Source organism: Calonectris borealis, chromosome 1 (genome assembly GCF_964195595.1).
Source record: "Calonectris borealis chromosome 1, bCalBor7.hap1.2, whole genome shotgun sequence".
Classification (NCBI taxonomy): domain Eukaryota; kingdom Metazoa; phylum Chordata; class Aves; order Procellariiformes; family Procellariidae; genus Calonectris; species Calonectris borealis.
This window is the reverse complement of record NC_134312.1, coordinates 115,648,312-115,761,322: the sequence shown is the minus strand read 5'-3', so window position 1 is coordinate 115,761,322 and position 113,011 is coordinate 115,648,312. Positions and strand designations below refer to the sequence as shown.

General features: G+C 38.5%; 5 protein-coding genes across 23 annotated transcripts; 3 read left to right on the top strand and 2 right to left on the bottom strand.

Annotated features, from left to right (window-relative positions):
* The first annotated feature begins 15,074 nt into the window (after positions 1 to 15,074).
* CCT8 (chaperonin containing TCP1 subunit 8) lies at positions 15,075 to 26,783 on the top strand. 3 transcript variants are annotated; one of them, XM_075171024.1, is made up of 15 exons: positions 15,075 to 15,228; positions 16,908 to 16,998; positions 17,615 to 17,694; positions 18,876 to 19,018; positions 19,290 to 19,477; positions 20,216 to 20,277; positions 20,962 to 21,099; positions 21,519 to 21,697; positions 22,435 to 22,501; positions 22,582 to 22,669; positions 22,780 to 22,895; positions 24,302 to 24,373; positions 24,586 to 24,750; positions 25,183 to 25,302; positions 26,556 to 26,783. In XM_075171024.1, exons 1-15 carry the CDS (start codon positions 15,169 to 15,171, stop codon positions 26,631 to 26,633), a joined length of 1,647 nt encoding a protein of 548 aa, XP_075027125.1. In that variant the 5' UTR covers positions 15,075 to 15,168; the 3' UTR covers positions 26,634 to 26,783. The 3 variants fall into 3 exon arrangements, with proteins under 3 accessions (XP_075027125.1, XP_075027113.1, XP_075027116.1); XM_075171012.1 differs by having other exon boundaries at positions 15,080 to 15,228; positions 18,876 to 19,025; positions 19,297 to 19,477; XM_075171015.1 differs by lacking the exon at positions 16,908 to 16,998 and having other exon boundaries at positions 15,148 to 15,228.
* A 2,312-nt stretch (positions 26,784 to 29,095) lies between these two features.
* Positions 29,096 to 50,046, bottom strand: USP16 (ubiquitin specific peptidase 16). 9 transcript variants are annotated; one of them, XM_075170925.1, is made up of 19 exons: positions 49,911 to 50,027; positions 49,146 to 49,293; positions 47,743 to 47,841; positions 45,173 to 45,351; positions 44,412 to 44,515; positions 41,864 to 41,967; positions 39,820 to 40,001; positions 38,752 to 38,844; positions 37,923 to 38,053; positions 37,461 to 37,548; positions 36,517 to 36,595; positions 35,535 to 35,626; positions 34,708 to 34,764; positions 33,383 to 33,550; positions 32,096 to 32,765; positions 31,287 to 31,381; positions 29,998 to 30,084; positions 29,529 to 29,685; positions 29,096 to 29,418 (listed from the first exon to the last, which is right to left on the bottom strand). In XM_075170925.1, the coding sequence occupies exons 3-19, from the start codon at positions 47,801 to 47,803 to the stop codon at positions 29,294 to 29,296; spliced, it is 2,472 nt and encodes an 823-aa protein (XP_075027026.1). In that variant the 5' UTR covers positions 47,804 to 47,841; positions 49,146 to 49,293; positions 49,911 to 50,027; the 3' UTR covers positions 29,096 to 29,293. The 9 variants fall into 9 exon arrangements, 8 of the variants coding, with proteins under 8 accessions (XP_075027026.1, XP_075027037.1, XP_075027020.1 ...); XM_075170936.1 differs by lacking the exon at positions 49,911 to 50,027 and adding an exon at positions 49,617 to 49,642; XM_075170919.1 differs by lacking the exon at positions 49,146 to 49,293 and having other exon boundaries at positions 49,911 to 50,046.
* RWDD2B (RWD domain containing 2B) lies at positions 49,754 to 53,886 on the top strand. Of its 5 annotated transcripts, none has more exons than XM_075171007.1 (5): positions 49,754 to 49,830; positions 50,587 to 50,805; positions 50,895 to 50,962; positions 51,688 to 52,053; positions 52,740 to 53,886. In XM_075171007.1, exons 2-5 carry the CDS (start codon positions 50,599 to 50,601, stop codon positions 52,975 to 52,977), a joined length of 879 nt encoding a protein of 292 aa, XP_075027108.1. In that variant the 5' UTR covers positions 49,754 to 49,830; positions 50,587 to 50,598; the 3' UTR covers positions 52,978 to 53,886. The 5 variants fall into 5 exon arrangements, with proteins under 5 accessions (XP_075027108.1, XP_075027102.1, XP_075027091.1 ...); XM_075171001.1 differs by having other exon boundaries at positions 49,785 to 49,868; XM_075170990.1 differs by lacking the exon at positions 49,754 to 49,830 and adding an exon at positions 49,913 to 49,993.
* A 498-nt stretch (positions 53,887 to 54,384) lies between these two features.
* Positions 54,385 to 86,372, top strand: LTN1 (listerin E3 ubiquitin protein ligase 1). Of its 3 annotated transcripts, none has more exons than XM_075171082.1 (30): positions 54,385 to 54,481; positions 56,019 to 56,222; positions 56,554 to 56,652; positions 57,698 to 57,928; positions 58,686 to 58,738; positions 59,185 to 59,365; positions 60,055 to 60,228; positions 61,334 to 61,524; positions 62,784 to 62,931; positions 63,318 to 64,103; positions 64,630 to 64,671; positions 65,712 to 65,904; positions 68,284 to 68,523; positions 69,480 to 69,633; positions 69,882 to 70,032; positions 70,765 to 70,966; positions 71,898 to 72,057; positions 72,230 to 72,334; positions 72,619 to 72,761; positions 74,660 to 74,795; positions 75,701 to 75,845; positions 77,694 to 77,907; positions 78,194 to 78,431; positions 79,312 to 79,386; positions 80,305 to 80,491; positions 80,955 to 81,126; positions 82,781 to 83,001; positions 83,501 to 83,695; positions 84,506 to 84,546; positions 85,329 to 86,372. In XM_075171082.1, the coding sequence occupies exons 1-30, from the start codon at positions 54,440 to 54,442 to the stop codon at positions 85,417 to 85,419; spliced, it is 5,214 nt and encodes a 1,737-aa protein (XP_075027183.1). In that variant the 5' UTR covers positions 54,385 to 54,439; the 3' UTR covers positions 85,420 to 86,372. The 3 variants fall into 3 exon arrangements, with proteins under 3 accessions (XP_075027183.1, XP_075027177.1, XP_075027172.1); XM_075171076.1 differs by having other exon boundaries at positions 84,470 to 84,546; XM_075171071.1 differs by having other exon boundaries at positions 84,379 to 84,546.
* A 3,237-nt stretch (positions 86,373 to 89,609) lies between these two features.
* On the bottom strand, positions 89,610 to 95,070 carry HEMK2 (HemK methyltransferase 2, ETF1 glutamine and histone H4 lysine). 3 transcript variants are annotated; one of them, XM_075171087.1, is made up of 6 exons: positions 94,903 to 95,070; positions 93,757 to 93,846; positions 93,027 to 93,117; positions 92,030 to 92,113; positions 91,174 to 91,315; positions 89,614 to 90,106 (listed from the first exon to the last, which is right to left on the bottom strand). In XM_075171087.1, exons 1-6 carry the CDS (start codon positions 95,043 to 95,045, stop codon positions 90,000 to 90,002), a joined length of 657 nt encoding a protein of 218 aa, XP_075027188.1. In that variant the 5' UTR covers positions 95,046 to 95,070; the 3' UTR covers positions 89,614 to 89,999. The 3 variants fall into 3 exon arrangements, 2 of the variants coding, with proteins under 2 accessions (XP_075027198.1, XP_075027188.1); XR_012676873.1 differs by having other exon boundaries at positions 90,017 to 90,106; positions 90,762 to 91,315; positions 94,903 to 95,064; XM_075171097.1 differs by lacking the exon at positions 92,030 to 92,113 and having other exon boundaries at positions 89,610 to 90,106; positions 94,903 to 95,064.
* Positions 95,071 to 113,011: the final 17,941 nt, after the last annotated feature.

Genomic DNA, 113,011 nt, shown 5'->3' with positions numbered 1-113,011 from the left:
CTTAATATGCACACTCCTCTTCTAAGGGGTGTGCTGCTCCCGAAAGCTATGAATCATGTGCTGATACCAAAACTGCACAAACCAGAAGACCCCTAATTTGCATTTAAATATCAGTTCCATGCTTTACACAATAATTAGTCACCTGAAACTACCACCGTATTTTTAAAATGTGAGAATATTATAGCATTCTGTATACAGCACGTTAAATTTGAAGCATCGGGATGAATGATTTGACTGTAACTGTTTTATCATCTATTTATTATTGGGGTTATGGTGCTAAAACCCCCAACAATATGGATTTAAACAGCACATTTTAAAAGGTTCTCTAAATTACTTTACAACAATAAACTAGGGAAGATCTCAATTTTAAACTATGGGGAAATTGAAGTCCAGGGTGCTTCACTTCCGTGACTTGCTCAAATTAATAGTCAAAGGCATTGCAAATTTTGGATAGAGCTAAATCCCACTTCTCTCTTCACCAAGTAGGTGACTAAAATCTACGCATCTAAGAAAATTACTCTCCCATTTATTGCAACATAAAAAATACTTCTTTCTAACAGGCTGCACATACACCTTACAGTCATCTCTGTGAAAATTACAGAATGCTGGTAACTCCAGGTTTTTTGTGAAAGAGCACAGCCTTCCCTGTTTTGTTTCCAGCATATTCTTAGTCATCAGATGTCTGGTACCCAAGCAAAATTCTTTCAATCCTGTATCACATTATGAAACTGGTGATATGCTAGAAAAGGATATCATGTTTTATTCATCAAAAACACCTTAAAGAAACATTCTAAATTAGGAACACTGGGACTTACTGATACTCAGTAGTCGAAACATGCAAATTTGTAACAATTCTTAGGATGAAGTATCAGTTATTCTACAGATGTAAAAAAAGCCAATATCTGCTATCTAATAAAACACCTGTTGCCTTCCCTTTTTTAGCTGTGCTACTTTCAATTCATCTCAGTTTCCTAGTATAAGTAGTATTTTAGTAGCATATGACCTCATTCATGCTAAAATGTGTTTCACAGATTGCCAGTCACTATTTAAAAATACACTTTAAATATTCTAGCATATGGAAGATGTTCCAAGGAGAAATTAAAAAAAAACAAAAATGCTTTGCCTAAAACCACACACAGAGCAAAATCTTCATTTTATAGATTCCTCTGAGTACAAACAGAATCCCGTTTTTGACAATTTCTGATGAACTTATTTCTGCAGCAAAATTTGTTAAAAATCCCACTGTGGGAGGGATTTGGTCCCCTTTACTGACATTGGGGCTGATCAGGGTGAAGCTGCTCCATGCTATAGAGAGTTGATTTTGAAAGCATAAACATTGGTGAGTCACATCCTTTAACTCCACATTACCTGTAGAATTTCCAATACCACTTGGATTGCATGGCTCAGAATTTGCCAGATTTTAAAAGCTAGATGGTATATTCCATTTGTCTGCCATGGTAATTGAACAAGTGCCTTCACGCCAGCCATAAAAATAGAATTTCTTTGTTGACCTTGTATCTTCTTGCAGTCCATAAGGATAACCACTTCAAGCTCGCATGGAACTGGGTAGAGAAGTGGTTTTTTCTACAGCAGCAGTTATCCTAGGCGAGATCAGAACATCCAATATGCTGTAATCAAATCACAATATTCCTAGCCAGAAATCCAGAACCAGAGAAGAATACTTCTTTCTTGTCTTTTGGATAATGGAAAGGTATAGATCAAATATACATTAGTTAGTCTTTTGCACCTCACTCACAACCTAACATCCCAGGTCTTGACAACTGGAGCAGTCAACAGAGCACTTCATTACTGTTCTTAGATACTACCTCCAGTCTCCTTGCCTAGGTAGTATTTTAACACAGGTAAAATAACGTACTTTCCACCAAGCCCTACACTCATAAATGGTTGAACCCTGTCAGATGAAATTAAGTCATTAAAAACAGCATGAAACATACATTGAGCACTGACTTTAAAAATAGCACATAAGAAACTTTATAATTAATGGCAAATTGATATGCAATAGCTGAATTCACTTATATAGGATCATATAGATCTAATGAAGGAGATTGTTGCAGAGAAATTAAAAAATTGGCTCAGTCAACATGGAATTACAGGTGTTGACTCAACAATTTTTACACCTGCCTTAAGACCATCTGGAAATAACTGCATCTTGAATCATTTAAAAGCCTCCCTGGTGAAAAACATCATCACTTCCACAGCAAACTCTAGACACAAATTGTGGGAAGCTAATTCTGCTGAGAGGAAGAAAACTGAAACCTTTGAGATTTGATGCTGCCAAAGACCCTTACATATCTCTTGCATAGAAAATAAGATGAAAGCTGAAGTTAGAAATATTACTGGAAAAGCCTCACTGTTGTCAGAAATCGGCAGGTGCAAACTTACTCGTTTCACTCACATCAGTATAGAGATGGAAATAACCTTTAGAAACTGATCACGGGAAGAATGGTGGCATTCCCTCAACAGGGAATGATGAAGGAGGATATGGATTGACAGTGTGCAGCAATTCACTGGGGGATCAGCAGCCGAATGTTCAAAGCTAGCATTGGCTAGCACTGGCTAACTGGAAACACCAGCACTTTCTTGCAAGCACTTAAACACAAATGCATCAATTTTGCTTACCAATTGTGCCACTAAACCACATCCAACTGGATAAAAAGATAATTCTCTCATATCCGTGTAGAAGTGGAGTAATCACTCCATTTCGATTGGACTTGCCATTCCTTAAGGGAATGCTTAGCTTACCTTACTTAAGAACTTACCTGAAGAGGATACTACAAGACATTACAGCCTCACTTGATGATGGCTGAGATCATCGTGCTCTTATGGATACATGCACTAGATTTTTAAGTCAACACACTTTTTCATAAAGCTTTGCTGCTATAAGGAAGAAATCAGCATTCAGAAGAATGTGGTGAAATCCCCAGCAGCAGCTGGTGTTCCGCCCATACTTGAAACCTCACTGCTGATTCAGCACCGAAACTGCCTTAGTTAATAGCGCCAGCTGCAAATGTAGAGGAGAAGTTTAGAAACAATAAATGCTAGAATACTTATTAGCAAAAATTTTTCATTACTAAATGCGGCTTATAATAGTCCAGGAAGTCCTCACACCTCCTCTAGATATTTATCCTCCCTCCCTCCCTGAAAACATATGGTATTATAACTAGCAAGAGCAGAGCAGACAGTTCAGCAGTGCAGTAGATGTATTAGGCACATGACTATCACACAATGAGAGGATGTGTGTGCATGAATTTACCTTGTTCTGTAGAATGAACTACACTAAACGAGAAATCATTATGGTTACAAAGGCAAAAACTGTCAGACTTACGACCTGCCTCTCTATTTACAGTTGGTTTGGAACCCTTGTGCATCTCTGATACGGTCTTTAATGATGGATGCTCAAGCCACTTTCCCCCATGAACACATATTCAGCCAAAATTGCTTGTTCCAATGAAAGATGTTATATTTTTATAAACCCAAAGATACTATCTTTTTATAAAGGCACACTAGGAAAAAAAAAAAAAGACTTTGCTCTGGCGTATAAATTATACAAGACAATTTCAAAGGCCATCTTGCCCAGAAAACAAGACTTTACCAATTTTCTATTGGGACACTGACAAGACAAAGTAGGGTAAGGACAGTAAACTGCTTCTTTTTCAGAGGGTGAACAGAGCACTTGAACTTTGTTCTTCCTAAATGATTATCCATGCCACTGAGGCTGACTGCAAGTGAAGGACCAAGCACTACCATTTTGTCATTATTAATGTCAAGCTCTTCCTCTTATCACAGGACTTTAATAAGGAAGAAGCAGATATTTTTGTGATCTAATGTATAGGACTAAGCCAGTGATACTCCAGAATATTCCCATATTAAGTCACCCACACAACGCTGTTTAAGTGCAATACTGACAGGAAAGACTTGACATTATTTAATCAGCATTAGTCAAGATGACATATTCCTTCTAGAAACGACATAATATTGATATTTCTCACAAGAAAGAAATGCAAATAGGTTCTGCCATCAGTTTCTCACTAAAAAAAAAATTTACAAACAACCCAACTTTTTTGTATGATTTGGGTACTCCACAAGGGAGAATTCCAATGGTTTTATCACTTAAACCGAAACGTGTGCCACAGGATTTTTGACAGATTGGCAGTAATGACTCCCAAACATACTGGTTACCTCTGAAAACCCGTAATTCCAGACAACAGATAACAAGCACTAATTTGTTAGTCATTTACCTATGCCTACTCCATATTATGAATAGAGGCAGCCGTTTACAGAGACACCTGCTCTTCAATGCTGCCCCTTAGAGGACACATTCGAGAAATTCATCCATCTCAAAGGTCAAGGAGCCTTTGAAGACAATACAAGGAGAAATGGATCACGACAGTATAATGTTGCACCATTTGAAACCTATTTACTATTTTGATGCTGACTGTTCACCAGTATAGCATATTAATGTGAAACTCCTTAATAAGAGTTAATCAGGTAATTTCTTTAATAAGAAATTGCCCTTGCTACAGCAATTTTTGTCAAAAAACAGCCTTGATTCCTCATGCCATGTTCATGCAAGCCCCTAATGACATCCTGGTTTCGATTTTATGATTTTTTTCATGTGGTCATCCACAAGAATCCAAGAACAAAATGAAATCTCCAAACTAAACCTGTACTGAATGTTTTTTAATTTCTTTATTCCTTTTTTTTTTTTAAAGCTCTGTGGCAATATCAGCTAATTGTTTTAACACCATGAACTATATGCAGGCTGCCGTAGCTCCTGCTTGAGCTCCCTAAATCCTGATTCTCATGTGAGAGTGACAGGAACGCCACCTTCACAGAGAAGCAGCAGGGAATACTGATCTTTAAATTATCTGAATTACAGGCTCCTGATAAAAATGTTTAAGATTCTCATCTTGCAAAATACATCATCTCTATTTATGTGTGAAGCTTCATCATACCTTGAATGCCTTTCCTTTAGATGAGCAGTTAGATCTTAATGTCTGGTAACTGTCCATTTCAGATGAAACATTACAAGGACGTCGTGAGGTTATGCACAGAGAAAATTAGAAGGGCCAAAGCCCAACTAGAACTTAATCTGGCTACTGCCATAAAAGACAATAAAAAATATTTCTATAAAGACATTAGCAACAAAAGGAGGGCTAAGGACAATCTCCACCCTTTATTGGATGCAGGGGGAAACATAGTGACAAAGGATGAGGAAAAGGCTGAGGGACTTAATGCCTTCTTCGCCTCAGTCTTTAATAGCAAGACCAGTTGTTCTCCGCCTCCCTGAGCTGGAAGACAGGGACGGGGAGCAGAATGAAGCCCCCATAATCCAAGGGGAAATGGTTAGTGACCTGCTACACCACTTAGACAGACAAGTCTATGGGGCCAGATGGGATCCACCCAACGGTACTGAGGGAGCTGGTGGAAGCGCTCACCAAGCCACTTTCAATCATTTATCAGCAGTCCTGGCTAACCGAGGATGTCCCAGTTGACTGGAGGTTAGCAAATGTGACGCCCATCTACAAGAAGGGCTGGAAGGAGAATCTGGGGAACTACAGGCCTGTCAGTCTGACCTCGGTGCCAGGGAAGGTTATGGAGCAGATCGTCTTGAGTGCCATCATGCAGCATGTACAGGACAACCAGGCAACTCAGTAAGCATGGGTTTGTGAAAGGCAGGTCCTGCTTGACCAACCTGATCTCTTTCTATGACAAGGTGACCTGCTTAGTGGATGAGGGAAAGGCTGTGGATGTGGTCTACCTAGACGTTAGTAAAGCCTTTTACACCGTTTCCCACAGCATTCTCCTGGAGAAACTGGCTGCTCATGGCTTGGATAGGTGTACTCTTTGCTGGGTAAAAAACTGGAGGTTGTAAAAAAGTAGGTTGTAGCAAGGTGGGTGTCAGTCTCTTCTCCCAAGTAACAAGCGATAGAACAAGAAGAAACGGCCTCAAGTTGCGCCAGGTGAGGTTTGGATTGGATATTAGGAAAAATTTCTTCACCGAAAGGGTTGTCAAGCACTGGAACAGGCTGTCCAGGGAAGTGGCTAAGTCACCATCCCTGGAGGTATTTAAAAGACATGTAGATGGGTGCTTAGGGACATGGTTTAGTGGTGGACTTGGCAGTGCTAGGTTAATGGTTGGACTTGATGGTCTTAAAGGTCTTTTCCAATCTAAATGATTCTATAATTCTATGAAAAACAAGACTGCAGTCTCAAGTAGCTGTCAATGGCATCATAAGAAAAGCTGTAAGATATGTGGGGTAGCACATACATTTTTTGGGGAAAAATGTACATTCCAAGTTACAGTTCTTGTAACTTGTCTGCCACTTGAGTATTACAAGTCTTCAAACACAGTGCAAAATTAGAAAATTACTATTGACATACCTAAAATGAAAATTATTCCCGTTCCATTCACTTAGTTCCTACAGTTTTACAGCCATAAATAAAATGACAGTGGTTTAAAATGAACAAAACTAGCTATTAATAAAGCCCACAATTCTTGAAATGTTAAATCCAGTAATAGAGGGCTGGATAGTTTGTATTACCACAGCTTAGCGGTTAATGAGATTTCAATTTTAAAGCATTGCTTTCAAAAGTTACAAAAACCATGGCATATAGACATGACAGACTGCTTTTGAATTTTAAAAATGCAAAAAAGTAAGAAAAACTGTTTCGAATATTTGTTGTCTTAAAACCTTTTTTACAAGCCATAATTTGCCATAATGATTACAAAATAGTGAAAATTGAGAAACATTGTCTAATTTCACTTGCTGATGAACCCCCTTTTTTTAAAGTTCTGAATATCCAAATACTACACGGTTTTTGCTATTCATCTTCACACTACCACTCACAGATTTCACCATAACCTCATTTAAGCCTCCTAAAACCAAGAAATAGACACAAAAAGTTAAAGCAGTAGGTTCCTATGAGACTGTAAGATGTTATGCAGAGGATTCATTCTTTTCTCCAAGATTTCAGGGGAAACATTGAAAGCACATATCTGGAATCCTTTAACACAGGCAACTAGCGATAGATGCACAACTGAAAACAACGTTTTCTTTAGAGCTGCTGAGAAGTCTGCAGGAGGGCCATTGGGGCATTTGGAACCTTTTGGAAGCACATATCACACAACAGTAAAAAACCTGTAATCCCACTTGTCCTAAGAGTTCCCTTACTTTCACCCTGTTGATGGTCCTGGGATAATTTATTATAACTACTAAGTCTGACCACAGATTAACTGAATAAGCTACACTGTTACTAGTAACTTAACCTACATCATCAGTGGGTAAAATCATAAGAATTTATTTTTGTTTGTTTTTTTTACAGTAAAAATGCTGTACATGGCACCCTTAAAAGCATTCTCTCTGTATTTCACTGTTTCAGCTTGGACTGTGATTCTAGTATGTCAAATCAATTATTAGCTCTCAAGATCATAATCCTTTATAAGTCTAACCAGAACAGAGCATTTTCTTTTGTAGTTCTCCTGTACATGCCAGCAGTAACAGAAATTCAAGATCGAAGACAAATTACTGGTTAGATCATATCGTAGAGAACTGGAGGCATGGAGGCACAATGAAGTACCCCACTAGGTGTGAGTTAAATTTCAGGGACTCTGAAGGCTTGGAAAGCAGGCATCAAACTGCTGATGACAGCAAAGGGAGTTACACTTGTGTTTTCAAAAGCATCGTAAATGGAATCGCACACAGCTGAATGACTGCTTTGGGTTTCCCGTCTTTCCCAAGGATATCTTTCTGAACCCTATTCCACTGTATTTTTCTGAGTTCATGCACAAAGCAAGTCTAATTGTCAAATGTCTTCTTTTATTAATAAAGTTAAGTTCAAATGAAGCAAAAACATAGCAGTATGGTTTGGAGTCCTATACTCTGCCTTTCACCACTCCTTTCTGTGAAGGTGGTAGCTTCTGGGCCAACCTATCCAAAGCCTTTGTAAGTGATCAAACAAGACAATTGCTCTCTCAGAGTTTCGGCAGGTGTTGGGAACATAGATGACTCCCTCCTAAACCCGCAACATACTGATGTTTAAAGTAAGAGTGCTGGTATGGCTTGCTGCCACATATTGTCCCACTTCAAGCACCAGTTTAATGTCTTCTGCTGTCTCTTCGCCAGCAGGCTGACAACAAGGACATCTGTTAGTGAATCAAAATAACTGATGTGATGTGGTAGTATATGTTTTGGACCATTTTCGTGCAAGAGAATGATTAGCAGAGAATCTGTCATAATCTCACACATGGCTTACTGATGTCCATATTTTAGTCAATAGAACTCAGAATGTAGATGATAAAGACGCATAACAAACATTTAGACATTCACTTCACTGTACTATGTTAAAAAAAAAATAGAAATGAAGACGCTCAAATGCATCACAGCTGAAATCTATTCTTTGCTAAGCAATGAACACCTAGCCTGGCTAGTAAGATAAGCAATACTGATGATGAAAAACAGTTGGGACAATTATCCTTCAAAAACAAAAAAGGCAGAGATTTCTTCACCGCTTGATTACCGTTTCAAAAATCTTAACCCCAATACAGGGTTCAGAATTTAAATCTGGCTGATAGCCAACAAGGAAAACTACTGATACTGCTGAGTCAGGGATGTGGTGTTGCCACCCTCACCTTGTAACTTCGATATCTGGTAACATCATTTTGCTTCCCTCAGCCTAGTTCTCTTGTTCTCATTTCACCCATTCACTGTGTAGTATGCAAAGCATCCAGAAATCAAATACTTAGCAAATACAGGCAAATCTGAGTGAACAGAGTAATGCAGTATTTCAGTAGTTTTACATATCACCATAGCATACATTAGTTCCTTCTGATTAGATGTACGTTAGGGTGATTTTCTTACTAAATAGATCTCCAGGACATTAACTTTTCTTTTGTTCACAATTCACAATTTTCATTCACAATTACCTGTCTTAAAGGTGTTTATTAGAAAATGTTCTCTGCTTATTCTTTATGTGTGTGTGGCACTGCTTAAATGATACTTCGGTAACTGTCCATAATTATTTTATTCATATATATCTGTTACTTTATTTTTCTCTACTGTGGAACTTAAATAGCAACGGTATAGCTTCACAGGTTTTTTAGGCAGTACGCGATGTGTCTACTGTTCAGACACTTTTGGGATTTAGCATCAATATTGGGAACAAGTCCTATGTGATAGTCACAACTTTTGGCATGAATGCATTTTGTGGCCTTTGGCCGTTACTACGTTATGGCATGATTCCCTTATTTGTACGACATGGCATAGTAGCTCCTGCTTTGCAGAAATGCACAGCATTTATTCATTAATATTTCTTTAAACACTTCAAGAATCATCTAGAAAAGACTATGCATTATTGTGCAAGCTATGATTCATAGTTACAGCTAGGAAGGTTATGCAGTGCAGAAACGAGGTCTGCAAAGGTGTCTTTGGAATTCTTTTGATTCACAACCAAGCTCGGATTCAGGCCAATTTCCTAGCTGCTGGCAGAGATATGGGGCTGACAAGAGTAGCCAGGAAATAGTGGGACACGCAGAAGTTCCCCAGGTCATGCTGGTGGGTCATGCTCTATGCTTGCAGCAAGGAGAGCGCTTTACAGACCCTGGGCCCGATTGAGAGACAGGTGGGCCAGGAGACTCCCACTGATCTGAGTTCTAGAGATTGAATGGATTTCTCAACAGGTATATTCAGGTGACACACAAGTAAGAACCCTAAAGTTAATCCCCAAATAAGAATGGGAACAATATGAGAAACAAAATTTGCAGTTACTTGGACAAGGTCTTTAAAATCATTTGAGTAGAGAAACAAAGTATTAAAAATTGGAAAAACCTCTGTCTTTGTCCTAAAGATCTAGTACTGTTTTAGACCATCCTTAGAAAATTCCAGATTGGGCATCCAAGTCAAGGCATGACACAGTGAAGAAAGAAGACCACAGATCTCAGTGGCCCAGAAGCCAACCAACATAAGTTGTGGACTTGATCTCAGAAACCTACCTTTTAGCTACATCTTTTTCTGCTTAGTGTCTGCAGAGCTGAAAGAAATGTAAATCAGGTGTGGTAGTAGCTTGTTTCCAGGAGTCTGCAGACAGTTATTTTACTCTTCATGACTTCATTTGGGTGTGCTATTTCTGCAGAAGTCTTTAGCTATTCAATCCTGAGCCTGCCACCCTCTGCCAGTATTTCATATCTTTTCTAATTACAGCCTAAAATTACTATTTCCCTCTCTCCTCAGTTTGATGTTCTCCAAGTTTCCACATCCCATAGGTACCTGATAAATTCTTCCCACCCCAACAAGAACAGCTGAACTTTCAATAGCAGTTGGCTTGTGTTTTCAGGTATTTCCAGGCTCCTGTGCACTCCACTGGAAAAAAGTTCTCATATGACCACTTTGAAAACTGAAGAGAGATGTTTCTCTAGCTCTTATCCAATCCTGGATTTGACCTCCTCATGCAAAACAGAACTCACCATCTAGAAGATGTCATTTTTGCCCAATTATGCTTTCTTTCTCATGACATCAAAACCAGAAAGACCTCAATAATTTTGCTTTTTCTCATGAATTAGCTCCTCTTGAATTGTATTTTGGTGTGTACTGTACCAGTCTCACAGCATGATTTTATACCTTGATTGTACCTGCAATACAAAATCAACACAAACAGCATTGATTCCTTTCTGAGACTATCATCTCTTCCAATCTTGTTTGTTTAGAGAAACCTCTGAATTCTTGCCACTTTTGCAGGTAGAATCAAACATACAGGATCCTTAACTCAGCTGGGGACTGTCATCACTATTTTAATATGTCAACATTTTCAAACAATTTAATCTACTGATTCCATGCAAAGTCAACACTCCTCTAAAATCCCCAGAAGTGCTTTCCAGTGACTCGAGCTAACTGGATTAGCTATAGCAGAAAGCACATATACTGAGGTAAGAATACACAAATGGTAAAGAAATCTTGCTTTCCTGTCTAGCTTGCAATCCTCTGCACTGGCAAGCGAGATAAGCCCAGGATGATGGTAGCGTTTAACCCAGGAGCTGTGGACCAATGACCTAAGAAGTACTTAGTTGATTAGAAGTACTCTAGTTGATTAGAGTGCTCCTTCTCATTATGTCACAAGTGAGATAAGCACAATCTGGGAAAAGCTGATGTAACTCCTGCCGCTGCTAAGAGAATTATGTTCACCCTGAATGTTCAGCCCTGTGTGGTTCACAATTCTCTGTTTCAGGTATAAGCATGATTCTCTGCAAAGCAGGTATGGTGCTCAGGCTTCTCTCAACGTGCCAGTCACATTTTTTCATTGGCCAGACTGTTGGACAAACACAGTCAAATGCTATACTCACAACTTCAGCAGATACTTTTGTATCCCTTGTTTTCCAATTGCTCAGGTTCCCACTGCTGAATAAGCAAATAGAAATTATCATTCTGTCCTTTTTATGAACTTCCAAGATCTTGTTAAAATTTTACCATCCTAGAATTTGACAAACATGTTCCTACAGATAAGCTGGGGATTTCCATGTGTACAGTAATAGATTTTGGCTGGTGAAAGGGCAGCCAACTGCCAATAGCCAACTCTCTGACCTTTGGATGGTCTTTAGCATGGCAATGTCTGTGCAGAGTATAAATGGTGTAGATGAGTAGCTAAAAAAAGATCAAGGCCAAGTCAAAGTCGTGATTAGACAGCGAGTCCCAAATAACTCCTGATTATAACAGAAAGAGATGTTTTAGTGATAGTTTAATACAGACTAATATATATGTATATATTCATAACCACAAACATACATATACATTTTAGTTTTAGTGGTATTCTGGCTTTAAAAAATGTAGCTAGCATAAGCTTCAATAAAGGCACTGTACCATCAGGGCAGTTCCAGAATTATTTGAAGATAGCATAAGGCAGCAGTGCCACAGAGAGACTGCTGCCCTATCTCCCTTCATCTCTCCTTGTGCCAGCCCAAGGCTTTGCACAGCCATGTAGTGAGCAGGAAAGCTGAAAGCTGGCCAGGCTTCTTTTGGGTTAGTCTTAATGCAGATCAGTTCCCTAACCTGGTTCATCGCATGGGTGCACAAATGTTTGGCAAGAGAGGATTTGAGAGAAGGGGAAGGAGAATGCAGACGTGAAACAAGCAGCTAGAGATGGGACTGCCTCTGTGGCCACTGTCCTTGCTTAAAATACCTGGACCTGGAATGTGGAATTGTTGAGCAACACTGACTTTATGACTCTGCAATATTATGAGTAGAAGCAAACATGGGTAAATTTACTTCTCCAAGCAAAAGCAACACTTAGGAATAAGCCTAAATTGGAGTGAACTGGACAGCTGAAGGGCTGAATAAGAAGAGTTGAGTCTTTCATCCCCAAGCTGCTTATTTTACTCAAGCAGAGTTAACCTAACAAGAAGCCCCATGCAATGCTGCGATGGTTACTGTTGGCCTGCATGAGCTGACTTTGCTTTTTGCTGTAGTTCCAACATTATGCAAGCTACATTTCCTCTATACAATCACTTGAGAGACTAATTAAATAACAGCATTTTAATTATTGAAGACTCAGAAAGGGAATGTCACCTTCTTAGCAGGATGAAGGCTCACAAGGTTAACGCTGACGAAGCGAGTGCTTTGGAGAGGCCATCCCTGAAAAACCAGAGAACAAAGTTCAGAAGTTATGAAAATATAAATATTCAGCCTTTCTCATTAGGGAAAGGTTGTAATGAATGTAAACTTGAGAAGTGTTTTTAATAGTAAAATCCCATTTCTTTAGCATCCTACATACTATTGCCTCGATTCCTCTGTTATTTGTCTTAGTGAAAATCATGGAAGGAGAATAATACCAATGTGTACCAATGAGCTCAGAAACATTTTTTAATACAAATCAATACTGTTTGGGACATCATAATTTAGGCCCAGGTTAGTAATCCACGTAGGCAAGTGATAGGATCCTACAGGAAAAGAGCCATAGACTTCCTGGCTGAAGATTGCAAAATTTCCAGGAAGCCATTTCATCATTTAACCATTCTATTTCCTATCTGGAAAAAAATGTACTCATGTTAAGTCCTGCAACAATGAGGCAGCTACGTCCAGATGATGGCATTGAGAATGTAAAATATATGGTAAAAAAACGACAAAGCTTTTAAGTGTTGATGAATCACTGGAGACTTGCCTGAGGTCATGCAGGGTATTAGTCACAAAGAGCTGAAAGGCATTCTGCAGTTAGTGATCAGCAGTCTAACCACTTGAACCATCTTTCCTCTCTGCCCTAAAATGAATGTCTCTGACTAGGATGCATTCAACTATTGATATAATGCCCATGACTTAATGCTCATGACTATGAAAAGTCTTGTGCATTGACTTAGGACTAAGTACCTCCTCTGATCTCCGTGGCTAACAATAGATGTCATAAGTTGCTTTATAAAATACAGTTTCTGGTATCTTGGCTGTAGAACAGGATGGACATTTCCTTCTTTCCTAGCTGCACTGTGATGCAGATACATTGGAAGAGAAAAAAGAGGGATAAATGGCCCCCTATGCCAAACCCCAGCACTTCCTTTTGGAAGTGCCCACACTCCTTGGTCACGATAGTCAGGGCTGAATAGGTTCCCTCTTCTGCTTCAAGTGGCATCCTACTCCAAGTACTTCTAGCAAAACTGCTTACAGAATTTTTTGAAGTTCATTCATGGAGTGCTTTATGTAGTTTTGCTTTCTATCACCACTCCTTTTTACACTGCCATGATGTGTTACAGGTTAAAACTGATTGAATTTTAAGAATTATAGGATGGTAAAACTAACCCAAGTGTGTCCTCCTGAGGTTGTTTAAGCAACATATATCAAGTGATTTAGTTAACCTTGCAGGCGGCCTATCTGTGCTGCAGAGGTGGAGCAATTCAGTCTCTGTTGGGTTACAGGCTCAGGTACTGCTGCATTTAGGCTATGCAGTATTACTCCTAAGGCCTTGAAGCTCTCATCTTGAAACAGTATGCTTGATTTTGTGTGGCACAGAAGCAAAGTTAATAAAACTTATGAAACCTAAAGCAGGTCCATACAGAAGCAGCTCCACTGTCTCCTGGCTGGACCTCTGTAATTATAGAGATGTCAAGGTGAGCCTCCAAAGCACTCTTCAGCATCTCCTGTAGCACACGTATTACTTGGGATTACCTGGATAACGAGGACTTGACTGTTCTTAGTCTTCCTATCAGTACATTTTGCTTCCATTTGAACAAGTCAGGTATGGACTAAGTGAAATACTTGACTGGAGTCCGCAAAGTTTTATGACGAGTTTTTGCTGTTGGTGGCAGTGAAGGCTCTTAACTGTCTCTGGGACATGTATCACTAAACGTACTCCAAGAAATGCCTGGGAGACGGTATGCTGAACTCGACAGTGAAAGACTCTGAAGGAGCCAACATCAGCCACCGCCACAATACTGCGCATCACTTTACTACATGGACAGTGATTCCTAGGAAAGACCACCACCACTCGGCACCCTGGACAAAAAGAGGTAGTGAGTTGCACATAGTGCAACGAATCAAGCAACGCTACCTTACCTATTTCAGAAAAACATGAACTGGGCTCTTTTCCTTTTAAATAAATGACATACATGTTACATAAATACGGTAAAAGTGAGGCGAACCATCGACTTTCGTTGGTTTCATTTACCTAAAGCAAAAAAACGCACAGCCACAGGACCAGCCAGTCACCCCTCAAGTGAGCAGTCTCTGAAAGCTACCCGTTCTACCAGTCTCCATTCTCTTTTGGGCACTCGGAGGCCTCTACCCGGCGGTCAGGGGGATGGCGGCTGGGCGGGCTCCAGGCGGGCTCCGCCGGCACTGCGAGGAGAGAAGGATGTCAGGCGAGACGGCGTGTTACGAGACCCGGCTTTCAGGAAACCCTTCCGAATGAGGAGCAAGGGGCTCCGCCGGAGCCGAAAGCCGGGACCCGACCGCCACCCACCGCCACTTCGGAGGAGAAGCAGAAAACCGCCCTCGGCCGCCGCCGCGCCGGACACCTCCCTCCGCCCCGCCCCGCCCCGCCCCGCCATCGACCTTCCCTGGGAGCGACTCGTCCGGCCTGCGGGCAGCCCGCCTGCCCCATCGCGCCTGCGCGCACCGTCTCTTCCCGCCGGCCCGGGTGCAGCGCGGTGTCTGGCAGGAGCGAAGAGCAGCGGAGATGGCGCTGCACGTCCCCAAGGCCCCGGGCTTCGCCCAGATGCTCAAGGAAGGGGCGAAGGTGAGAGCGGCGCCGGGCGGGCGCTGTTCCCTCAGGAGGATGGGGGGGGGGGGGGGGAGAAGGTTCTGGAAGGCCGGCGAGGCCCGGCGGCTCCACGCGTCCCGCGGGGCGGGGGCCTGGGTGGGGGCTTCGCGCTCCCCGCCCCCCGGCATTGCTCCCCTCGGCGGCCGTGGCGGGCGGGGGGGGCGGGGATCGGCCCCGCGCCGCCGCTTAGCGCGCGGGCACGGGGCGGTGGAGGGAGGAGGGCGGCGCCTGGCGCACGCGGCCTTCGAGAAAGCTCTGTCGGGGCCGGCATCCCCTCTCCCCCCCGCCCGGAGGCGCTGCCGCCGCCTGGGGTACGCTCGGTGGGTTCCCGCAGCTTGGCAGGCCGGCCGGCCGGCCAGGGGCCCGGGCGCCGGTGCTCCCTCCCGAGCTGTGCGCCCCACTCGTGCCCTCGCTGTGACACCGCTGTCGGGAAGGCGTTCTGCCTGGAGAGCTGCTGGAGGTGGTGGTCAGCAAAATCACCCCGGGCCCTAGAGATTCAGCTGTTCAGAGGCGTCCCGCTTGTTATGTATATTCTTTGAGTCTTTCCTGTTGCGGTGCCTGTAAGAAAAGTCCTTTTGCCAGTATTTTAGAGTAACATAATATTTTCTATATATTCTCTTTCTGTGAGTCCATTTTCATTGTATTTAACGCTAACATAGTGTAGGTTTTGGTAGTAGTCAAGGGCTGTGCCTCATAAAGCAGAAGCTTTCTTTGAAAAAGTGGACAGAAAGCAATCAGGGTTTTTTTTTCATTGTAGGCGAAAACGAAGAGAATTTCTGGTTGCTGCTACTTAATAGAAAGGAAGTTAGCAACTCGGAAAGCCCTCTTTTTTTCTTTTCAGAATCTTCCTTGGAGACAAAGAATGGCATATGCCAAGGGCAGGAGGAGGGCAGGGAAACAAAGTGGCTTAGATGCTGGTTCTCTAATAGAGAATTCAAGGTCAGAATAGTAAGAGCTGTATTTTACAAAACCAGGAGGCAGCTGGCATTCTGAGATGTTTGTTTTGTATTTAGAGAGTAAATATTATCAGAGAGTACCTTTCTCCCTTCTCTTATGGGCCACAGTATGTTTTACGCTGCTCTTTCTTAAGGCCCTCTCTGGGGATCCCTCCTTTTCTTAAGGCTTCCAAACTGAAGCCAGGCTCATCGGCTTCTCAAATGCAAATATTCTATGAATCATTCTGCTTCTGAATTTTCAAAAACTGTGCATGTTCGAACATAGAACTGACTTAAATGATTTTTGTGGAATACGGAGTTGTGAGTAAAGAAGCATGTACAAAAACACGGGTTACAAAACCCTTGCTCCTCTCCAATCTGGTATTGGTTATTTTCTATTTCCCTTTGGCATGCCACTGAGTTTTTTGGAAGACTTAAGAGATGCAAACTGTATTGAAAATTGAGTCACTGTTCAAATTTTCTGTTCAGAAACTTACTGTGCCTGCTGAGCTGCCTAGTTGAGAAGGAATACACAGTAGTTCTTTTCTCAGTCTCCTTGGGTAAGGTTTAGTTTAAACTTTAAGTGAAATACCGAATCTAAATTAATCAAAAACTTCCATGGACTCAGTAGATTATTGTTGCTTTGATGAGAAATGACTAGTTCATCCCTTTCTTTTTTGTTAGAAAGCCCAATTCTGAGCAGAATGTTTTTCTTTTTAGCATTATTCAGGACTAGAAGAAGCTGTTTATAGGAACATCCAGGCATGCAAAGAACTTGCTCAAACCACCCGTACAGCTTATGGACCAAATGGTAAATAAATCCTGAAATTATTGTAGTGTTTTTGAGCAAAATGTTATGTTTGAAGGCTAAACCTACCTTGACAAAGAAGCAACTGTTTGTTTCTTGAGGAAACACATTGGACTTGCTGCAGAACTCTAAATGTAGTCTTTGTGGCTATACAGATCAGACTTTGTTTGGTTAGCTCTTCAGTTATGCACAATGTACCTGCCTTTGCCAGGTTTTTGTACCAGTTACTGTGTCCTCTTTGCTGTCTTACCGCTATGTGGAAGACCTACAAAAATTAAAGGAAAGACAATAACTTGGTAGGCAGTCATAAAGAACATAACCATACCATGTCCGGTCAGATACAGCAAAACAAAAGGCGTTCTCCAGTGTCAATTAATTAAATGATGTACTGATATTTCTGAAGAGAAGGCTGCTTATTCGAAATTATTTATTTCTCCTTAACGTGACACGCTCCCAAGCGTTATTTCACAAAAATCTTCTAGGTTCTTAAAATATAAATAGGACTAATGTTCTAATGTGTAAGATATACCTTAAAGTTATGAAATGGTATCGGTTTCATACAAACATACAAAATGATGTTTGCCTGATGAATGATTTTTAAATTTTTTTCCCCCGTTAGGAATGAACAAAATGGTTATCAATCATCTGGAGAAGCTTTTTGTTACAAATGATGCTGCTACTATCTTGAGAGAACTGGAGGTAAGTTTTCTTGCTTCAGAAGATGTCAGTTGTGAACTAGTGTTTCTGTTCATGGGCTGCTATGGTGCTGAATGTTAATAAGGAAATACATGTCACCCTGCCAGATGATTTACATATGTCATTTTGTAAATCATTTACATTTTTCACTGGATTTGAGTAAAGTCAATGGGCTATATCCACAGTGAGGAATAGAACTCTTTTGTAAAGCAGCATTAAGTAGTGGCAGGGGATGCTTAATAATTGCCTACTTTTTTTCCCCCCCAAACCAGTGTAGATTTAGAAGAGGGTATGCCTAAACAATACTGTGTTTGGAAAACTCTGAATAAAATAGCTGTGTTGTGTTAATCTCCCAGTGCTGTTGGTTGCCATGTTCTCCCATCTGCTTAGAATACGTTAATTGGATTTAAGAAGCTGAGGATATAGCAGCATCCTCCTGTGAATACAGTAAAAGTATGGAAAGACTGACCTGTCCTAACTTTTTCATATTTGTATCACAACACAAATAATATTTTACTGAATTCTGTACTTACTGATAGAAATAGTATAAGTGTTAAGTATTTCCTTACTTAATGCATTCTGTTAGTGTTTGGTGTAAGTAGAATAACTGGTAGTCTCAGTTCTGTTTTAAAAAAATAATCTGCAAACTAGTCACTTAATCTAATGAGTCTTGCATGTTACTTTCTGGGATAAAATGACAACCGCTCTAATTATATTCAAGAATACAGCATTTTTATTGCATTTCTTTGAAGGAAAGGGAAAGCAGTGTGATCTTTAAGCAGAAGAAACACTGGAATTAAACTGTAATTTAGACATCTAGTTTGTGTGTTACACATGAATTCAGCTTGAAGATCTAAACTTCAGGCTCCTTTCCTGTTGCAGAGCTTGATTGTGAAGCCACTGCACCCTGCAAAAATAGCGCAGAACCAATGTCAAGGATGTCTAATTCATGTTGTAGGGGAATGTTCAGTTCTCTGATTATTTTTTTTCATATATCTTTTTACTTTTGCTTATTAGGGAAGTTAGCCAATTAAGATAATCTGTGCTGCTTTCTTTTCCTGTTTTGTGCATTCTTAGTATCTTTAGATACAATTTGAAATAAGAGAGCTTATACTGGATGCACAGGAAAACCTGGAGCTGTAGTCTAGGTGGGATGTTAGTAACTAAGGTGTGTTTTTGTGAAGGTCCAGCATCCTGCTGCAAAAATGCTTGTGATGGCTTCCCACATGCAAGAGCAAGAAGTTGGGGATGGAACAAACTTTGTCCTTGTTTTTGCTGGAGTTCTTCTGGAGTTGGCAGAAGACCTTCTGAGGATGGGGTTATCAGTCTCAGAGGCAAGTTATATTGTTATTACAATTCACATGGCTTGAATTCAGATTGCTTGGTATTCTTGGGTCATAATATTGTGAATCGCCTGCTTCCTTCTGAACTAATTTTGTACATAGAGGTGTATGAAGAACAGTATATGTTTTGCTGCTTGTGATTGCTTGCTTCCCTTGTAAGCTTTTGTATTTGTTAATGTTTTATGGCCCTTTGAAAAGGAGATATAAGCAGTATGAATGCATAATGAAGTGGTGTTGTGAATATTTATTGTTCACTGCACAGGTGATTGAAGGATATGAAAAGGCTTGCAAGAAAGCCCTAGAAATTCTTCCAGACTTGGTATGCTGTTCTGCAAAAAACCTTCGAGACGTTGAAGAAGTGGCATCTTTGTTGCATACTTCAGTGATGAGCAAACAATATGGCAATGAACAATTTTTGGCAAAACTTATTGCTCAGGCCTGTGGTAAGTGGCCAAGAACAGATGTGTGCATGCATCTAAAAAAACTGAGCAAGTTTGCTTATGATCATTAATAATGTCTTCATATAAGATAAAAGGTATGGTTAGTATATCAGGTTGAATTGGATGGAATGCTTTAGCCTCTGAAATATGTATAACCTTCTTTCTTGGGTTGAACTCTTCATTGGCATTGTGGCTCAGAAAAGGTCTGTGGCTCAGAAAAGGTGTTTTCTACTAAAAGTTTATAGAAATAGCCTTCTAGTCTTTTTAAAGCCATCTTTCCTCGTCTTTATTAGGAAGGTGTATTACACTTCAGATAAGCTGTTACTAGTCTCAGCCACAGAACAATGGAAGCAAGACTGTAGTTGTGTTGAGTTGTTGTTTTCTCCCTTTAGATTTCCAAGAAAAAACTTGCATGTCTAGTTTAAGTGTTTTCTCAAAATATTCTGGGTCAGACTTCATTCTTGAACGTACTTGTATAAGTGGATATTCGGACTTAATTTAACTGAGCAGCCTGAATAGATGTTGCTTTCTGATTAGTACACTGTAAAAACAAAATTTCTGTTTCTCTCAGTGCAGGTTGTTAGCAGATTATAATTGCCTTAAATTTAGGCAGGCATCTCAAACCATTGAATTTTAGTACTTCAGAAAAACTCCAGGCATTATTTATGTTGTCGTTGTTCTACTTTATTCACTAAGCAACACAAATTTATTGTCTTTTTTTTTTTTTTCCCCCCCAAACAGTTTCTATTCTTCCTGATTCTGGTCATTTCAACGTTGATAATATCAGAGTGTGCAAAATTGTGGTAAGTTGGAAGTAGCTGGCTTTACTGTATCGTTAAGGTAAACAGTTTAATGACAGTTGATTTTTAGATCTTTGAACTTTGAAAGTGCTTTTTCTTTTTTAATCTCTGTTGTGTTGTGGCATGCATAATAGGTTTTGGAAATTGGTCTTTACATTCCTTGTTTAGTGCCCAGTAGTAGCTTTCAGAAACAAAAACCATTAATATTGAAAGTTACGCTAAATCAGATGTGTTAACTTAATTATACACAGGGATGTTGATTCCATCTTTGTTGTAGAAGCAGCCACAAGAGTAGGCTAAGATGCAGGCTGGCGGAAATGTAGCGGTCTAATCTTGCACTCTTTTTGTCAGGCCTCAGTGTAGTATGTAGGATTGGAACAAGTTTATATCTACTATGAATTTCCCCTTGTGTTTTTTCGCTGCTAATACATACGTAACAAGTTGAGCGAGAAAATTAATGTCACAAGCCTTAACCTGGACCACCAACTAATCTTAAAATGGGAACCTGTAAGACAATGTTTGATGTTGCTAAATCAGCTTAAGTCTTATTTCTTTGTGCTGCAGTGAAAACGTAGGTTGCTACATTCAAATGAATGTAAGGACTGCTTTCAGTAAAGGGTAGTGCAGCTTTCTGACAACAAATGATCAATAATATGACTTTCCCCCATTCCATTTCTTTCCTTTCAGGGTGCTGGTATCTCTGCTTCCTCAGTACTGCATGGCATGGTTTTTAAAAAAGAAACTGAAGGAGATGTTACTTCTGTCAAAGATGCAAAAATAGCTGTGTATTCCTGCCCTTTTGATGGTATGATAACTGAAACTAAGGTATGTAGAAGCTCAAAATAAGTTAGATATCTATTTATGCTCATGTGCTCTTATTTTTAGACTTAACTATAAATACTCTTGACACTTGGCGATTGAGATATTTTTGTTAATATTGAGTTCATTAGATTAAAAAAGTTCATAGAAAACGTCTGAACCTAATTTTGCTTTACAGGGTTTTTGGGGTTGGGAAGGTGTTGGTTTTGTTGGGTTATTTCAGGCAAACTACGTGCTAGAATGTCTGAGCCTCAAGGTTGTCTAGAAATACTAGAATTGCCCTTTTTTTGACTTGTTTTACCCCATTGCCTGGAAAGGGTGGCAGACTTTAGGTTTATGCATAGGTTGGGAGACAAAATGATTTGTCAAAAAGTTTTAGGCGTATAGTTAGCGCTGAATTGATAACAGTGTATGTGTTTTACTAGGGCACCGTGCTTATAAAGAATGCCGAAGAACTGATGAATTTCAGTAAGGGAGAAGAAAATCTAATGGATTTGCAAGTCAAAGCTATTGCTGATAGTGGTGCAAATGTAGTAGTAACAGGTGGCAAAGTGGCAGACATGGCACTTCATTATGCCAACAAATACAATCTTATGTTAGTCAGGTAAGTACTAGAAGAGCATAAGAACATTTGATCTGCCAGGTTCATGAAATATACTTGCTATATTGTCTCTTGTCTCTCAAACGAATTAGAAACAAAATATTGCAGACTACCTGGTTTTCTAGTGGATCAAAACCTGAGCTGCAATTTGGTTGTTTCATAGCTTATGTTTCTTGATAGTATTTCACTTCTCTATAACAGCTAATTGGGGAGTAACTTGTGTATATGGTACTGTTATCTATAAATAAAGCATGTTTGTACATCCTTGAAATACATTCTGCAAAACATAAAGTCAAATTGCTAGCAGCAGCTCTCACTTCTCACACAAATAAGTGGTCCTTTCTTGAAAGCTGTAATTTTATTAGTGGTGTCCAAAACGTTTGAACTTCTGGAAATGGAGCATGATACTGTAATCTCTTGCATAACAAAGGATTATTATAGAGGTGTTGTAAAGATCAGTTCCAGTCTTACGCACTAGAAGATGAAGTTTGATAATTTCCATGTATTTGAACTACTTACTTGTTTTTAAATTCTTAGAAAATAGTCTCTACATAGCATCCCTGAAAATAGATAATTATAACTTGAAAAAATAGATTTTTTTTCTTTGTAACTTGATGCAGTAAATTTTGATGGATATCATTAGTTTACAAAATGCTGACGAGTTAAGAGAATACTTACTCGTATGTGTTAAAGTTTGCTGTGGAAACTTGTTGTTAGAAAGAGTGTTTTTGTTTTTAAAGGTTGAACTCAAAGTGGGATCTGAGAAGACTGTGCAAAACCGTTGGCGCAACAGCCCTACCCAGACTGGTATGGACTTTTCAAATGAGGAGCAGAAGGGAGAGTGCTGATGAGCAGGTTCACCTCTTAACTCTTGTTTTTCTTTCCAGACTCCCCCTACTCTAGAAGAAATGGGTCACTGCGATAGTGTATATTTATCAGAGGTTGGGGACACGCAAGTTGTTGTCTTTAAGCATGGTACGTATGTTCTGTAGAACTCCTAATGCTACTGTTCTAGAAGTACGACGTTCGTATGTGTTTTACATCAACCAAACTTAATTCAGTAATGCACGTGTCTGTCTGAACAGAAAAGGAGGATGGTGCCATTTCTACTATACTCATTCGTGGATCTACAGACAATCTGATGGATGACATAGAGAGAGCAGTAGATGATGGTGTAAATACTTTCAAAGTACTCACAAGGGTAAGTAACCAGAACACTTTGGTTATCAAAACTGAGCTGTGGATCAGTTTGAGGCAAGACTTGTGCTTGCTTTGTGCTCATTTGCTGCAAAGGCTGTAGCAGATATGTACGTTATCAGCTTAGGAGCCTTCTGGAGGTGTAGAGAAGGCTGTGTAGTGTTGAGGTGTAGAGGGCTGTGTAGAGAAGACTGCTGTCGACATCCTTGTGAATACAGCGTACATAAAAGATGGTGCTCAGCATGTACTGCATTCAGTTTTCCAGTTATGAGTTCTTGAAGATACAGTAGTTTTATCACTTTCTAATGGCAGTCAGCTCTTTCTTGACTATTTCCCTAAATGTTTTGTAATGTTCCTTGGAAACCAGCCACAGAAGAAAAGCTAGGTAGCTTTGTTTGTCACTGGGCATGAGGAGGAACTGACTGGTTGCAAACTAAATTTCTAGTTCATTGGTGATAGGACATGCTTCCTCCACATGCTACAGATAGGCTTTATAGATGGAAGAACTCGGTTCTTCAGAGTTTTTTCTGAGCAGCCTTAGCCTTTGTGGATTTGAATATTCTTCTGTCCTTTTTTTTTTTTTAATACAAAAGGAGATGTTTGTGTATTTACTCAAAAGGTGGCATGCAAAAAATGTTAAACTTTTGTTTGATGCTTTATGTCCTGTAGATACCAAGACATGCACATTGATTTAGAGTGCAGAAACAGCCATAGACTGTGCGTTTATGATTGTCTCCAGGAGGGGTCCTGACTTATGATTTGTGATGATTACTTTTCTGTTCAAAAGACTTGGAGTTCTTAAGTGAATGCTGGTTTGCCAAAGGATATACAAAATGCTTAATTTAAAAAAAACCCAAAAAACCCAAAAAAACCCAAAAACCCAAACAACCCCCCCCCAAACCAAAAAAACCCCACCCTCACCCCCCCAAAAAAAAACCCCAAAAAACAAACCAACAAGAACCAAAACAAAACCCCCAACACCTTATAACACCTGTTGACATATTAAACTTAGTGTACAGTAGATTGGTTTCCTGCATGGTATTTCCCAACAAGTTAATGGAAAAGATGAGAAAATCTAGGAATTCTATCATTAGTTAGCCAAGAGTTGAAATTACTTTTTTTTTTAAAAAACAAACGAAAAACCACCAAAAAGCCCCAGACACAAAACCCACTGTATTATTATTTTGCTTTTTACAAAAGAAGCTATTTTTCTCCTAAGACATTTGGAATGAGTGAGTAAATTCTGGTAAATTTCTCTTATAATGCACGTATGTTCTGAAGCGGATTTTTAGTAAGTCTGTGTGGGATAAAATTCTATTGCGTTCTTGATAGAGTATATAAATTCTAAAAAATGAAAACTGATACGATGCTTTAAGTAAAATGTTGCATTTTGCGATGATCTGTTCACAGGATAAACGTCTCGTTCCTGGAGGTGGTGCAACAGAGATTGAATTAGCCAAGCAGATCACATCTTATGGAGAGGTACAGCAAATGGGCTTTTTGACTTTTTGGTTTTATATGTATGTATATACACACCCACATATGTGTACTTAAGTGTATATGTGACTTTTGTATGTATTATTTTATACCAAAATATATATGGGTATTAATGCATATAAATCAGTAAAAAATGTGGGATGCCTCCCTATCTTACGGTTTTTGAAATGCTGATGTGGTTTTCAACTTCACTTTAGACTTGTCCTGGGCTTGACCAATATGCCATCAAGAAGTTTGCTGAAGCATTTGAAGCCATTCCGCGAGCACTGGCAGAAAACTCTGGAGTAAAGGCTAATGAGGTCATCTCCAAACTTTATGCTGTGCACCAGGAAGGCAATAAAAATGTTGGATTTGATATTGAGGTAAATAGCCTCTCATGTTACTTGGTGCTCTGCAGTACAGGGTTATATTTAAAAGTACTTCTATCAGTATGGAGTATTTATAGCTTAGTTTAAATCATTGAAGCTCTGTGTTGCAGTCTAGAAGAATAACAACTTAGAATTTTAATACTGAAGTGTTTTTTTTTCATCAGCAAGCAGTTAAATTCAGTGTAGTGTAGTGGCCTTATGTAGGAGGTAAGGTGGGATACTGAACTAATGTGATGGAGAATAAATCTTTAGTAATTATTTATTTTGTCTTCCTGCTAATGGATTGGGAATGAAGGTTTTCTGAAGAGAGAAGATGAGATCAGAAAAGTGATAACTTGTTCTAAACCTGTAACCTTGAAAACCCAATAACTTGCTAGGTAGAAGCCTGAGAAAGTTTTGAATAATGTTTTTCCCCCTGTCTGGTAGGCTGAAGCCGCTGCTGTGAAGGATATGTTGGAAGCTGGTGTATTAGACACATACCTTGGAAAATCCTGGGGTATCAAGCTAGCTACAAATGCAGCAGTAACTGTCCTAAGGGTAGATCAGGTAAGCTTACAAGTGATTTAACGGTTGAACTGAAACCTTTAACTCCGTGTGCAGAACACTAATGCAAAATAAGTGAATCTTCTGGGAACGCGAGGCATAAAAATATGGTACTTGAAAACGGGTTTGTGTATTTCTGAAAGCCAGGAAGTAGTTCGTTCAAGAGCTCATAATTTGGAATGTTGCAACGTTGTTGCTTCTATAGGACTGCTATTAATGTTTCTTTTCTTCTTTTTTCTTTTTTTTTTTTAAGATTTGACAGTTAATACTCGTATCCAGAAAGTTATACTAACTTTTGTAGGAACAAGATTTAACAAAAGAAACCTCCTCTCTCATAAAAGAGAGAGAATTTTTATTTTTACATTAAAATCCAGCTTTTAGGAAAAATGGAGGTTATAATCTTAATGATAAAAATCTTAACCTTATATATTTTGTGGAACCTTAGCAAAAATGTATTTGCGTGTAAAATTTCTGTAGATTATTATGGCAAAAACAGCAGGCGGTCCAAAAGCTCCTAAGCAACAAGGACATTGGGATAAGGATGACTGGAAAGATGAGCCTGAAAAATAGTATGCAGTAAGCTCTGTTTCTCTAGCGGAGAGGTATCTCTGTGTGAGTGCATGCATGAGCATATTGACAAGCACATGGCGGATGATGCCTTTCCTGAGGACACATAACACTGCTGTCTTATGTGTGCTGATTGCTATATTTTATATTTGTGCCTTTGCAAATGAATTTTACTCCTAAAACCAAATTTTCATTGAAGGGATGACAAGTGCAGTTTTAGTTTTACCTTACTTGTCACTATAGCAAGTGCAGAAAATGAGCCTTTAACATGGTAGGACTAGTGGACTTTATGCTTTTGAACTGTGACGTTTAGACTCAATAATTCAGAACAATAGCTCTGATAATACTTCTGCTTTCTGTGGTGTGCATCCTGTAAACCAGTCACTCGTTAGCCTATTTAAGCACTCACTTTCTGCAGACTAGCTGAAGTATTAATTTGCATGCAAAAATGAGGTAAAAGCTCTTTCTTTATACATTGCAGCTCAGCTTCTGCCATTTTCAAGAAAAAAATAATTACTTTGTGACTATCTTGGTTAGATGGGTAATAATATTCACTGGCTTAGGTTCAGCGTAGGGAAACTGCATGAATTTAGTGAATGTTGATACTCAGCATCATATGGCTGTAAGTAAGAGTGGGGTAAGAGTCTGATTCTAACCTTACCTTTTTCTACTTCCGTGCTATCTTCAAGATCATTATGGCAAAACCAGCTGGTGGCCCTAAACCTCCATCAGGAAAGAAAGACTGGGACGAAGACCAAAATGATTGAACAATTTAACTGTACTTCTTAAGTGATATGATTATGTGAGTTTTTTAATATTCCAGTTGGAGCCTGTCACAATGTTTTGCTCTGTTGCCTTTAAGTTATGAACTGAGTGCAGAACTTCAAACACTTCAATAAATGTACTCACTGTCAAAATGTTAACTGTCATTTTATTTGGACTTAGCATGACATGGTTGTTCTCATATGTGAATGTGCAGGCATGTGTGTGGGGATGACAGTGTCTGGGTGGGGTGGGCTGACCTGGGCTGGCTGCCAGTTGCCCCTTCCTCACCAGGACAGAGGTGGAAAATAAGTAGAAAAAGCTCATGGGCTGAGGCAAAGATGGGGATATCACTTACCAATTACTGTCTCAAGCAAAACAGATTCACCATGTGGAAAATTAATTTACTACTAATTAAAAATAGAGTTGGAGGGTAAGAAACAAGAACAAAAAATAAGACACCTTTCTGTTCACCTCCCCTTCTGCCCGGGCTCAGCTGTACTCCTTCACTCCTGACTCCTCTCCCTCTCCCCCCCGAGCGGTGTGGGGAATGGGGACCGTGGTCAGCCTGTAACAGCTCCTCTCTGCTGCTCCTTCCTGTGCACGCTTTTCCCCTCCTCCCCTCCCCTCCCCTGGGGCGCAGTCCTTCGTGAACTGCTTCAGCGTGGGGATCCTCTCTATGGGTTACAGTCCATCAGGAACAACTGCTCCTGTGTGGTCTCCGCGGGCTGCAGTTTCTGGCAGGAAAACCTGCCTCAGTCTGGGCTCCTCTCTGCAGGCTGCAGCTTCCTCCACGGCACACATCCACCTGCTCTGGCCTGGGGGCCTCCACAGCTGCAGTGTGCAGGTCCAGCACGGTCCTCTCCATAAGCGACAGGGGGACAGCCTGCTCCAGCATGGTCTCTCCAGGGGCTGCAGGGGATCCCTGCTCAGGTGCCTGGAGCTGCTCCTCCTCTCACGTGGGTGCTCGCAGGGCTGTTTCTCACACTTTCCGCTCAATCCTGGGCAGCGTTTTGCCCTTTCTTACACAGGCTTTCCTCAGGGTGCTACCATCTTGGCTGAGAGGCTCAGCTGTGCCCTGCGGTGGGTGCCTTGGAGCTGGCTGTGTCCAGCATCAGGCATGCCTGGCCTCTCCTCACAGAGGCCACACCTGCACCCCACTCCACCATCTTGACACTTGCAGCCAGTACAATGGATGAGGAAGACTGACCATGAGCCTGCTGCAGGGAGCTCGTAACTTCAGGAAAGCATCATCTATAATTGTTGCAGCAATTTTGTGCTCTTAGTTGTGCTCTCAACCCAATATTTGAGTGTAAAAAGTCAAATGAGTATTAAGATAATTCAGTATGGCAGCAGGTCTGTGGTCCATGCCTATGTTCATTTCTGTTACATGCATCTATTTCATCCTCACCCCTTAAGAGTCTCCACGCTCTCAAAATGGCAGCCTGACAGCAGTGAACTGCATCTCATTCTAATGGCCTTAAAAATAAATGCTGAGCGGCGATAGCTAGCATGATGCAGAGTGCTGGAATCTTTTAACTGAAGCCCCCTGTTAAGATACTTCTTGGAAAGTAAACAGCTTGTGTGTCTCAGAGTAGCTTGAAAGAACTGCACTTGAAATTCAAGCCACTTCAATAATTAATCCTTTTATTACTTTTGCCAGTGCTACTCTATTTCACAGCCAGAAGGGAGTGGAAGGCTAAATCAAGTCTGGAACCATCTTATGCCTAAATAAGGCTGCCGTACAACAGCTACACTAATGCTTGCTTTATAGTCAGTTGCTGAAAAATAAACTCAGCAAGTTTTCACAAGGATTGGCATACTGATATAGTCAGCTGCACAAGTGCTACTGCTGATGACTGTAAGGGTAACAAGAATACATAAGACTGCCCATTTTCTTAGTAAGGTTGTTGTGAAAAATGCACTGAATGTAAGCAGCTGCTGCTCTGGCATGGAGGAGCCAAGCTTTTATTTATGTGAAACCCCATGTGAAGCCTAGCTTGTGGAGAAGAGAACTTCAAAGTTACAAGTCACTGGGGGACTAGTTTTCTTACGCCTCCAGTGCAGAAAGGCTAAGCTGGAGTGCCTGTAGCGAAAAGGAGAGGGATCTGAGCTCTCAGCCAAAATACCAGCATAAGGTATTCCTTATGCAAAAGAATTCCTAGAGAGTTTGCAAACTGAGGGCTCCTCTACTGAACATAAACCAACAGTGGAAAAAGAGATGCTGAACTTGTCTCAGCTCTAAGATGTGTAGGAAGAAACAGCTTCTTACGCTTGGAACCCAGTCCTAAAATACACATGGAACAGATGATAGCCGAGATAACTCTAGTTCAAAATTATAGCTGGTCCCTTTAAAGTGAAAGAGTTGCTGACTAAGATGTATAGCACTTGCAGGAAACTAAAAGTAGCGGTTGCTTGTCTGTGCCAACACACAAATTACTCAATAGATTAAGCTCAAAGCTGTACTTTTGAAAAAACTTTTATTTAAAAGTAGTGAAAACACTGGAAAAAGTATAAGTTAACCATTTGTCAGTGTGTCTAAGAAGCGTATATTCCTGCAGTTGTATACAGTAGCTCCAACAGTTAACAACATGATTTGCAAGTCTCTGCCTTCTTTCAGACCACTTGAAGACAGCTGCACGTACAAGAAGGCTTCTTAGACGAGTTACAGCAGTCGCTCATAGAACAGGAGATAGGCTTGCGAGCTCAGCACTTTCGATGCAGACACGGCTTGTACATGGGTATCACTGATGTGGAACCACTGTCCTTTTACTGGTTCAGTTTCTGAAGCTGTGTAAGGAAGAATTTAGGAGTAGAAGTTATTACCAAGAATTGAAGCAATCAATCCTGTTACTGTTCTGCAGTAAGAGATAATTTGTAAAATATTTCTAAGTATTTACCTTGAGGAGACTGTCCTCGAAGGACAAGATCAGGGAGACGGTTGTTCATACTTCTCATTTTAGCATAAGCAGTGTAGTGCCCAGACCTCATTGTTCCACTGTGTTCAACAACTCCATAGAGAGAGTACAGCACTTTTGTATTCCCTTCAGCCACGTTCTATAAAAGCAAAAGTTTAGGTGTGTCAGTCAGGTACTGGGTTTTAAACAAGGCCAGAGTGTAAACTCCACTTTGCTTTGATTTGTTTGCTCATGAAAGGGAAGCTGATCATTACAGATTCATGCAAGCTCTACAGCTATGATCAGTGCAAGTACACCGTCTCAAGTACAAGTTGCACTTTCAAGTTATCCTGTATTATCACACAAAATAACTGAAGCTTGACAAGCATTCTACAAAGATTCTGCTAAGCAGCTTAATTCTGAAAGCACATTAGAACATGGGAAAGGAGAATCTTATTGTTTTCCCACTTACTTTACATTTAACTGTACAGAAAGGAGCCAAGTCTATCACTTCTGGAAACTTGATATGTCTGTTAACCTTCCGTAGATTAAATCCAGCCTTAAACAGACAAAGTAGAGGAAAACCCCATAATGTTAAAGTGTAGCTTATTAAAACCATGCTTAGTTACTAAATGTTTCAGGTTAAAGTTTCAACAATAGAAAATCAGTTTTACATTTCACAAAATAGGGAAAAAGCAACATTGTGGGTTTTTTTTTTTCCTCCAATGCCCAAGGTTTTCCAGCATTACCTCCTTGCCCCCGACATGCTGCGCTGGAGCACAAGTTAAGATGACTCTTCAACTCACTCTTATGGTAACTTAACAGTAGCAAAAGTGGAAAAAGAATCAGCTCTAATGTACTCATGTAACTATGAGGACATCTCTTACTTCTCGGATACTGTAGTATGCCTGAGGATCTAATTTTATATTGTCAAAACTGATGTAACTTCTACTCCCACCTAATTTTCCAGTATCAAACTGGAAAAACAAAAGGAGAAGATAACAAAAGTTACTTCCTTAATCATGTTACAGTCTCTTGGAATAGGATACACATTTCCATTTTCTCTGTGGAATTGCTTTTCATCTACTTAGAGTCACCTCCCTTATTTTTCAAGTATTTTGACTAAAATACCGAACAGCTTTAAACTCAGAAGAGGCAACACTGTCTCCCATCCCCATTCCTTTCCTCTTTATTGAAAAACTAAAGCCCTAAATTAAAAATTTTCCTACAACTTGGAAAAAAAGTAAGCCATTTTACTTCAGTGTCTGTAAATAAGACTTCAGTGGCATTGCTTTCCATTCGTCCCTCCCCCCCCACCCCAGTAAGGCTCGGAATCCTCTCTTTTCCAATTCTACTGACCTATTTGTTACATTCATTTAGTAATGGATCCTATTCTATCTGTACCGAAATGTAAGAGACCATGAACTGTAGTAGCAGGAAACAATGCTAAGATACTGCTTAATACAGTAAGCAATAACAATAGTGAGGGAATATATTGCAAATAAGCTCACAAAACGGTGTTTTCCAGGTAACTAATGGAATATTCTTTCAGGAAAAGAGACCCCAACTCTTCAAAGACCACAAAAACCAATGCTGCACACCAATGCCTTCTAAACCTTGGAAAAAAAAATCAAACCTTATAGGAAACGAAGATATGCTAATATTAGTTTTAAGTTAAGCTAGTACTATGTGCATGCATACATACATATTAAACTGATACTATATACATACACATTTTTGCAATATCAGCCTGCTACTTACCTGTTGAAACCTCTTTAAGTGAAGAGTTAAAACTGGAGGAGCAAGAGAGATTAGCATCTGCTTTTTGGCATTAGTATAAACATACTTCTTTTCACCTGCAGAAAAGAAAAACCGCCAATGATTAACATCTAAAAAAATGTTACAACAAGAATTTATCTATTTTCACTATTTAGACTGTTAAAATGTCATCTACTACAACAACTGAGAAACTGAACATTCTCCTTTTAACATGATGAACCATACAACAGCTGCCATCTTGCTGATCCCATATCACAAAAGTAACCAGTCACAGCATGTCTGAGCAATGTCAGCACAAGTAGGATGAATTCTTGCTCGTTCTCTACAACTCTCATAATCAGGAATTGCATGCGGCTTTTATCAGCTTTTTGAGCAAACACCAACGCGATTTCCCTATGACTGTCACAGCAGAATTTTCACATTTGAAGAAAGAACAGAAAAGTCACCTGCTAAATAGCTACTCCCTACATTCATCCACATAATGAATTTTTAGATTGAAATGCCCTTTCCCTCCCCCCAAACCCAAACCCACACCTCTTTGCTCACTCTTCTGCTTCAGCCCTGCAGTATTCCATACCCAAGCTTGTGAGCCTACTATTCTGCTCAATTAAGAACTTACTTGTATTAATCTGTGTGAAAGAGGTTCTCACAACCTACCCACTGAATACTGGCTCAACTGATCCAAGTTAAAGTTACACAATTACCACTTTAGGGACATCCCCCCCCTTACCCACCCAAGCAGCAGATAGGGACATATTTAAAGTTTTCTTTTAAAAGATAATTTGTCATACTTTTTATGTTCTTCTTTGGTCCATAATGTCTTTGTGTACATACATCACAGAGTAGTTTATTGGTCTCAGTAAGTTTTTCATTACGGGTAAATTGATACAAACAGTGATGGATTGAACCTTCTTCCGGGTTCAGATCTTCCCTGTTTGCAAGAGTACAAAATGCTGTTTCTGGATCTTCAGTCGATACTTCACACGTCTTGATGGGAACAGTTTGAAGGTCATCTAAGATACTCGTATCAGATTCAGCACTGGCACCCACGTGTAATTTTGAAAAGTCGGTAGCAAGCTCTTCCTCATCTTCATTTTCAACATCCTCATCTTTCAAAGACAGGTCGTCAAGGCCATTGGCAAACTTTATAGGAGAATCTAAGCCTTCCATAGGGAGATCCACGAGAGACTTTCCTACACGCTCTTGTTCTGGCTTTCCTGTATTTTCATGCATGCTCTGAACTTCTGCACTATTTCCCTGTACACTCAAGTCTTTTTGAGTTAAGCAGTGATCTTTGCAATCATTTGATGATTCCTCTTCTTGCTTCATATCAGGAGTTTCAGAGTTAATTTCTGCCTCTGATTCTTGGTTATACTCGACATCTTTTTCTGACTGTTCAGTTGCACAGATATCTGTCAAGTGAAGCACCTTTCCTTGAAGTTTTTGCTGGCGGCGCTGGCTCTGCGAATTAGAATACATAATATATAAGAATAAAAAAAAACAGAGCAAGTTTAAATTATATTTAGCATTTCTTGCCATTTCTTTATCAAAATTTTTGTAGCATGCTATAGCTGCAAAGGGCGGGGGAGTGGGCGGGAATAATCTATGATTTAATGATCAGAGATGATCAATTCAACCAGTACTGAGTTTATCCTCACTCAGATATAGTTCCCACTGCTCCTTGTTACACAGTATCTTCAAAATACAACTAATGATTCCCTTTGTATCTTCTCGATCCCTTCTTATGTCTGTATTCTGAAGTTTCGTGAATATTCTTGCAATCAATGGCTGGAGAACAGCTGCCTGATACAAATTAATGCTACTTCAGGCAGGCAACATAAATTCCACATTCCTCTGGATATTAGCTTATTCCTAGCACAGCAACTCTTAACAGAACATGTAACTTCTTAATAGCAAAGACACAGATACAATTGGTCTTTTCAGTTGTGTATTTGAGTGAGGAGAAATTCTAAGCTGTCTCCTTCTCCTCCATCTAAACCGAGGAAGCAAAAAGAATCTGTTTTACCAGAAGTTGCAAGCACTTCATTAATAAAAGTGAAATACTTATCAAAACCAACCTTGGCTTGTTTTTTGGCCTGTTTCTTTGCTTTTTTCTGAAGGTGCTTACTTGTACCAGGGGGCTCATCTCTCTGCTTAAGATAACAGTCATTGTTTTTATCCTCTTCATCTTCAGATTCCTTTTCTTTTTTTTTTTTTATGTTTCTCTCATTTGTAATTTTTACTTTCTACAAAAACCAAAAAGCCACAAAACAACCACAAACGTAGAGATGTTACTGTCCTGAATAACAAAACAGTATTCCAAAGAAAACTGTAGGGACGAGATGTTATCCGAGTTCTCAGCTCAAGATATAACATTTTAGCAACTATAACATACAACTCACTCATTTATGCCACCCTAATGTTTACAAAAGAGGCATCTCACTCCAGATAGGAGTCCATGTGAAACAATGACTTGCAGAAGGAAACAGTATGAAAAAGTAAGGCTATCAAAGGCCAAATTCTGTAAAGGGGCAACATTACCTTTGGCTCTAACAGATGTAAATCTCATTAAATGCATTGAAGAGTAACATTTCACACAAGTGGAGACATTTACAGTTGACCTGCCTGCCACAGAATTTGTTTGCCTTTGCTAAAATGAAATTTGTTTGCTGCAGAAGACACATGATCCCTTTGGCTGAGGTGGTTTCATTTCAGTATTTACTCATTAGCTTCTGTGTGAGCAGTGCTACATAACAAATCTGAAATGTTACATACACAGATTATCAACATGAAACACAAAGCAAGTCAAGTATTTTGAGTGTCTAGAGATCAATCAAATAAATCAATATTGATCAAATAAGTATTCACATACTATGCTACCAATGTTTCTTAACTTTATTCAATAACCTGAATATTATGAGAAGTATTCTTGCACTCAGTGCAGAAAAATGCACGAAAAAAGTAAAAAAAAAAAAAAGCATTCAAGCAACCACTAGGCACCCATCGCTGTCATGCAATTTAGTTCAGTTTTACAACAATGAAGATGACTTGGAAAACGTTGTTCTTTGCAACTCAGTCTTCTACAATAGTGAGACAACATTGGAACATACTAGATTATTCCCTGAGCCAATCTCTACGTTAGAAACATTAACTGACAAAGCAGCAAGATCACCAACAGACTATCAGTGATTTTCCAGAGACAATTAAATGAGCCGCAACTTACAGGAACGACTCTCATGAAAATCTTATTCTCTATCTTTCTGGGCAAATTTATAATTTTAACTTTCAAAAGAGACAGTTAGAAAGATGCATAAATTAATTCCCCAATGATTATATAATAAAGGTGTTTTCATATAAGCAAATGAAAAACTAAGCCAAAGAGCAAGCACGTGCAATTTCTTACCTGATCATCTAGTACGGGAAGCGACAAATCAAGGAAATACTCATGGACCAAAGATACCTTTAAATGAATATTTAAGAGTCCAATTTAATTTTATTTGGAAGTGGCTGGCTTGCGGTCAATATGCTTATTTGTATGTAGCCTTGTTTGCATTCAATGCATGCTTTCACTTGTGCATACAAACGTAAAACACAGCTAATCTACCTTCAGAAACAGCTATCCATGACCAAAATCTAGCAGTCATGTTACCACAGAAATAGGCAAGAAATGCTTTTACACATTTCAGTTTGCTAGTGGCCTAGAATGTGAGAACCCAACTTTGGGCCTACGAGATTGATATCTGCAATCTGTCTAGCCCACTCACCAACACCCTGAATTAATTCATTCTCAGGATGCATTATCCCAGTAGTGCCTTCTTGCTTAACTATTTTCCGAGCAATCCCATGGTCATTCCAGCGTGGGAAAGGGAGAGGCCTAATCATCTGATGAAAAAGGAAAGGGCCCCTGGCAGCATACTGCTGGTAGCAGAACAACTCATCCACTCTACAATTTGTACCACTGGAAGGTGTTTACCGCGAATCTGAGAGTGAATTCCTCTGGCAGAGGCAGCTTGCTGTTGCTGATCTCTTTTTTGGAAGTCTTTTGAAAGGGACTGAAAGATAAGCTTTATAACATAAGGGAAGAAAGATTTCAGCCAAACCATTCAGAAGTGTGTTATCTGAAGCAAATCTCTCCAATTTCACTTATTCCTACATATAGTTACTTCGGGGTTCTCCTGCAGATTACATAAAATTATACTCTAGGCTATTCAAAGCAGGCAGTTTACTTACAGTTCTGCATTCCTCACACATAATCGTACTGGTTAATTCTCCACCAAAGATCCGATCTACAAAACTTTGTATTCCCTTTTTCTTTTCATATTCTGAGAATTGACAAGGTATATAGTAAAGTTAATAATATTACATATGACATACTAGCAACCAATTTAGTTATGGCATACCAAATACAAAAAAAGAGAATACAGTATGCAAGATGTATGATGGAACATACAGCCTGTTCTAGTTTCCTCAGGAAGTACAGCAAGATTCTTAAATTAAGATCCTCTTGTGTATCAAAGGAATGGGGGCAAAAGCACATTTGCAGAAGACAGTTTGACTGAACCAACAGTCAAACCACTTTCTCAACTCAAACGTATTTTCTCAGAAGTACTGCATCCTGGTAAGAGGTCCTGTTTCTCTCAGGACTTAACTCAAAACAACTGTCTGAACCTAAAAAACAAGCACCAATTTTTGTCTATATAGGTGCCCTACAAACAAAACCAATTTCCTCAAGATATATTTTCAGTGTGGCACATAGTCTGAATTTAAACTTGCTCTTTATCTTCTAACCTAAGTTATGTTGAAAAATTTAAAAATTATTCTGTTCACTGTTTGTTTTTTTTTATACCACTGTTAAGTAATAATGGACTATTAAGACTGAATAAATCATAACATTTATGTGCTAATATTTTAATTCCTTACATAATATTTGAATGATTAAATACTACCCAAACATATTTTAATGTATAATGTCTATAAAATCAACTTTCTCTTACACTGTTAAGAAGGAAACGCCACCAAGTTCAGCAAGACATTTAAATAAACAGATTAACACTATTGAGCCTTATATTCTAGGTACATACATATTCAAGAGATGGCATAAAGTTGTAAAATTAAACATGTATCTTTTAGTTGATACTATTAGTGTTACTTTGTGTACTTCAGTGAAACAGAAGATTTTAAATTATCACAACATCAGTAGCATGTATTTTACCTTTAATTTTCTTTTTAAGTTCTTCTTCATTTTGTTTGTTAGAGTCAGTCAGCGCCTTCAGTATTCCAACACTTATTTGCTGAAATTTTCAAAACAAATACACACTGTAAAATTTCCTAAACTAATTCAGTTAACTAGTTCATTTTACAAAATGTTTCAGATGGGGGGAAAGTTTAATCTTCACCAATTAAGAGAATCAATAAAAACAACACAACTGCCTGTAAAGACACAAAATAGTTCCTGCGGATATTAAAAAAATAACCAACCGAGAAACAAGCTTGCAACTGTAATGTTGCAACTAGTATGTAAGAAAATCAGTCTAAGGATGAAATACTTTCCCAAATTAAAACTGGCAAAAAAAAATCATGGAATTTCCACAGGTGAACTTTCAGGCATTTCAGAAATTAAGACAAAAGGACATTCTTTAGGGTGACTACACATACTCCAAACCCATGTTTTCTGTAGAAGTTTTGGACAAATCAATCTATTTCTGAAGGACAACAGACATTTATATTAGAAGTGTTGAATTAACCAAAGACCTTTAGAGCAAGCAAAACTGAACCCTTCCACTTGATTTTATTAGAACAGCATAGAGAATAACCAGTACATTGCTTTCCAAAAAGGCAGAAAATATCATTACCTTGCAATGTGTGCAATATATGTCAGAGATATAGGCCCAAACAAACTTCTTTCTTTGAACAGTTATGTTAAATGGAAATAGTAATACTCATCGTTGCTCCTTCACAACCCCACTGCTTAGAGGCTGCCTGGTTCTACAGCTCTGTTGCTAAACTGCTTCAAGTGCGTGCTATGGGCAGCACAAACCACTCTACAGAGGTTGACTTATCTCAGAAAGAACATTCTGTCTCCCCTCAGCAGAAGAGAAAGTCTTGGTCTGGGGTATGAAGAAGAAAGGTATGCACAACTATGAAGTTAGCACTCACTTGGATTTCTTCTGCTCTCATCCCATCAAGCAAGTAACGAAGCAATTCATGACTGTCTTGCTGCTGATAACCTTTAAATCGTATTGCTCTGTTAAATGAAACAATAATTGTAAAGTATAACTGAACTTAGAGGTAGACAAAGTAAAAACAATTCATACCAGACACAAAAGGACAAAGTCTTAAGCATGTATGTATATAAAAGCAACAAATGTCTACATATGGTATTTTCTAAAAATATGAAGCTAGCTAATCAGGATATGTCACTGAGTATCTTTCATTTTACTTCTCTTCATTTATATTTTGCTCTTTATCCTCTTCTTTCAAAACTTCTTAAGTATTATACAAATTTTATATGCTGTGATGTGAGCTCAAGAAAAAAAAGGAAGAAAACTGACCTTCTTTTTAAACAAATAACAAACTTTTTTCATAGTCACTATGACATGCAATTGTACAGATACTCACTTTTTACAAACCTGAGCAAAAAGTTCCTTAGGAGTGACTACTCCTTTTTTTGTCTCTTGCATTTCTGTCAGGAACTGATACATGGCTAATGTCAAAGGCCCTGGCTGATCCAGTTTTATCAGCTGAGGTTCCTGTTTTAAACAAAAGCAACAAAGTTGTTTTGCCTTAATTTGGTGACAGATCCTTCTGGAGTAAGTTTCTCCTTATCTAAACACTTCAGTTCTTGAAAACATTATTGTAAAATAGAATATACAAAAATCCAAAATGGCAATAAGTTAACCTGACAAAAACAATCAACACATGGTTTCTCATAAGGTATACCAAAACTCTGGGCTAAGAATCATTAATTATTTATTGCTTTGTTGCAACTCTGGATTTCTTGCTTTTATTAGGAAAAAAAACCAATTTCTTAAAATGCACAACCGTTCTTTCCCATCCAAATCCCTAACTGTAATGACAGATGCGTTATTTAAGAGCGCTGCAGACATCCTCTAGTTTCCTGTTTTGCACTTAGACAAGTGACACTATAGCAAAAGTTACACATTTTCATCCTTTAAGTAACTTAATCATAATGTAAGTACTCCTTTGATGACAACTAATACTTAGAGTACTGAATCACTGCTCTTTCACTTTGAATGAAGGACCTCCGCTGACTTCAGAAGCAGCTTTATGGCAGCTTTATGGAAGTCAATGGTGAAGTTCCCACTGATTTTACATCTTAATCTTGTTAGTATTTAGCTGAAACAGCTTTAAAATCCAGAGATGAGTATTGCTTGTTAACAGAATGGAAGGTTGGGGAGAAACACTATGGAGGTCGAAGCATATATACCATGGACAACTCAGGTGACTCAATTTTGACTGTTGTGCCAGGCATTTTAGCTTCTTTAAGCAGCTCCCTCAGGACTGGAGTTTGTGATAAATTCTGTAGAACATAAAAGAAAGAAAAAGATTGGTAACTGGGGAACAAGAGGAAGGGCAGCTGAGTTCCACTGGTAAAGGAATTTGTAGCAACCAGATTACTGGCAGTTTATTTTTCCCAAACACAGAACTAGAGTGGTAACTTAACACTCTGGAAATTCTAACAGTGTTTAACAGTTAAAGGTACATTCCATACAGCTAATGGGACTTCCAAGCGTCTATATACATTACTTTAGATTGCAGAAACCCTAAATGTACTGTTCTTCTACAGACTGATCTTTTGACAGTGTCTGTTTCTAAAATCAAAAGGTAAAATGCAGTGTGCACATTTGCTTGGTTTAAAACATGTTTAAAAAAAAAAAATCAAACTGTTTACTAAAACCTGCAAGTACAGTGGGAATTTTGTTTGAGTAAAGCTTCAGTATCAAGAGCCGAAGAGCACAAGATTACATGCGAGTTTTAATACACACGAAACAGCAAGTTTATTCTATCCAAACACTTCTTAGCTGAGCAAGACACACAAGATGGCAATGCAATATGCTCATCCTGTTAATATTTACTTTTATTTGATTTCCTGTTGCTGAGAGAGACATTTTTGTTTCAGTAAACACCCACGGTCTTTGGGTATTAATCTCTTATATTCTAAAAAGGCAGCAAGGGTGATGTCCCAGACTATTTTTTTTTTTTACTAAACTAGGAAGTTGGCATGCTTAATCTATATCAGTGAAAGATGCTGTCCCTCAAAGACAGGGCAGTTTGTTATATCTCCCCTTAGAGCAAGTCTGAACCTGCAGCTCCATTTCTTCATTTTCTCTGGGCCAACACACTATTTTTAGAATGAACCCATCATTCTTGGCAGATAAAAATCACATTCTAATTGTGTCATTGTACAATTCTGTGGGTGGGGTTCTTGTGGGTTGTTTTTTTTTTTTCTCTTGCTATTCAAAAATTTTTTTAAGAGCAGCAATAACTACCATACCTGCATCACTGCATTAAAGAAACATGTATTCCCCAAGTTACTAAGGCCTTTCACAGTCACTTCCAAGTTAGTACTTGAATGAGAATTCTCTTCTTTAAGTGAGACTTCTTTTTCTTGCTCATTTTTGCTGTCTTTTTCTACTTTTTTATTTTCAAATTCTTTGTTCTCTGGTTGTTTTTCTACTGAAATAATAAAAAAACATACCACATATTAATCCAGTAACAGGGAATGGGCTAGGAAAAAATTACAGGCAGCAGCAATCCACAATGTTCAAAACTTAAACACATGATAATTAATTCTGTAATTGTATAAATGTAACACTACTGGTTTAGGTTCTTAAACTGTCTAGGTAACAGGAGTTAAAAAAGAAACAAAACAAACCAACCAACAAAAAAAAAAATCTAGAAACCCCTGAAATGCCATTTCAGACCAGCATAAAATTTAAACATGCCACTTGGCCCACAAGCCATTCATGCCAACAATCTCTGAAACTCTGCATGTGTTATTTGAAATTTCATTCCTGTTGCAAAATCACCTATGTTAGGGCTTTATACAACATCCAACAAGATGGCATCTGAGATAATATCCCTTTTCACATGGCACTATTGTCTGAAATGAAATGCACAGGCCTCCCACTATCAAAGCATTCTCATGTTCATTTCATGAACCTAAATAGATAAAACTGGAAGGTTTATATTTTTCAAGACACATTAAAGATATTTTCCCAAAAATTACTTTGGTGTATAGCTCAAAATTTCAATGACCTGTTTGCATAAAACCATAAGGGAATTCCAGGTAATTTTCAGAATAACACCCACACTGGTTCTGCCAGTTTGGCAGTCTATTATTCATAACATTTCTGATAAATAAGGCTGTGAGCCAAGATCAACTTTAAAATAAAGTAATGCCAGCTCAGAGAAAGCAAGGAAACCAGGCAATACAGTCTTTGCAGATGGACAAGAAACGGATGGACAACAACAGATGGAACACCTGAAACAGACAACAACTACACCCAGATATTCATCCGTTTTCCAGTTCAAACCTGAGAAGAAAATTCTGGCAACCGATATGAAGTTCAAATATTAGATGTAGAGAAACTACCTAGCTGGGAAAGACTGACCAAAACCACTCAAAGATTCTGGTCCTTGTGGGAAAACCTCTCTGCTGCTTCCTGAACAATACTCAGAGACAGCCACTTGGCACTGCTGGATGGTTGTTATCTACTTCCCAAGGGGGCTACGATTTCACCCAAGTGTAGGATGGTGTTGGAATTTTTGTTAACCATGAATTACAGCATTTATTTTGACATGCAAATTCTTCCAAGTTTTCTAGTGGAAATGCCTTGTACAAAAACAGTTTTGCCATTGTGGAAACTGGGGGGTTTTGCTGGATTTGTTTCCTTTTAAACAACCACATTCACAGGTAGACTGCAGGCTGAACACGCTATTTTAGAGAGTTCTGAATGCCCTGCAGCTACCTATACTAAATGTACAGACCCAGCAGACAAATCCTCTTGTGTATTTCTTCCTTTAGGAAATGTGCTACAACAGCTGGAGACTTAGTAATTCCAGCTGAAACATTCACAAATACCTACAAAAATACTTTTAAAAAAATCAAATCAAATTATCCTTAAGCAATGACAATTTTTCTTCAGATCTCAAGACAGACTGAGAAATACTGATGAATAAACAGAGCACTTCTAAGTACTGAAAGTCAATTCCTTACTCGCAGGACAGCTGAACATCACATTTTTAAAAAAAGTCACAGTAAAACTGTATTTTTTTTCTTCTATTCCTATATTTCTGGTCTGTAAAAGTTTAGGGGACACTGAATAAAATCCTGGTCCAATTAGGTCCATGGACTAGGATGTTACTTATGCTATCAGAATTCTGACAAAGAAAAAAAAGGAAGAAATTAGCTTTTTAATTTACCATAAGGTGCTTCAAAAGTTAAATCTAATTTAGTGTACATTCTTGATTTATAGTACTGTCTCCTACATTTAAGGGACTTTCTGATTTATTGTATGTATACTATAGTTACTTACCTGTACGTGATGAGTCAGTACAGACTTGTTTTCTAACATAATCCACAGTCTGACCCAATCGGGTTGAAGTATTATATGGGACTTCATTATCGCATATGTAGCACCTGTCTCCACCCCCCACCCCCCCCCAAAAGAAAAACAATTAATGCTATTTTTTTCTATTGTTTAAAAGTGCTAAACTATTTGCTTGTTTGATGCAATTCATTACACAAGGTTATAAAATTACGAGATTTATTTTAAGATTTAGAAGTCTTAGAGAGGACTTTAATCTATTTCTGATCAAGAAAATAAAAAGTTTAAAAATTATCTCTACTAAATTATTTCAGTGACTGGAGATTGCAATTTACAAATATAAATTAGACCCTTCAAAGATATGCTTAGAAACCTACTCTTCAAGAAAAATAAATGCAGGGAAAATTTTGCCCAAATCAAGCAACTAAGATATCAGGCCTAAAGGAAATGACTTATGAATGTTATGGCATGGAAAAATATTCCAAGTATTCTAGCCAAGCAAGTGCTTCGTTATATTTAAATTGGATAAGAAACAAATCAGTGTCCTCCATTAATCCTGCACGCTTTCATTTGTTCTTCTGTGGCTAATATAAATCTATTTGTCTCTTTATGAGCAAAGAAGTGCGTGGTTAGGCCACTAATCTGTTTTAAACAAAATTGTGAGAGAAGCTGCAGTGACAAAGGCTCAAGTAAGAGTAAAATTCTGCCAGAACACATACAGCCGAAGGAGAGTTGTATGTACCAATTTTGTAGTTCTGCCCAATCAACTCTTTGAAGAGGTGACAAAAGGTATGAAGAGAATGCAAATACTTCTGCACTTTGAAACATACCAATTACAGTTCTTAGGCACAAATGCATTTAGCAGATTTCAGGATTGCCATAAGTTAGACTCTATCTTCTGATATTAAAAGCAGCAGAAGTCTGCAGCAAAGTGCTTGCCTAAATCTCTAGCATCCCTGGAATTCGCTGCAATTTTCACATTTCTTCATATCTCATTGAAAAAAACTGGCTCAACCTTTGGATCCCTGAGTAGGTATTTATTGTTTGTTTGGTTAGTTGTAAAAATAGGCATTCTCACTCCTGGAATAACAAATGATAGTTACTTCCACGGGCAATTTTTAACATCATAACCTTTCATCCATCAAAAATTCTTATAGGAAGCCTTGAAGGAATCAAGGGATTGGAAAGAGGTTTTTTTCAACAATGGCTGTTTGACCAGTGGGGGGAAAACATTAAGTAGATCCAACAGGTAAGTCATACCCGCACTGAAAATACGTACAATAACACTTCTTGTAACCACAGAAGAGCAGAACTTAATGAACTACTAGAACTCTGCTCTTTCTCTCCATGTTCAAAACTTTTTCTTTTAACCATTTACAGGTACTATTCAAGTCCAATTTCAACCACATATGCATGCACACAGAGATTTATTCATACATTCACAGCATTCATAAATTCTGATTTTGCTTTTATGTACTAAGTCCACTGTGAAATACAGTTCTTGATTGTAGGTTTGATTTATAACAATAATTTACAGTCAATATATCAATCTCTGAATAATTTTTTGTGCAAGTTTGTATAATCAAGAAATTCTAGAAGGAAGCAAAATATCTCGCTTAGACAACGTCCTCTCATTCACAAGTCTTTTGATTTAAAAACTATATAAGTTTTAGAGCAGAGAAAATAAAGCCCTTTACAATAATAATTTTAAAACTTATCTAAATTCACAAAAATAAGTTCACTAATTCATTAGCAATATATGTTATTAATGTCCATTTCCATTCTAGAGTTCAATAAAAATACTGATCATTGCATATAAGAGCATTAAATACGATCAAGTAAAAGAGATAATGTTATATAAAATTAACATAATGACAAATAAGTTTAAAAAAAGGTTACAAAGCAAAATGAAAACTCTCTATGTAAGGCACAGTATTTCTGTATGGCACAGTTCGGAAAATTAAGGTTCCCCCTTACATAGTAATGTGCTATTCCTTTTAAAAATATTCATTTCAGGAGAATTCCTTTTAAGAGAAACAAATATTACCAGAGAGATGGAATTTGTATTGATTGATCCAGCAGCATATTGTAATTCTACAGTTGTGCTTCTTCACTATACATATGGTATTAAGAAGTTATATTTATTGGGAAAATAAAAGTAGTTAAGTTTGTCACTACCTGTATATCAGAAAGTTGCTTCTCCCAAGGCTGAAAGTTAAGATTTAGAGCTACATAACGACATACATTTCTACACATCAGTATTCTGACCAAGTAAAAGCAGTAAAATATGAAGTTAACAGCATTTGCTAGTTGGCCAATTTCAACTTCAATTATGAAAATTTTCTAGTTATAAATTTTACAAGTAATATTTGTTCAGCAAATCTCAGCAAAGACTGCTGGGAATTTTGTGTGTGGAAATGCTTCATAAATTTCTAGAGGTAAGTCCTAGAAATCATAAAGGAAAGAAAACACAAATTATATCCCAGCCTCTGTTGCCCTCTAGCTATGTCTTGTAGCTGTTGCCTGACAAACTCACCACACACTCCAGTTGTCCAAACTGAGAACCAAACAATGGGGATCTGATCTCGGCGTTGCGTAATGCTTTAAAGCATGCTGTTCTTGAGAATTTCTGCCACAGCCCTATAATGTTGATAACCAGAAGTGTCACAAACCCAGTTGACTATCAATGAAACATATATAAAGTCAGAGTATAAACAAAGGATTAAAATGAAAACTGATTAATTACGTTAAACTAATTAGGATGACCAGATGGGTCTCTATTTTAAGACACTTATTTCTGCAGAGAGAAAAGTAACTCAATGGGTGCAGAATAACTATAAAGTTGCTCAGGGACCAAACATCTAATTTACAAATTCCAGTTTGAACAGCCTGAAGAATGAAACAGAACAAAACCAAAAACCTCTTCAGCATGCATAGTTCCAAGTTTAATAAACTAATGTTAGCACAAGCTCTTACTGTAAAAATCACAAATTAGGAGCATTAACAGAAATTTTTATTTTCTTAGCAAAATAATTTGGACTTTCTAGGCAAATAAGTCCTCAAGATGGTGTTTTAGCCTTAAGTCTGCTAAATGCCTTTGTGCCAAGCTTCTAAGTACTTCATTTGCAATTCAGAGCAGACTTTTTTTTAATCACACTAAAGTATATCAAATCACTTATGTAGCACCACATTTAAAATAAGAGAGAATATAATAGTTTAATTAGAAGCTCTCTTGTTCCACTATATTATGAGGCACTGAAAGATACTAAGATTAATTAACAACAAAACAAGAGATACCCTATGGCCACATTTTAGACACAACCATATCGAAGGGCTTTCGTCAGTCTCCTCCTCAGATTTCTCTTGTGTCTTATTGTCTGCCTTGCAGTCCTGACAAACATGCCATTCCACATTCAGCAGTGCCTTTTTCAGATGACCTTGTTCCAATCCTTTACGAATATGCTTGCACACAGGTTCTACAAAATAAAAAGCACAAGAAGGATGTAGGTATCATAACAAATGCAAATGTCTCTAGGCTTCAAAGACCCAGGCAGCAATCCAGAAGCTAGGATAGGCTTTCTAGAGTCAAAGAAACATTGACAATGTTTCAGAGCTATCAGAAAGAAACCCTTTGTTACCCCTGTTCACAGTCCAGGGATATTGTTGCTGCATCCTAAACTACTCCATCACTTTAAAAAAAAAAAAGTATTACTCAAATCTACATCTAGTCAGAGGAGTTGACAAAACTTTTGGATACAAACCTACCTACTGTGCCAGGCTGTGGGCTTCTATTATTGTGGCGTTATGATTCCCACACCTCCCAGGGAGCAGCCACAGCCCACTGCCACGGTTCCCAGTCACCAAGGCAGCACCTGGCTGGCCTATAAAAGTGGAGATTATGGAGGTTATGCTTCCAGCTGAGCTGCCTCAGTGAAATTATGCAGCAGACTATGGTAGAAAAGAATGGCAGAGTCATCCTACCTATACCATTATCACTTTTGCACTATAATACTAATGCGCCTTCTGGGCCTGGTGTGAACTCCATCTATTTAACCAAACTCTGCTAAGAATGATTACACCAAGAACAGGCATCTGTTGCTAAGAGCTATTATCAGGAGTTTAATTATCTCATTTCTTTTTTGTTTAATTTTTAAGGTTGTTGGTTACACTGCCACTTGCGTGAAGAGAAGCTGTCTGTAAGCCCTAAGTCATGTACAGAGAAATTGCAATTGACAGACAATGCACATGCAAACTGATTCAAGTTCTTCCAAATAAAAATGAGGAACATACTTTTTTTTTTTTCTTTTTCTAAGTCAAAAAGCACAGAATAAACAAACCCATGCTAAAAGAAAAATGCTGTATGTTCTTAATATGTCAAAAAAACCCCCACATTTTTGTGAAACTATTATTGAGAAAAATTACATAGCTGTTTACATAATTCAACTGTCTTAACTCCTTTTCTACAGAGGTATTTTTATTGCGCAGATCTGAATCTACCTTTGTTGAGAACCATATGCAAGATTACAGCCTCAAGATAGCAAACTTATCTTGGTGTGAGCTGAAACTGCTGAAAAGTTTTGTACCTACAGTTCTGTTCCTGTCCAAGATTATAGGATTTTACCACAGTACAAATGCTAGCCAATAAGAGCCAATACAGATATTTAGATGCATTCTTTAAGCCTTTTTAAAAAACACAAGCTCCATCTACAACTTCAAAATTGTAGTTTTTAAACAAACCTTTTGTACATTGGCTGCTATTATACTTATTCACAATGGACTTATTCACAATGATCCGTCTTAGTCTACCTTGTGGCTGTACAGGACTTTGTCGGGGTAAGCTAGCCTAATTTTAGCCAAAGTAGTGAGACGCCATCAGCAATTGCACCATAACTGATTTTTTTGCTGGAGAAAAATGAGGAACAGTCATAGCAGACATTGATCTTGATTCCAGAAAAAAAAAAAGACAAAAGAAGCTAAAAAGCCATAGGAGACAGAGGCTACCACGCAACCAGGACAACCAGGAAACCAAAGCAGAGGAGTCTTGAATTTAAAATAAACAGGCCATCACATTGAGCCTCTTGGCTAAAACTGTAAGTGCTCTCTCTCCCAGCTAAATTAGCATGGCTTAACTTGTTTCCCCAACCAGGATCAACAAAGAAGATGGGCAGGACACAATCTGTGACCTGGTAGACAAGGTGGTAGAAGAGAATGCCACACAGCACAAGCAAAAACAAGAGCTAGAATAACCAAGGTAAACAAGATAACAAATAAAATTTCAACACAGGGGTGAGATCCAGCTAGAAGGATAACATTAACAATTTGGGATTTTCTCTAAAGGAACCGAGGGCAAGGAAGAGAAAGAGGTTTTAATGAAAAAGCACTATGACTAGAGAGCTGAGCTGTCCAGGGCCAGTACTAAGTTAGTTGCTAGTGTAAAAAGAAATGGTTTCACAGAAATATTTTAATCACAATCTTCTTTGCTGAAGCGAACAAAATCTGCAACAAAATCTTCATTAGGAAGATACCTATCATGACAAGCTTAGCGCTGACTCTACAAACCCTTTATACTCTGAGGGATTTTATACGATTCAATACGATCTGTGCATCAGTAAAGAACTGTGTCTCTGAGCTTCTTGAAAACCAGAAAATAATCCTCTTTTTCAAGACAAGATTATTATTTTCTAGCATACTCAGAAAAGTAGCAACACTAATGTTTCTTGGTAGACTTCAGTTTCAGTTATACAAACCCACACTTTATAAATGAGACTTCAAAGCCAGTGACTAGTGTTCTAATATTAATGAGTTTTCAAGCCCTCTTTGAGGTCAAAACCAACATTAGGACCACAGACTTCTCTGAGGAAACATACCCAGTGTATCCGGAGACTCATCAGATGGTGCAGTTTTGCCTTTGATGCGTTTCTTTCCCATATTTGTAGTCTGTAATTTTTCTTACATGTAACAGTGACCTAGCAAAGAAAAATAGTAAATTAGAAACTAGGTTTTGGTTTTACTTATTCATTGCTAAACAATGAATTATTTCTATGGCCAAGATGTCCCTTGAGGTAAATTAACTTGTTTCAATTTGACATTTTCAAAAGAAAATAAATAAATTATACTTTAACATGAAACAACTGTAACTATTGTAGAGGCAAGATCACAGTGTGAATTATAAAAAACAAATTATTTAAAACTTTAAACCAAAAGCATTGCACAACAGAACATGATGGGAAACTTAAGCATCAAAAATCCTATAAGCCTTTTAGGACTTGTATTCTAACTAATAACACAGGGATTTTAGGAAAAAAAAATGGGTTTTTCCCAATTAAATCTTCAAGATTTTTGCAATTACAATCTTTTAGTTTTCTCTACTGCAAATTTCTTGTATCTTTGATGAAGTCTGACACAGGCAAATACTCTAACATATTTGAAAATATGGAGACAATGGGAGTTCTGATTTTTCAGTTTATTCACCGGGGGAGATTTATCATTGCCTTCCCAATGTATCAAGCAAACAATTCAGATGGGGTCTGTTATTTGGTATGCCTGTAGACCCTTCTAGACAAGAGTGATCCACCACTAGAGTCCTAAGTCAGGTGCTTGCCCTCAAAAAGTTGGCTACTGCACATATGGTAGGACATTTTTAACCTCTAGTCTGTAGCCCCTGTAAGGCCCTGTGCCTTATCTCACAAAAGATGATTCAAAAAGATCAGGTAAACTTAAAAGTCGACATATGCTATACAATGAAAACATGCAAGCTAAAAGAGTTCAAAATCAAGTCTCTGCAGTCTTATGCAGTCTTTGCAGCTTGGCCTAACCCTGCTGTCCACCTTTCACGTAAACATGTTAGCATCTTGTAACATCCACCCTTTCAAAACCATTTCTTAGCTCGTGCTCAGCAGCACACTAGCCACAGAGAACAGCTGCCCGCTTGGAGCTGTCACAGCTGAAAAATGAAGCCAGCCCAAGAGAATCAGAGAGAAACTAAGCTGGGAAGAGTTCAGGCATGACACCCATTGAGGACTTTTTGTATGACAAACCTTTTCGAAGCATGCTTTTAGGACAGATTACCTAGTTGTTAAATGACAGGTAGGGAGCCACTTCATCAAAAGTAGAATTACCAACTTTTGCAACTTAGCATTCAATTTGTTCAGAAAAAGAAACGACGGTTCATCCAACAAACTCCCTCTACAGCACGTTTTTTGGCAAAAAGCTACAACATTTGATCTTAATATGAACAACTCTAAACCGTTAAAATCCTTTCCAAACTGACTTTGTTCCCGCCAGGAAGACAGGACAGCAGGAACATGCGGCTGCTCATTTCACCCACGCCGTGTCTGGGAAGACTTGTCTGACAGGCTCTTCACCAGCCTTTTCCACGGAATAGCCCACACGAGGGAAAGCGCTGCAGAGCCCAATAGCTAAAGCAATAAAACGATGGTTTGTTTTATTTTTTTTTTCTTTTAACAAGAAAGAGCAGGCTGCAACAGCGCCCAAAAGTGCACCTGCGTCGGACGGAGACGCGGGAAAAATGCCCACAGAGGCACGCCTGGGAAACCACCTGGGCGCGGCGGGCGCCTGCTCCAAGCAGCTGGCCGGGCCCCAGCGGGGAGCCGACACTCCCTGTCCCGAGGACAGCACGGACGGCCCGCCGCGGCGGGGAGCAGGTGCGACCCGGGATTCGGCACAGACCGGCTCGGCGCTCGGCTCGTCCCCCAGCCGCCCCCCGGGCCGCCCCACTCACCCCGTCCCGCGGGCCGGGCCACGCCGCCCACGTGCTCCCCGGCCCCGCCGCGCACCCTCGCCCGCCGCCGCGCACCCCACCGCGCTGCACCGCTCCGCCCCGCCTGCTTCCGATTGGCCGGCACCCGCCTCCCGCGTCTTCACTGACAGGCGCCTTAGCCAACAGGGAAAGCCGCGTGTCCCGGCCGGAGCGGAGGCTGCGGAGCGCCGGAGGAGTGAGTCCCGAGGCGGCGGAAGGAGGGCGGCCGCGATGGTAGGAGCGCGACAGCAGGACCGGCAGGCTTCCGTCCCTCACCTGCCGGTGCCGCAGGGCGAACAACTTGGTGGCGCATGGCTCCGTCTCGGGACGGCCCGGCAACTTCACCTCATCCCCAGGCGGTTAGGGTGACGGTTATCGGCTGCCATGCGCGCTTCCGGCGCGTTGCATTGTGGGGCCGTGAGGACACGGCGGGGGGGGGAGGGCGGTGAGGGGAACGGGGATGGGGCCGTGTCAGCGCATGCGCGGCTGCCGCGCACCTCCACTTCCGCCCCGCGGCACTGCTGGTGGGCGCACGGTGCGGGGAGCTCCGTCTGGCCGGGGCCGGGGCCGGGGCCGGGGCCGGGGCCGGGGCCGGGGCCGGGGCCGGGGCCGGGGCCGGACTTGGTCGGCGGGGGAGTGGAGGCTCCCCAGGTGCGCTAAGGTCCACCTCCGCGGCCGCCAAAGCGGCAGAGGCGGCTGCGCCCCAGGTGTGCGGCCCTGTGAGAGAGAAGTTAATTTGGTGACACACCGCCACATCCTGTCCCATCTCAGATCAATGGCAACCTCATGGACCGTCACAGAGTACCTTCATGTTTCTAGCTGCCCAACTTATAAGAGTTAGTTTTGATCGGCTTGGTTGTAATGATTAGTATGATTTACATGGAGGTAGTTAATGAACCTAGTCCCATATTCCTTTAGTCCCATTTTCTTCCCTAATTTCTTCTTCGCTTAGGAAACAACAGAAATGACTAACCGAGAAGAAGCTGAGATACAAGTTTCGGAATTAGATTTACTCTCTAGCATGTTTCCGTATGAGGAAGAGTTCGTTGTGACTGACCAACTGGCTGTAGCAGAACTAAAGCACTATGTTGAAAATGAGTCTGCAGAGATGCCATCTTCAAAAGTTCAGTTTATGCTGAATGTAAAGCCGGGGATCTCTAATGCCTCTATGGTATTGTAAACACCTTTTTTTAATTTTTATTTCTATTTTGTGGGATTTTAGGGCTTGCTTGAACTGAACATTTGGTCATCTGTTTTTAGGTGGAATTCTCTATGGCCTGTGGCTTACCATTTAAATATCCAACTGTTCTACCAGAAATCACTGTGAGGTATGGCATTAAAAGCACAGCTAATAAAAACACTTTTATGGTATGGTGTACTACAGAAATAATAGGAACAGGTGTACTACAGTCATAATAGGAAAAAGCAGTCCTTTTTTGATAGTTTACTGTCAAATTAAGCCAGATGGACAACAATGTTGAAGAAAAACAAATCTCCAAGGTTATGATTTCTCTGGCGTCCTCAGCAAATAAGTGAGAAAAATGGGAAAAGTGTGGAGGAGTGCCATCTTCTGTACAGAGGGGTTACATGTAGATACTGTTCATAGGTCTGATGCTCAAGAAGAGAGACTGTTGTCCATTTTGACAAGGCTTAACATTAACTAAAGGAGTGAAAAGTTAGTCAGTGGTCTTATTCTTCCCTTGTCAAAATGCTGTTACTCCCAGGCTTCTGTTATTTTTTTATTGGAACATTTCTGTTTAAAGAAGTAGCCTTGCATATAGGAAATTAGTTCAGCCACCATACTTTCCTTTCAAGCACCTTCTTCCTGATTTTGATTTACAGATTGGTAGTACTATATGTGAACTCAAGAGATAGCACACCAATTAAATACTAATTAAGACCTTTTCATAGCTAGTGTGACTTAAGTATCAATAGCAAGTGCATACTGTCCAAATATGGCCTGATTTTTTGGCAGTGTCAAGTAAAACTTTTTGAAAAACATGCTAAATTGTAAGCATATTACAACTGCATTTATATTTTTCTTTTTCTTTAGGTCATCATTATTAAGCCGTTCTCAGCAGATTCGCCTGAACTCTGATCTAAAAACATATTTGATGCAAAACTGCAGCGGTGAGCCCTGCATGTTGAGCGCAAGGGAATGGGTTAAAGACCATGCAGCTGCTTACATTGACAAAGAGGTTTCGTCTTCCTCAGTGACAACATCAAATGCCATGCAGTCAGAAGACCTCACATTCACTCGATTGTGGATCTATAGTCATCACATTTACAACAAGCAAAAAAGAAAGAATATTATTGATTGGGCCAAGGAGCTATCTCTGTCAGGGTTTTGCATGCCAGGGAAACCAGGTGTTGTTTGTGTAGAAGGTTTACAAAGTAGTTGTGAAGAGTTCTGGTCAAGGTTAGTTCTTCTTTGTACTTAAATACCATTAGTGGTTAGAATGTTACATGTTTCATATGTGGCCATAAGGTGGGAGATCCAACCACCTTCCAACCTATAAAAGTCTGCAAAGTTTAGCGTAATGTATTTACAACTCTGAATATCCGCTGTTGGTACTGTTGGTTACAGCAATCAAAGCTACTAGTACCGCACTGTGCACATTTATTTCTGTTTTACCTTCCTCTGTATTGCAGTTGTACAGCGATGGACTGCAGTATCTCAGTCGTGTTAGATATGTATGCTGTTATATTGCTTTACATCTGTGTTTTATTCTGCTCCTATCTTTTATATTTCTGGGTGATGCAGAGTAAATGAACATTGCCGTTTGATTATAACAGCTCAGAGAGTATGAGAATATGAGAATTCTTAGCACAGGCAAGGCAGAAGTGAGCACTGAAATCTTCATCAATTATTTTGTGAGGAGTAACATTAAGGTTTTTTGATCCTAGGGAGGTATAAAGGAAGAAGCTCCTGCTTATGGGAGTGTTTACGTGTGAGTAGTATTTCTATGACCAGCTAGGGAACCATTATCTCTGTCAACATATATGTACAAATGGTATTTATTGACTTTTGTGGTAATAGCTATTTCATAGTATTTTCTAAACAGTCTTTATTTTATAGACTTGTATTTCTCCAATTGCTTTCAGAGTAAGAAGATTAACGTGGAAAAGAATTGTCATTCGACACAGAGAAGATGTTTCTTTGGACGGTGGAGGACACGCCGAGATTCAGAAACAAAGAAAGTTCTCCACTTTGGAAGAAAAATGTTTTGATGCACATGGTGCCAGAGGAAATCATATGGATTTGGGGCAGCTATATCGGTTTTTAGAAGAAAAAGGATATGCTGATATTTTTCAAATGTACTTTGGGGTTGAAGGGCATTGAAGGGTTGAAGATCACCACAGGTCCAAGTGGTGATCTTTGTAAGTTAATCCTCGTAACAGATTCCTTAGCTGTTCTGCAACAGTTGATCAGAGAAGGAATTAACAATTTGTGGTTTATATGATGAATCCAGTTTTCAATGAAAACAAATATTCAGTGAAATCCTGAATAATGAAAATGACTAAATGAATGATTTATTACACTTTCTGGTTTTAAGGAAATTTAGGAACATACCTAATCACAATGAAAGAAAATGTGTTTGATAACCTACCGGGCAGTTACAGAATTACAGATGAATGAATAGATGGAATTATGGTGAATGAATATATGACTAAGAAGAGGCAAAAATGAAGTGTGGATATCTCAGGAGAAGAAATGTGATGTTTACGTTATTTGTTATTCTTTACATACATTACATTAAGACTTTTTTGTAACAATCTTTTCTTCTACTTTCTACCTGAAACTATATTAAGCCATGAGACTAATGTTTTATTTGAAAAAGAAAAAAGAGGGAGCAATTTCACAAAAGCCGTCTTCATGCAAACAGGTGAGCTAGGATGCCTACTCTAAGGCATAAGGCTTTTCCGTAGGTAAAAGTGTGTATGCAGGTAAGAGAGATACTGCGGTGGCTCCGCTTCATCTGCGGTGGAGGAGCCTAGTCTGTTTACTATGTAAAAGCAGAAGCTTACCAAGGATTGGGCTCCCTTGCAGTACACTCCAGCCCAGTGAAACGAGCCTTACTCTGCTGAGTCCTCAAGTTTGCAGTCCACTAATTTGAAGTGCATTATGCTGCATGTGTTTTTGAGTCTGGTTTCAACAAAGTTGTATCAATGAATGCTAATTTGTTTCTTTGCCTGTGGATTCTGTATCTAAATCACGTACATGTCATAAAAAGCAGACATTGGTTGCTTCTGATGTTGATTAAATATTTCTGCGTAGATCCGGTGAAGTTCCCAACATTCGGATCTGTGGTACGGGCTTGGACACCGTTTGTAGCAACACTTGGCAGTGATTTCATTTGACAAGTGCCGATTTGCCTCTATTTGAAACTTTGCCAAATCGTAAGTCTTTGTCAGCGTACAAGAACACTGTGCCTTAATAAAGGACCCAAGATGTGCTTGAAGTCTCCGCACTTCTAAGCCCCGTTGACGGGTACGAAGTTTAAGGGTATTTCGGTGAGGTTGCATCCTTGCGTTTCACGACGATGCCCTGGCGATTACTTAAACCGTTTGCAATTTTCCTGCCAGCACCGGCTCATCTTTCACGGACGCGTTCCCAGGAAGAGGGCCCGTGTGTGCCGCTTCTCCCCGCGGTGCCCGGGCGCCGGCACGGCCAGCGGGCCGGGCGCCGCCGCAGGACCCACCGACCCCGCCGCCTGGCCCCGCCCTCCGGAAGCGCCGCGCTCCCCCGCCCCGGCCGCGCGGCTCCTCGCTCCCGGCCGCTGCCCAGCGCCGCCGCCGCCGCCATGGGGGGCAAGAACAAGCAGCGAACCAAGGGCAACCTGCGGGTGAGCGCGCCCCGCGGGGCGGGGGATGCCGCGCCCCACCCGTGGGCTCCGGGTGCCGCGTGGCCTCCGCCCGTGGCTCCGGCGGGCCCTTCCCGCCTCGGCGGGGCCGGCAGGCGGCCTGGCCGCGGAGGGCGGCGGGGCCCAGGCCTCGGGGCTGGGACTAAGGCCGCCCTTGCCGGTGCCCCGGGAAGGGGGCTGTAGGCCGCCGAAGGCCGTCCCCCGCTGGGAGGCGGCGCTGCCTTCGGGCCCGGTTGCAGTAGCTGGGGCTGGGGCCGCCGCCGGGCTTCAGGGGCGGCTCTTGGCCCGGGCCCCTGCTTAAGGGAGTGCGACTGCAATTTCCTCTGGCGTCTGTACGCGTTTTCCGGAGAGGGGCAGGGGTAGGGGGGTGTAACTGCAAAATCACCGCGGGCGTAAGTTCAGCAGGGTACCGGCGGGTACATCCAGTGTGTTCTTCTGTGGAGAGTCTTGGAGTACACCTGTCGAGGTGTCTCCGTCCTGCCCCCGGGCCCGAAGTGGTGTGACGTCCGTCACATGCGGCACTTGCTCGGGATGGGAGAACTGTGGGTGAAGCGTTGTGTTCAGGTTATGTAATTCCTACAAATCTTCTCCCTCTCATGTATGTAGAGAAGACTAGGGACCACAAAGGAGCGTGTCCTATAGTCGAGGTTGCAGAGGCAGAAAAAAATGACTTAATCTGTAGATACAGTAGTCAGGTAAAATGTGGCTTACGTACCTCAAGAAAATCAGGAAAATAAGATGAACTGCAGCAAATTGTCATTACTTTAAAAAAAAAAAAAAAAAAACTCACAAAACTGCAGCTGTCATTAAGAAATAAAAAGTATTTGGACTATAAGGTATCACAGAGAACATTAAAGCATCAGTCAGTTTTGGAACAGTCTTTTCAAAAGAGCGTGGTTGACATAAACATGAGCTGCTGATACGATGAGCAAGGTGTTGACTTAAATTAGAAGAGATGCTGAACTCCAAAACGCTCACTGTAGTACTAATGGGATAGTATTATACTGGGTCACATACGTACCCTTTTGCTCCATTCCTTTAAATCCTTCTTGGTCCTTTGTTGCTGGTAGCATCCTTTGTTTCGTGTGTGTGCTTATTTTTCCCAATGATATGAAGAGTATTCCTCAGGAGCTGTATTGGTCCATGCAATAACATGAGAAGAACTAGTAAAGACAGTAGTGAAGGAGGCTAAATGGCTTCTTAATAAATTGTTCACTTACGGAAGGACTTTTCTGTTACAATTTTTTTAATGTGTATTAAAATAATATAATTTTCCATAAGTATTCGTGGATTAAAATCACGATAAGAGAAGGGAATGCTGGTTCTAAAGAGAAGAATAATTTTCTAGGTCAAACTTCTATGTTTAAAGTGTAGGTGGCCTTTTTTTGTGAGACTTTGTTTCAAATAGAAACTTAATGATACAATGTAAATAGGATCGTTATTTCAAATGCATGATGCATGCAAAATAAAATAAAATGACTGAAATAGATAACTGACTTCTGTCACTTTTTTTTGTCAGCCTTCTAGCAGTGGCCGAGCTGCAGAGCTCCTCGCCAAAGAACGTGGAACAGTGCCTGGGTTTATTGGCTTTGGAACATCTCAGAGTGATCTAGGATATGTTCCTGCAGTTCAAGGAGCAGAGGAAATAGACAGCCTTGTGGATGCTGATTTTCGAATGGTGTTGCGAAAACTTTCTAAAAGGGATATCACAACGAAATTAAAAGTAGGTGTATCCTTTGTCCCCCATAAAATTTTTTTATTGGAAAACAATGCATTTTTCTTAAGGATGGGAGAGGAATATATCAAGGTAGCTAATACTAATTTCATAATGGTAAATTTGCTAGAACTGCAGTCCAGAAGGTATCTTGGAGGATTCATAAAAAGATCCACCATGCAATGCTGACGGAGCATTCATAAAATTAGCTCTATAGATGCTCGATTGCAAGCAATGCATTTATTTTTGAAAAAGAGTTGCAATGTTTAGTAGAAGCTGATAAATTACAGACCATATCTATCTGACTTCTTAAATCATGCTGTTGATATCTTGATTTTAGGCTATGCAAGAGTTTGGGACAATGTGCAAGGAAAGAGAAGCGGAAGTTGTGAAAGGTGTTCTTCCTTACTGGCCAAGAATTTATTGTAAAATCTCACTAGTAAGTATTAAAGTATCTAAATTAAAAACTTCTCTGGATACTTCCTGTGAAAACCTCTAAGGCAGTCTTTATTGATATATCTAACTTTGTTGGAATTACTGACTTTCTAGAAAAAACATGAAGTTGAAGGAAAGTAGTGTTCTTTATTGTGGAGATGTTTCAGTATTGGCAATGGGTGGAATCTTCAACTGTTGATGCCTGGGCTGTACTTGCTGGATGGAGATAGCTGTTTGTTAGACCTTTATGTTAAAAAGATGACAAGATATTTCTTCTTATAAAAAGGTCTTTTATGGAGATTCCAGAACGGCTAAAGAGAATGTACTGTTCAGTTGACATAATTATAAATCTTTTTGATCTAGGACTAATATCTGACCAGACTTAATATTAAAAAAACCCCCAAACAACCACAAAAAAAACCAACAAAAAAACCCCTAAACATGAAAAGACCATGCGTAGCCAGATAATCCATAATTTTCTGATATATTTAATACATCCCCAAACTATCTGGACTGGCTACTGTTGGAAACGTGATAATTGGACAAAATGAATCACTATTCTGATCCATTAGAGCAATTCCTAGTATTTCTTTCAGGAGCCAAAAGCATAGAAAGTCATGATGTTGTAAATTCTTACACAAACAATGGATAATGATGCACAGTTTGTGTAGGCTTATGGTTGTTTTAATCCAAAAAGTGTCTTCAGGGATTCCTGTTTCTCTTGCCTCTTGTCTTTCTGTTAAATGTTTGTATAAAATGGAAATAGAAACTGTAGTTAAGGATATTGGGAAAAGGTACAACACATCGGGAATATGATTCTACTAAGTTAGGACTCTCCCCTTACCTAGGGATAACAAAACCTTTTTGTCATTGTTGCGTATTTTCAAATCTATATAGCCCAATTCATTGCAAAAATGGCTGAACTGAGAGACAGCTTTTTCTTTTTTTTTGTCATCACTTCTGCTTTGAAGTACCCAGCATCAAAGGTACATTTCTTAAAACAATAAACCTTTCTTTTTTTTTTTTTTCCTTCTTCTTTTCTTTAACAGGATCATGATCGCCGTGTTCGAGAAGCAACTCAGCAATCTTTTGAGCAACTGATTCTCAAAGTAAAGAAACACTTAGCTCCTTACTTAAAAAGTATCATGGGATACTGGCTGATTGCTCAATGTGACAGTTACTCCCCTGCTGCTTCTGCTGCAAAATTAGCTTTTGAAAAAGCTTTTCCTTCAAGCAAACAACCTGAAGCCTTAGCATTCTGTAAAGATGAAATTCTGAATGTGAGTTTATACTTACGTATTTCTTTAAGGCTTTGTGTTGAGTATATGTCAACTTTTATTACAAGTCTAAAACTCATCCTGCCCCCATCTATTCTTCATGGTTAAATTTCTTTCTCACGTGAAACTTTGCTTCTGCTAATGTGAAGAGAAGACCGAGGCAAAGACACATCCTCTGTTTTTTTTGGCTTGTGGTTAGAATGACTGGAACCAGAGGAATGAATATGAAGTGAATTTTCTTGTATCCATTTCTATGTAATGATGCTCAGTCATCACGTAATGTTGGTGACAGATGAAATAACGATGCCAGAGTAGTTTAGCTGCAGTGGTGGAGGATTAAAGAATGCTGAGCAGTGTTTCAGAGAGCCTCTACAAGTTTAGTAGGTTAATGCTCTTCTGCCAGTCATACATGAGACCGAATTGACTGAATTTAAAAGGGTGAAAATTTGCATATGCAAACTTAACCATTTTGTTTTGTCTCAGTTTGGCTGCTTTTTACCAGAAGCCTGTTGTCATAGGACTGCAACTTACAAAGTGTTATGAAGTCTTGATTCAAACAGTACCACAGCTACTATGTTCAGCAGGAGTCAATTAAATTACGTTCTTGTTCACTAGCATGTCTAAAATGTGTTTAAAAGACTTGACTCAGAGGTTGTGAAGTTTTATTGTAGAGCTGTTTCTGAATAATGCATAGACTATATTATTCACATATAAATACTAGATTCTCATGTGTATGTATGTGTTTTTTTCCCCCCCCTAGGTACTTCAAGATCACCTTCTGAAAGAAACACCTGATACACTCAGTGACCCCCAGTATGTTAGCTTGCTGTAATGTATATGGTTCAAGTCTTGGTCTGTATTGGGTTCTCTGTCCCTGGAGGTAGTTGGATTTAGTTTTGTTTCAAGAGACAGAATAGTTATTTGAGTCCAGATCCCAGCAACTTTCTTTGGGACTAAAGTATAAATGCTTTTCAAAGTGTTATCAGTTGTCTAATTCTTGTTTCAGCTCTTTTAAGAGTAGCATTTTTGAATAGCTGGAAGATGAGATGACTTGAAACTCTCTCTTTTTCTAACACTTTATAATGTAATTTGGTAGCGTTAGAACCTATGGAAAGTTTACATATTTACATTGCTGGCATCTGAAATCAAAAGAACAAAGAAAAACTGAAGACAGTTTAGTTTAGACAGTTTAGAAGAGCTGGAGAAGCCTGCTGATTTATTTATGGTTCACTTTAATTTGTTCTGTTTTGTTTTCTGAGAACTGTGCCAGAGGAAGAAAGGGAAGCCAAATTTTTCCGGATTCTGACCTGTTCCTTGTTAGCTTTAAAGAAGTTGCTTAGCATGTTGCCAAAGAAAGAGATGCATTCATTGGAAGGAAAGTTAATGTCACTTCTGTCCCAAAACAAATTTTGGAAATATGGCAAACACAGTCTACCACAGGTGACTTTTTTATTTCTTCTTTGTTTTTGTTGTTTTTAGTTAAAGATAATACATTGAACCTAAGCAAATATTAGTTACTTGTATCCTACAAGAATAAACTTTGTACTTTGCTGAATTATGTTTGAAACAGCCTGCAAATTTCTAGGTCTTAAATAGACAATATTGCTCTAAAATTTTCCCAGTAGGCTAATTTTTTATTTCAGTGACACCATCATCTACTTCTTGGTAATCTGCCATCATTTCAAATTCATGTAAAAGACAGAAACTGTGTCAGCTTACTGCATGTGTTCTTAGTGCTTCTGGATTTTCATTTTTTTAAACCATTTTGTTGGTTTTTGGTCTGCTAAGACCAATAGTGCATAGAATGATGAGTTGATTCTGGTAGTATTTTGTTAAGAAGTTTTAAGGTGCTTTTGGGAAAACGTGCCCTTTGAGAAGTATATTAAAATAAAATTTTTGATAAGCATGTTATCACTAAACAAATTACTTTAAAATATTAAACAGGCTTATCAAATAATTTCTTTATTTTTCTTTATTTTTAATAATATTTAAACCTTTGTTGATGTGATAAAACACAGGGACCGTGTCTTGTAAGTTACGGTGACTTTAAAAGGCACGTTATAAACTACAATGTAGTGACAAAGTATTGTCATTTGACTAAAATTTTGTTTTTCTGTGACCTATGCTAGGTTCGCTCAGCTTTCTTTGAGCTGGCTTCTGCTTTTTGCCAGTACTTGCCTGAGCTGGTGAAAACTGAAGCACCAAGAGTTTGTCCTGCTGTTCTTCTCAGCATTGACGACAGTGATGCAGTGGTGTGTCCCGCTCTTTGGGAAGCTGTACTTTATGCTATTGCCACTATTGAGGTAATGTGGGAAACCTAAGGGGCAGACGTTTTACTCAAACTTAACTTTTCACCAAGTGCCATTGTTCTCTGTGTAGTATTAGGAGGAACAGCTTGACTGGGTTTTCTTTATGATTAATAACATGAACTCATCAGTGCTACATGCTCCTTCTTCCTCCTTAGGGTTTCAGTGTAACTTTCAAATATATTGTGTCCAGCATATCTGAAAATCAGAGTTGTTTTATAAGTTTAATTAAATTAACCTGAATCCCTTTGATTAAAAATAGTTTACTAATAAGTAAAATAATACTTAAAACCTTTTTCTTGGTTAAAGACAGTTACAGAAATGACCTGCATTGCATTTTTGGTTTGTTTGTTTCCCCTTCTAATTTAATGCTTGGTTCTATAACTTTTTTCTTTTTTTGTTTTCTTTTTCTTTTCTTTTTCTTTTTTTTTTTTTTTTTAATCATTTTAAGTGAAATACCAGCTTTGAATTTATTAGCAGGATGAGTGGTACTGCCATAGACTGGAATGCTTTGAGGGTTTAATGCTGCAGATCTCCTTTGTAACTGCTGGTATAAACTGTAACAATTTATGGGGAAAAAAAAATGTTTGTTCAGCTTGCTATAAATATAGGTATCTGGAACTATGATAAATCAGATCAGATGACAATAAACTTTGGGGTGTGGGGGAAAGTGCCAAGGTATTTTGTAACCATCAGAAGATTTTTGAGGGCAGTTTTGAAGTTAGTGATGCTTCTAAAGTTAGGATTTTGAAATCACTGCTTATTCTTGATAAGAACTCAGAATTAAATACAGGACCAGTTACAATGATGATTTTTATGAAGCATCCTTAAAACATTATTAAAGAGAAACCTTTAGTTGCAGTTTGCTAACAAGGAAAGTCCATTGATTTTAAACAATACAGAAACAGTTTTATCATGTTCTTAAATTCACAAGCGGAAATAGGGAGAAAGTGATCTTTAAAAATACTGGCAAGTGCATTTAAATTTTACAATAACTTGTTTCAGCTACAAGACAGGGAGGTAGATTAAATCTCTAGCTTGGCAGTTCTTCCAAGGCACCATATTCTCATTTAATTTACAATAAGCGTATTTGTTTCTGTAGGACTGTTGGAGTCATGTAAACGCCAAAAAGGGAGTTCTACCAAAGCTATGGACAGTGCTTCGAGAAGGTGGACGAGGACTAGCTACTGTTATATACCCAAATCTCTTGCCGTTCATTAGCAAGGTACCTCCTGGCATTGCAGAACCAAAGCTGGAATATTTCAGAACTTTTTTCAGCTCTATAATTCAAGGGTATGAAGCACAAATTTATTTATTTTTTTGAAATCAGTCTCTTTTACATTTGGAAATAGGAGAACTAATCTTCTTTAAGCATTTAAGGATAAGTAACATATCATTTGAGGATATTTAAATATGCATTAATTGTTTATTTGAGAAAAGACTGTTTTCACTATGATATTTGAAAATAATATTTTTAAAATACTTTTAAATATCCAAAACTCTAGGGTCAGTCCTTTGTGGCTGTCCCTGTCTTCCTAAACCTTCAGCCTTCTTTTTGATTTTATTATGTCTTCTTTACCTAAAGCATTCTTATCTTTCCTTGTCAAAGCTTCGTGTTTATTCCATGATAAGTTTTAAAATGGGAAATTAATTTAAAATTAAGAGTGGCTTTGAAGATATCAGGCTCTTCTCACCAGTGTGTAATTATTACATAGGTTATTAGGGATTAGTGTTGTGTTTGTGACGTTTCCTATATGCAGGAACTTTAATTCTCGTGATCTGCTATCATTTTTTGCCTTTAAAATACATCAAAACCAACTTTCTATCAAATCTAATTTAAATAGATGCATGTGTATTGTGTACTCAAAAGCATATGTAACTTATTTTATGAAAGACTAAAACGTAACTTGTTTAAACAAAAATCAATTCTCGATTGATGTTGGCATGGCCATTAGCAGAGCTCTTGGAGAAGAGAGTTATGAATGAGTTGGTTTTGAAAAGTGTATAGAATTTTATTACAAGTAGTAAAATGGTTGTCATATTTGTATGGTAATTTGTGTGGTCTAATTTTCACTAAAAAGCAAGCAGATCACAGTTGTTCAGTCTCAAACTGGCTATGGTGAAACTGTCTTTTGGTGGCTTTTTGTTTTAGTTTTTTTTCTTCTTTCTGTAAAGTGACACCTTCTAAACCTCTGTGGTGTGTGTAGAAAATTGCAAAGGAGTTTTGACAAACAACTGAAACAGTAGACAGTATGCTTGACTGGATATGTTTCCTCTCTTTACATAGATAGTTTTTTATGAATGCTAAAACTAGATGAAAAAGTTATTTTAATATAAGTTATATTAAATGCCTGGATTTATTGTTTTGACTCTTTAAATATGTCCTAATGAGTTTGTTTTGATCTGACTCCTATCAATGATTCTGTATTCTCATATTGGTGTGGTCTGGATAAGAACAACATAAACAAGGTTACGTTCATTACATACATACTGGGTTTCTCAGAAGCATAGATGACTGAGCGTGCCCTCGCTCCGATGTTGCCTTTCAATAGGTTGTCAAGTGAGCGAGCAATAGCCAGCCCTTCAGAAAGTTCAGCGATTATAACTACATTTATGGAATGTCTGCGCTTTGCCATACTACAGAAAGTAGACGAAGAAGATGACCAAAGACAAATTCATCAAATGCTTATATATGACCAGGTATTTATTAGAAATACTTAATATTGTTGTGTGTACATTTAATAATTCAAAGTTAAAGAAAAATGTAAATTTCTGTGAGGATTCACTTCTCTTGAAAGTTTCACTAGATTTTATGGAAAAAATCATCTTACTGAATTTAGTCAATTTTTTCCTTCCTATAAAATCATCCCTTTTACTGTGCAGTTTAAATTATATTTAAAAAAGAAAAAAAAGCATCACCCCCCTGTATATTTTAAGTGTTCAAGCATGAGTAATTCTGATATTTTTGGAATTGCTTCTGGAATGTTTTTCAGAATTATGGAATTTCCTGGTGTTATAAAGAATAAAATGATCATCTAGTTGGATCACTATTCTTTAATAATTTAATAATTTTTTTGTCTTTATAGCTAATTCCTCTTACCGATGCTGTACTTAAGGAGCCCAGGTTACAAAACGGACCGTTATTTTATCAAATAGCAGAAATGCTGAGCTCCTGGGAAGCTAAAGCAGAACTCTCCAATGATGATGGCACAGATGAAGTTTTCCAGAAACTGTTGTCAAATTTTTGGGACCATCTTTTAAAAATGTGTGTACATCATGTTGATACGTTGGATGCTGATGAGAAATCATTGTTTGCCGTATCTGGTATGCTAGAAATTCTTCAGAATCCAAAGAGTGCTACAAAACCAAACAACAGAAAATCTCTAAAAATCAGATTTACAGATGAGGATGAATCTGAAAGAAACACAGAGAATGGAAAGCTCACGGAAGTGATAAATAGCGACTCTGAAATACAGGCTGACTTGCAGCATAGTTCAATTCTAAGAAAAGAACCTTTAGAGAATTTAGTCTGCAGCCTTGCTGAACTGAGTATTGTGTATGTCAATGAACAGAAGTCAGAACAGCATTTGAAATTTCTCTCTGCCCTGCTTAACTCTTTTTCTTCAAACAGAGTTTTTCAAGTACTTTTAGAGCAGGGAAATGATGCAAGCTCTGCTCAAGCTGAATCCCAAAACGAAATTAAAACTGGTCATGAAAGTCCATCTGTACAATTTCTGTATATGAATTTAATAACTTGGCTGAAAGAAGACTGGAGGAAGGACACCCATTTTCTGGTTGATATTTTGTACAGCGTGCTTAATTGTTGCAACAGTAATGATGAAAGGAAAATCATTCTTGATGATTTAACGAAGGTATGACTCTTGTATATTTTGTTACTAGTTTTTAGTTATTAGTCAAAGTGACTACTCTTTGTGGGCTGTGGTTGCTTAATTGTTTTTTTGGGGGGCTGTGGAATGGAATATATTCTGCAAGAACTTGGATAAGTTCAGCGTGAAGAAGGTAGATTTAGGAAAGATTAACATGACAGTGTTGGGGTGAAAGGTTATGACATATGTCCCTTTCTATATGGTATAAATAATTTAAAAAAAAAAAAGGTAACATCAGAATTTCTCTCTTCTTGCTTCTTTATACAGTGTGCCTTTATACTAGTCATTGGTGTCTTTTCTTATAAATACAGTGTCTTATTGATCTGTGTGGTAGAGAAAGACTTGGAAGCCAAAAATAATACAGTCAATAACTTTGTAACTGAAACTTAGCAACTTTTGCTTATCCCCTGCAGAAAATAAACTTGTAAAACGAACAGTTAAAATGGTATTAAATGCTTCCTATTCAGCAAAGAATTTGTTAAATATTGTGGTATTTTGGTTTTCTTTTCAGATGGATCTGAAATGGATTATTTTTCTTCAGATAATTCAAAAGGTACCTCTTAAGGCTTTTTTGTTCCTGTTTTGCATAGTTTTGAATATTTCCCTGGTGTTATCTTTGAGAGTTACATGTGTTTGAATGACTTTTTTTCCTTTTTTTTTCTTTTTAAATTTAAGTAGTGATAATTTCCATTGTTTGAAAAGCTTGTAGTAATAGTTTCAGTGTGTTGTTTGTTTTTAACTGCATTTAAATCTGGGGACAGTCTTAGAAATAAAATAATGATACCAAAACAGAAGCATCTTTGTCCCTTCTATTTTTCGTCAGTTTGCTCTTTGAGCCAGGGGGATTCCTGATTTGTTTCTGGTCATCCCTTCTCTAAGTTAGAGAGAATGAAGTTGGGCATTAGACCGATAATTTAAATAATTATTTGTATCATCACCCTTACATTGTGCTTACAAGAAAAAGATAGTATACCATTTTTTCACATGGGATATTGAGAGACTGACATTTAAGGGATTGCCTGGGGTGAAATATGAAGTGTATTACAAATTTTTGGACGAGAACTCATAGCACTTGATTTATAATCCAGTGCGTTGACCGTAATATCTTTCCTCACAGATACCGTGTGTTTTAGGAATCCTCAGTTTTTATCATTTTGTAACTTATAATGGCTTATCACCAAAATAATTTTTTTCTGATTTGTGACCTCCCATTTCTTTTTAGAGAAATTCAGATTTTATATTGTAAATAGATTTTATTTCAGCCAACCTGGTCATCCAGAAGTTATCTTTCTAACTGCAATGTGGGCATTCCCTGGGCTCTATAGTTGGAGAAAAAGAAAAAGAAGAGCTTTCAGAAGGGGACTTGTTTCACTCTAAAGTAGAGGTCTGACCTAGCTATAAGTTGCTGTCTCTGACCAAAAAGAAAGTTGGGGGGGATTGTTGCAGACGTAACCACCTAGAGACTTATTGTTTGTGACAGATGATATGATCCCCACTCTGTGTGTGCAGGTTTGACATATTAATCTTATGCTTAGCTAGTAATAAAAGTTAATACCCTCAAAAGATTGTTAGAATTATTTTCTTGTGATTCAGGCATGCTCAAGCACAACAAAACTTTCCTTAGTCTCTGACTGGCTGAAAGGAGATACACTTGGAGAAAGACTTGTAATGCTGGCAGATGATCTGTGTCATCTGGGTTTAAAACCTGTAGCAGCCTCATCAGAATTGTCCTCTTCAGAAAGGTGGACCCTCCTGAGCTTAGTGTTGTCGCAACACATTAAGAATGGTAAGCATATTTATTCCTTGGAGTTTGTGAAGTGTAAATACCACACTTGTGCTTTGTAGAAGGCTGAAAGGAATTTGAGATCTTCCAGAATACTTAATTTGTAACATCTAGGCTTTCTTCTGTTTTTGTTGTGGGTTTTTTTTGTTTTTTGTTTTGTTTATTTGTTTTGGTTTGGTTTTTTTTGTTTGTTTTCTTTTTTACCAGAGCCAATTAACCATGTCGAGTTTAATTTTGTACACACTAACTTGCAGCAGCGACATTGCAATTTTTTTGGTCTGTGTTCCTAAACAAAAGTCAGTGTTTAAAGAACAGATTCAGATTTGTGAGTCTGGAAAACTTGAGGAAAATTTAAGTCAGTTTGATTTATTAGCTGATGTGCTGTAAAAGAATATTAATTTTTAAACAACACCACCTGAAATTTACCTTCAAAACTAGAATATAAAAAATCAATGGTTATGGACCCATCCGTGCGTTGGTAATGCCAGGACCTATGAATTGCTTTGAGCCATTTTCAGTTAGATTCATGTATTTTAAAAACTGGGTGTGTGCACTTACACTGCATATGTAATCTATTTTTTATTAATAACATCCTATTTCATTTCTTCCTTGCATTTTGTGGTATCTGTGACATAGACTTCTAGTGGAGTTCAATTTTCTTGATGTTTTCCATGTAAACTTGTCATTTGTGTTTTGTTAAACTCAGCGTTTGCTTTGATCCCCGAGGTAACATACTTCAGTTTATCTGAATGCTGGGCACATTTGTGGTGCTTTCAAGTTTCAAAGATGCACGTAGTAAGTTGACTGCAGTGAATGTTCATAGATAGTGCATCCTGAAGGCGTTGTAAGATTTGTTATTTCTGTTACTGGAATTTTTGATGTAGAGGAGCATCAGGAAAACCTGTTCTCTCTCTTGAGAGAGAGTCCAACAAACTTGCTCAGTTGTGAGTCAGTGGTGTCCTAGGGCTGGTTGTCCAGTGACTTTGCTTTCTGGCTCTAGAGCTGGAGGTATTGCTGAGCTCGGGTGTTCGTTTTGTGCTGGCTGCTGTATGACCTGTTTTTAATGCATGTTGGATGAAGTCTAAAATACCTCAGGAGCTATGGTTCTTCTTGACTTGGTGATTTAGGCCAAAATAGGGTATGTGGACTTTCAAAAAGATTTTTTATGAGATCTCTCATCTAAGTTTCTCAAGGTAAACTGTCATGGAGTAAATGGAAGGGCCTTTCATGGATCAGTAACCTATCAGATGATAGGAATTAAAGGGGAAAAAGGATAAATACTGGAAGGATGATAATTGTTTCTGATAAATTATTCAGAGTAATCAAAACTGAAGCTTCAGGGAGCTGTAGCAGTGTGTTGTGATACTGAATGATTAACTGATACAATTACAAATGGATTTAAAAACCAATAAATATCAAAAGTATACATGGGAAGAACACAGTTGTAACTGTATCCATTCAATGGTAGGCTCTGAGCTGTTAAATCTCAGGAAAGAGATCTTCAGTCATTGTTATGGTTCCCTGGAAGTGGCAGGTTGGTGCTTAGCAACAAAAAAGGAATACAGGTTATTAGGAGCTGCTGTGAAAAGAACAGAGGACAAATGAAAATTATTATAGCATTGGCGTGTCAATATCTTGAATGCTGCCTGTAGTTTTAATCACTGCAATATTCTTGTTCACCTATATGCTTTTGAAAAAAGGTGTGGTAGAATTAGTATATGCCCAAAGAAAGATGGCAGGATGGTTAGGCAAATGCAGTGGCCTCTGCTTGTAGACGCAATAAAACAGACTAGAATTTTTCAGCTTGCAATGGAAGTGATTGGGGATGAGGTTGTGGTAAAGAGCCATAAAATCATAATTTTTATGGAAAAAGCAAATAAGAAGAAATTTTTCATCGTTTCTTTAAGCGGAAGATCTTGAGGTTCCTTACAGATGTTTAGATAACAGGCTTGAGGAAAGAGAAAACTGTACTTCTTCATACAGTTCATAATTAAATAACAGAAGTCCTTCTTTATGGAAGATTGGTCTGATTGGGTTAATTATATGCAATGGTCCAGGTTTAATCTCTGGCTCACAATTGATTGCCAGAAGCTAGAAAGGCTTAAAAGGGGAAGGGATCACTCTGCACTTGCTCTATTTTATATATCTTTTGTCTAAGCTGCTTCAGCTGGTTTAGGGAAAGGATACTTGGCAATGTGAAACTTTGGCTAGGTGATCCTAGATGACTGTGGAATAAGAAAGAGAGTATAAGTATACATTAGACTGAAACTACTTTGCACTTTATTTTGCATTCAAAATTAGTAAATAAAAACCACATTGGTACATGAATGATCATGTTTATCAAGTAATCAAAGCATGCTGTCTTTTTCCTCTCCCCAATAGAATCTTTGATTAGTGAAACTTTTGTTGAAAGGATTATTGATAAACTTCAAGCAGCTCTGTCTAAAGCTAAGGATCTTTCGGAAGCTGGAAATACTGAACCATCGGTATCTTTTATCTGCGATGTAGCCTCAAGCTTTTTCAGCTCAGTTAAAGGGTGTTTACTGATGCCATCCTCAGAAGACTTGCTGCTTACCATCTTCCAGTTGTGTGCTCAGAGGCAGGATGCTACGCACTTAACAGGTAATTTGGAAAAAGAACTTCAAGCAAACTTTTTTGTAGTTGATGATTACATCTAAATTCTTCTTTTTTGTGAAACAGATTCAAGTATATAATAGAATATTGAGTTCACAGACATTGAGCACTTGCAGCTGTAACTGACATGAAAATTTGTGCTTTAATTTACAATGTCAGTAGTTACTGCAAAACGTACCTCTTTACAAGGATTTTAAACTTTTTTGATGTTAGTATCCCTGTGCTTTAGCCATCTTTGAGGCTGTGATATTCCACACTTTCTGGAGTGTTACATAAATTATTTAAGGTCTATGAAATACAAAGAATGAGCGTTTTTTTGGTCCATTCTGCAATGTCATTAAAGATACATATATTTATTCTGAAACCATTTATATTGATCAAGTTGCTCTGACAAATTGTGACCCATTTCTCTCTCCACCAGCGTCTCATTTTTAGACTGAGATCCTGATTTATATTCTTTAAAAGCAGAATTTGAGAATGATAAATTGGTGTATGCATTTACTGACATAGATACAAAGGAGGAAATGTTGCAGTGTTGCCGTAGAAGTGAAGTAGGACAACACTAACCTGAAAACCACTGCTGCTTTGCAAATGAGTATTGATGTTATGAATATTCAGTATTTCAGTGTTTTAAAAAGATCTGTGGTTTTGAAGACCATGTGAACATATTGTAGTAGACAACAGGAACATCACTCTTATTCTCAAATAAAATATTACCTGTGTGTCAGAGTTAATTTAAAATTGCTCTACAAGAAGAAACCTGTATATTTGCCCTTGATAGTTATTGCATGTAACCATATAGAAAAGAGAATTCTTTTCCTGCTCTAGGACCTTTAGACATGTGATTGTTGCTGTATGCTGTAGGTTGTAATTTGAGTTTACCTGTTTGTGGTGGTTTTGCTTGTCTGTTTGTTGGTGTGTTGGTTTTTTTTTCCCTACAACAGATTTACTTGTATGTAAATTAAAACACACTTGGATGTCTGGTGTAAATTCACTTGTGCGTCAACTTCGGAGTATGCAGAAACAGAGTACCTTTTTGCATAAATCTGCACTGTGGGTCAAGAATCAAATTCAGTCTTCCTCTTTGGATGTTAAAAGGTAATTGTGATGTACATGTCCATTTCATAATATGTTGTTCTCCAGAACAAACTAAGATCAGTGCTATACTATTCTTTATTTAATTGGCATCTCTGTTACTGAGAGTGTTTTCAGCCTGTCAAGACGTGAGAACTATGGCGTAGAGCATAACTTAAAAAGGTATATAGCATTGTATCAATGTAAAGTAAAGCAGCTTGCTTTTACTTGGTAGTGCCAAACTTGTTTGCAGTGTTTTCTCCTTTTCTCAGCCTTCAGGTTTTGATCTCTGCAGTTAGTGATTTGTTGTCTAAGCTTATGGAAGCTGATGGGCAGTCTGGATATCTCGTGGGAGCTTATGTTGAGCATGTCACGCCAAACAAAACTGAGTGGGGGAAATTGCACGAGTCTCTATCCACTGAGGTATGAAAATAGGAATGGACTTGCATACGGTAGTCAGTCTTACCTCAAGTCTCTGTCCTTTAGGGTGGTAAGCATTCTTTATTTTGACATGGCACTACAGTTATGAATACGTGTATATCTGTGTAGAGGTTCTTTTCAGCCTCTGTCCATGGCAGAGCACAAAATCAGTATGTTCATGGCCCCATCCAGTACTACTGGAGAAAATCAAAATCTATGAAATTACCCTTTTCTGCATGGAACACCGGCAACTTACTTTACAATTCAGGAATTTTGTCTGACAAAATATACATCATGAAGATATTCTTATCTTTAAGTTAATTCTTTTATAAGATTCATTTTGTGAAAGACACCAATATCTGCAGAGGAACATGATATACTGACTACCAATAAAATGCTGACATACATAGAGTGGAGAGTGGGGAAGGATGTTAATTTCCTGTCCAACCACCAATCTTCAGTAACCCTAGTATTTCTTGTAAAATATATAGAGTTCTAAAGATACATATTCATTTCTGAGGCAGCAGTGCAGTTTCAAGTTACTGCTGTGCATTTAGGCTTTTTTAATATGCTGGAGTGGGTCATCCTCACCATTGTGCTTTTGATGTTAATTTGTATCTTTCATGGTTATTTTTTAATATTTCTGAATTTTCAAGGTTAAACAGATTATAGCTCTTCTATGCATCATTAAAATGTCAATTATTTGTTCATGCTGTTTTTATGCACATATTACAGTGGATTCACAAACCTCTTTTGGAAGGAAGGCTTAGTATGAATTGTGAACCTTTAGGATCATGTGTCAAGCTGTGTGGCACAACTAAACTTCCAGGCCATCTGTGTACTTCAGCCTTATTAAGTAAAATGGTGCTACTTGTATTGGAAAATGATATAATCCATGGAAATGATGATGCTGAAAGAAAGAAAATTGACAATATAAGTAAGTTACAATGGTAAAACTTAAAGGAATTTGATTTTATAGTAGTTGTAAATTAACCTGAAATGGTAATTAGAAATGAAAAGTTAAAGTTTGGCATACAGGTGTGAGAAATCATCCTTTTACCTTTTGTTGTTTTTTTTTTCTTTAGTTCTCCTTTAAAAATATAAGTATGCACAAGTATAGTGTTTATATTTCTAGGAACTTTTGTGCTATCTCAACAGAACTTTGAATTTGGAGAAGTTTGAATTTATGATGAACTTCAAAGTTGTCCATTGTCAAAACACATGGTGCATTGCCATGAGTGGGCAGTAGGAACTGTATCCATGCCATCAAATAAACGCCCTGAGTGTTTAGCCATAATGTAGAGATATTTTGAGGCAGCAATTTTTCTTAATTCCACCAGACAGAATCTTGTTTCTTTTTATTTATAAAATGCTCAAATTAGAGCTAGCATTATCAAATTAAAAATTCTATCTCCAAAAGTCTCACCATGATGAGAAGTGTAATTGTTCAGTGTGGGTCTTTGTAAGCTAATGAAGAAACCACATGCTAACTATTAGCATCAAATTTGTTTGCTTTTTTTCTGGACTTAGATCTTGATTGCCTTGTCTGCAAGAAATATATACATTAAAAAAAAAAAAAAAGAGAGAGAATAGAGAGGAGTTAGAGTTCTTGTAATGCTTGATTTGCTTTAAAATTTCCTGAACATCTAGAATAGGTTATTGTAGCCTTTTCTTCTCTTGTATTTTATGATGCAATGGCAAATAGCCAGTTTATGCTCTGAAGTATCTGAGATTGCATGTAAATGTCATCTTTTTAATGCATTAAAAACGTACTTAAAAAAACCAACAAAACCTTGACCTGAGACTTCTTGCTTATGCACTGAATATATTCAGCAGTTGTTTGTAAACAACAACCTTTGTTTAATTAGTTGCAGAGCTGTTGTACTCATTACAATGGATTGAAGAATTGGAGAATCCTCCCTATCTGCTTCTGGAATATCTTCATATGTTAGAAGAAATGCACATCACATATGAGAAGTTCAGTACACTTAGTAATACAACTAGCCTTCAGCAAACAATATTTGATAGGTATGTAAGAAAAGTAAAACAACCCTTAACTCTGTCTTCATATTTTGCACTGTATAGAGTATTAAGTGCCACCATATTTCCTTACATGTATTGATTCAAACTTCATCCAAATGCTTTTGTTGTGAACTGTGCATCTGTATATATTAACCAGGGTCTGTCTTCTTCTTTGAAGATCAGAAGAACATGGAAGACTCTGGTCCTTAACCATGGCTAAAGTGATTCATACGGAAAACACTGTATCCTGTGAGATGAAACAACTTTTTCAGACAACAGAAGGGTACCTTAATACTGCTGCCTATAATCTTTTAGTTTGTTGCAAATTTTGATAATGTTAAATGATACTGATGCTGATGAATGACGACTGAAGACTGAAAATTTGGTAATATATGTGTACGTATGTATGTAAAAGGTAGGTGTATGTATGTATGTAAGTGAGACTCGTTTTAGTGTGTGGGATTAGTTACATCATAGGATATTAGATCATTATGAACAATTGACATTTTGTTTACTAGTTAAATATTTGGGTTTCTTTCATTCTTGATGTTTTGCTTGTATGAATAGGTTTCTGCCATTAACAGAGGGCAGATTGCATACACTTCAGTGTCTATCACCTTTTTTAATTGAGGAAGAAAAGAAAGAACTTGTCTTCCACTGTGTGGCCAAACTTATGACGTGCACACAGACAGAGCTTTCCAGCACTGACGGTGAGTGTGTTCTTACCTCAGTCCACTTCATTAGAATATAAGAACATTATTTTGTAATAATGTTTGCTTTTAGATAAAACGTGTTAACTATAATAATATTGTTTTACCTAGAAAAAAATGTCTTCTCAGTTTGCATATTTCTTCTAGACTGTTTGGCATAGTAGTTTTCTGCCTTATTAAGGAAATACAAGCTATACTGCCTGGTACAAAATTAGAACAAAAGGATTTAAACTGATGTTGTTAAAAGAATTTTGATATTGCTGTACTTCTTGTTTGGTCTATCTGATTTAAACATCTGTAAATATCAGAGTTTTCAATTAATCATTTAGGCTTGCTTTACACAGCATGCAAAAATATTACTATTGTCGACTGGTAGTGTCATGATTGTCTTTAGATGCTTTAGCAAGAACTCTTTCACAGTTTATCTGTAATTTTTGAGTAGTACTTCCAGTGCATGGGATACAGTGTGCTGAGTCAGAACTGCTGTACCTACGCTTTCAGCAGCTTTTGAAAAATTACTTAGAGGTGATTGAGGTGTGTTATAATATTGGTTTGAATATCCTTTAGAAAATCTTTATGTTTTCACAAACTTGTTGCTTTTCAAGAAAATTCTTTGGAAATACTCACACACAGTCCTTCTACATGTTTGAATTAGATGTCATTTAAAAGAAAGAACTTTCTTTTTTTTCTCAGTACTCTTTTGTGCTTTCTTGCACATACTTTTATTGATCTGTCTATATAAAAACTTGAAAGTTGATTTTGTATTTTTTAACAGGACTGTGCATACTAAATTGAAAAAACTATTTTTGGTGACTTTAAACTGTGGACATCTGTCCCTTGGCAGTGTCCTCAGGTTTTCAGATGAGTTCTTCAAATGGTTGTCCCCAAAGTGTGAAAATTTTCAGTGTCAGTGTCATGCAGCAATTGAGAGGAATCCTGAATCTTTCTACTGTAGTAGTTTCCATAATTCTTACTCTTTGGACTTAGTTAAGCTTTCCTGGCTTTCTGAGTGAACTGGTGAACCAACCAAATATGACTCTGAAACTTTAAACAGAAAATGGGAAAAAGAATCCTCACTCCTCCCCTGCTGTGGAGTGCTCTTGTTTGTAACGCTGGTCTGCATTTTCTTTTCTGCTGCTTCTCGTTTTCCTAGGCATTCCTGAGCAGACAATACATACCCAAATTTTCCCAGTAAGTGTGACGTAGGTTGTAGACTTACCATTCAAGTTTTAATTTTTTTCAGATCGGGAAAGTGCTGGTAAAGTTCTTGTAAATCATTGTACTGCTGCTTAAGTGAAGTGGGTTTTTTGTTTGTTTTTGCTATGCATAAATGGTACTTTAATTAACTCAGTTCTTTGTCATCATGCTTGTAAGAAATGTTCTCCAAGAAAGCTAGATACATGCAGTTTTCCTTAAAAATGGAAAACAGTACTAATGCAACACTAGTACTTCACGCTGAAGGTACAAATTAACACTTCTACAATAATATTGGAATTCACAACTCGCAGTTATATTTACTTAATTATCTGTCCAAATTATTGCTTAGCATACTACATTTTTAGTAGCCCAAATAGTTTTAAAACTTAGTAGGTATTTTTCCTTTTTGTTAATTGTATAAGCCAACAATTAATCTTATGGGAGTTTTTGGTTGGTTTGAGGTTTTTTTTGTTTTGTTTTTGTTTTTTTTTAAGTTTGGGTTGGATATAGTATTTTTGATTTAAAAATGGCATCTCCTGGATTAAGTGTTCAAAGAAGAAAGCTTGGGTATTATCCAAACTATCTTATGATATTAATGTTAAGTTCAAATAAAATGATCCAGTCAATTGACACACATTCTAATGTTTGTTTTGTCTTGATAATTAAGACCTATTGAGTATGACATTTTTATTACGTTATAGGAGGATTTGGGTGTCTTTCCATTTTGAACTCCTGCTTGAATGATAGAAGTATTGATTGTGATCACCTACTACCTGGAATACTAAAAATCATAATATCTTGGAAAAACGATAATGAGGACCGCTTTCTCTTTAGCTGGTGGGTGCAACTTTGACCTTTTTTTAATTTCTAAAACAAGAGTTTAAAAATATGGAGTGGTTATTAACCCAAACAAAATCAACAAAATCAATTTGTAAGTTACAACCGCCATCCACTGCTCTAATATTACATTTTTAAGCCTTTGTAGAACTGCATCCCTCAGTTTAATATACCTGTCTTTAAGTATCTTCTTTCATACTGAAGAAAATTACCGGGGTGGTGGAAGGCTGGGAAACTAGGAGCTTTTTTAATGCACCTCAATGTAAACTGTTTTCAAAAGCATTCAGAATTGACCAACTTTCGTAGGTGTTGCTGGATATTTAGTTCCAAATTCTGATTGCTTATTTAGGTAGTAGAAAGAAAACTTGGATATCAAACTTAGGTGTCTGTTTTTTAAAATTCTGGACCTGATAATGTAACTTGGAAAGCTTCTAGCAAGGAGTGAAAATATACTGAGGTTCATTTGTCTTGAGTGTAGTGAGAAAAATCCGTGCAACAAAGTCTTGAAGTAATGTACAGTATTTGGACACTTGAGGGCTTATATTTTATTTTTAATATTAGTCACTTAAACAATTATTTTTCTTTCATTGATTTAGTTAAAATTGCTAAATTTCATAGTTTATGTAAGTATATTACTTGAGTGAATATGTAAATTGTACAATTTTAGGAATCTTATAACGTGCAAATGAGCAAGTAGCTCTGATAGACTATTTTGTACCTGTTGACTGACTTGGCAGCAAATGTAGTATTCTAACTTTGAAAGACCTTGAAAGAGTATCAGAAGCACATAGGTCAGAGCCTGGTGCGAGACTAATTTGTCCTAAGAAAAGGAGTGAAGGCAAGAATATAAATACTCATGTCTACAGCATGAAGATATGTACGCTTTAGTTGTATTTTTATTGCAGCAATCTGAAAGAAACAAGTGCTCAGTTGCTCGGTTTCAACATAGAGATGATCCGTTATCTTCCCGTGTTGCTGAAGCATTCCACAGCTCCTTTGGCCGATAATGAATGGGACTTTATCATGTGCTCCATGCTGGCTTGGTTAGAGGTAATATGAAAGAAGCTATTGCTAACCATTGCATTGCAGCTTTTAACAGGATCCTCTTGATGCCCTCTGAACCTACTGGACTGATGCAGGGGAGGGGGGGGGGGTAAAAAAACAGGCTATGAAATAACTAAATTTTTATAAACTTATTGGGCTGTCTGATCGACATTTCATCCTAAATCTTTGGAAGCTGTATGTTAAAAGCTCACTTACCCAACTTTCCACTTTGTAAATAGATATCAGATCATACAGTAAAACATTGTAGAAGCTATGCCACATAGCAATTAAATTTGAACAAAGATGCATGAGGATTGCCAAGAGGAATGGAAATCAGAGTGCTCCTAATGGTTCTTACTTAGAGTTTAGAACACAATGGTCTTAACAGTTTTAACTTTGTTTCGTCTAATGTGTGTGTTAACTTTCTAGTACTTTAGAGTAATGATCAATATTAATAGCTAGGTACTCAGCATTTCAAAGATAACTTATTCTAAAGCATCTCAATTGAAATACGGAACTGAGAAAATAAACTTTACCTACCATATGAGTGCTAATGTCCCATCTCCAGTTTTGATGTACTTACCTTTTTAGATTATTCTCTGGATATGGCAGGCACATAGTTATCTCAGCTTAGCAAATATTTGACACAATGTTAAAACGAATTGCACAAAATCCTTTTTTCATTGAACTTTGACAAAGGTCATGTGTGGCTTAAAAGGACAAGCAATACTGTATCTTCTGTTTCTTTTTGTGAAGGGAGATGAAATTACCTCCCCCTTGAAGTAATAAGATGTTCAGTAATGGCATTGGTAACTGAAGAATAATTTTGAAATGTGTCTGCTGTAAGTCTCTATGTTGAAAAATAATATCCATTTAAGACGAAAGTCTAACATGACATACAAAAATTAACTGAAAGAAAAGCAGTGTCTGCATTTCAATATCTAAATGATCACATGAAACATCAAAATTACATTCTAACGCTGTTAGAAAACAGGTCAGAGTGAACAGCTGACTACTTCTTTATTAATCAAATAAAGATACAGAATCTTTCACCCTCTAGGGTTTGGGGTTTTTTTTGTTTTGTTTTAATAATTATAGCACCCTCTGTCACTACACACTTACAAGGGCAGGCTGGAAACTTCCATGTGGCCTTTCTTGGTCGCAGGATTAATCTTCTTACCTATGCTGTATGTCCCTCAAAACTGTATTTTTTTTTTTTAATTTAAGAAAAACCCAAACAGCAAACTTGTATGAAAAACTTGTTGCATAGATTAAGTGCTTGGGAATGTTTTTAATATTTAATGATATTCCTTTTTGGGGGAAACTAGTAAGAATAAAAATAAAAAGAAGGAGCTATGTTGGGGGAGAGGAAATATTCTCCTGATTGCCACTTCAATAATTTCAAGTTTACAATAGCGTATTGCCAATTTTCATTCTGTAATTTGGAAATATAAGCATGGTATTGGTATGGCTTTTATGTTTGGGAGAGAAAAATGAGAGCACTTCACATACCAGTTTTGGCTCACTTGGCTGCACAAGTGCTCCAGATAAGCTACAGCAGTGTACACTTCTATTTGAATCCACTTGGTGGCAGTTTATTTCTGTCATTATAAAGAAGGTCATATAAGGGAAGCCATCCAGGATTCTAAATGTTGATGAGACTTGGAAATAATTTTCAGCAAGTCTTACTAAAATACAGATTGTATTTTTAAACTTCTTTCTTTTTTCCCCCAAATCTTTTTAAAATGGTCTTTGCAAATTATACTTTCTGGTATAGACAGGCAATGTTAAACAGATATTTTAAAGCAAATTTATAGTTAAGAAATCTTCCTCTTTTTTTTTTTTTCCTCCTAGACAACAAGTGAAAACCATTCGCTTTATCATGTCCCGCTTGTGCAGATTTTTGCTTGTGTCAGTTGTGACTTGGCATCTGCCCTTAGCGCTTACTTTGAAGCTGCAGCTCCTGAAACTACTGAAAATCTTCCTGTGAACTTGATCAGTGAATGGAAAGAATTCTTTTCTGAAGGAATTCACAATTTGCTGTTACCTTTGTTAGTGAAAGTCACAGGCAAGTATATGGCAAGGAGGGTAATAGTGGTACCTGACAGGCAATTCTGAAATAGAACTTAATGGGCCATACTTTTTAATTTATAGGAATATTATGTCAACATAGCTTATAAAAACTCGATTTTTTGAACACATATGCTAATTAGTAAAGTAATTGCACTTAACATTGTGACTTTTAAGATTAGACGGATTCTGATAAGCAGAGTCTGAGTTGTTTCTAGCCATGCTTATTTATTATATCATGCATACATTCTGTATCACAGCTTGTCTTTCTCTATTTTAAATAGGAGAAACCAAAAATGCATCTGAAGGCTCCTTTCAGAACTCTGTGTTAACATCTTTGGGTGAAGCCCTAACGTACATCTCGAAGGACCAGTTATTAAACCATAAATTACCAGCAAAGTTTGTTGCAGGCCAGAAAACAAATCTTCCAGATAAACTCCAGACTCTACTAAATACATTGTCTCCATTGTTGCTTTTCCGGGCTAGACCTGTACAGATTTCTGTCTACCATATGTTGTATAAGTAAGAATCAACAAATTTCTCACTTCCCTCACCTCCCAGTCTGTTTTGGTTTTTTAAAATGTGCTGTAGAACATGCACTTACAGATGTGTTCAGAAAAGTCATGCTTCGTTACGGGAGAAAATCCTTAACTGGGCAATTTGTGTTCTGTATTGGAGAACATTATATAAAGCTATGAATGCTAAATTTAGTTGTAAAAGTAGACTGAATATATACTGAGAAATTTTACTGCAGTACATGAAGATACAATTTTATTTTCTGTACCATAGTTACATAATATCAGTATCATAACTATAAAACTATTTATTTTTAGCCCCTATTTTAACACTCAGAGAATCGTAAATCAAATATTCCAGATTTGATCTGGGTCTGACAGTATCATTAAATAGTATGATCTTTTTATTTTCGCTAGTTTAGATAAGAAAATGAAGAAAGTGAATAAAAATGTGTAGTATTCTTGTGAACTTTGTGGATATCTCTAACACCAAAAGAGAGAATTTGAAAATAGTATGTGCATTTGACTGCTCAAAGTGCAGATTGCAAGGCAGATGGCTTAAGCATAAGAAGCTACTATTATCTTCCACTTACACTGAGGCATAAAGTTGCAATAGCTTTATTCTGAGATAGAGAAGTTTATTTTAGCGTGACTCAGGAACTGTAAAAGTTCTGGAAAAGAACGAAGCAAAGCTACATGCTAGTTGGCTGTCATTCAGGAACCAACTTTGCAATGGCGAATCTTAAAGATTCTGTGTTGTTATTAAGGAATAATTGCCATTACTTTATTGCTTATCATTAATGTTGACATTGATAAGCAAAGAACTATGCATCATGTATATTAAAATAGTAAAAATTAAATCTGATTTCCTTTCCATATTTCTATAGATTAATGCCTGAATTGCCTAAATTTGATGACGAAGATCTCAAATCTTATGGTGATGAAGAGGAGGAATTGGCATTGTGTGTATTTTTTCCTCATGTTTTTTAATGACTGTTTTCTGTATCTTTAAAATGTGTTACAAGAGTTGAGATTTGCAGCAGAGTAGTTGTCTGTCAGGAGATGTTAAAAGAAAAAAATGACATGGCTATGACAATAGGGCCATAAATGTTGAAAATATTCAATATAATTGGTTAAGTCTGCCTTTGTGCTAAAACTGGAAACAGTATTTCTAGGTACAGTTACTAAATTAAGTGCAACATATATGCTCTATATTGCAAAATCTTGACAGATTTTTACTGGACTGCTCTATTCGGAATGTGTCCAGCTGCACAGGTAAGTTAGTTTCTTGAACCTCCAAAATTGACTTGGGTGTTTTACACAGCTTGAATCCGATAAAGTCAACAGTTTGAAGAGGGAATACGGTAGCTGATTTAAAAAAACAAACAAACAAAAAAATCTTTTTTTTACCTCAATCCAATGGTTAATACCTTTTTTTACTATGGGACTGCAAAAGGCTTTTTAATCCAATGCCAAAGCTCAAACCCAACACATTCAGTGATTAGGAGATCCAGTGTTCAGTTGCTCCTTTGTTGGTGTGACTCGACAAAGAAAGAAAGCAAGCAAACCAGCAAACCATGATGTAGGTTAAATCAGCTCAGCCATAGACCGCTTTCAGATTAAGTGATCAGCATTCAGTTTATATTCGTCTTGCAAAAGGTAAAAATACCAACTGTCCCTTTCAGGAAAAAAACCCTAAAATTTTAAAATCTAGCACTAATGTGTGAATCTGAAAGTAAGTTTTCCTGTAATAAAAGGCCCCTTTTATGTTCTACATTCCTGGCTTTACTAACAGGTTTCTAGGAAAGCTGTGAATGTAAATTCAGTTAATACTCTGCTCAAGATTTGAGTTTACTATGCCAGATAACGTTTTTCCATAGATCACCTCCAGCGGCTCTTATGTCTGTCCTGGCCACTCAAGAACTCTTGCTAGAAAACATCCTGGAATGCATTCCAGTTGGAGAATTTGCAGTTATTCAGCCCCTGAGCGATGAGTTCTGCCTTGTTCTAGGATATCTTCTCACTTGGAAGTTAACATTAGCTTTCTTCAAAGCAGCTTCTTCTCAGGTATATGTTCAGAGTCTTTTCCTTTTAACTGAATTTCTTAACGTGCTTATTTGGTTTGAATCTTGAAGTTTCATCCAGCCTTTTTATTCTTTTAATTATGTATCTTCCTACCTCTTGTTTTTGTGGAATGAGTGGAATTCTGAAAGTATCAATAGACTTAGATTTCTGCACGGCAGTAGTTAAGGATCGTAATACTAGAGTGATAAAGAATTAAGATTCATTAATAGGTGATTCTTTCTGGCATTTTCAAACAAGCTTGCTACATTTTATGATCTTCTAATCATTCAAAATGGTGCAGAGAACCATTCTAAATCACTCTTCTAAACAGTTGTTCTGAATGACAGTCTTGCTTTTCCTCCCTACAGGAACATATTTGTATTATTTACAGACTAAGCTATATTTGTTAAGTCTCATCTGTATTTTGTGTGTGTGTTTTTTTCTGGTTTTTTTTTAACACTATCAGCTGCGAGTTCTCTACTCACAACATCTTAGAAGAACTAAAAGCTTGAATAAACTGCTTTATCACTTGTTCAGACTTATGCCTGAAAACCCTGTCTTTTCTGGGCCAACTTCAGAAGTTCCAAATAAAGACACAAAAACCTTCTTTACTGAAGAGCTTCATTTAGATGTCAAAGGTTAGTAAAAATTGTATTTGAGAGAGTTTTGATATTGCTGAAGTTTAGATATGCTTTTCTGCTTAAAAGTACATATTTAGAAAATCTTACCTATAAAATAGGTACATACGCACATACAAATATGTATGTTTAAAAATCTTTGGCTAAAACTCCCCATTTGAAGCTTAACCAAAGTTGAAATGTTTATCAGAAAAATCAAGGGAAAAAAAACCCAAAACCAAAACAGGAAATGCTTAGATTACTCACTTAGGGTAGAAAATTGCTACTGTCTGAATCCTGAATGTAGGCAAAGATTCCAAAATACTAAAAATGTGTGATCTATTCTGGGACATCTCCATTGCTTCTAGATATTCTTTTTAATGCTAAATGGAATTTCTATTTTTTTCTTCTATTTTAATACATAAATAAAAACAAATTAAAAATATATTTTAATACATATTTTTTGAAATGTTTGAGACGTTAAATTGTGTGTTGTTTTTGTTACGCTGTTCAGACGACCCAGTTAATCAACCATGATGAGAAAAGATACGCTGTTTTTTTTAGCTGAGAAACATGAAAAAGAGAGTTAGTTTTGAAAGTTATTTCATTGACATTGTTATTTTATGTACCTGTATAGATGTAAGCCAAGATACTGAGTTTTCATGTCTTAATTTTTTGCTTGAACATCACTGTATGTTGCAAACGATTTATCTGGATGACAGTGAGAAAGAATTACTAATGTGACATCTCAAGAGAAAGATTTCCCTTAATCTCTTTATGCACTTCTATAGAATACTGCAAACCTCCAATATGCTCCAAACATCATCTTGTTTGTTCACTCCAAAGTGAGCATTTTGTCATTTCTAGAATATAAAATTATTCTTGATTTCTGGCAGTCCACCTAGAGTTCATCTTGAAATTAGAAGATGAATTCCCAGTTGTGAAGCGTTAATCTCGCAAACAAAGAAACCAGACTGATGGAGAAAGGCAGAGTCAAACAAGCACAAGTAGTGTCCTGGTTTCGGCTGGGATAGAGTTAAATTTCTTCCTAGTGCTGTGTTTTGGATTTAGTATAAGAATGTTGATAACACACTGATGTTTTTAGTTGTTGCCAAGTACCGTATGGTCAAGGACTTTTCAGCTTCCCATGCTCTGCCAGGCGCAAAAGAAGCTGGGAGGGAGTATAACCAGGACAGCTAGCCCAACTGGCCAATGGGGTATTCCACACCATATGACGTCATGCTCAGTATATAAGTAGGAGGCGTGGTCCAGGAAGTAGCGATTGCTACTTGGTTATCGGTCAGCGCGGGTGGTGAGCAATTGCATTGTGCATCACTCACTTTGTATATTCTACCATTATTATTATTACTATTATTATCCCTTCCTTTTCTGTTCTGTTAAACTGTCTTTATCTCAATCCATGAATTTTACTTTTTTTTTCCTATTCTCTTCCCCATCCCACTGCGGGGGCGGGGAGCGAGCAAGCGGCTGTGTGGTGTTTGGCTGCCTGCTGGGTTAAACCACAAGAAGTAGCAAACATAGAAGGAGCATGTACATGAAATTCCGCTTACTACAATTATGTTGGTATCAAAATTTTTTTGTATACGGTGTGGAGGAACCAACATTTGTGACTAATGTGTTAAGAGTATTTCAACATCCTTTCTTTCCCTCCCAGGCACAGGAGTCCTCTCATCCCAGATTCCGCACTTGGCCTGCTCTGTGTACCATATAACACTGAAAGACCTGCCAGCCATGGTCAGGCTTTGGTGGAATAGCTGTGAGAAACGTGTCTTCAATGTTGTAGATAAGTTTACAAGCAAATATGTCAGCAGCGTGCTTTCTTCGCAGGAAATATCTTCTGTTCAGACTAGCACACAGTTATTTAATGGCATGGCGGTTAGTAAGACTTTTTGTCCTTTTTTTGATTTACTTTAGTTTTTTGCAAACATTTTAAGAAATGTTACTTCTCAGAACCAGACTGTACTAGTGTTTTATATGATTGCATTTTTGTTGTTCTAAATGACTGATGAAAGCATAATTTAGCTTGATATCGATATATTAAGTTGATGTTTATTAATATTCTGTTTGGAAAAAAATAGGTTTTATGATGTTGGAGAAGTTGAGGAGGTAAGTGGAAGATACTGCTATCAGTATACTTCTTTTTGGTTTATTAAAAAATGTTATCAATCAGTAGATTGAAAAATGGCTGGTAATCTCTTTGGTTTGCTAGGATATGAGTGGATTTTTATTTTCTTTGAGAAAAGTGTTTTCCTGGTCTAAGAAAATTACTTAACGTGTGTAGTAAAGTATTTATGGTTTATATATATATAAAAAAAGACTAGCGATGGTGCGTATCTCTCTGTGGAGTTTTTTAATATGTGCATTTTTTTCATAGGTAAAAGCTCGGTCTGCGGCACGGGAAGTCATTGCTACCTATTCAGTTGATGACATATTTATTGAACTAATAATACAGCTTCCATCAAATTACCCACTGGGATCCATAACAGTTGAGAGTGGAAAGAGGGTTGGTGTGGCTGTACAGCAATGGCGCAATTGGATGCTACAGTTAAGCACGTATCTTACACATCAGGTGAGTTTAGAGAAAGGCCCTAGTTTTGAAAGCTTGAGATAGAAAAATATTCCTAGTAATATAATATTATTTAGATCTGTATAATGGATCTCAGCAGTAGATCTCGAAGGACTTCATAGAATTGGTGACTCTCACCATCTGCTTTTCTCCAGATGCTGAAACAGAGAGGTAAAATTATCTGCCTAGTAAGTCCTGTTAAACCCATAGCCAAAGTTGAAAATTTAGATCTCTTAAGACATGGGCCAGTGCTTGTCCCATTTGGCAATGCCATCTCAACTATAATTCCGAAAAAAACCCCAAACCCCAACCCTGCCCCCAAACAAAAAAAACACCACACACACAAAAAAACCCACCCAGTACATTAAATTCTCTAAAAGATTGATGGTTGCTGAAGCTGCATCATCTGTGGTTAGAACAAAACAAAACAGTGACTGAAAATTTTAAAATCCCCTTTTAAGTGCTCCTAAGGGCATTCTTTTCATTGTGATGAATGCTTGCCTTTCTATAGATTAGACTATCATCTGTATTTCATGTGCTGGCTTTACAAATTATTCACTGCGTATATTGCATATAATTTCAAATTATAAAGCCTTTAGGCTTTGTTTCCTTCATGTGCTTATGAATAACAGTAAGAATATTCTGAAGGAATTCTACAGTATTAACAGCTCTTTTCCCTCTGTTAGAATGGAAGTATTATGGAAGGCTTATCTTTGTGGAAAAATAATGTGGATAAACGTTTTGAGGGCGTTGAAGATTGCATGATCTGTTTCTCAGTCATTCATGGTTCCAACTATTCTCTTCCCAAAAAAGCTTGCAGAACATGCAAGAAGAAGTTTCATTCGGCTTGCCTGGTAAGTACCTAGACTGTATTTTTTTAAATAGGCAAAATACCCATTTATAGTTTGAACTGGGAACTTCTATTGTAATATCATCAATTTCCATTATGTTGTTGGAGTACCTGGGATTAACTGAACTCATAAATCATTTGTATGGATTTTCTACTAAGCTGTAAGGGCATGTAATGAGAGAGGGGTTGCTACACTTCACAGGCAATAACTATCCATTTTGTGTTCACTAAGATGTAAGTCATTACATCTACATAGGGTGTAGCAACAGCATCTTCTTGTTATCGGCTCAGATATGGGAATAAAAAAGGTTAAATTTAAATTTATGCGGCATGCTCTTTAGTAAACGACGCTGATCTGGATAATTAACATTTAACTATATCCAAGTCATCATAGGCATTGGTTGTATGGTTAGAGAGTATACTGGAACAGATTGGCATCTGTATTGCCATACAACGGAGGAATTATTGCTGCTTTAAAAGCGCTATCTTTTTATTCTAAAATGAGACTGGACGAGAATTCCTTTGTGTCAGTTTTTTTAGAATAAAACTTTAGTATTGTGAGCGTGTGTAATATGTGTATATACGTATATGTATATATACACATGCATACACACACAAGTGGAAAGGGTTTTTTTTTTACCATTTCTTCTTGTTTTTTTTTTTAAAGTATAGTTAATGTTTTGATAGTTATATTCATTGGTGAATAATAGTTATTACTGGTGATAAACCAGTGTTCCTGATATTCAGCTTGCATTCGTATATTAAACAGTTGTATTTCTCTTTCAGTACAAATGGTTCACATCCAGCAACAAATCCACCTGTCCGCTCTGTCGAGAGACATTTTTCTGAAATAAACCGGTCTGTCTTCTTTCTGTGAGCTAAGTAATAAATGAAGAGGAGGCAATGAAAACTGTATGTTGAAAAAAGCTAACTTGGAATAATGTCAGTTGCTTTAAATTCTTGACTAGTGGGATATGACACGTATTTACCTCTGGACTGTTTTTTGTAAGTTTGAAGATTCTTCTTTGATATAAAGAAATATATGAGAATAATTTATTTTAATTTGTATATTTTTAAGGTATTGAGATATGTTAAAAACTCAGAAATAATGCAGTTATGTCTGAAAAGTGGTGTTTAAGCCACAGCATAGTTGATTAAAACCTCTTATTTTAGATATATTCTAACATGGTGTTACGTACTTAACCCAGATCATGCCTCTTAGAATGTAACATAGGTGGTATAAAGACTTGATTTTTGATTATAGTGCATTTGTAATAGTTCCTCTTATGGGGAAAAAAGAATGTTGTTGCTGTTAGACATTAAGGCATGGAACTAGGGTGATAACCTTCTGTTAAAGCATAAAATTTAAACATAGCACGCTCTAAATTAACATGTTTATAAACTGATCTTTCACCTTTAACAGTCTCATTTTCTCAAAAAACCTCAGCCATCCAGCACCCTAAAAACATGAAAACTCGGAAGCCCAAGTAAGTAGAGAGAGTACAGTCATTCCTGCATGACAATGAAAAACAATACCTATTGACGATTGGCTTTTAAAGAGGAGGCACACACACTGATCAATTCTTGTTTTCGTTATTTCAGTTAATGTCTTCATTAGCGGGCAAATTAACTATCACTGAATGTACACTGTCTCATACTCTAAGTGAACATGACAGATCAGAATTTAATGCTGCCTTCAAGTATACATTTTTTTCATGCTTTTTTTTAACAGCAGTAGCATACTAATATATTCTAACTTGGATGGTATTTGTGATGAATTTCTTTGAAAAGTCAATAAAAGGGGAGGAATAAATGACTTTTGTCAATCTCTGTAGTCTCTGGATTGCTGTCTCTTCCTCTGTGTGATAAACTTTCCGAAATTAATAGTATAATTTTTTAGATGCCAAGTTTGTAGCATACTCACTTGGCTGTACCTCAACAGCTGTTTTTTTTTTAGATTCTGTATGTTTTCTCAAAGTTGGTCTCTTTTGAGGTGAAAGCTCTAGAAATGATTTTTAGCTGTTGACAGCTTAAGTCTGTATTTTTAACAGGTAACAGTGGGCTTCCAGAAGAGAAATTTCCTGACATTTTTTGAGAGAGAATGGAAAGGATTTAAAGCTGGTATTGAAAAGGTCTAACTGAAAACACAGATTAAGGAGCAAGCTGTATTGTTTTCATAATTACTGATACTAAACCTACAGGATTGTCTCCGTTGCATCACTTTGTTTCAGACAAGACTCGTTATTCTAAATGACTTAGTTGCAAGTTCAATAACTGATTTGAAGGCTAGTTGTGATTAACCAGGTATTGCTTGAAAAGAGACATCTTAAACTCTTCTAGCAGTCCCTAACTTGCAAATTGTCTACTAGGAACAGCCTTGTGGAGAGCTTTTGTCTTGGTTGTTAGAACAAAGAAGTGCAGGCGCTTGCAAAGCAGCAGTATGTCTTTTGACACTGGTATTTGCTGACAAAGCAATGCCTAGGGGTCTGGGCAAGCAGAATTTTTGGTTTCTTCTTTGTAAGTTCAACGCTACATAGAAAGTCTGTATCTACCATGCTGCTTATTCTCATGTGCACTGAATGCAGCAATGTGCCTCCTAAAACTCTCCAGAAACAGTGTTGCGTTCTTTAGTCTTGTAGGAGGAGGGAATAGGTGTACCCCGGCAAATGCAAAGTGTATGTGCAGACCTCTGTGTAGACATAGTAAGTTTCAAAATAAAAAAAAAAAAATTACCTGGCCTGTCACTAGTTCCCAGTCTTCACCAGGATGATGGTAGCATAATAGGAATCAGTTCTTGCAGAAAACTCACCTACGTTCTTACTTGGATTGCATTTTGACAAGTGCTTCCACTAAAGTTGCGGCAGACAGCAATACAGTGTGGCCAGGAGCATTGACTCATGATTTATTAAAGTGGACGCATATATTTTCTTGTCCAAATATCCAGTTGTTGGACAGTCCAAATGCAATCGTTTTTTGCTGAAAGCATGTTTGGTTTTGTTACACTTTCTGTTCTGATTTTCGTTATTCTGTCCTTTATAATTTAAAACCGCAGACACTGTTGAGCATTGTGATCTACTGTGCCAGATGACTGCCCTTTTTTGTCTTTGATTACCTCTTTTAAAACTAATTCTTTAGTTACTAAACTAAATATATTAACTAAAACATCTTTTGTTAAACTTGAGTTTGATTCTATTATGTGTTTTGACTATAGCTTAAAATTGTCTTTTGATGTTGTGACTTTTGCTCAGCAACCAACTTTGTGAGCGAAAGTCGTTAACAACATAAAACCCCTAGAGCAGTCTTAAGGATGACAGCATTTTGGTTCATTCAAACAGCCCTACAGCTGTAATTATAACCTCAAAACCCATGACTCTACATAAAAGCAAAATCGCTAAGCATAAAACCTCTTTCCCTTACAGTTTTGTACGGGAAAACTGAACAAACAAAAAAAAAAGTGTGGCTTTGCGAAGGGTCTGCCATCAAAAAGGTTCTAGAAGTAGGAGGCATTCAAATTGAAATATGACTTCTCAGAACTGACTAGTTGGTAAGCTGCAAGAACAAAATTTTGCTTAAGTTCTTCAATGGAAAACTGTGGAAACACGTTATTTCATAGATGGCCACAAAGCTTCCTCTCAGTTTCTCAACTTTGACATTCCTTAGACAAGTTAATCAGAAGGTAAGAAACAATGAAGTCCTGAGTTTAGCCCCACTTTGGTCCATTAAACGCATTTTTTTAGACTCAGTAGTTTCAAGTATTAGAATTTCTTGTATATAGCATAAATGTTGGGCAGCATCCTTAACGTGACTGAGTCTTCCCTCTAAACCCTCCTACTGCTTGTTTGTCTTCTTATTCATGTTTATCTATATAAAAACAAATTGGCAGAAAAGTTACTGAAGGGGATGTATTAGCTGTATTTGAATTGTTGAATTGAATTGCAGTGTTGCTCTTCAGTAGTCTTCTAAGCTGGGGAATGGTGACTCTTAGGATGTAGAACAACCACCACTGCATACTTCCTCCTATCCAATCCTTTCTGTGTTTTCTTCAGGATGGTATAAGGAACAACTTTTATGCCAGACCACTGTAAGTTGACTTTTGACCTGTATCAGTCAAAAGCAGCTTCTCACACTCCATTGTGGTAAATACCTCAAATGGTCTAGCTAGGTTTGCCGTCACGTGTTTCTGCAAACAGTACTTACCCTTCTTATGTGTTATTCTGCCTGTCCAAAAACTCCTTTTTTCAATCTCCTGGAGAAGTTTTTTTGGGTGGTCAGATCAAAACATGGAAGAACTTGTAATGTTTGTACAAGCTAGGTAAGTACAGAGTTGCAAGTTTAGCTCTGAAGTCTTAAATGGAATAGTCTTTTCAGTGCCTCAGCATTCTGCAAAAAAAACCCTTTGGACCTCAGTCCCCATAAAAGAGCTAGCTAATGGTTTATCATAACATCACTTAACGTTTCTGTTGACACAAACCCTTAAAAGATCAGTTTCTTGCAAAGCATTCTCCCAGACAGGGCTAGTGGTGCTCTACCTTTGTGCGGCGTGTGAACAAAACATCTTCCTCATAGGACTGTGCCCACTGCACAGCACACCTCTCATCATGCCGCTGGGACGATGCAGTATTAGAACCTTCTGTGGGCACCGGCAGCGGGAGGAAGCTGCAGAGGAAAGCTCTTCATCAGGGTCTGGTGGTCAGGAAATAGCTTCCTGTTTTGAATAATAGTGATTTTGAGAGAGGACCTTTGTTCCACTTCTCTACGTACAGTCATTGTTTTCAGCTACCTAGCCTTTTTAATAGCATATGCTTTCTTCTCCCCTTAATACCTTTTCATGGATGAGAACTCTTCATCTAATCTATATCTCCATAGTAGTACCCTCCTTGTAAAATGGCATAAAAGGGAGCACAATCACCACAATATTTTGCCCAGAAGACCTCAGGAGAGTAATAGCTTGCCTTTGTCCCAGAGATACACTTACTGCATCTTTTTGTTCAGAAGTACACTGTTTCCTTACTATAGAAACAAATTCAGTAATTGTGCCTTAGACACTGTAAGAGTGCTGATTCCAAATATTCATTTCAACCCAGCATAGGTATAGACCAGCTATTAAAACAGGAAGAATTCTATCAAGTACTTGATATATTTTAATAGGCCACAATGACAAATATACAAATACCTATTTATAGAGGAAAAAGTCTTTAGTGCAACAAGGTAGGGTATTTCACAGTTCCCCCACAACTGTCCCACAGATAGCCAGAGGACAACTGTACCTCTGACAACAGATAATAGCTGGTTAACATCCGAAATAAAAATAGTCTTGATCAGTTTCACTGCAGTAATCAGGAAGTGAGGATACACCTTAAGAAGGTGGAAATCTTGGCTTAAAAATTGATTTGACAACTTCAGTACTCTGTGTTCAACTTTCTGCATGCCTAGTATCTAGAAAGTTAAGAGCAGTTATCAAGACTTCCTAAATTTGAGGATAGTAAGCATCTCTTGTCCTGCTTGCCTGGAAAGTACTCGTGTGCCTTCTAAGCCACATTTCTTCATTGTTTCCAGAATTTCATCTGTAATTGAAAGTGCAGTGTTACAACCAAGTTTATACAGGAATCTGCTATAAGAGGCAGTGGTAAAGTATCTACCAAACATAAGCTGTAAAGCAAAGATTACAAACTGTGTCCTCTTACTGTTTCAGACAGTAATTTTTCCTCTTTCAGACAGTAATTTTTATGCAAAGTAGTCTTCCACCAAGAACAAATAAAATTTACAATTTCCTAACTGAAGTTCTGTATTTTGGTATTATTAATAGCAATGAACAATTCAATTATGAGGCTAATTTGTAGGAGAAACTGAAATTTATAGCACCTTCTCCCAAAAGCTGCCTGATCAATCAGGTGTGAAAGAATAATCTTTCTTCTTGAAACTACTTGGTAACGTATAGCCATTAAGCATTAGGTTGGAAGAAGTAAGTCTGAATCTTTTCTCTACACATCAAAATGAAAGACCTCACACTTCCAACTAAAGACTTTTGCCTTTTAAGGTTACAGTGCCATTCTCATTCATGAAAAAGGGTTGGCCTGGCTTTGTTACTTAATTCAGAAGATTTACAGTCACCTTTCAGACTTGGAACTGTAGTGTTGCAGAGCTGCTGAGCTCAGGACCTAGGTATTACCATTTTCCAAACTAGCCTAGAGAGTTCTTAGTTTTGGTAAATTTGCTTACATTTTTGGTGTAGCTCACCATACGCTGGATGCACAAGGCATGAATTAGGAAAAAGGATTCCAAGAGGCATCAGGTTATGTAAAAATCCCTCTGTAGATTAGACACCCACACAAACTTGACAGATGAGAAGCGCAAGAGTCCACAGAGATGCCGTGGTTTGTATGAAGCATGCAGATACACTCTAGCTGTAGCATTTCTAAAAAATGACCTAGAACACCTATATGAATTTCAACACATGCTGTCAATCTTCAATTAGTTGCTGTCACCACATTAGATTCAATTGATGTTATGTACTACTTTTTCTTGTTTACTGACGTCTGACAACCTACAGAACATTGTTGTGATCAACATTTTGATTAATACAGTGTTAAACCTGGTTTGGCACATTTAAGGGTCCAATGAAAGTGATCACCTGGATTATTTTCTTTAATTGTGACCAAGTAGAATAATCCTCCTGGTGAAAGTAGGTCTGGTACTAATGGAAAAACTCTGTCCATCACTTCTCTGCCCCTTTTGCCACCAGCCCAGGATGCCTCTATTCCATGGCTTTCCACCTACAAAGAATGAAAGCAAAGATTGTCTTAATACAGAATGATAGAAGTGTGAGTGGTACTTATAAGAGAAACATCACCATAATCTCTACCTTTACGTGTCTGCCATTAGAAATCTGACAACTTTGATTCAGCAGATTAGTTTATGCAGCAAAATTACTTCAAAACTACTTCCTACACGATGAACGTACTACTTTTGTTTCAAGTTCTATTCTTAAACTGAATTAAAAGAGCTACATTTTGTCACATGCTTTGTATGTATTTTCTTGTAACGTTTTATGAGCTTGTTTGCCAAATGGAAGGTGGCCAGTAAACCCTTTAAGTTTCCTGGGTCCAATTCTGAGAGTCGGAGTCTGCGGAAGCAGAGGATATTTATTTTGCAGGGAACAAATGCATTTTCCATTGGAAGTCTTCCATAAGAATACCTTAGCATGCCTAACAGAAGTCCTACATGGTTTATACTTAATGGAGAAACTAGGTATTGAGAGGCAGCAGCTAGCAATCCTTATTCCCATATAGTCTTTATAAGCAGCTCTAGTAAATAATTTTCACTAAAACAGTGCTGTTACAAGTGCTGTTACAACAGTGCTAGTCCTACAAAATCCTTTACTGTTTCAAAAAAACCCTGCAGTTTTCATACCAGAGCTTATTTGATTTGCCATCTCTCCTCTGACAGTAGAAATACTATTTTTATTGCGTATTTCAAAATTTTCCTACCTCTTCAGAAGGTGTTACCACGTACGGTGGATTAAATAGCAGTAGATCAACCTTCCCATTTAATCTTGGAGACAGTCCTTTGACCTATAGTGAAGTTGATGATTCTTTTGTTGGTGGGTTTTTTTTGGCAGCATAAAGAATGCGAACATTTTGTAAAAGTACAGTTACACAGTGCTGGATATTCCGAGCATTTCAGCCTGACTCAGGAACACTAAACTTTACTTTCTATGTGAAAGAGAAGCATCAAGAAGAAGTACCTGTGCATAGCAGAACAATTTCAATAGTCTTAAGACTATGTTATGTATGGGATGTAGAAGAGCAAGAGACACATATGTGGATACAAAGGTAGTACTTTATTCTTGCTCAGTTCAGAATTTAAGTTAGATATAAAAGAATTTTGAATTTATCATCAGTTAACATTTGTTACCCAAAATGACCAATCTGTGACAATTGCAGTTCAGTTCTCAGGTATGAGCAGTTGTTCATCCATTTTAGATCACGTTTATTGTTGCCTATCTTCATCTTTTATAAACGTATATATTCAGGGTATTTTAAACAAATGTCTTGCTAAAGAGATGAGAAACTTAAGCTTTTCTCCATATCAAATTTTGTAAGAAAAAAAGTAACAACTTACACAGTTCCTAATTAAACAGAAAGAGCTGAGAACCAAGAACTGCGTAGCATTAGAGGAAGGGCTATGATAATGTCAGGTCACTGCAGAGTTCCTTGTGCAGCATTTTCCAAACTACATCTACGTAATTTATTTTTTAAATTAATTCAATTAATTTTTAAACCTTAAATTTGAATTTTAGAGCTTGAGTAGTTTGTTTCTCCCTTCTTTCAGAAACACTTTGGCATTTTGTTATCTTCTTTTTTTCATCCATGCTTATTAAGAGGATGTTTGTTCTAGACTTTACGGTTACTTTTCAGTATCTCTAATAAGTATTAAAAAATTACAAAGCCTATAAAGAAAATACTATTGAAACACCTATCTTACCAAGTCAGTAATGACTGGCTGAAGGTGAACATTGTTAAGCAAAGCTGTCTCCAGTGTACAGTAAGCGGCCATCGGGTTGATATCTGTACATCTAAAAGCAAAATATTACAAAGTGTAACTTACTGGCTACTGTATCTGGAAGTTTAAACCTATGAACCACATGCTAATTTATGTACTCTCAATGAAAATATCCTTTCCAGCATCCTTTACTTGGCAAGTAAATAGCAAAAAATAGCCAGTAAAATACACACCATGTATCAGCAGCTAAACCACTCAACACTACACTGGAAGTTTTAATGACTGTCTGAAAGCGGAAGTATAGGATTTCCTTTTCAATGCTAGCTCTGCATAAATATGTATGCATACCAAGTCTTTAATAAAATCCAGTTACTGCCAACACCCAGATAACTAATGTTATGTCATCAGGCCTCAGTAAGACTAGTCAGTGGCTAAAATTTAGGATTCAACCCAGCAAACACAAGTGTAAGCTTAGCAATTTGTCTAAGAAGTGGGAAAATGGAATTTAGTTGCACAACTACTTAATTGTTACAGAACCTGAAGTAAATAGTTTAGGCTCTCTTTGCTTCAATTTCCATATCTCTAGAATTGAGCTAATATTTCTTTGTGAAAAGAATAGTTTTTAAAATGTGAAAATAAAAAGTATTTATGTGAGGGCTAAGTATTCTTTATTATTGCATGCAACAGTTTAAGTAAGTGCTATTATACTTACATGTAGAGTGCACTGGATCCAATAATGGAAGAAGCTAGAAATGTGGAAACCAGACCAGATCCAGATCCTATTTCAAGGCAGATCTCAATTCTAAAGAGAGAAAACTCTGGATGACTTTTATTTGTGACATGTAACACCTGCAACAGATGCAGAATTAGTCAAGACAGTGTTATGAAACCTGCTGCCAAAGTGCCCTTCTCCCAAACAGGCTGAAGTACTTGCGGATCCCATGGCCCTCAAAGCCCACATTAGGTCATCTGTTTCATAATGGCTGCCAGGTCTGCTCATGCCCATACAGGTAATTCCTGGTTATCACAAGCCACTTTGGGAAACACGTACGTTTCCCCCCGTGCCTAATATTAAAGTTTCCATTACCTACACAATCTGAACAGTACAGGCTACATTTCTACAGCATTTATTACACATTCATTGCAGCAAGACTGAACTCCCAACAGAAGTTACAGAAGATCACCGTGGAAGCCACACAACGAAAGCAGGACTCAAACGCAGAGCACCTCAGGAGAGTTTCAGTGAGCTCTGGGCAAAGAGCAGTGGCAGGCAATTTCAAAATAACCACGCCTGAGATTAACTCCTTGGGCAGTTCCTATAGCGTTTATAGTTATGTTGACCGCTGTGGAGGTGACAGCCACTGACACTGGGCAGTGACCCAAGCAGCTACGCAACTCCTGCAGCTTCTTCAGGGCTGAGACACGGAGGTTTCACCATTCAAACGCGTGCTGCTGCCAACAACGTGAGTGTCAGCCCCTCTGCACAGCTGCTCCCCAATTACCCTCCCGCCCGGCAACAAGCGGGGGCCGAAGCCGCCCTGAGGAGAGCAGCGGGCCCTGCGCCGCCGCGCTCCCCTCAGGCAGCCAGCCAGCCGCCCGACCAACGGGGCAGCTCACGGGGGCAGGGCCTCCCCGCGCCCACCAGGGCCTGACACCCGCTGAGCAGCTCGGGGGCCTAGGCCCCAGGGACGCGCGGCCGCGGGGCTCGACGCCCGCTCCCCAGCGCTTCGAAACCCCGGGCCCGAGGGACGGGGCGGCTCCCTCCCCCCGCCCCTGCCGGCATGTGCTGGCCCCGCCCCCTCCCCCAATTGGCCGCTCCCGAGGGCTGCTCCCTCCCGCCCTTCCCGGCCGCGCCTACCGAGCCTCCCTCAGGCGGGCCGCGTCCCGCTCCAGAGCGTCCAGCAGCAGGAAGGTGTCCTCGGCCGGCTCGTACACATCCCGGAACGGCCCGTGCGGCCCCACGTGCTCGTACCGCGGGGTAGGCAGCGTGGGCGCCGCCATCCCTTCCCGTCTCGCCCCGCCGCGCGCATGCGCAGGCACGCCCGTCCGTCCTGCCCGACGCGGCTGGGGAAGGGGGCGGGGCCAAGGGCTCCGGGCGGTGCGCCGACGCCAGGAGGGGAAGGCCTGTGCTGCGCGCGGCTCCCGCGGCAGGGGGAGTGGGGCGGGGGCGCGCCAGAGCACTCGCGCCACGGACACCGCCAATGGGAGGGCGCTGGCTTGGCCCCGCCCCTAGCGCGGGTCTAACGGCCGCTGGCCACGCGGCGTCGTGTTTGGGCTCGCTGTCAGTGAAGTTCCGGGCTTAACTTCCAGTGAAAACAGGCGTTTTCAGTGAAATCCCGACGTCAGGTTTCAGCATGCTGATTTAATTGGTCCACCTTACAAATCTCCGCTAGCCAGGAAAGATCAGTTTAGGTGAGCATAGCGATCCCCACAGCAGGTGACCCAGCCGTCCCTGAGGATGGATGTGAAAGGGACCTGCTACTCTTGCTAATCATTTTTGCATCAGCTTCCCAGATTAACTGCTTTTCCAGCATGAGAAGTAGCACCTTTGCACAGCAAGTTAGCAGGAAGCCAAACGAAAGAGGTGCTGAGGAAGCTTCTATGTGGCAGTTCTACAGCGAAGCACACAGGGGAAAGACTTACATTGGTACTCAAATTAAGCTCTTTTTTCCAGTTACAGAAGAATCTATTTCTGTGATTCTTTGCCACTTGACAGCATCCTTAGGTCCAGCCTTATGAACTCCAGATGAAAGTGAGGCTCTGCAAAACTGAGAATTGAGGGGAAATTCCAGAGGAAAGATCAGATTAGTAATCTGCTCTGCACAATAAAACAGAAATGAACAAACAAATTCTGATGAAAAGCAGGAGAGAGAGGGGTATGAGCTCTAATTCCCATGAAATGTCTGTGTTCAATTTTTAATGCACTGAACAGTCAAATTCTGAGAGTGAGATAAATGTCTAGGTCAATGAAAGAAAAAGGATGATGCTAATAAACAGGCCAGAATCTTAAAATGTTATTTTTCTAATAATTTCAAAGAATATCAGTTTTGGGAAAAGAAGGAAAAAAAAGAACATGACTAATCCAGTAGATGAATCTTTGTAGCCTGTGCTGGTTTTGGCTGGGGTAGAGTTAACTTTCCTCATAGTAGCTAGTATGGGGCTATGTTTTGGATTTGTGCTGAAAATAGCGTTGATAACACAGGGATGTTTTCGTTACTGCTGAGCAGTGCTGACACAGCGTCAAGGCCGTTTCTGCTTCTCACCCCACCCACCAGCGAGGAGGCTGGGGGGCACAAGAAGTTGGGAGGGGACACAGCTGGGAAAGCTGACCCCAACTGACCAAAGGGATATCCCATACCATATGACATCATGCTCAGCATATAAAGCTGGGGGAAGAAGGAAGGGGGGACATTTGGAGTGATGCCGTTTGTCTTCCCAAGTAACCGTTACGCGTGATGGAGCCCTGCTTTCCTGGAGATGGCTGAACACCTGCCTGTTGATGGGAAGGAGTGAATTAATTCCTTGTTTTGCTTTGCTTGTGTGCGCGACTTTTGCTTTACCTATTAAACTGTCTTTATCTCAACCCACGAGTTTTCTCACTTTGACTCTTCTGATTCTCTCCCCCACCCCACTGGGGGGGAGTGAGCGAATGGCTGGGTGGGGCTTAGTTAATGGCTGGGGTTAAGCTACGACATTGCCTTAAGTACGTTTAAGGGTTGAGGTGTGTCTTGTTTGCTAGCCTCCATTTTTGGCTCTGGAACCAGGGAAAGATAACCATTTTCCATTTTTCACTTGCTGTAAATGGCCTCTGTAAAACAGAAGGTATCTTTCATTCCTACAGAAGAACAACTTGACTTTTGAGCAGCTCATAGTTCATAAATGCAGCTAACTCATTTTGAAGCTAGATTTATTCTGTTTATTTCTGTATGCAATGTAGGTCAGCTTTGCATCAGAATATAGGAAAACAGAAAGGGAGTTCCTACTTCATGGGGGGCCCTCACCCTTTAACCTCCATTGCAAAGAACTGTGAAATAGATACTTTGTTCTGAAAGTTCATAGAACATCTATTCCACATACCCATGTGAGGAGAAAAAGATGTCATCAATACACTTAGTCCTCGCAGTAACAAGAAATTTGTTTGGGTAAATCTTAGAGAAAGGACTATGCCTGCACACTACAGACAAAAAAAGATCAGCACACGCTGAATCTCTGTGTCTCTTGCAGCAGGGGACAATTCCATTCTCACTGCAGATGTGGTGACTGGTGTTACCTGACCCAAGTGCTGGACACCAGCTCACCAGCCAGGTGTCTGGAAGACTTAGCTGAAAATTCAGTATTAGTGCATCCTGCCTTACAGCTGCTTTTAGCTGTGGCCCACCTTCAATGTTTCCAAGTAAAATCAACATGCTACTCTTTAGCCTCAAAGCCAATGCCTTTTCAAGTAGCCAACAGAAATTAGTAGTAACCAACAGAGAATCATAATTAATATACGAGAAATACATGCAAAGAGTTATGATCAGCCAGTAGTAAGCGAGTGTCCTTTATGTCCAATCTTTGGGGATAAGTTAATGGAATCAGATATCCAGAGATTAATAATCAGAGATCCAAAGAGGACATTTTAACTCAAGGATCATAGAAATGAAACCATCAAGCTTTATCTTAAAACTTAGTTTCTTTGCTCCACTGTCTAGCATGTAAAGCAATTCTAGAAACTCAGAGGCTCAGAAAACTTCAATTTCCAGAGTAAATTTATTCAAGGACCTGATCTTGTACTAGTATTACCTTTTAGTTTAAAAAGCTATTTTAATTTATTCTGCCATATGAAGTGTTGTCATAACCCATCTCAACCTTCATTTCATCAACAAAATTAACCATTGTTGCCTCCTGATTTATGTCTTTATTGTGCTCTTTCCTGAAGCTGTTCTGATAGGAGTTATTCTGTCTTTCAACATGGTGTCTGCGTAGAGACTGAATGAGGAGATACTAATGGTTTCCTTTACTGGAAATCCCGTGGCAGATGCATAGTAGGATTATCAATTTTGTGTCAGAATGGCGGGTTCTGACAAAGGTTAACAATGTCTCCTCTTCCTAAATTACCTCCATCGTCAGTGGAGCAAGATAGGCTGTTTCAGGGGGCGGTAGTGAGCAGGAGCCTGGCTGGAGGCAATACCATTTTTTTAATGCAAAAGGAAACCCAGTAGATACTTCTTCATTTCATCCATCTTCCCAATGATTTCCTTCTGTGCCAGAGGAACAAGTACTTGTAAAACGTATTAAGTTTGCATGAAATTCCATTACTTTTGGCAAAATGAAGTCATGTTAAGAGACAGAATTTTGCACTGTGTCCATATTAGGAAAATTAATTCTTTGGATATATTTTTTTAATCTCTACAGGTGGTCGGGCTTCGGAGTGCAGTAGAAGAAATGACTTCACCATCTTCAGCTGTACTAGTTGTTATTTTTGGCTGTTTCATACTTAATGAAATCTGGTTAATTATTATTGTTTTTTTAATACTTATAAGTCCTTCTGGGTGAATTTTATAAAACATTTATTTTTATTGCTTATATAACTACCTAAAATGTTTTTCTTGGTAGACAGCTGTACTGTTTTTGCCAAAACAGATTCTATTTCAATTTTGGGAAATTGTTGGAAAGCTAATATTCCCGTTTTCAGTGGTGCCTGTGCCTGTGCCATGTTATTAAACTAGGCTTTATGGAGATGAAAAATTGTTCTTGACAGGAATCATAACCATTTGTTTACACTAACTAAGCCGTATGGCTCTATCCCATTTGGAATTCAGTGCTGTTCCCTCATACAGCGATGCTTAACCCGTAACTTCCTAGCTGCCTGTCAGCCTTTAGAGGTGTCCACCGTAAACTTCTCAAACATTTCATGGCTGTGTCTGGTCCCCCATGTCCTGGAAGAGACATAAGCCTGTGCTGGACCCGTGAATACTCCTTTTCAGTGCATCTGAGGAAGTGGAGCCACCAGGATCATTGCAAGGACAGAACTGCTAAGAGAGGTCTGGAAGAAATCTCTTTACTTATGTAGTCCAGCAGGCCACCATATCATATAATCTCTTTCTTAAACTGAGCAAGTTATCTTCCTAAAAGTAGCTAGGTTTCTTGTCATCAATATTTCTAATGAAAAGCTATAATAACACTTAGTGCTCTAATGATGAGAAACCTTGTAATTCCCAGCCTAAGTGCGGTGCTGATAGGTTTTATACTCACTTATTCTTCTGGCAAGTATGTAAGCTTAAGCAGTTCTTTTCATAGTTTTTGCTTGGTGGATTGGTAGACAAAGGAAGGCTCTCATCAGCCTTTATTTTGCCTGACTAAATAAGACGTGCTCTTGAAAGTTTCCTGTCATAAGACATTCTCTGCATTTCTCTTACCACTCTTTTAGACTTTCCACGTATGGATTCATGTCTGACTTTCCCCTGAATGTGTCTTGTACAAAATACTCCAGGTAACGCCTTACTGATGCTTTGCAGAATTTACTGGCTTCATTGGCTCTCCTGGAATTTTCCTGGTACATCCCAGGATCGTGTTTGCATTTTCCTCGCAAAAGTGGTTTCTTACCATTTTCTGATCAGCTGTTTTTCCTCAGTTGTTCCTCAGTGGTTTCCAAGTAACTGACTATAAAGTGAGAGTTCTGTAGCGTTTTATTGGTTTTACTAGTCTACTTTGCATGCCTGTTGCCCATGTTCTGGTCATTTTGTTCCCCCTGCGTAATGTCTCCTGACTTCATGTTGTCATCAGAGTGATGTCAAGGATATTGATAAAAACACTAAGTAAAATCAGCCCCAAGATTGATCTTTCAGGAATTCACCATTAGTGACTTACTTTTAACCTGATACTATTCCTTTTCAGTATGATGTATGACTATCTAACCTTTATGCAGTTTCTTGTTCACTTCATGTTTCCTCTGCCAATTCCATCATCTCCAGCTTAGTTCATACTTTTCCACGTAACATCACATCAAAAGCTGCATGGGAGTCTAAGTAGATTCACTGTGCTTCATTTTTCTTGTTTAAAAATGGAGGCAGACACTGCAGTAATGTAGCAAGATATACTGCCTTTGCCGTCATGGCCAAAATCATCATCCGTCTGTTGTTTTTAATCGTTATCCCAGCTTAATGGTACAGAGGTCCTGCTTCTTTCCTGCTTGTCTTTTTGAACACACATGCAAAACTTTTTGCTCTGTGTTTTAATATCTTCATTAAGACTATTTCAAATTGATTTTAACAATTCTTATTTTACATTGTATTTTCTAGCTTCTAAGACATAACTTTTTTACGGATCACTCTTTTTTTCTATTACTTTTTGACACTCTGCATCTTCATATCTTGCTTGAGATGGTTATTTAACTCACTAGGTTTGAAGCCTATTCGTGCAAGCATTCATTCCCATGCTTCCACCTTTAACCACGATCAAATATTTTCATCCCCTTTTGACCTGAATTAAGACCTCTTTCATGTTCACATCCTGAAATCCCTTCCATAGTTTGATTTATTTCATTCAATTATTCTTTTAATTATTAAATCTTGCCATTTTAGAATAGTGAGTTTTAGTAACAGACCTACTTTTGTTTATCCTTTGTTTAATTATGTTAAATTATTCCATGGTAAGTCACGTAAGGTTATTTTCCTTGACATCCTTGAAGTAACATACTCATTACTTAGCAAAGTCAAAAGTAGTATCATCTTTTTACTGCTTCCCTGACTATTAAGTGAATAACTATTCTTGTTGATGTGAAGAACACTTGGACGTTACTCATTTCCAGTCTTTGGATAATTAACTACTTCTTCCAAGTGTCACATTTCCCAATTACATTTCCCTTTCTAATCAGATTACTGAGTTCCCTAACCATACCAAAAGCCAAACCTTGGAGTTTATACTCCGATAAAACTTTTCGAATCCCCGTTCTCCGTAGATACTCTCGGATGAGTCAATGCTGATTTTTACACACTGTTCTTTCTCTTGTATTTCTAAGGTGAATAGATGGAACCTTTTTTCACTTCCTTGCTTCCCTACTGACTGATGAAAATTCTTACCCTTACATCATGACATTGCTTCAATACACCGTGGCATGGTAATGTTTAATCACAGTTGCGGAATTTTTAGATCTGCTAAGGAAAGGTCCAGGGATGACATATTAGAGAGTAAGAATGATGGATACTTGTTTATAGCCCTTCCTGAAAAGATCCCAGAGTGCATACTGAACTTTACAAACCAATTACCAACTGTTCTATTGAAGGAATTACATCACTCATCATTGAAATGCAGCTACCTCAGGGAGAAGGCAAGGAACTTTTTAATAGTGTACAAAAGTATTTCAACACTCCAGGAGAGAAAATGAATAATACCATAATCAACTGAACAGAAAGAGAATGTTTAGGTAAGTAGTCATGTATAGTTGTTTTAACTGGATGTAAGCCAGAAACCTAGGAAAAGCCTATTGCTAATGCAAAGAAATGGAATTGGGATTTTTAAGTCACAAATGATCAAGTCCTTTGGTTTACATTTACATCTTAAAACGCAACACCTCAAGCAGCAGAGTCGTAGCAGAGCTTCTTTTATAACTGGGTTACCAACATTGCCTCCTTCAGTGGGTAGGAATGATGTCTAATTTCCTCAAGAACCCACAACAATGTGCCTGAAGGCAGCTTGGCTCCTTCAGCTATTTTCAGGGCATTTCTGCTTTTTCTTGGCATTTTAAACTGTTAGTTTTTAGAGGTAAATAAGGCTAAAACATGTTTTATTGCATTGGTTTCTGACAAACAAACTAGCAAGATAAGAGATTCCCTGACTTCCCGCCTGCCCAAATACTGAAGAGAGGTCTCTATCATGACTGCTAGTTTTGAGTGTGCTTTCTTATTTTGTCTCCAAAGACTTTGAATGGAGAATTCGGAGAGAAAGAGAGAAAACAGGAAAATGATGTGTAGTCACAAGGCAATAATCCTTCCTGACAATTATAAAAGACCAGGAGTCCTTTTTAAAAAGGCTAAAAATAATGTGGATTACTCTGATCACTGTGTTAGTCTATCAGCAGCACTCATGATAGTCTAAAATGTAGCTGTATTCCTTGTACGTTTTAGCTAGAACATCACAGGAAGATGTAAGGGCTTGATTTGGAATCTCTTACAAATAGCAAAATTGCAGTGCAGTCAGGCTCAGTGGGATCATGTCAAGGAATTTACTGAAGAAATAGCTGTTTTGAATGTATGCATACATAATACAGAGACTTTTATTGTTTTTTAGTTACATTTTTAATTAAATGTATATATCTGCAGGGACACAGGAGAAGAGCATGGCTAGAAGGGCATTTCTCCCAAGGCTGTATATAATAGAAAAAAATCTTCTAAGATACATTTTCAGCAAACACATTCTAAGAAGGATGAAAAATCTTCTTGTTTCAGAATTCAGGCTGAACTGACATTTTCATTACATGAATAACGGATAATTTCTATAGGTTTCAGTCCACTGGAACTGGAGTGAAACAGAACTTACTGAACAGCTAAGCAGAAGTGACTGAAGAAATTCAGAAGTTATCCCAAGAGTGACAGTTTTCCTGCATCTCTTTAAGAAAACTCTTTGGTTGCTAAATCTTTCTCTCGTCATTCCATAGAACATTAAAATCTATGAGCTAACCAGAGATAACACCTCCCTTTTTGGCTTAAGGAAGGTTTAACAAGGAAATCAAAGAATATGTGTACAATTTCCAGGATGAAACCAGGTTGACAAATTGCTCAAATTATCTGACATAATTCTGACATTGTACAGGACTGTATAGAGAAGCAGCAACACTACAGTCAGATGGTTATTTAAATTAGTTAGTGTTAGAGAAAACTATAATAAACACCAATCTCGTCTTACCATAAGCATCTGAGTAGGTATAAATACAGCAGATTAAATCTTTATCTATTTTAAATTATTATCACTTTATTGACTTCAGCAGAGTCATAGCTACTGTAGTGTTCATGAACAGAAAATAGAAAAACTGGACAGAAGAATTATAATTGTCCATATACATTTCAGAGTAAATTTGTTGTCACTCTGCAGAAAATCGATCACAGTCGTGGAAAATCAGTGAAAATCTGTTTAACAAATGCAACAGATGATAGCATAAGAATAGCTTAGGCTAGAATAGGAGAGAAAATAAAATTGGAAATACTATAATAAGCATACATACATATAATGGCATTATATAAAAATGGTATTGTATATACGTAATATGTTACACGATGATGTATATATATATTTTTATATACATATATAATCATATTTGTTGTGTATTGGTTTTGTAAAGAAGCTCATAGATGGATGATGGAAAGCTGTTGAAGCCAGGGAAAGACTGACTTTCTGGAGAATAGATTAGATGCTAGAGAAGGGAAGAGTAAGAATAAAATGTGATCAAAGCTTTTAAAGCAGTGAATGCTGAAAACTACATTGTATGAACTGAAGAAATTGAAACTTTGAGTTCTCAGGAACCCATAAAACTTAAAGGCAAGAAATATATTTTTTTTTCACAGTATATAATTAAGTAATAGAGCTAATTTTCAAAATAGGTAAATGAAGCCAACAGTTTGAAGCAATTTATTTAAGGAACAGGCAATAAAAGACACTAACCCTTTTGCTTCAAATAAAAAGCAGCTGTCCACAAATGGGCATTTAGAGTAAGATTTATTAAATGGTCAGGTTATTCAAACATTATGCACTTAGTTTTAATTCTGATGCGGTTACTCTACATTAAGAGTGTCTACTGGGAGTCGTTAGTAGAAAAAATGTCATTTTCTGTTGACTCGCTGAAGCAGGTTACACCAGGAGCACCAGGAGAACCTCACTAAGCAAAGTGATTCAGTTTGAACTGAGTCATTTTAAGGACTGTTCCCTAAGAACAACCAAACATTGTGAAAAGGTTTGAGCTGATTTTTTTTTTGTCTTACTATTTCTATTAAAAGGCCTCTAATCATAGGATCAAAGAGTCACTCAGGCGGGAAGGGGCTTCAGGAGGTCTTTGGTCCAACCCCCTGCCCAAAGCAGGGCCATCTCCAGGATCAGACAAGGCTGCTCAGGGCTTTCTCCAGGCAGGTCTTGAAACCCTCCAAAGATGGATTCTGCCAAACCTCACTTGTTCCACTGCTTGACTGTCCTCAGGGTGAGAATATTTTTCTTATATATCCAGCCTGAACTTCTCTCATTTTAACTTGTCCCCATTGCTTCTTGTCCTTCCACCAGAGAACTGGTCCTCCTGGGTGTTATCTGAAAATTTGCTTGGGAGTCCTTTATTATACAATGGTGCTTGTAAAAATGTCAGGGCAAACACCCACCCACCCTGTAGAAAGTTTTGTGTACGGTGTTACGGTTGACACTGCCGATGCTGGTTACACGGACACTAATACTCAATTAGGCAGGCTGTGGTTCGTGCATTTGTAAATGTCTCTCTTTCTCTTTTTGTTTGGATATATTATGAACATTTTGCCAGCATGTTCTTATCTATACTATTTCCTGGACATTTTTAATGTGTTCATACAGTCAGTAAAAGAAAATTTGGCTATTTATAGAATCATAGAATCATTAAGGTTGGAAAAGACCTCTAAGATCATCGAGTCCAATCATCAACCCAACACCACCATGCCCACTACACCATGTCCCTAAGTGCCTCATCTACACGTCTTTTAAATACTTCCAGGGATGGTGACTCAACCACTTCTCTGGGTAGCCTGTTCCAAGGCCTGACCACTCTTTAAAGAAATTTCTCCTAATGTCCAATCTAAACCTCCCTTGGCACAACTTGAGGCCATTTCCTCTCGTCCTATCGCTAGTTACTTGGGAGAAGAGACCAACACCCACCTCCCTACAACCTCCTTTCAGGTAGTTGTAGAGCGCGATGAGGTCTCCCCTCAGCCTCCTCTTCTCCAGACTAAACAACCCCAGTTCCCTCAGCCGCTCCTCATAAGACTTGTGCTCCAGGCCCTTCACCAGCTTCGTTGCCCTTCTCTGGACGCGCTCCAGCACCTCCATGTCCTTCTTGTAGTGAGGGGCCCAAAACTGAACACAGTATTCGAGGTGCGGCCTCACCAGTGCCGAGTACAGGGGCACGATCACCTCCCTACTCCTGCTGGCCACACTATTTCTGATACAGGCCAGGATGCCATTGGCCTTCTTGGCCACCTGGGCACACTGCTGGCTCATGTTCAGCCGGCTGTCAACCAGCACCCCCAGGTCCTTTTCCTCTGGGCAGCTTTCCAGCCACTCTTCCCCAAGCCTGTAGCGTTGCATGGGGTTGTTGTGACCCAAGTGCAGGACCCGGCACTTGGCCTTCTTGAACCTCATACAGTTGGCCTCGGCCCATCGATCCAGCCTGTCCAGGTCCCTCTGCAGAGCCTTCCTACCCTCCAGCAGATCAACACTCCTGCCCAACTTGGTGTCGTCTGCAAACTTGCTGAGGGAGCACTCGATCCCCTCATCCAGATCGTTGATAAAGATATTGAACAGGACCGGCCCCAGTACTGAGCCCTGGGGAACACCGCTCGTGACCGGCCGCCAACTGGATTTAACTCCGTTCACCACAACTCTCTGGGCCCGGCCGTCCAGCCAGTTTTTTACCCAGTGAAGAGTGTACCTGTCTAGGCCGTGAGCCGCCAGCTTCTCTAGGAGAATGCTGTGGGAAATGGTGTCAAAGGCTTTACTGAAGTCCAGGTAGACCACATCCACAGCCTTTCCCTCATCCACTAGCTGGGTCACCTGGTCACAGAAGGAGATCAGGTTGGTCAAGCAGGACCTGCCTTCCATGAACCTGTGCTGGCTGGGCCTGATCCCCCCGTTGTCCCGGACATGGCTCATGAGCGCCTTCAAAACGAACCACTCCATAATCTTCCCTGGCACTGAGGTCAGGCTGACTGGCTTGTAGTTCCCCGGATCCTCCTTCCGGCCCTTCTTGTAGATGGGCGTCACATTGGCAAGCCTCCAGGCGTCCGGGACCTCCCCAGTTAACCAGGACTGCTGGTAAATGATGGAGAGTGGCTCAGCAAGCTCCTCTGCCAGCTCCCTCAGTACCTCGGGTGGATCCCATCCGGCCCCATAGACTTGTGAACATCCAGGTGGCATAGCAGGTCGTTAACTTCTTCCTCTTGGATTATGGGGGGTTTATCGTGCTTGCCGTCCTTGTCTTCCAGCTCAGGGGGCTGAGTACCCTGAGGATAACTGGTCTGACTATCAAAGACTGAGGCAAAGAAGGCGTTAAGTACCTCAGCCTTATCCTCGTCTTTGGTGGCAACGTTTCCCCCCCACATCCAATAAAGAATGGAGATTCTCCTTGGCTCTCCTTTTGTCATTAATATACTTGTAAAGGCATTTTTTGTTGTCTCTCACGAAAGTGGCCAGGTTGAGTTCTAGCTGGGCTTTTGCCTTTCTAATTTCCACTCTGCACAACCTAATGAGATCCCTGTACTCTTGTCGAGTTGCCTGCCCCTTCTTCCAAAAGTGGTAAACTCTCCTTTTTTCCCCGAGTCCCAGCCTGAGCTCCCCATTCAGCCAGAGCTCCCCGTTCAGCCATTATTAAGAAACTAAACAAATTATTCAGATTATTAAGAAACTAAACAAAATCTGCATGTAATTATGTTTTGGGTGGCATTTTTTTCTATGTGTATTTTAGTAGGAAAATCTAATAAAGAGATATTAGACAGGATTTTCATTTCAAAACAACCTTGAAATGTCTTTCATAATGACATTTGATACTCCATTACAGTCATGCTTCAGAAGCGGGGGGGTTAGGCAGCTGTCTACCAAAACACTGGATGTTGATGTAGCAAGCTTATTAGGTACTGGATAGAATACGTCATGAGGCACCTCAGAGCAAAGATTTTCTTGAGGGTTATATAAATAAAGCATCTTGACAGACTTAGGAAAAAGACACTAATATTACGCAAAATATATGTTGTCTATAGCTGTATATATTGTAGATGATTGATGAGTGTACATTGTAAAAGTTCAGGTCATAGGTATTCACATAAGGCTATTTTAGTAGAATCATTTATGAAATCATACATTGTTCAGTCAAAAAAGGAATAGCAAAATTTGGCCCATAAAGAAGGACTTCGTCACAGTACAAGACAGTCAAGATAAGACTGCCACCAAATTTTAACTTAATGCTAATGATTATGGATGGGAGTCCACATTTACTATGGCCTTCCAGAGCAACAAACATTTGCTAGCACTTAATAAATAATGAAGCAATCCCGAATTTCATGGGTTATGCAGGTTTTCAAATAACTTTACATCAACACTTTTCTTTAAATATGTTTCCCGTTTTTTTTTAAGGAAAAGTAGAAGAAGAAGATACAAAAAAGCATGACTGAAAGAAGAAACTAAATATATTGTGGGAAGGAGCCTGAAGATTAGCTTCTTTCTGGCTGAGTGAGCCTGATCTACAATCAGAATGTGTGATTTGGGGACCTTTTTTTATTTTTGGCTTGGAAGTCTACATAGTGTAACATTTTCATTGGACTAGACTCAGATTGAGTCTTTGTCCAGCAACAACAACCTCCGTAAGCTGTCCTTTTTTCACATGCACACCTGTTAATATATTTTAAAGGAAATACTAAAAATATGTTACAAGTAGAGACATAACATATGTCAGTAAGAATAAATGAGGTGATTTAGAATTGCATTAAAATCTTCAAGGTGCCTGGTTGGTGAGCCATGCTCTGAAGCGTTGCAGATTGACCTCAGCTGGAAACAGGATATAGCCAAGCAAGTAAAATTACTGCAATGGATCCTTGTCACTCCTGCTCTCTTTGTGTAGCACATTACACTCTCACTTTGGTCTCTTAGCGTGGAGCTAAAGTTTGTAAGAAATGTTGGCAAATATTTTGTGATCTGTGGTGAGTTGGGTCAAACGTAGTGAAAGCTCTGTAGATCTGCGTCCATTGCACAGTTGCATGCAAACTTGGAGAACTGAACTCAAAGATCCATTTGGTCCCTTTCAGTAGCAATTCCCCAGCTGGGAGCAAAGAGGGAAATAAAAGAGTGGAGATTCAAAGCTGCAAAGGCTGAGAAGTTGAGGAGGAACTCACAGGGACAAATTTCCTAGCAAGAAGAAACATTATAAAACAAAAGGCAAGATCCACCTTGAAACAAGGAGAATGTTATTTGCTTTAGAAAGATCTAAATATTTCTTGTATTGTATAAGATAAATTGCAGTGTGTTCTCCTTTTGCTGAGTCTGTACGTGTTTTCTTCAACTGTCACCTATATCAATTGTAAATTGGAATGTGTCAGAAGAGTTGGGGGACATTTGATCTCCTGGGGCACCTTTGGTGCCTAGACACGAGGACTGACAGCCCCTGGTTTTTTGGATACTTATTTCAGGAAAGTGAGGGCAGGAGTCTGCCCTCATGAAGCCTGCCGCTGAGCTGATGGCTGGATCCTTCCTAATCAGGGAGGATCTAAAGTCTTTTAAGCCCAGCACATGTGTACTGACATAGAAATAAGATTAATAGCTACAGAAAGGATTAATTGGCAGTGTTAACTTAAATACTAGATGACCATAAATGCAAATGTGAATATTAGGTAGATATCAAAATTGCCATTTTATTTTTCTCCTAAAGGGAGTACTGCTTTCTAAAGGGAGTAAATGCTCCCTAAATTGTAGACACCCTCTAGTTCTCTATAATACCCTCACTTTACAAACAACAATCTTTTGAAACTTCACTTTCAAAACTCTAATAACTTGAACAGATGTTCAGTCAAGCAAGTATTTTATGAGAGATGTCAGTAAGCTCTAGGAGATAAAATTTGGGATGGAAATCAAAACTTGTAAATAGATACATAAATAAGGCCACTATTTAATAGGTCCACAGTGATTGCACATGGAAGAAAAATGTTGTAAATCCTTTCTGCCTGTCATAATCCAGTACATATGTTAAAGAAAGCAAAACTAATCAAACACTGAAAGGTGGGCTGGTGGCCTGATTAGCTAATGTAATTCTCCCAAATAAAATTAATTTTTTCTAAAATATGTTAGATGTTACAGTTAAATCTATCAAATAAAAATTCATATGGCCATGTTTTTTTCACTTCCAGCTTAAAATAACAATACTGACCTTGGCACAAGGTAAATTATTGAGATTAATGACCAGCTTGCGTTAAGGATCCTTGGCTGTGCTGCTGACCTTCATCTCCTCCCAGCCGGTCATTAATCCTCAGGAAATTTACTGCACCAATATTACTTACATAGCCGATGTACAAACCTCAGGAGCTGTGGCGAATATGTAAGTGGTACTTCGCATCGAGAACTCTTACAACAGAAAACAAAGCAAAACCAGCTTTGAAACTTTAAAAAATCAGAAAGCCAAATCATATGACTTTGATCAAAGCATTAGTAACAGCCTTCATTGTGTGCTGTTTTCTCTCTATGAGTCTTGGAGCAATTATTGAAGAATATTACAGAATACTAAAAATGTAGTGTTTGGCATTGACTATCTGGTTCAGGGATTTCTAAAACAGCTATCAACTTTGAATTTAAATGCCAAATACAATATTTTGCCTTGATGTAATTCTTCAAAGTACCATTCATTCTCCTTTCACTGGAAATGGTGCAAATCAGAACAATGCTTTTATAAAAGTATGAAATGAGTGGGGAGGTTTTTGCTCGTCAATTATTTTTCCCTACCCACCTGTCACGTAGTTAACTCTTGCACTTAGCTACAGCTTACAGATGGAGATTATGAGGCAGAGAGATTATGAGGCGCGATTTGCCTAAGACCTTACAAATAGGAAGTTATAATTAGAAGATGAGATTTTTCTAGTTAATGCTGATGTTAGTGTTCATTCCTGAAGACCATTTTTCCTTCTCTGTCTGGGCTAAGGATGTGATATTTATACACATGACGACGGTATATAAACCAGAGTTGCCTTTCCTAGCACTAAGAACTTCATCAGAGTTCCAGATATAGAAACAAACAGGAAGAAACATAAGTGATATGATACTCCTTTCTACAGCTGTTTGAACTGGCAGTTCTGGAAAAACAAAGAAACAACAAAAAAACCATGACTGAAATCAGACATAAATACTTCATGGTGTCAAAGGTCTTACTGTTAAATTTGGATCTAACTAAACTTCCTTTTCCCTTCAAAAATGAACAAACAAGAAACCGGGAGTTTGAATAGAAAGACATCCTAGAATATTTTAGCCATGTAAGTTGATGTCTGTAGAATTTATTTAAGCAGAGACACTTTTTTTTGCAAATTAATGGCTTTAAAGGCCAAGGAGGCTAATTATTATAGTGCAGAGCACCCTCCTGTAGAACAGAAGCTATGTAACCTCAAATAGGGTATATGGAACATCCTTTACAAAAATACCCATTTGATTTGCAGACTACCTCCTGCCTTGCATGTGGTACTTGGAAAGAAGCACGGCGCACAGCTGCCTGCTCTGAGGAGGGGCGTGGGAATGAAGGGGGTCATTTCGCAGGTGAAACTCGGCGCCGGCAGGGTACAAAGAGCACAAGTTTCCACTTTTCTTTGAAGAAGTCCGGCTCGGTCTCTGGGGCGCACATGCCCTGCTGGCCCATATGGCCCGAAACCGCTCACAAGTAGATAGCCGTGTGCAACACATCTTGTTTAAAGATAAATTTGAAATTTATCCTGCTGCTGATGCTGCAATAAGAAGCCGTACCTGGGCAAGGGAGCTTATTCTCCATCTGTCCATGGGCATCTCCAGCACTCCATAGCAGGGGGGTAGGAAAAACCAAATTCCCCAGTCATCAGCAGGCTGAATAATGCCAGCCCGGCTCTGCGTCATGCTGGTAGCAGTCAAGGCCAGGCTTGGCATGGTTTGCTTCACTGTGGAGACCCTGTTCCACCTGGGATGGTGGCAGGCTCCCTGCAGGTCTTCTGAAGCTGGCTGCTCTTCACTCAGAAGCGATGGGACACCCATTAGAATAAGAAAAAAAAACCCAAACGTAAAAAAACCCATACTGTTCTTAACTCTCAGTCATTACTGGCATGTTTGTAAATGCTTTTGCTAAGAAGACAAGATCTTATTTAATTTAAAATTGCACAGCATCCTCCATCCTCTTCCATTCTTTGTGACTTTCTCATTTCAGTTTTCTACCAACCTAGGCCCTGCATTGCCTACCAGTAGTGTTCTGGCTAAGGAAAATTGGATGAAAAGCTGTGGAATTGCTGTATTTTAACCAACTAGGATGATAACCAGTGAAAGATGTAAGGCATTTTTTTTTTCCATAAACAATTGATCACAGTGTCTTCCAAGCATTCCCAGGTCTGCCAGTCTGAGAGGCAAAAAACACCAGGAGCAGAAATAAAACAGCTACTAAATGTTTTATTTCCAGTGTAATTTCTGGCTCTGTGCAGATGCGGACAGAGCAAGCGAAGGAGTGGTTTTCCCAAGAGAAGAAAAAGCATCAAAATGCAGTTACTTTATAAGGACTGTTGTTATGGCAAAAGCACTTTTTAACGAGAAGGAGAAGAGTCATCTTTCTTCACACACTATATATAACTTTATAAACTCTCCCTTTGAACTATTTGCATGCAACATAAGCTGCATCCAAAAATCCATGAAACTCTTTAAAAAGTTAACATTTTATTGAAAGTTTCCCTACTACATTTTCATAACACAAAAGTACAAACAATTTGACTTTTCTCTAGGTCTAAGGGGATTTTACTGAGATAAAACGAGAAGTTCAGAAGTTAGTCAAAAGTCTGGTTTTAGTACAATCGTAATATCTTGGTAGGAGGGGAAGAAGGAAGAGAACAGATCAGGAACCGACAGGGAATTTATCTTTTGAAGCGCCGTGGTCTGATGAGGTAAAGATGGAAATCTTCAGTCAGCAGCAAGATGTTCAGAAAAACATCAGAAAGCTGAATTCAGCTAAGGACTTGTTTTCTGGGGACAGCGGTGGATGCTGGAGGTGGCAGTTGGTTGCCATAACAAGGGGCAAGAGGCTGAAGATTTCCAGGGGTCAGCCAACCTGGCTGCTGGGAAAAGAAGAAGAGTGGATGAATAATGAAGGAAGGAATAGGCACTCTCCATCTCAAATAGCCTGCAACACTGCTTTAATATACCAAGCAGCTTGGTGTACATCTTGGATTACCAGCTAAGATGCAGATTTTTAGTTATTTTCAGGGAGACTGAAAGAACTTAAGAATATGTGCAAGTAACAGAACTTCATTGTTTTGGCCAATCCATAACATGAACGGAAATGTTTTTTTCTCCACATTTCTTCTGACCTTATGACATTTCACTAACTTGAAGTTTATCTAAAAATTCTTTTTTCAAATATTTTTTCTAATGTCACACTCACATTGGAATATGAGTGATATTTTTAGAAATGTCAGCAATACAGGTAATAAACATTAATGATTTAACTAAAAGTAAAAAAATTATGCATGGCTCGTCACCCTTTCAGCCCTTTTCCAGCTCTGTCTCAATATCCCATACCTGAAGCAAACATCTTCAAATATTTGGTTATTGATTAACAGCAGCTAGCTTGAAAAGACATCTAGAAATGGAGAGCTATTTAGACAAACAGACAGTTTCGGTATCTTAACAGAGATATCTTTCTTTCCTCCTGGCAGAAAAAGAATATATTAATGAAGAGCTCAGGTTACTAAATATATGACATGTGTACATTTAGTACTGACAGAAGCAGCTTAGTGCCAACTGAGATTTTCCAAAGTCCCTACAAATCCTTGCCTAAAGGATTGTTATGCATAATTATGTATTAACGGCAGCAATTTGATGATTTTCATTAAAAAACACATTGAAGGAAGAAGATGCAGAAGACAGAGTAACTGTCTTTTTAATAGGTTAACAAGGGGATTGAATTAAAATTGCCGAGGTGAATTTAAATTTTATATTCCTTAACTTTTGAATGCCTCACTTTACAACTGTAATTTTATTTTAGTGTAGTTAAAATGCGTAATGCGCATGTAAAG

Coding starts and splice junctions, on each gene's coding strand:
- RWDD2B (XM_075170990.1), top strand. CDS start 49,946: ATGGCTCCGTCTCGGGACGGCCCGGCAACTTCACCTCATCCCCAGGCG. Junction 50,806..50,894: donor GGATCTCTAATGCCTCTATG/GTATTGTAAACA, acceptor ATCTGTTTTTAG/GTGGAATTCTCTATGGCCTG. Junction 52,054..52,739: donor TGTGAAGAGTTCTGGTCAAG/GTTAGTTCTTCT, acceptor AATTGCTTTCAG/AGTAAGAAGATTAACGTGGA.
- LTN1 (XM_075171071.1), top strand. CDS start 54,440: ATGGGGGGCAAGAACAAGCAGCGAACCAAGGGCAACCTGCGG. Junction 61,525..62,783: donor TTCAGCTCTATAATTCAAGG/GTATGAAGCACA, acceptor GCCTTTCAATAG/GTTGTCAAGTGAGCGAGCAA. Junction 62,932..63,317: donor AAATGCTTATATATGACCAG/GTATTTATTAGA, acceptor TTGTCTTTATAG/CTAATTCCTCTTACCGATGC.
- USP16 (XM_075170919.1), bottom strand. CDS start 47,803: ATGGGAAAGAAACGCATCAAAGGCAAAACTGCACCATCTGATGAGTCT. Junction 33,551..34,707: donor TTCCCGTACTAGATGATCAG/GTAAGAAATTGC, acceptor TGGTTTTTGTAG/AAAGTAAAAATTACAAATGA. Junction 32,766..33,382: donor AGGCCAAAAAACAAGCCAAG/GTTGGTTTTGAT, acceptor TCTAATTCGCAG/AGCCAGCGCCGCCAGCAAAA.
- HEMK2 (XM_075171087.1), bottom strand. CDS start 95,045: ATGGCGGCGCCCACGCTGCCTACCCCGCGGTACGAGCACGTGGGGCCG. Junction 91,316..92,029: donor TGGTAACACCTTCTGAAGAG/GTAGGAAAATTT, acceptor CATTCTTTGTAG/GTGGAAAGCCATGGAATAGA. Junction 90,107..91,173: donor AATTAAAGAAAATAATCCAG/GTGATCACTTTC, acceptor TTTCAATTACAG/ATGAAATTCTGGAAACAATG.
- CCT8 (XM_075171024.1), top strand. CDS start 15,169: ATGGCGCTGCACGTCCCCAAGGCCCCGGGCTTCGCCCAGATGCTCAAG. Junction 19,019..19,289: donor CTGAGGATGGGGTTATCAGT/CTCAGAGGCAAG, acceptor TTTATTGTTCAC/TGCACAGGTGATTGAAGGAT. Junction 24,374..24,585: donor AGATCACATCTTATGGAGAG/GTACAGCAAATG, acceptor ACTTCACTTTAG/ACTTGTCCTGGGCTTGACCA.